We start from the raw sequence: 144179 nt of genomic DNA, 5'->3' as shown, positions 1-144179 counted from the left end.
GCCTTCTGGAAATCTATAAAGCAGGCAAAAAAGTTGCTTTTGTTTTGGTGAACATGTTTGTCAGTTAGGGTGTGTAGGGTGAAGACATGATCTGATGTTCTATAATTTGGTAAGAATCCAATTTGGCTCTCTCCCTCGATGTGACTCTCTCTCTCGATGTGACTCTCTCTCTCTCTCGATGTGACTCTCTCTCTCTCGATGAGACTCTCTCTTTCGATGTGACTCTCTCTCTTGATGTGACTCTCTCTCTCTCGATGTGATTCTCTCTCCCTCGATGTGACTCGCTCTCTCGATGTGACTCTCTCTCCCTCGATGTGACTCTCTCTCCCTCGATGTGACTCTCTCTCCCTCGATGTGACACTCTCTCCCTCGATGTGACTCTCTCTCCCTCGATGTGACTCTCTCTCCCTCGATGTGACTCTCTCTCCCTCGATGTGACTCTCTCTCCCTCAATGTGACTCTCTCTCCCTCGATGTGACACTCTCTCCCTCGATGTGACTCTCTCTCCCTCGATGTGACTCTCTCTCCCTCGATGTGACTCTCTCTCCCTCGATGTGACACTCTCTCCCTCGATGTGACTCTCGCTCTCAATGTGACTCTCTCTCTCTCTCTCGATGTGACTCTCTCTCTCTCTCGATGTGACTCTCTCTCTCCCTCGCTGTGACTGTCCATCGATGGGACTCTCTCTCTCTCTCTCGATGTGACTCTCAATCCCTCGTTGTGACTCTCTCCCTCGATGTGACTCTTTCTCCCTCGATGTGACTTGCTCTCCCTCGATGTGACTCTTTCTCCCTCGATGTGACTTGCTCTCCCTCGATGTGATTATCTCTTTCAATGTGACTCTCTCTCAATGTGACTCTCGCTCTCAATGTCACTCTATCTCTCGATGTCACTCTCTCCCTCGATGTGACTCTCTCTCTCGATGTGAGTCTCTCTCCCTCAATGTGACTGTCTCACCCTCGATGTAACTCTCTCTCCCTCAATGTGACTCTGTCGATGTGACTCGCTCTCTCTCGATGTGACTCTCTCCCTCGATGTGACTCTCTCTCGATGTGTCTCTCTCTCTCTCGATGTGACTCTCTCGAAGTGAGACTCTCTCCCTCGATGTGATTCTCTCTCCCTCAAAGTGACTCTCTCTTTCGATGTGACTCACTCTCCCTCGATGTGACTCTCTCTCTCTCAATGAGACTCTCTCTCTCTCTCGAAGTGACTCTCTCTCCCTCGATGTGACTCTCTCTCTCGATGTGATTCTCTCCCTCAATGTGACTCTCTTGCCATTGATGTGACTCTCGCTCTCAATGTGACTCTCTCTCTCTCTCGATGTGACTCTCTCCCTCGATGGGACTCTCTCTCTCTCTCTATGACTCGCTCTCTCTCAATGTGACTCTCTCCCTCGATGGGACTCTCTCGCCATTGATGTGACTCTCGCTCTCGATGTGACTCTCTCTCCCTCGATGTGATTCTCTCCCTCGATGTGACTCTCTCGCCATTGATGTGACTCTCGCTCTCAATGTGACTCTCTCTCTCTCTCTCGATGTGACTCTCTCTCTCGATGTGACTCTCTCTCTCCCTCGCTGTGACTGTCCATCGATGGGACTCTCTCTCTCTCTCTCGATGTGACTCTCAATCCCTCGTTGTGACTCTCTCCCTCGATGTGACTCTTTCTCCCTCGATGTGACTTGCTCTCCCTTGATGTGACTCTCTCTCCCTCGATGTGATTATCTCTTTCAATGTGACTCTCTCTCAATGTGACTCTCGCTCTCAATGTCACTCTATCTCTCGATGTCACTCTCTCCCTCGATGTGACTCTCTCTCTCTCGATGTGAGTCTCTCTCCCTCAATGTGACACTCTCACCCTCGATGTAACTTTCTCTCCCTCAATGTGACTCTGTCGATGTGACTCGCTCTCTCTCGATGTGACTCTCTCCCTCGATGTGACTCTCTCTCGATGTGTCTCTCTCTCTCTCGATGTGACTCTCTCGAAGTGAGACTCTCTCCCTTGGTGTGATTCTCTCTCCCTCAAAGTGACTCTCTCTTTCGATGTGACTCACTCTCCCTCGATGTGACTCTCTCTCTCTCGATGAGACTCTCTCTCTCTCTCGAAGTGACTCTCTCTCCCTCGATGTGACTCTCTCTCTCAATGTGATTCTCTCCCTCAATGTGACTCTCTTGCCATTGATGTGACTCTCGCTCTCAATGTGACTCTCTCTCTCTCTCGATGTGACTCTCTCCCTCGATGGGACTCTCTCTCTCTCTCTCGATATGACTCGCTCTCTCTCAATGTGACTCTCTCCCTCGATGGGACTCTCTCGCCATTGATGTGACTCTCGCTCTCGATGTGACTCTCTCTCCCTCGATGTGATTCTCTCCCTCGATGTGACTCTCTCGCCATTGATGTGACTCTCGCTCTCAATGTGACTCTCTCTCTCTCTCTCGATGTGACTCTCTCTCTCTCTCGATGTGACTCTCTCTCTCCCTCGCTGTGACTGTCCGTCGATGGGACTCTCTCTCTCTCTCTCGATGTGACTCTCAATCCCTCGTTGTGACTCTCTCCCTCGATGTGACTCTTTCTCCCTCAACGTGACTTGCTCTCCCTTGATGTGACTCTCTCTCCCTCGATGTGATTATCTCTTTCAATGTGACTCTCTCTCAATGTGACTCTCGCTCTCAATGTCACTCTATCTCTCGATGTCACTCTCTCCCTCGATGTGACTCTCTCTCTCGATGTGAGTCTCTCTCCCTCAATGTGACTGTCTCACCCTCGATGTAACTTTCTCTCCCTCAATGTGACTCTGTCGATGTGACTCGCTCTCTCTCGATGTGACTCTCTCCCTCGATGTGACTCTCTCTCGATGTGTCTCTCTCTCTCGATGTGACTCTCTCGAAGTGAGACTCTCTCCCTCGATGTGATTCTCTCTCCCTCAAAGTGACTCTCTCTTTCGATGTGACTCACTCTCCCTCGATGTGACTCTCTCTCTCTCGATGAGACTCTCTCTCTCTCGAAGTGACTCTCTCTCCCTCGATGTGACTCTCTCTCTCGATGTGATTCTCTCCCTCAATGTGACTCTCTTGCCATTGATGTGACTCTCGCTCTCAATGTGACTCTCTCTCGATGTGACTCTCTCCCTCGATGGGACTCTCTCTCTCTCTCGATATGACTCGCTCTCTCTCAATGTGACTCTCTCCCTCGATGGGACTCTCTCGCCATTGATGTGACTCTCGCTCTCGATGTGACTCTCTCTCCCTCGATGTGATTCTCTCTCTCCCTCGATGTGACTCTCTCTCTCTCGATGTGACTCTCTCCCTCGATGTGACTCTCTCTCCCTAGATGTGATTCTCTCCCTCGATGTGACTCTCTCTCCCTCGATGTGACTCAATTTTCAATTCAATTCAATTCAAATTGCTTAATTGGCATGATAAGGTACATCTTATGTTGCCAAAGCAGCGAAAAACATGTATGGTTGAACACATAAACGCAGATCTATCCATACAGTGTATAAACAGATATATCCCTGTGTGTATAAATATACACTCATTTAATATGCATATAATCTTTTCTTAAGTTTAATGGTTGTCCCTCTGCTTATGGCAAGCTGTAACATAGTTTGCCGCTAAAGTTACGCAATTTCGCTGTTCCCCTAATAGGTATGGGAGTTTTTGGTCTTCATTCAAATTTTTGAATTCGGGGCACATTTTTATGAATTTTGGGTAGAAATTCCCCCTTATAGAAACATAGAAGATAGGAGCAGGAGTAGGCCATTCGGCCCTTCGAGCCTGCTCCGCCATTCAACGAGATCATGGCAAATCATCCAAACCCTAGCACCCGGTCCCTACTCCGACAGCCATCCCACCCAAGCCCTATCTCCGCGTATTTAATCCCCACTAACACTAAGGGTCAATTTTTATCATGGCCAATCAACCTAACCCGCACATCTTTGGACTGTGGGAGGAAACCGGAGCACCCGGAGGAAACCCACGGAAACACGGGGAGAATGTGCAAACTCCACACAGTCACCCGAGGCCGGATTTGAACCCGGGTCCCTGGCGCTGTGAGGCAACAGTGCTAACCACTATGCCACCGTTATGTCCTGATAGTTTCCACAAGTTGTGAGGAAGTGCATCTCTGTCTCCACCACTCCCTGACTGCAGTGAGAGCATATCCTGTCCTCTCTTGGCAGCCAGGCTATGCTCACTAAGTCTGTACATATTCAAGGTTTTTCTCAATTTGCTATCTTTTACCGTGGTCAGGTATTCAGCCATGGTGTATCGTCTGTTTAGGGCCAAATAGCAATCGAGTTTCTTTTGGGTTTTTGTTGTTTCTGTCCAATAGGTCAGGTATTTTTCCTTTTGTTTAGTGACAATTGTGTTGGGTCGAATTCTCTGTGCTAGGATGTCACTGTCCTGAAGCTGGTTATTATTAGTAGTGTTAGTTGTTACTTCACTGAGTCCCAGGACTAGTTGACTGAGGGGACTCTTCTCTGTGATCCTCTCTTGGCATTTCAGGGCTTCGTAATGATAGCAGTGGGGGTTGCTCATTTTTAGGTGTTTCCAAAATTTGATGGCTCTTTTTTGGATATTAATTAGTCGTGGATATTGGCCTAGTTCTGCCCTGCATGCATTGTTTGCGGTTTTCCTCTGAGTCCAGTGGATACTTTTACAGAATTCTGCATGTAGGATCTCAATTGGGTGTTTGTCCCATTTTGCAAATTCTTGTTGTGTTAGCGGACCCCACACCTCACTGCCATAGAGTGCAATTGGTTCAATTACTGATTTAAAAATTTTGAGCCAAATGCCAATTGGGATTTCTATTTGGATTGACTTTTTAATGGCATAGAAAGCCCTTTTTGCTTTCTCTTTCAATTCATTCACAGCCAGATGAAAAATTCCCGTAGAACTGATTTTTAAGCCTAAGTATGTATAGTTTGCAGTTTGTTCAATTTTAGTTGCTCCTAGTGTGAAATTTATTCTGGGTCCCTGATGTCTGGATCTTTGCTGGAACACAAGAACTTTGGTTTATGGGGGGTTTATTGTCACTGCCCAGGTCTGACAGAACGACTCTAGCAGATCCAGGTTCTGCTTAGACCCTCCTCAGTTGGTGAGAGCAGAACCAGGTCATCTGCATAGAGGAGGAATTTAACCTTGGAGTCATATAGGGCGAGGCCAGGTGCTGTAGATTGTTCAAGTAGTTTTGCCAATTCATTTATGTAAATATTAAAGAGTGTTGGTGAGATGGGCGAGCACTGCATCACACCACGCCCCTGTGAGAAGTATTTTGTTTGTTTGTCTCCAATTTTTACTGCACATTTATTGTTTGTATACATTGATTTAATTACATCATATGTTTTTCCCCCTACACCACTTTCAATAAGTTTTAAGAATACACCGTCGTGCCAAACAGAATCGAAAGCCTTCTGGAAATCTATAAAGCAGGCAAAAATGTTGCTTTTGTTTTGGTGAACATGTTTGTCAGTTAGGGTGTGTAGGGTGAAGACATGATCTGATGTTCTATAATTTGGTAAGAATCCAATTTGGCTCTCTCCCTCGATGTGACTCTCTCTCTCGATGTGACTCTCTCTCTCTCTCGATGTGACTCTCTCTCTCTCGATGAGACTCTCTCTTTCGATGTGACTCTCTCTCTTGATGTGACTCTCTCTCTCTCGATGTGATTCTCTCTCCCTCGATGTGACTCGCTCTCTCGATGTGACTCTCTCTCCCTCGATGTGACTCTCTCTCCCTCGATGTGACTCTCTCTCCCTCGATGTGACACTCTCTCCCTCGATGTGACTCTCTCTCCCTCGATGTGACTCTCTCTCCCTCGATGTGACTCTCTCTCCCTCGATGTGACTCTCTCTCCCTCGATGTGACTCTCTCTCCCTCGATGTGACACTCTCTCCCTCGATGTGACTCTCTCTCCCTCGATGTGACTCTCTCTCCCTCGATGTGACTCTCTCTCCCTCGATGTGACACTCTCTCCCTCGATGTGACTCTCTCTCCCTCGATGTGACTCTCTCTCCCTCGATGTGACTCTCTCTCCCTCGATGTGACTCTCTCTCCCTCGATGTGACTCTCTCTCTCGATGTGACTCTCTATGTGACTCTCTATCGATGTGACTCTCTCTCTCGATGTGACTCTCTCTCTCTCTCAATGTGACTCTCCCTCTCTCTCGATATGACTCTCTCTCCCTCGATGTGTCTCACTCTCTCTCGATCTGACTCTCTCCCCCTCGATGTGACTCACTCTCTCTCGATCTGACTCTCTCTCCCTCAATGTGACTCTCTCTCTCCCTCGATGTGACTCTCTCTCTCGATGTGACTCTCTCTCTCGATGTGACTCTCTCCCTCGATGTGACTCTCCCTCGATGTGACTCTCTCTCCCTCGATTTGACTCTCCCTCGATGTGACTCTCTCATAAGAACACACGAACATAAGAAATAGGAGCATGAGTAGGCCATTTGTCCCCTCAAGCCTGCTCCGACTTTCAATAAGATCATGGCTGCTCTTCTATCCCATCTCCTCTTTCCTGCACTTTCCCCATATCCTTTAATTCCCTTAATATTTAAAAATCTATTGATTTGTTTCTTGAATATACTCAACATCTGAGCCTCCACAACCCTCTGGGTTGGAGAATTTCAAAGAGTCACCACCCTCTGAGTGAGGAAATTTCTCCTCATCTCAGTCCTAAATGGCCGACCCCTTATTCTGAGACCCTGACCCCTACTTCTAGGGTTCCCAGCCAGGGTAACCTTCCTCCCTACCCTGTCAAGCCCTGTAAGAATTTTATATATTTCAATTAGATCACCTCTCATTCTTCTAAACTCTAGAGAATATAGGCCTAGTCTACTCAATCTCTCCTCATAGGACAATTCCCCCATCCCAGGAACCAGTCTGGTGTGCCTTTGTTGCACTCCCTCTACGGCAAATATAGTATATCCTTCCTTAGGTAAGGAGACCAAAACTGTACACAATACTCCAGGTGTGGTCTCACCAGGGCCCTATATAATTGCAGTAAGATGTCTTTACTCTTATACTCAAATCCTCTTGTAATAAAGGCCAACATACCATTTGCTTTCCTAATTGCTTGCTGTACCTGCATGTTAACTTGCAGTGATTCGTGTACAAGGGCACCCTGGTCCCTCTGAACACCAACATTTCCGAATCTCTCACCAGTTAAAAAAGACACTGCTTTTCTATTTTTCCTACCAAAGTAGATAACTTCACATTTCTCCACATTATATTCCATTTGCCATGTTCTTGCCCACTCACTTAGCCTGTCTATATCCCCTTGAAGCCTCCTTGCATCCACCTCACAATTTACATTCCCACCCAGCTTTATATCATCAGCAAACTTGGATATATTACATTTGGTCGCCTCATCCAAATCATTGATGTAGATTGTGAATAGCTGAGGCCCAAGCATTGATCCTTGCGGTACCCCATTAGTTACAGCCTGCCAACCCGAAAATGACCCATTTATTCCAACTCTCTGTTTTTTGTCCGTTAACCAATCCTCAATCCATGCTAGTATATTACCCCCAATCCCATGAGCTCACTTTTGATAAATAACCTCTTGTGTGGCACCTTATCGAATGCCTTCTGAAAATCCAAATACACCACATTCACTGATTCCCCCTTATGTATTCTGCTAGTTACAACCTCAAAAAACTTTTAACAGATTTGTCAAACACAATTTCCCTTTCATAAATCCGTGTTGATTCTGTCCAATCCTATTATTATTTTCTAAGTGCCCTCTTACCACGTCCTTAATAATAGATTCTAGCATTTCCCCTCCTATTGATGTGAGGCTAACTGGTCTGTAGTTCTCCCTTTTCTCTCCCCCTCCTTTCTTAAATAGTGGGGTTACATTTGCTACCTTCCAATCTGCAGGAACCATTCCAGAATCTATGGAATTTTGGAAAATGACAGCCAATGCATCCATTATCTCTATAATCACCTCTTTCAAAATCCTAGGATGCAGGCCATCAGGTCCAGGGGATTTATCAGCTTTCAGTCCAATTTGTTTCTCCAGTACTATTTTTTTACGAATACTAATTTCTTTCAGTTCCTCATTCTCGCTAGACCTTTGGTTCTCCACTATTTCCGGGAAGTTTTTTGCGTCTTCTTCCGTGAAGACAGACACAAAGTATTTGTTTAATTTCTCTGTCATTTCCTTATTCCCCATTTTAATTCCTCCTGTCTCAGCCTGTAAGGGACCCACATTTACTTTCACTAATCTGTTCCTTTTTACATACCTATAGAACGTTTTACAGTCTGTTTTTATGTCTCTCGCTAGTTTACTCTCATGTTCTATTTTCCCTTTCTTCATCAATTTCTTGGTCCTCCTTTGCTGAATTCTAAAATCCGCCCAATTCTCAGGCTTACTACTCTTTTTGGCAACATTATAAGCCTTTTCCTTTGATCTAATACTATCTTTAACTTCTCTTGTTAGCCACGATTGGGCCACTTTTCCTGTGGGGTTTTTGAGCCTTAAAGGAATGTACATTTGTTGTAAATTATGTATTAATTCTTTAAATGCTAGCCATTGCTTCTCTACCGTCATACCTTTTAATGTAGTTTCCCAATCTACCTTAGCCAACTCGGCCCTCATACCTACGTAGTTTGCTTTGTTTACATTTAAGACCTTAGTTTCGGATTTAACTAAATCACTTTCAAACTCAATATAAAATTCCATCATATTATGGTCACTCTTCCCTAAAGGCCCCTTTACTACAAGGTTATTAATTCACCCTTTCTCATTGCAGAATACTAGTTCTAAAATAGCCTGTTCCCTAGTTGGTTCCTCAACATACTGATCTAGAAAACTATCCCGCATACATTGCACACGTCCTCCACACTATTACTGCAAATTTGGTTTGCCCAGTCTATATGTAGATTAAAGTCCGCCATGATTACTGTATTACCCTTGTTACATGTGCCTCTAATTTCCTGAGTTACACTCTGCCCTACATTACAACTACTGTTTGGGGGCCTATAAGCAACTCCCACCAATGTTTTCTGCCCCTTGCTGTTTCTTAGCTCCACCCAAACTGATTCTACTTCTTGATTTTCAGAGCTAAGATTGTTTCTCTCTACTGTCTTTATCCCATCCTTTATTATCAGGGCTACCCCTTGTTAGATCCGTTATTTTCATGTTGTGTGTCTTTCAATAACTAGACACGAGACTGCAGGGAACAATCAACAGGTGTTTACTGGATGAGGGTTACTCTAAAACTAAACTTACAGATCACTACACAGGGTTTATATACAGGTGTGGTCACTGCTGGTACTACAGTATACAGGAGCTGTAAAAAGTAGTTCTCTCCCTTAAGGTATATATACATTACATACATTACAATTCCTCCCCTTTTAGATTAACAGTACCATAATACTCATTTAACAATTAACATTTTTAATATACAATGTTTATGAAAATAGTCCATTCATATATTCAGTCTCTGGGGAGGCTTCCTGATTCTTTCTGGATAACGCCTTTCCCGAGTGTCTCGCTCTTGGTGCGGAGGCGATTCTAGCACCCTGTCGTCAGTTGATTCATCAGCTTCCAATGCTATTGTTTCTGAGGTAGATGCGACCTATACGGCGGGTTCCTCACCAGGTACGTATGGCCGAGACATGGGGTTGACTCGTTCCTGTGACTCTAGGATCTGGTCAGCATGGCGTCTCACAATGTTCTCCCCAACATCCACTGTGTACATTAGTGGCCCCTGCCGTGTGCATATCGTTCCTGGTTGCCATTTCTCTGTTCGGTAGTCGCGGGCCAAGACTGGTTGCCCTACATTGAAGCTCCTTGTCGGCTTCTCATTGATGTGCTGGAATTGCTTATTCTCAACATCTCTTCGTACATTTGGTCTGAGCAAATCCAGACGAGATCTCAACCTTCGGTTAAAGAACATCATGGCCGGGGTCTGGTTGGTGACTGCATGTGTCGCATTTCTGTAGGCTAACAGGAAATTGTCCACCTTATGCTGCAGTGGAATGTCATCATCGCACATGGCCCTTACTGCTTTCTTAAAGGTTTGTACGAACCTCTCAGCCAATCCATTTGTGGCTGGATGATACGGGGCGGATGTGTAATGCCTTACCCCATTCCTTTTCATGAATCTTCGAAACTCTTCAGACACAAGCTGTGGTCCGTCATCAGAGCAAATCTGCTCTGGCAAGCCGTTCCTGGCAAATATGGTCCGTAGGACTGCAATAGTTTTCTCCGTGGTGGTGGAGGACATTTTGATCACCTCAGGCCATTTCGAGTGCGCATCCACGGCTATTAGAAACATTGGCCTAGAAATTGGGTTTTGGCGCAGCGACGGCTTTAGCGCCGGAAGTTAGTGCCGGAGCTAAGTCGCGCTGGGCGGGCCAAAAATTCAATAGTTCTGCGCCCAAACGGCTGCCGGCGCTGCTGAGAGCTGTTTGCGCCTGAAAACTGGCGCTATGCGCTGAATATCGGCGCTATTCCGGCGCTGCGGCGCCCGCTGCGGTGCGGCAGGTTCGGGAAGTGCAGGCCTCCTCCTTCCCTTAAGGAGGAGCTGCCTGCACCCGGCCGCGGCCCGCGATAATCTTTTTAAAAATGAGCCCGGCACCTCGGACAAGTGCCGGGCTTGCTTCTGTTCCGGGGGGGGGGGGGGGAAGTCCGGGGAGGGAGCTGCGGCCAGGCGGCCGGCGGGAAAGCGGCCGGCCGCCGCGGGGCCTTTAATGCGCCGGCGCAAAGTCATGTAAGACTCTGTTGCCAGAGTCTTAGTTGCGGCTGCCACGGGCGAGGCGGCCGCAACTGAATTTCGGCGCTGGGGCCCGTCGGCATGGCAACCGGGACGCTGCGCACACCGATGACGTCATCGGTGCCGGCGCAGCGCTACCGGTCTACCGCGGCGGAAGGGCCCCAGGCAATTTCGGCGCCGGCGCCAATTGCAGCGCTAGGCCCTCTAGCGCCGCAAAATCGGCGCTAAGGGCACTGAATTTCTAGGCCATTGAGTCCATGAATAGACCAGCAAAATCAATATGCACCCGTTGCCATGGAGATGAGGGCCACTCCCATGGGTGTAGAGGGGCATGTGGTGGTGCATTTTGGACCTTCTGGCATCCTGAACAGCTCTTTGTCAGGTCCTCAATTTGCTGATCGATCCCCGGCCACCACACATAAGCCCTAGCAAGGCTTTTCATTTTCACCCCTCCCAGATGGCCTTCGTGAAGCTCATTTAGCACTCTCTCCCTTAACTTGGGTGGAATTACCACTCGGGATCCACACATCAAGGTCCCCTGACATACTGACAGCTGTTCTCTTCTGGATGAGAATGCTGGCAACAGTGAGTCGCCATGTGTTGGCCATCCCTTCACCGTCAAGTCATATACCCGAGACAGTGTCGGGTCATTTCGGGTCTCCTTCTCTATATCAGCGTTAGTTACTGGCAAGCATTCAATTATAGTCGAATGAAATATTTCGACAGGGTCCACTGCTGGTGCTTCCTCCGCAGTAGGCAGTGGCAGGCGTGATAACCCATCAGCGTTTCCATGCTGTTTCGTGCCCTTATACTCGATTTCATATTGGTTCGCCCCTAGAAAAAGCGACCATCTTTGTAGCCGTTGCACAGTCATCACCGGAACGCCCTTCTTTGGATTAAAGATGGAGACAAGTGGTTGGTGGTCAGTCAGCAAGGTGAACTTCTGCCCGTGCAGATAGTGGTTGAACTTTTTCATTCCCCACACTAGGCTGAGGGCCTCCCTGTCAATCTGGGCATAGTTACGCTCAGCTGAGGTTAGTGACCGAGACGCAAAGGCTACCGGCCTCTCCGAGCCGTCCAGGAACTTGTGCGACAGCACCGCTCCAATGCCATTGGGTGGTGCATCACACGCCAACCGAATTGGTAGTGCTGGGTTGAAATGAGCCAACACCTCTTTTGATGTGATCAATTCTTTGCACTTCTGGAAAGCTCGTTTACATTCGTCATTCCACTTCCATGGTACCCCCGTTTGCAGTAGGGTGTTCAGTGGGTGTAGTACTGTAGACAAATTCGGCAAGAACTTATGGTAGTAGTTCACCAGCCCGAGGAACGACCTCAGTTGTGACACATTTTCCGGTGCTGGAGCCTTGACTACTGCCTCAAGCTTTTCAGGGGACTTATGTAACCCCTCTTCATCAATAACGCGGCCACAATACGAGATCTGCTTCTGGAAAAACTCGCATTTGTGGTGATTTGCTCGGAGCCCATATTCCTTCAATCTAGTGAGCACCTGCTCCAGGTTGGCAAGGTGATCACTGTCATTTTCGCCCGTGACCAGAATGTCGCCCAAATAACACTGGGTCCCTGGAATCCCTTGCAGGACTTGATCCATTGCCCTTTGCCAAATAGCCGGAGCTGATGCTACCCCGAACACCAGCCGGTTGTATTGGTAGAGACCTTTATGAGTGTTGATCGTGAGGTACTGTTTCAAGGCTTCTTCTACCTCCATTTGCAGGTACACCTGGGCCAGATCAATCTTAGTGAAGCGTTTCCCTCCAGATAGCGAGGCGAAAATATCTTCAATCCGTGGAAGCGGATATTGTACCGTGTGAAGGACTGGGTTCACTGTCACATTAAAGTCCCCACAGATGCAAACCTTCTTTGGTTCCCCAGGCATATTACTCAATGACCTCTTCATTACAGGAACGATGGGTGTAGCCCACTCTCTCCAGTCCACTTTGGACAGTACTCCTGAACGTTCCAAACCTTCCAGCTCTGCTTTGACGGCTGGGCGGATCGCATAAGGTACCGGTCTGGCCTTAAAAAACTTTAGGCTTGCATTTTCCTCTATTTTGATCGTCGCTGTTGTTCCTTTTAGTGTTCCAAGTCCCTCCTGGAACACTTCTTGTGTGTCAGTTTGCATTTTTGACAGTCGTCCAGGTGTGGCGTCGTCATCCTTTTTGGCATCTACAGTCAGTGCTTGTATGGAATGCCAATCTAACTGTATCTTCCGGATCCATTCACGTCTTAGTAGTGGTGGTCCTCCATCTGGCAATACATATAGGTCCATTTTTGGTGTTTCCTTGCCGTTATATATAACGTTCACCCTTATTTTTCCTTTGGGGTAGACGTTTTGCCCCGTGTACGTCTTCAAGACAATCTCTGTATCTCTCAAGGGTATATGTGAGAATAGCCGCTTGTAGTCCCTTCGGTTTATGACTGTTAGGGCTGATCCTGTGTCCAATTCCATTTTCACTTGGACTCCAGCTATCTTGAGCGTGACCCAGATAGTTTGGTGATCCTCCATTTTGATCACCTTGTGTAGTTTCAGACAACCCAGCTGCTTGCTTCTGGAGTCTGTATCACTTTTCTGTTCGTCTGAACTACTCTCCGTCACCTTATGTACCTCCTTGTACTTCTCCTGTGGAGATTTCTTGCTACTGGTTTTCTTTCCTGACCTGCAGACTCTTGCTATGTGTCCTACTTTTCCACACTGTCTGCACACTTTGTCCTTGAACCAGCAATCATTATGGTCGTGTGTTGTTCTGCCGCAGCGATAGCACTTCACTGTTCCGTATGACATTTCATTTGTGTCATATTCTTGCGGTCTCCATTGTATCTCTGCAGCGCCCCATGCGGCTGCTTCGTGTGATACTGCCATGCTGAAAGCCTTGTCCAGCGTAAGATCCTTTCCTGATAGAAGCCGTTTCTGGGTTCCTTCACTTTGAAGCCCACACACAAACTTGTCCCTTAAAGTATCTGCTAGTCCAGTTCCAAACTGGCAGTGTTTCGATAGCTTGCACAGTTCCGTTAAATACTCAGCATTACTTTCATCTTTATGCTGGTTCCTTTTGTGAAACTTAAATCTTTCTGCTATCAGCAGCAGTGTGGGGTTTAAGTCGTCCTGTAGGATCGACACTATGTTTCCAAAATCCTTTTCCACTGGCTTCTCTGGGGTTACTAGGTTTCGCAGTAAGCCATACGTTTTTGCACCCATTGAATTCAACAATACCCGCGCTTTCCTCTCATCTGGCACTTCATTCACCTTGCAGTACACTTCTATGCGTTCGACATATGTCGTCCAATCTTCAACTTCATTGTCGAACGCTGTGATACTGCCACTCTTCGGCATCCCTGGGTGTGGTTAGGCTGGCTCAAAATGGCGTTTTCCCACGCTCTCCCTTCTTCTTGCAGCTCAAAATGGCGTTTTCCTGCGCTCTCCCTTCTTCTCTGCTGCGGCTCAAAATGGCATTTTCCCACGCTCTCCCTTCTTCTCCGCTGCAGCTGCTCGTCCCTTGAACACCGGCTGCACTCTGCGCGTTTTCCTTCGCGCCTCTCTCTCTTCTCCCGTCGACGCCGCTCAGTCTTGAACACCGGCTGCGCCCTGTGCGCTCTACCCTCTCTCTTCTCCCATCGACGCCGTTCGGTCCTGAACACCGGCTGCGCCCTGTGCGCTCTACCCTCTCTCTTCTCCCGTCGACGCCGCTCGGTCCTGAACACCGGCTGCGCCCTGTGCGCTCTGCCCTGTGCGCTCTACCCTCTCTCTTCTCCCATCGACGCCGCTCGGTCTTGAACACCGGCTGCGCCCTGTGCGCTCTACCCTCTCTCTTCTCCCATCGACGCCGCTCGGTCTTGAACACCGGCTGCGCCCTGTGCGCTCTACCCTCTCTCTTCTCCCGTTGACGCCGCTCGGTCTTGAACACCGGCTGCGCCCTGTGCGCTCTACCCTCTCTCTCTTCTCCCATCGACGCCGCTCGGTCCTGAACACCGGCTGCGCCCTGTGCGCTCTACCCACTCTCTTCTCCCGTCGACGCCGCTCGGTCCTGAACACCGGCTGCGCCCTGTGCGCTCTACCCTCTCTCTTCTCCCGTCGACGCCGCTCGGTCCTGAACACCGGCTGCGCCCTGTGCGCTCTACCCTCTCTCTCTTCTCCCGTCAACGCCGTTCGGTCCTGAACACCGGCTGCGCCCTGTGCGCTCTGCCCTGTGCGCTCTACCCTCTCTCTTCTCCCATCGACGCCGCTCGGTCTTGAACACCGGCTGCGCCCTGTGCGCTCTACCCTCTCTCTCTTCTCCCGTCAATGCCGTTCGGTCCTGAACACCGGCTGCGCCCTGTGCGCTCTGCCCTGTGCGCTCTACCCTCTCTCTTCTCCCATCGACGCCGTTCGGTCCTGAACACCGGCTGCGCCCTGTGCGCTCTGCCCTGTGCGCTCTACCCTCTCTCTTCTCCCATCGACGCCGCTCGGTCTTGAACACCGGCTGCGCCCTGTGCGCTCTACCCACTCTCTTCTCCCGTCGACGCCGCTCGGTCCTGAACACCGGCTGCGCCCTGTGCGCTCTACCCACTCTCTTCTCCCGTCGACGCCGCTCGGTCCTGAACACCGGCTGCGCCCTGTGCGCTCTACCCTCTCTCTTCTCCCGTCGACGCCGCTCGGTCCTGAACACCGGCTGCGCCCTGTGCGCTCTGCCCTGTGCGCTCTACCCTCTCTCTTCTCCCATCGACGCCGCTCGGTCTTGAACACCGGCTGCGCCCTGTGCGCTCTACCCTCTCTCTCTTCTCCCATCGACGCCGCTCGGTCCTGAACACCAGCTGCGCCCTGTGCGCTCTACCCACTCTCTTCTCCCGTCGACGCCGCTCGGTCCTGAACACCGGCTGCGCCCTGTGCGCTCTGCCCTGTGCGCTCTACCCTCTCTCTTCTCCCATCGACGCCGCTCGGTCCTGAACACCGGCTGCGCCCTGTGCGCTCTACCCAGTCTCTTCTCCCGTCGATGCCGCTCGGTCCTGAACACCGGCTGCGCCCTGTGCGCTCTACCCTCTCTCTCTTCTCCCATTGACGCCGTTCGGTCCTGAACACTGGCTGCGCCCTGTGCGCTCTACCCTCTCTCTTCTCCCGTTGACACCGCTCGGTCTTGAACACCGGCTGCGCCCTGTGCGCTCTACCCTCTCTCTTCTCCCGTCGACGCTGCTCAGCCTTTTCTGTGCCGTCGGTCGGCTCTAGCCGCCGCTGTCCGGGAAGGGTCTGCGCTGTACCTGTTGCCAGCCCATTTCGCTGGACCACCGTGACTGGAGAACCAAGCCCAGCTCTCAACAGCCTCCCCTGCGATGCTCAAATCTCCGCTGGATGACTGGGCGGTTGCTCGTGGTCGACGCCCGTGCTTCTGGCCTCAACCTTCTTCCACTGTTCTCCAGGAGCGAATCCCTGGGAGATAATGCAGAGTTACAGGTAGGTTCGAATCTGCCTCGTCGCCAATGTTAGATCCGTTATTTTGATGTTGTGTGTCCTTCAATAACTAGACACGAGACTGCAGGGAACAATCAACAGGTGTTTACTGGATGAGTGTTACTCTAAAACTAAACGTACAGATCCCTACTCAGGGTTTATATACAGGTGTGGTCACTGCCGGTACTACTGTATACAGGAGCTGTAAAAAGTAGTTCTCTCCCTTAAGGTATATATACATTACATACATTACACCCCTCCTCCTTTTCCATTTTGTCTATCTCTTCTAAAAGTTAAGTGTCCTGGAATATTTAGTTCCCAACCTTGGCCACTTTGCAACCATTATATCTATTAGCTCACACCAGTTAATTTCTATCTGTGCTATTAATTCATCTATTTTGTTGAGAATGCTTTGCACATTCAGATATAGTGCCTTTAGCTTTGACTTATATTTCTATATTTCCTTGATGTCACCTTAGTCACTGATGACTTATTACCTCTGTTACTCTCTCTGTCGCTTCCTGACCCACCCTGGTTATTTTTACCCCAAACTCTACTCTGACCCAGAGCCTTGACATTTCTCTTGCTGCTTTTAAATTTACTCTTTCCTGAATCCTCCTCCCCGCGATGCCCCCACCCCCCCCCCAACTCTCCCTCCCTGTTCATTAGTTTAAAGCCCTGTCTCCTGCCCTAGTTATTCGGTTCGCCAGGACACTGGCCCCAGCCTGGTTTAAGTGAAGCCCGTCCCAACGGAACAGCTCCCTCTTTCCCCAGTACTGGTGCCAGTGCCCCATGTACTGAAACTCCTTCCTCCCACACCACTCTTTGAGCCACACATTTAAACTGCTAATCTCTTTGTCCCTATGCTAATTTGTGCATGGTTCACGTAACAATCCAGAGATTATTACCTTTGAGGTTCTGCTTTTTAATTTGGATCTCTCTCTCTCTCTCTCACTCGATGTGACTCTCTCCCCTTGATGTGACTCTCTGCCTTATCCTCCTTTTATTTCAGTGTTGTTGAGGTGTACAGCAAGCTGTGTTGTAAAGGATTTTGCATCGACATTCTGAAGAAACTCGCCAAAAATATCAAATTTTCCTATGACCTTTACCTCGTGACCAATGGGAAGCACGGAAAGAAAGTTCGGGGCATCTGGAATGGAATGATTGGAGAGGTACAGAGTCCATGTCATGTAGGTTGTTTATTTTTGATTGGTTAACGAAACCAGGAAATAGAAACAGCAACTAATGGGGCCTATTGTTTGACACACTGTGGGTGTGAGGACACTGAGTGTGAGGACACTGTGAGTGTGAGGACACTGAGTGTGAGGACACTGAGTGTGAGGACACTGAGTGTGAGGACATTGTGAGTGTGAGGACACTGAGTGTGAGGACACTGAGTGTGAGGACATTGTGAGTGTGAGGACACTGAGTGTGAGGACACTGAGTGTGAGGACATTGTGAGTGTGAGGACATTGTGAGTGTGAGGACACTGAGTGTGAGGACACTGAGTGTGACACACTGTGAGTGTGACACACTGAGTGACACACTGTGAGTGTGAGGATACTGAGTGTGAGGACATTGTGAGTGTGAGGACATTGTGGGTGTGAGGACACTGGGTGTGAGGACACTGTGAGTGTGAGGACACTGTGAGTGTGACACACTGTCTTCTTCTTCTTAGGCAGTCCCTCGGAATCGAGGATGACTTGCTTCCAGATTAAAAATGAGTTCTCAGGTGACTGATGAGTCCAATGCGGGACCTACAGTCTCTGTCACAGGTGGGGCAGATGGTGGTTGAAGGGGTGGGTGGGTGGGGTGCTTGGGTTGACGTGCGCCCCTTGCGCTGCCTGCGCTTGGCTTCCGCTTGCTCCCGGCGAAGAGACTCGAGGTGTTCGGCGCCTTCCCGGATGCTTCTCCTCCACTTTGTGCAGTCTTGGGCCAGGGATTCCCAGGTGTCGGTGGGGATGTTACACTTTTTCAAGGAGGCTTTGAGGGTGTCCTTGAAGCGTTTCCTCTGCCCACCTGGGGCTCTCTTGCCGTGCCGGAGCTCCGAGTAGAGCACTTGTTTTGGGAGTCTCGTATCGGGCATGCGGACAACATGACCCGTCCATCGGAGCTGATTGAGCGTGGTCAAAGCTTCGATGCTGGGGATGTTGGCCTGAGCAAGAACACTGACGTTGGTGCGCCTATCCTGCCAATGGATTTGCAGGATCTTGCAGAGGCAGCGTTGGTGGTACCTCTCCAGTGCTTTGAGGTGCCTGCTGTACATGGGTCTGTGGTGGAACTGTTGGTCAGGATCATGGCTTGCATGTCGTCGTGAAGCAGGTGGAGGATGGTGACAAACTTTTGAGGGCAGCCGAATTTGAGGAGGACACTCCATAATCCCTCACGGTTGACAGTGTCGAAGGCCTTTGTGAGATCGAAGAAGGCCATGTACAGTGGTTGGTGCTGTTCCCTGCATTTCTCTTGTAATTGACGTGCGGTGAAGATCATGCCCATTGTGCCCCTTAGTGGGCGGAATCCGCATTGCAACTCTGGGAGGAGCTCTTCGGCCACTGGGAGAAGGCGATTGAGGAGGATTCTTGCGATGACTTTCCCTGTGGCAGGTAGCAGGGAAACTCCTCTGTAATTACCGCAATCGGACTTGTCACCTTTCTTGAAGATGGTCACAATTACGGCATCTCTGAGATCCCCTGGCATGCTCTCCTCCTTCCAGATAAGAGAAATTAGTTCATGAATTCGCACCAGTAGTGCTTCTCCGCCATGCTTTAGTGCCTCGGCGGGGATTCCATCTGCTCCTGAGGCCTTGTTGTTCTTCAGTTGTCGGATGACCTTTTCAACCTTATGCCGGGCTGGGGTTGTGTTGAGATGGTGGGGGGTAGCATGCTGTGGGATGGAGTTGAGGACACTCGTGTCGAAGACAGAGTCGTGGTTAAGGAGATCTTCGAAGTGCTCCTTCCAGCGGGCACTGACTGCTTCCCTGTCCTTGATGAGTACCTCTCCATTCTTGGCCCGCAGTGGGGAAGTGTCTTGGGTGCTTGGGCCGTAGATGGTCTTGACTGCGCTAAAGAATCCACGCACGTCATGGTTGTCGGCTAGCTGCTGGATCTCCTGCGCTTTCTCCACCCACCATCTGTTCTTTAGGTCGCGAGTTTTTTGTTGGACCTTGGCCTTCAGGCTTCTGTAGAGCTGCTTTCTTGCTCTCGAGTTCTGTTGCTGTCTCCAGATCAGAAATGCCTTGCGCTTGCAGCTTATTAGCTCTTGGATCTCCTGGTCATTCTCGTTGAACCAGTCTTGGTGTTTCCTGGTCGAGTGACCGAGCGTCTCTTCACAGGTGCTGATTATGGAGGCCTTGAGTGCAGACCAGACGCTGTGGGCACTCTGTGGCCTAGAAATTCACTATAGCCCTGTTTGGGGCGCCAGCCTCGCCAGGGCGCTAAATGTAGCGCCCTGAAAGCAGTCGCGGCCGCCCGCCGGAAATTCAGTTGGAGCGCCCCAGAGGGAAGCGCGGCGCTACTGGAGGCGCCTCGCGTCCCTCTTGGGGCGCTCCAACTGAATATCGTAGCACAACGTGCCGCAGCGCCACACGCTGCGGCACATCGTGCTGTGGTACTGCAGGCCTTCCTCCCCTTCTTAAAGGGGAGGGGCCTTGTGCAGCACGATGTGGGGCCCAGCTGGGCCCCCGAGGATCGCAAGTGCCGGCAAAAGAGCCCGAGGGGGGCGGGGGCTCAGGAGGCCGGGGACGGCAGCGCGGAGAGGTGTTGGCAGGTGGCCAGCAACAAAAATGGCCGCCCCGCACCTCCTTTAATTAGTGTCTCTACCGCCGCAGGTAGGCCCCCTGAACCAGTCGCACATAGCGTCCGGCGTTAAAGCAGGGGGCGCATCTAAATATCGCAATCGGGGCATCAGCGGGGCGCTGCGCACACCGATGACATCATCGGTAGCGGCGCAGCGCTAATGGCTAGCGCCGCCATTAGCGTCCCGCTGAATTTAGCGGGAGGCGTGGCCAGTGGCTTCCGACCCACTTAGCGCCCTCTTAAGGCGCTAACGGGTGGCGCAGCCCACTGAATTTCTAGGCCTGTGTCTCTGCATCACTGGAAGTCGTCAGGTTGGTTGTGAGGCGCAGGCTGAATAGGGCTTTCTTAGCGGGGTCTTTGAGCGCTCCAGCGTTAATTTTCCTGCGGCATTGTTTCTGTTGCCGCCGCTGTTTTGGGGCTACATTGATGGAGATGACAGAGCGGATTAGGCGGTGGTCTGTCCAGCAGTCGTCAGCTCCTGTCATTGCGTGGGTGATACGTGTGGTGTATGTGCCTTTAAGAGCCCCCTGTGTGCTGTAATGCCGGTAATGGCCACTCGGGCTATATAAGCCTGTATAGTGTCTTGTATCTGTTAGTTCACCTCCAGACTTTGTTCAGTAAACACCTGTGAAACCAACTCCTGCATTCCGTGTCTCCATTAACACACGGATACAACAGTGGCGATGAATTGGAAACGGACTTACCTGCAATTCGGCAGCACCTCAAGGAGATCGATTCCGCAGACGAAAGTCGAAGAAAAAAACAAGAAAGAAAAAAAAAACTGTGGTTTCACCAGCTAGCCGAGCTGGTGGCAGGTACTGCAATAATCCTTCCTGGGCGGCGGGCTGGGGCTCCATCGGCTAGCTCTGCAGCGGTGCCGAGCAGCGAAGGCGGAGGCAAACACAGACAGAGGGTGGAGCACTCGGGAGACGGCCGGCGCTGCAAAGCAGGTCAGCGTTCGGACCAAGCAGAGGGAGGAAAAAGTCCCAGAGAGTCCGGCGGGAACGAGTCTCCACCTATTAAAAATACCTGTGTAAATAAAAACCACGGAGAACAGCGTTGTCAGCAGCGGCAGCAGCGGGAAAGCGCGGGAGGCGCCATTTTTTTTCTGCGGGGAAGAAAGGAAAGCGCGGGAGGCGCCATTTTTTTCAGGATGCCTAGGACTGGCAATATTACTCCTTTTGATAGCGATATAGAGGATTGGACCACATATGTGGAAAGAGTCGAGGTATAGAGGTATATTGCACAGCAAATGAAATAGAGGATGGTAAAAAGGCATCAGTACTTCTAAATCTAATGGGCGCAAGGACATACGGGCTGTTACGAAACTTAATCACTTCAGCCAAACCGAGGGACAAGAATTTTAAGGAGATTGTTGATACCCTACAGGAGCACTTAAACCCAACACCACTGTTAATAGCGGAACGATTCAAATTCTTCAGGAGGAATCAGCACAAGAATGAAAGTAACGCTGATTACCTCACCGAATTAAGGAAGCTGTCAAAGCACTGCCAATTCAGGGCAGGACTGGCAGATTCTCTACGAGACAAATTCGTCTGCGGTCTCCTAAGTGAAGGAACACAGAAAAGGCTACTTTCTGAGAAAGATTTGACACTGGACAAGGCTTTCAGTGTGGCTGTATCATACGAAGCAGCCGCAAGAGGAGCTGCAGAGATACAGCAAAGGCCACAGGACCTCGGCACCCATGAAATGACACAGGGTTTTGAGAGATGTTATCGCTGCGGCAGATCCACCCATGACCAGAGGGACTGCTGGTTCAAGGACAAAGCATGCAGGCAATGCGGAAAGATTGGACACATTGCACGTGTATGCCGATCTGGAAAAAAAAATCCATGGACAGGAAAAAAATCAATAAGGAAAAGTACAGAAAGGTACAAATGATGACGGACCGTAGCTCCGAAGACCAGAAGAGTGATAGCGACTCCGGAAACAAGAGACTAAGCTGTCTCAAATTACATAATGTAATTGCCAAAGAAGATTACCAGACCATTTGGGTTACCCTCACGATAGCGGGGTCCCCAGTTAAAATGGAGCTAGATACAGGATCAGCTCTGACCGTCATAAGTCGACGGGATTACGAGCGGCTATTTCCGCATATACCTTTGAAAGACACATCCATTATCTTGAAAACATATACGGGGCAGAAAGTATACCCAAAAGGGAAAATAAGGGTGCCTGTTGTATACAACGGCAAGGAAATACAGAAGTTGTATTTATACGTTCTGCAAGATGGTGGTCCACCGCTGTTGGGACGTGAATGGATCAGGAAGATACGTTTAGACTGGCACTCCATTCAGGCACTGACGGTGACCAGTAAGAAAAGAAATGATGATGACGTCATACCTGAACGATTAAAAGACATCTTGGCCAACGCCAACGAAGTGTTTCAATAGGAACTAGGAACCTTGAAAGGCGTCACCGCCTCAATAAAAGTGGAAGATGCGGCAATTCCCAAGTTTTTTAAGGCAAGGCCAGTGCCATACGCAATTCGTCCAGCAGTCGAGGCAGAGCTGGAGAATTTGGAAAAGGCAGGCGTATTGTCCAAGATAGATTGGAGCGAGTGGGCAACACCCATCGTCCCGGTCATGAAGAAAACGTTGAATAATGATAAATCTGAAGAACAGAGAAAAATTCGCATCTGTGGGGACTTCAAGGTGACTGTAAACCCGGTCCTTCACACGGTACAGTATCCTCTTCCGAGGATAGAAGATATTTTCGCCTCACTATCCGGAGGGAAACGTTTCACCAAAATTGACTTGGCACAAGCATATCTACAGATGGAGGTTGAAGAGGCCTCTAAAAAGTATCACGATAAATACACACAAAGGCCTGTACCAGTACAATCGACTGGTTTTCGGAGTAGCATCAGCTCCAGCTATCTGGCAAAGAGCTATGGAGCAAGTCCTCCAAGGGATTCCGGGGACTCAATGCTACCTAGACGACATCCTTTTAACAGGAGAAAACGACAACGAGCACCTTGCCAATTTGGAGCAGGTGCTCACTAGGCTGAAAGAACGGGGCCTACGAGCAAATCGCCCCAAGTGCGAATTTTTCCAGAAACAAATATCATATTGTGACCACATAATTAACGAGGAAGGGTTGCATAAATCACCTGAAAAAATTGAAGCGGTCATAAAAGCCCCAGCACCTGAAAATGTCTCACAATTAAGGTTGTTCCTGGGATTGATAAATTACTATCATAAATTTTTACCGAACTTGTCAACTGTTCTGCACCCTCTTAACGAACTGCTACAAACGGGAGTAATTTGGAAATGGAGCGAAGACTGTAAACGTGCCTTCCATAAATGCAAAGGCTTGACCACGTCCAAGGAAGTTTTGGCTCATTACAACCCATCACTGCCAATCAGACTGGCGTGCGATGCATCCCCTTACGGCGTAGGAGCGGTATTATCGCATAGATTCCCTGATGGCTTGGAGCGGCCGATAGCTTTTGCATCACGCTCATTGAACTCAGCTGAGCGTAACTATGCCCAGATCGACAGGGAAGCACTCAGCCTGGTATGGGGAGTGAAGAAATTCAACCATTACCTACACGGACAAAAATTTACCTTGCTGACTGACCATCAACCCCTTGTCTCCATATTCAACCCTAAAAAGGGTGTTCCCATTATGACAGCGCAAAGGCTACAGAGGTGGTCCCTTTTCCTAGGGGCACACCAATATGACATAGAATACAAAGGATCAAAACAGCATGGGAATGCTGACGGTTTATCGCGCCTACCGTTGCCAACGGTAGAAGAAGCACCTACAGTGGACCCAGTGGAGATGTTCCACTCAACCATAGTGGAATGTCTACCAGTAACAAATTCTGCCATTGAAAAGGAAACGAGAAATGACCCAACTCTCTCACGAGTCTACAATTTAACGGTGAAGGGATGGCCAGCACATGGCGAACCACTGTTGCCAGCATTCTCGCAAAGAAGAGAACAGCTGTCAGTGTGCCGAGGAACCTTGATGTGTGGATCCAGAGTGGTGATTCCACCCAAACTCCAGGATAAAGTGCTAAAAGAGCTTCTCGAGGGGCATCTGGGTGGAGTGAAAATGAAGAACCTAGCCAGAGCATTTGTGTGGTGGCCAGGTATCGATGGAGACATCGAAGAAATGACCAAGAGCTGCCTAGGATGCCAGAAGGTCCAAAATGCCCCACCACAAGCCCCTCTACATCCATGGGAGTGGCCCTCATCTCCATGGCAAAGGGTACACATTGACTTTGCTGGTCCATTTATGGACTCAATGTTCTTAATCGCGGTTGATGCACACTCCAAGTGGCCGGAGGTAATAAAGGTGTCCTCCACCACCACGGAAAAAATCATCACAGTGTTAAGGACCATATTTGCCAGGAATGGGCTGCCTGAACAGATCTGTTCTGATAATGGACTGCAATTTGTGTCCGAAGAATTCAGGAAGTTCTTAAAAAACAATGGGGTTAAGCACTACACGTCCGCCCCATACCATCCCGCCACCAATGGATTAGCTGAAAGGTTTGTCCAGACCTTCAAGAAGGCCATAAAGGCCATGGGTAATGAAGACATAAATCTACAGCATAAGGTAGATAACTTCTTGTTTGCATACAGGAATGCAACACATGTGGTTACAAACCAAACTCCCGCCATGATGTTCTTCAATAGAAGCCTAAGATGCCGGCTGGATTTGATCAAGCCAAACATCAGAAGGGACGTGGAGAACCGGCAATTTCAAGGCATGAATGAAAGGCCAACTAGAACCTTCCAGATAGGTCAACAAGTTTGGCCCGGGACTACCATACCGAGAAATGGCAGCCTGGAACTATTTGCACACGACTAGGACCGCTGATGTATACCGTGGACATTGGAGAAAGCATAATAAGGCGCCATGCTGACCAGATCATAGAGTCATCCGAAAAGGGGCAACCTACACCACAACTCTATACGCCTAATGATGAAGCAGAGATAGCCATAGTATCTACCTCCGATCCGGTGATACTGGAACCAGATGAACCCGACACTGGCATTCAAGCCGAATCGACCTTGCCAAAAGAACCTACTACACCACCAGAAACTACTACACCACCGAGGCGTTATCCGGACCGAGTCAGGAAGCCTCCAGAGAGACTGACTTATAATTGATTAACTGCAACAAATGTGTAAATTATTGTTCTTGTAACATGTTAATTAATGATTACTTAAAATGTTATGTACTGGTTGTCTAAAAGGGGAGGAATTGTGGTGTATGTGCCTTTAAGAGCCCCCTGTGTGCTGTAATGCCGGTAATGGCCACTCGGGCTATATAAGCCTGTATAGTGTCTTGTATCTGTTAGTTCACCTCCAGACTTTGTTCAGTAAACACCTGTGAAACCAACTCTTTGTCTCCATTAACACACGGATACAACAATACGGACGTCCTTGTGGTCCCTCGCTCAGACGATGACATAGTCCAGCAGATGCCAGTGCTTGGAACGAGGGTGTTGCCAGGAAGCCTTGTACTTGTCTCTCTGACGGAACAAGGTGTTGGTTATGACGAGGCCATGTTCTAAGCATTTTGTCAGGAGGAGGGTACCGTTGGAGTTGGCTTTCCCTACCCCCTCTCTGCTGATCACACCTCTCCAGAGGTCTGTGTCCTTTCCAACTCTGGCGTTAAAGTCACCAAGGAGGATCAGCTTGTCGCCCGTTGGAACTCGGGACAGGGATTGTTCAAGGCTGGAGTAGAATTCTTCTTTGGTTTCGTCTGTGGCTTGCACTGTTGGGGCGTACGCACTGATGACCATAGCGCACTGGTTCCCGGCTAGAGTGAGTCGAAGATTCATGAGGCGTTCGTTTATACCACTAGGGGAGTCTCTGAGACGCCCGACCAGTGCATTTTTTATGGCGAAGCCTACCCCATGGAGGCGGCGTTCTTCTTCAGGTTTGCCTTTCCAGATGAAGGTGTAGCCATCGGGTCTCACTTAGGGCGGCGATGTCAATGTCGAAACATCTGAGCTCCCAGGCAACGATGGCAGTACGGCATTCCGGTCTGTCACTGTTGGGGTTGTCCATGATGTTCCAGGTCCCGAACTTCATTTTAAAGGGTGGAAGATGCCTGTGCGTGAATTCTTTTAACATGGGGTGGCCGTTGCACACCAGCTACCACATGGGCTTCACAGAGCAAGGTCTTGGTCCAATAGCAAGGGGATCCAAGACGATTGGAGACCAGGCTCTGCTACAACAGCCTAGCACACACACACACAAACATACTGCTACTGTCCTCCTCCCTCCTTCCCACAGGTCCTATCTGCCTGGGTTTCATAGGATGCATTGTGGTCCTCCCGACCTCACTGTTGGCCCATGCCGCACCTTCCCTGGGCCCCAACCCTGCTGCTGGTCCACGCTGCGCCACTCCTGGGCCTTGACCTTGCTGCTGGGCTCGTCCTCGCTCCTGGGTCCCGGCCTCGAACATGAATGATGTTGTCTCTCACAGGGTCAAATTAGCACTGATATTCTCGTGATCCCTGGTCCCGAGCTCCACTCGTGATCCACTAGTCACTAGATCATTGTCTAGTGGAGAAGCATAGTCTTGACGGCGGAGAGGTCAGGGAATTTGGGAGCTAAGCTAAGCACACTGTGGGTGTGAGGACACTGAGTGTGAGGACACTGTGAGTGTGAGGACACTGGGTGTGAGGACACTGGGTGTGAGGGCACTGTGAGTGTGAGGACACTGAGTGTGAGGAAACTGGGTGTGAGGACACTGGGTGTGAGGACACTGTGAGTGTGAGGACACTGGGTGTGAGGACACTGAGTGTGAGGACACTGTGTGTGAGGAAACTGAGTGTGAGAACACTGAGTGTGAGGACACTGGGTGTGAGGACACTGAGTGTGAGGACACTGTGGGTGTGAGGACACTGAGTGTGAGGACACTGGGTGTGAGGACACTGAGTGTGAGGACACTGAGTGTGAGGACACTGGGTGTGAGGACACTGAGTGTGAGGACACTGAGTGTGATGACACTGGGTGTGAGGACACTGGGTGTGAGGACACTGAGTGTGACACACTGTGGGTGTGAGGACACTGTGAGTGTGAGGACACTGAGTGTGACACACTAAATATGTGGAATTCTTTGAGGATGTAACTGGTAAAATAGATAAGGGAGAACCAGTGGATGTGGTGTATTTGGACTTTCAGAAGGCTTTCGATAAGGTCCCGCATAAGAGATTAGCGTGTAAAATTAAGGCACATGGGATTGGGGGTAAGGTATTGACTTGGATAGAGAACTGGTTGGCAGACAGAAAGCAAAGAGTTGGAATAAACGGGTCTTTTTCTGAGTGGCAGGCAGTGACTAGTGGGGTACCGCAGGGATCGGTGCTAGGACCCCAGCTATTCACAATATATATCAATGATCTAGACAAGGGAACTAGATGTAATATCTCCAAGTTTGCAGACGACACAAAGCTGGGTGGGCATGTGTGCTGTGAGGAAGATGCCGAGAAACTCCAGTACGATTTGGACAGGTTGGGTGATTGGGCAGAAGCATGGCAGATGCAATATAATGTGGATAAATGCGAGGTTATCCACTTTGGTGTCAAAAACAGGAAGGCAGATTATTATCTGAACGGCAATAGATTGGGATAAGGGGAAGTGCAACGAGACCTGGGTGTCCTTGTACACCAGTTGCTGAAGGTAAGCATGCAGGTGCAGCAGGCGGTTAAGAAGGCAAATGGTATGTTGGCCTTCGTAGCAAGAGGGTTCGAGTACAGGAACAAGGATGTCCTGCTGCAGTTGTACAGGGCCTTGGTGAGACAACACCTTGAGTACTGTGTGCAGTTTTGGTCGCCTTATCTGAGGAAGGATGTTCTTGCCATGGAGGGAGTACAGCGAAGATTCACCAGACTGATACCTGGGATGGCAGGAATGACTTATGAGGAGAGATTGGGTCGATTGGGCTTATACTCATTGGAGTTTAGAAGAATGAGAGGGGATCTCATTGAAACTTATAAAATTCTAATAGGACTAGACAGACGAGATGCAGGAAGGATGTTCCCGATGGTCGGGGAGTCCAGAACCAGGGGTCACAGTCTAAGGATAAGGGGTAAGCCATTTAGGACAGAGATGAGGAGGAATTTCTTCACCCAGAGAGTGGTGAACCTGTGGAATTCTCTACCGCAGAAGGCAATGGAGGCCAATTCATTAAATATATTCAAGAAGGAGTTAGATATGTTTCTTAAGGCTAAAGGGATCAAGGGATATGGGGAGAAAGCAGGGACCGGGTACTGAATTTGGATGGTCTATGTCTATGACCCTGTGAGTGTGAGGACACTGTGAGTGTGAGGACACTGAGCATGAGGACACTGTGAGTGTGAGGACACTGTGTGTGAGGACACTGAGCATGAGGACACTGTGAGTGTGAGGACACTGAGTGTGACACACTGTGAGTGTGAGAGGACACTGAGCGTGAGGACTCTGAGCGTGAGGACACTGTGGGTGTGAGGACACTGAGCGTGAGGACACTGAGCGTGAGGACACTGTGGGTGTGAGGACACTGAGTGTGACACACTGTGAGTGTGACACACTGTGGATGTGAGAGCACTGCGGGCGTAAGGTGACAAGGTTGCGATGAGGAGTGTGGGGTCAAGGGTCCAGGTGGTGATGGGGATTGTAGGGTCGAGGGTTGGGGTGATGGGGAGTTAAGGGTCGACGGTCGGGGTGGCGATGGGGTGTATGGGATCAAGGGTCACTGTGGCGATGGGGAGTGTGGGGTCAAGGGTTGAGGTGGCGATGGGGACTGTGGGGTCAAGGTTCAGGGGTGTTGGGGAGTGTGGGGTTGAGGACCAGTGGTGAAGGGGACTGTGGGGTTCAGGGTCGAGCTGGCGATAGGGAGTATAGGGTCGAGGGTCGACGTGGTGATGGGGAGTGTGGGGTCGAGGGTCAGGGCTGATGGGGAGTGTGTGGTTGATGGTCGGGGTGATCGGGGGTGTGGGCATACCTAAAAATGAAGGGCCAACATGAGGAAGCTGCAACACAGGACTACATGTATGCTAAAAAGGGGAAACAGCATGCTATAGACAGGGCTAAGTGATCCCACAATCAACGGATCAGATCAAAGCTCTGCAGTCCTGCCACAGCCAAGGCTTTTGATAAATTTTCACATGGCAGACTGATCACAAAGGTAAATGTCCATGGGATCCAGGGCAAAGTGTCAAGTTGGATTCAAAACTGGCTCGGAGACAGGAAGCAGAGGGTAATGGTTGATGGGTGTTTTTGTGATTGGAAGGCTGTTTCCAGTGGGGTTCCGCAGGGCTCAGTACTGGGTCCCTTGCTTTTTGTGGTATATATCAATGATCTAGACTTGAATATAGGGGGTATGATTAAGAAATTTGCAGATGATACTAAAATCGGCTGTGTGGTCGATACTGAAGAAGGAAGCTGTAGACTGCAGGAAGATATCAATAAATTGGTCAGGTGGGCAGAACAGTGGCAAATGGAATTCAATCCGGAGAAGTGTGAGGTACAGGAAACTTTGGTTTATCCGGAGGTTATATGTCTGGAATACTCGATCTAACGGCAAAAATCAGGAGCCGTCTATATGTTTTTTCAGTTCTCGTTGCTTTTTTTTTCCCAGTCAAGCACTGCAAGGTCTGTAGCTATAGCAACAGCTTCAGCTACAGATGCTTGCAGCTGCAGCCGACTGTTTTGAAGCTGTTGCTAAGCAACAGGGTTTGTTGATTCACACGGAGCTTCTCAGTTTCGTACGTTTAAACATTAACTCTGGTATGTCCGGCACTTTTGATGTTACGGCACCAGCTCGGTCCCGTCAGTGCCAGATATCAGAAAGTTTCCTGTAATGCATTTGGGGAGGGCTAACAGGGAAAGGGAATACACATTAAATGGTAGGACACTGAGTAGTGTAGAGGAACAAAGGGACCTTGGAGTGCATGTCCACAGATCCCTGAAGGTAGCAGGCCAAGTAGATAAGGTGGTTAAGAAGGCATACGGAATGCTTGCCTTTATTAGCCGTGGCATAGAATACAAGAGCAGGGGGGTTATGCTTCAACTGTATAAAACACTAGTTAGGCCTCAGCTAGAGTACTGCGTGCAGTTCTGGTCACCACATTACAGGAAAGATGTGATTGCACTAGAGAGGGTACAGAGGAGATTTACAAGGATGTTGCTGGGAGTAGAGAATCTTAGCTATGAGGAAAGACTGGATAGGCTGGGTCTGTTTTCCTTGGAACAGAGGAGGCTGAGGGGAGACCTTATTGAGGTGTATAAAATTATGAGGGGCCTAGATAAACTGGATAGAAAGGACCTATTTCCCTTAGCAGAGGGGTCAAAAACCAGGGGGCACAGATTTAAAGTAATTGGGGGGAGGTTTAGAGGGGATTTGAGGGGAAATCTCTTCACCCAGAAGGTTGTGGGGGTCTGGAACTCACTGCCTGAAAGGGTGGTAGAGGCAGGAACCCTAACCACATTTAAAAAGTACTTGGATGTGCCCTTGGGATGCTGTAACCTGCAGGGCTACAGACCAAGAGCTGGGAAGTGGGATTAGGCTGGATCGCTCTTTGTTGGCCGGCGCGGACACAATGGGCCGAATGGCCTCCTTCCGTGCTGTAACTTTCTATGACTTTCTACATCCAGTTGTGAATGGTGGTGGCCCATTAAACAACTATTCTGCGGCGAGTGTCTCACCTCCTGACTCCCCAAAGCCTTTCCACCATCTACTAGGCACAAGTCAGGAGTGTGATGGAAAACTCTCCACTTGCCTCTGTGGGAGCACCTTCACCACACGGACTGCAGCGGTTCAAGGCGGAGGCTCACCGCCACCTTCTCGAGGGCAATTAGGGACAGGCAATAAATGCCGGCCTTGCCAGCGACGCCCACGTCCCAGGAACACATTTTTAAAAATTCCTTAAAGGTGGCAGGGCAAGTTGATAAGGTGGTTAAAAAAGCGAATGGGTTATTTGGGTTTATAAATAGAGGAATAGAATATAAAAGCAAAGAGATCCTGCTCGAACTTTATAAATCACCGGTTAGGCCTCAGCTGGAGTATTGTGGACAATTCTGGGCCCCACACTTCAGGAAAGATGTAAAGGCCTTAGAAAGGGGACAGAGGAGGTTTACCAGGATGTGACCAGGGACGAGGGACTTCAGTTCTGAGGAGAGGTTGGAAAAGTTAGGACTGTTCTCCTTGGAACAGAGAAGGTTAAGAGGTGACCTAATCGAGGTTTTTCTTTCATTCGTTTTTATGGGATGTGGGCGTCGCTGGCAAGGCCGGCATTTATTGCCCATCCCTAATTGCCCTTCAGGAGGTGGTGGTGAGCCGCCTTCTTAAACCGCTGCAGTCCGTGTGGTGAAGGTACTCCCACAGTGCTGTTAGGGAGGGAGTTCCAGGATTTTGACCCAGCGATGGTGAAGGATCGACGATATAGATCTAAGTCAGGATGGTGTGTGACTTGGAGGGGAACTTGGAGGTGGTGGTGTTCCCACGCGCCTGCTGCCCTTGTCCTTCTAGGTGGAAGAGGTCGTGGGTTTGGGAGGTGCTGCCGAAGAAGCCTTGGCGAGTTGCTGCAGTGCATCTTGTAGATGGTACACACTGCAGCCACGGCACGCCGGTGGTGGAGGGAGTGAATGTTTAAGGTGGTAGAGGAGGTGCCAATCAAGCGGGCTGCTTTGTCCTGGATGGTGTCGAGCTCCTTGAGTGTTGTTGGAGCTGAACTCATCCAGGCAAGTGGAGAGTATTCCATCACACTCCTTACTCGTGCCTTACAAGATGATGAGATGTTTTGATAGAGTAAATAGGGAAAAACTATTCCCTCTGGCGAGTGGGTCAATAACTAGAGGTCATAGGTTCAAACTCATTGGAAAAAATTTAGAGGGGAGATGAGGAGAAATGTTTTCACTCGGCGAGTTGTAGGGATCTGGAACGCTCGACCTGAAACAGCTGATACCATAAATAATTTGAAAAGGGAGTTGGACAGGTGCTGGGGGATGAGGGCCATACCGGGTTACGGACAAAAAGCGGGGGGTGGGGGCGGGTGGGGGGGGTGGGGGGTGGGATGTGGGACTGAGCACGACTGCTCTTCCTAAGAGCCATCACAGGCACGACGGGCCGAATGGCCTCCTTCTGTGCCGTAAGTTTCTATGGTTCTATGATTCACAGTCAATGAATACAAACTACTGAAGCTTAATTAATACTCAGACTCAATAAATCCAGACCATCCTCATCCTCAAGATTTATAGGCTGCTCTGCGCTTCATTCCCATGTGTAGGTTTTCTACCAGAGAGCAGACATGGCCATTGGATCTCTCACCATAAACGAGGAGCGCTCTGAGATTGTGGGTTTCTCTGTCCCCTTCGTGGAGACTGGGATTAGCGTGATGGTCGCCAGGAGCAACGGGACTGTCTCCCCATCAGCGTTTCTCGGTGAGCAGTGCGGCTTTGTTGTGAAGGGTTTGTATTTGCCTCTGATCAAAATGTGAAACACTGCAGAATGTGGTCCAGCCCAGGTGAGCAACTGCGAAGAGGCGTTTCCGGGTGTAACCTGGTGCAGTGATCAAAAAAACAAAGCTTGACTATTTCCCGCAGTACCACTATAATCATCAACACCTTCAATTCATCTGCATTGGTCTCAGTGGGAGGCCTCTTCCTCCCTGACCTAGCGAGTGTGCTTTACACATGGAGTGGGACAATCCTCGAGCAAAAGCCCTGTGTTTATGTTACAACTCATCAACCAGGAATTTCCTGAGCGATTCTCCCGATTGGCTGCTGTAACTTCAGCCCAAACCCCGTATCCGGGGCTGATTGGTATCACCGTGAGACAGTTGGAGCCAGGGGTCAATGATGGGGTCTGAGGTGTTGATCACCTGTCTGAGGTACTGATCACCTGTCTGAGGTATTGATCACCTGTCTGAGGTATTGATCACCTGTCTGAGGTACTGATCACCTGTCTGAGGTACTGATCACCTGTCTGAGGTGTTGATCACCTATCTGAGATATTGATCACTTGTCTGAGGTGTTGGTCACCTGTCTGAGATATTGATCACCTGTCTGAGGTGTTGGTCACCTGTCTGAGATATTGATCACCTGTCTGAGATATTGATCACTTGTCTGAGGTGTTGGTGACCTGTCTGAGATATTGATCACCTGTCTGAGATACTGATCACCTGTCTGAAGTACTGAAATCCTGTCTGATGTGTTGATCAACTGTCTGAGGTGTTGTTCACCGGTCTGAGAAACTGATCACCTGTCTAAGATACTGATCCTCTGTCTGTGATACTGATCAGCTGTCTGAGGTGCTGACATCCTGTCTGAGTGTTGTTCACCTGTCATAAGAACATAATAACATAAGATGTAGGAGCAGGAGTAGGTCATTTGGCCCCTCAAGCCTGCTCCGCCATTCAATAAGATCATGGCTGATCTGATCTTGGCCTCAACTCCACTTTCCTGCCCACTCCCCATAACCCTTGACTCCCTTACCTTTCAAAAACCTGTCTATCTCCACCTTAAATATACTCAATGACCCAGCCTCCACAGCTCTCTGGGGAAAAGAATTCCAAAGATTCACGACCCTCTGAGAGAAGAAATTCCTCCTCATTTCCGATTTAAAAGCCCCCTTATTCTGAAATTATCCCCCCAGTTCTAGATTCCCCCACGAGGGGAAACATCCTCTCTGCATCTACCCTGTCAAGCCCCTTCAGAATATTGGCCCAGAAATTCAGGTCGGGGGCTTCCCGCGGGTGTAAGCCCCCGACCTTGCGCGCCGGCCGTTGAGCTGTGGGCCCCTGTGGAATTCCAACCCTGGGCCTCCTCCAACTGCCGGCGCGCGGTGCTTGCGTATCCCAGGGGCGCAGTTAGTTCGATGCGGCCCCTGGGATCACGTGGGCCATGGAGAGCCAATCGGAGCAGGGAATGCTTCATTCATAAGAAGACCTGTCAAAACTTATAAATACTACGGGCCCCAAAACATCACTAAATCTGCAAATAAATTTTTTAAAAACGTCACATTTTTTAAATAAACTATAAATTACACGAAATAACTATTTTAAACAATAATTTAAATTTTTGAAAAAAATAATTTTATTTTCTAACGGGGCTAAAAATAAGCTTACCTTGCTTTAAAGTATTTAAAAATAATAAACCTGTGGAAAAAATGTTTTCATTTTAATTAATTCACCACTCACGGGAAAACCTGTAAAAAAAAACTAAGTTCGATGCGCACGCGCAGCCTCCCCCGCGCACGCGTTTGAACTCTGAACCCCTTTGTTCAGGGGAACGGAAGTGCCGGTTTCCCGCGCATGCGCAGTGCATGCAGGAAACCGGCACTTCCATTGGGCTTACGGGTGAGTACCCCGTGCATACTCACCCGTCGAGACCCGAATTTCTGGGCCAATATACCTGTACCCGGAGTGGTTTGTTATGGTAACAGACAAATTAATTCAGAGCTTTTAAAGGCTATAGTCTTATGAAGAAAGGTTGAGCAGGTTGGTTCAATATCTATATTTTTATTCCCTTTTTCTCTGTTTTGCCTATGTGGCAGTTAGTAAGCAAGCTATCCTTATCTGAGAACAACCTTCACACTAAATTCTCACAGATGTCTTTTTGCTTTTTAATTTAGCCGGTTCTGCATTGTTGAGAAGATAGGGAATGGTGACTGTCTCCAGCCCCCGATCTTCTTTTGAAATGTTGCTGAATTTCTTGTTCCCCACTATCTCCCTGTTTACTGAACAGATCATTTTACAGAATTACATCAAGTTGGCATAATTTACCATCATGCTTTGCTTCTTAGCCATTTGCCATTTTAAACAGGCTTTAGGCTTCTAACACACAGTGTCATACATTATAGTTATTTAATAATGGTTTAAAATCTTAATAATGTTTACTAAATTCTACAGGTATGTTCTATCTTACAAGACAACCCCTTCATCTCTGGAATCAACCTCGTGAACCTTCTCTGAACTGTCTCCAATATAAATATATCCTTCCTTAAATAAGGAGACCAAAACTGTACGCAGTACTCCAGGTCTGGTCTCACCAACGCCCTGTGCAGTTGTAACAGGACTTCCCTACTTTTATACTCCATTCCATTTGCCTTCCTAATTACTTGCTGTACCTGCATGCTAACTTTTTGTGATTCATGTACGAGGACCCCCAGACCCCTCTGTACCTCAGCATTTTGTAATCTCTCCCCATTTAATTAATAATTTGCTCTTTTATTTTTCCTACCAAAGTGGATAACTTCATATTTTCCCACATTAAACTCCATCTGCCAGATTTTTGCCCACTCACTTAGCCTATCTATATCCCTTTAGAGATTCTTTGCATTCTCCACACAATTTGCTTTCCCACCTATCTTTGTAACATCAGCAATTTTGGTTACATTACATTTGGTCCCTTCATCCAAGTCATTAATATAGATTGTAAATAGTTGAGGCCCCAACACTGATCCCTGTGGCACCTCACTAGTTACAGCCTGCCAACCTGAAAATGACCCATTTATCCCGACTCTCTTTTTTCTGTTAGTTAGTCAATCCTCTATCCATGCTAATATATTACCCCCAACCCTGTGAGCTCTTATCTTGTGTAGTAACCTTTTGTGTGGCACCTTATTGAATGCCTTCTGGAAATCCAAATACACAACATCTACTGGTTCTCCTTTATCCACCTTGCACGTTACATCCTCAAAGAACTCCAGCAAATTTGTCAAATGTGATTTCCCTTTCATAAAACCATGCTGACTCTGCTTGACTATATTATGCTTTTCTAAATGTCTTGTCTGAGGTACTAATCACCCGCCTGAGGCACTGACCTCCTGTCTGAGGTGTCGATCATCTGTCTGAGTTGTTGATCACTTGTCTGAGGTGTTGATCACCTGTCTGAGAAGTTGATCACCTGTCTGAAGAGTTGATCACCTGTCTGGTGTTCTGATCACCTGTCTCAGGTACTGTTCATCAGTCTGAGATACTGATAAACTGGTTGAGGTGTAGATCACCTGTCTAACATGCTGCTCACCTGTCTGAAGTGTTGATCACCTGTCTTAGATACTGATCACCTGTCCGAGGTGTTGATCACCTGTCTGTGATACTGATCACCTGTCAGTGATACTGATCTGTCAGAGGTACTGATAGTTTGTCTGAGATACTGATCACCTGTCTGAGGTTTTGATCGCCTGTCTCAGGAGTTGATACTGAAGAAGGAAGCTGTAGACTGCAGGAAGATATCAATAAATTGGTCAGGTGGGCAGAGCAGTGGCAAATGGAATTCAATCCGGAGAAATGTGAGGTAATGCATTTGGAGATGGCTAACAAGGAAAGGGAATACACATTAAATGGTAGGACACTGAGTAGTGTAGAGGAACAAAGGGACCTTGGAGTGCAGGTCCACAGATCCCTGAAGGTAGCAGGCCAGGTAGATAAGGTGGTTAAGAAGTCATACGGAATGCTTGCCTTTATTAGCCGTGGCATAGAATACAAGAGCAGGGAGGTTATGCTTCAACTGTATAAAACACTAGTTAGGCCTCAGCTAGAGTACTGCGTGCAGTTCTGGTCACCACATTACAGGAAAGATGTGATTGCACTCGAGAGGGTACAGAGGAGATTTACAAGGATGTTGCCAGGTGTAGAGAATCTTGGCTATGAGGAAAGACTGGATAGGCTGGGTCTGTTTTCCTTGGAACAGAGGAGGCTGAGGGGAGACCTTATTGAGGTGTATAAAATTATGAGGGACCTAGATAAAGTGGATAGAAAGGACCTATTTCCCTTAGCAGAAGGGTCAAAAACCAGGGGGCACTGATTTAAAGTAATTGGTGGAAGGTTTAGAGGGGATTTGAGGGGAAATTTCTTCACCCAGAGGGTTGTGGGGGTCTGAAACTCACTGCCTGAAAGGGTGGTAGAGGCAGGAACCCTAACCACATTTAAAAAGTACTTGGATGTGCACTTGGGATGCTCCAACCTGCAGGGCTACGGACCAAGAGCTGGGAAGTGGGATTAGGCTGGATAGCTCTTTGTTGGCCGGCGCGGACACGATGGGCCGAAATGGCCTCCTTCCGTGCTGTAACTTTCTATGATTCTATGATTTGACCACCTGTCTGAGGTGTTGTTCTCCTGTCTGAGATACTGATCAACGGTCTGAGGACTTGCTCACTTCTCTGAGGTGTTCATCACCTGTCTGAAGTTTTGATCACCTGTCTCAGAAGTTGATCACCTGTCTGAGGAGTTGTTCCCTTCTCTGAGATGTTGATCACCTGTCTGATGTACTAATAACATGTTTTAGGTACTGATCACCTTTCTGAGGTGTTCATCACCTGTCTGAAGTGCAGATCACCTGTCCGAGGTCCTGATCAGCTCCCTGAGCTACTGATCACCTGTCTGAAGTGTTGATCATCTGTCTGAGGTGTTGATCTCCTGTCTGAGGAACTGATAATTTTTCTGAGATTCTGATCACCTGTCTCGGGAGTTGATCACCTGTCTGTGGTGTTGATCACTTCTGAGGATTTGATCACCTGTCTGAAGCACTGATCACCTGTCTGTGCTACTGATAACTTGTCTGAGGTGTTCTTCTCCTGTCTGAGATTCTGATCACCTGTCTCAGGTACTTATTATCTGTCTGAGATACTGATCACCTGTCTGAGGTGTTGATCACATGTCTGAGATAGTGATCCCCTGTCTGAGGAGTTGATCACCTGTCTGAGGTACTGATCACCTGTCTGAGGTACTGATCACCTGTCTGAGGTATTGATCACCTGTCTCAGGATTTGATCACCTGTCTGAGGTGTAGATTAGCTGTCTGAGGTGTTGATAACCTGTCTCAGGAGTTGATCATCTGTCTGAGGCACTAATCACCTGTTTAAGATACTGATCACTTCTTTGAGGTGTTGTTCACCTGTCTGAGATACTGATCACCTGTTTGAGGTACTGATGTAACTAGTGGAGTAGACAAAGGGGAACCGGTAGATGTGGTGTATTTGGATTTTCAGGCCTTCGATAAGGTCCCACACAAGAGGTTGGTGAACAAAATTAGGGCACATGGAATTGGGAGTAATATACTAGCATGGATTGAGAATTGGTTAACAGACAGAAAACAAAGAGTAGGGATAAACGGGTCTTTTTCAGGATGGCAGGCTGTGACTAGTGAGGTACCGCAAGGATAGGAGCTTGGGCCCCAGCTATTCACAATCTATATCAATGATTTGGATGAGGGGACTAAATGTAACATTTCCAAATTTGCTGATGACACAAAGCTAGGTGGCAGTGTTAGTTGCAAAGAGGATGTGAAGAGGCTTCAAGGGGATCTCAACAGGCTCAGTGAGTGGGCAAGAACATGGCAGATGGATTATAATGTGGATAAATGTAAAGCTATCCACTTTGGTAGAAAAAACAGAAAGGCAGAGTATTTCCTAAATGGTGAAAGATTGGGGAATGCAGATACTCAAAGGGACCTGGGTGTCCTTGTACATGAGTCACTGAAAATGAATGTGCAGCAAGCCATTGGGAAGGCAAATGGTATGCTGGCCTTCATTGCAAGAGGATTTGAGTACAAGAGTAAAGAAGTCTTACTCTAATTATATAGGAAATAACAACAGAAAATGCTGGAAAAACGCAGCAGGCCAGGCAACATCCGTGGAGAGAAAATAGAGTCAACATTTCAGGTGAAAACCCTTTGTCAAGACTAATTATATAGGGCCCTGGTGAGACCACACCTGGAGTACTGTGTACAATTTTGGTCTCCTTACCTAAGGAAGGATATACTTGGATATACATGGCAGATGGATTATAATGTGGATAAATGTGAAGTTATCCACTTTGGTAGAAAAAACAGAAAGGCAGAGTATTTCCTAAATGGTGAAAGATTGGGGAATACAGATGCTCAAAGGGACCTGGGTGTCCTTGTACATGAGTCACTGAAAGTGAAGTGCAGGTGCAGCAAGCCATTGGGAAGGCAAATGGTATGCTGGCCTTCATTACAAGAGGATTTGAGTACAGGAGTAAAGAAGTCTTACTCCAATTATATAGGGCCTTGGTGAGACCACCCCTGGAGTACTGTGTACAATTTTGGTCTCCCTACCTAAGGAAGGATATACTTGCCATAGAGGGAGTGCAATGAAGGTTCACGAGATTGATTCCTGGGATGGCGGGACTGTCGTATGAGAAGAGATTGAGTAAACTAGGCCTGTATTCTCTTGAGTTCAGAAGAATGAGAGGGGATCTCATTGAAGCATACAAAATTATTACAGGGCTTGATAGGGTGGATGCTGGGAGAATGTTTCCCTTGGCTGGGGAGTCTAGAACCAGGGGCCACACCCTCAGGATAAAGGGTAGGCCATTCAGGACTGAGATGAGAAGAAATTTCTTCACACAGAGGGTGGTGAATCTTTGGAATTCTCTACCCCAGAGGGCTGTGCAGGCTCAGTCATTGGATATATTCAAAACAGAAGTCGATAGATTTCTGACTAGTAAGGGCATCAAGGGATATGGCAATAAGGCCGGTGAATGGAACTGAGGCAGAAGATCAGCCATGATCTTATTGAATGGCGGAGCAGGCTCGAAGGGCCAAATGGCCTACTCCTGCTCCTATTTCCTATGTTCTTATGATCACCTGTCTGAGGTATTGATTACCTGTCTGGGGTATTGATCACCTGTCGGAGGTATTGATCACCTGCCTGAGGTTCTGATCCCCTGTCTGAGGCATTGATCCCAATTCTGAGGTATTGATCACCTGTCTGAGGTGTTGATCACCTGTCTGAGGAGTTGATCAATTGTCTGAGGTGTTGATCACCTGTCTGAGCTATTGATCACCTGCCATGGGTATTGATCCCCTGTCTGAGGTTCTGATCCCCTGTCTGAGGTTCTGATCACCTGTCTGAGATTCTGATCACCTGTCTGTTGTGTAGATCACCTGTCTGAGGTGTTAATGACCTGTCTCAGATGTTGATCACCTGTCTGAGGTACTGATCACCTGTCTGAGTTACTGATGACCTGTCTGAGGTGTTGATCACCTGTCTGAGGTATTGATCACCTGTCTGAGGTACTGATCACCTGTCTGAGGTACTGATCACCTGTCAGAGGTATTGATCACCTGTCAGAGGTATTGATCACCTGTCTGAGGTACTGATCACCTGTCTGATGTACTGATCCCCTGTCTGAGGTACTGATCCCCTGTCAGAGTTATTGATCACCTGTCTGAGGTGTTGATCACCTGTCTGAGGTATTGATCACCTGTCTGAGGTATTGATCACCTGTCAGAGGTATTGATCACATGTCTGAGGTGTTGATCACCTGTCTGAGGTACTGATCACCTGTCTGAGGTACTGATCACCTGTCTGAGGTGTTGATCACCTGTCTGACGTACTGATCACCTGTCAGAGGTATTGATCACATGTCTGAGGTGTTGATCACCTGTCTGAGGTACTGATCACCTGTCTGAGGTACTGATCACCAGTCTGAGGTGTTGATCACCTGTCTGAGGTACTGATCACCAGTCTGAGGTGTTGATCACCTGTCTGAGGTACTGATCACCTGTCAGAGGTACTGATCACCTGTCTGATGTACTGATCCCCTGTCTGAGGTACTGATCACCTGTCAGAGTTATTGATCACCTGTCTGAGGTGTTGATCACCTGTCTGAGGTATTGATCACCTGTCTGAGGTATTGATCACCTGTCAGAGGTATTGATCACATGTCTGAGGTGTTGATCACCTGTCTGAGGTACTGATCACCTGTTTGAGGTACTGATCACCTGTCTGAGGTGTTGATCACCTGTCTGAGGTACTGATCACCTGTCTGAGGTACTGATCACCTGTCTGAGGTGTTGATCACCTGTCTGACGTACTGATCACCTGTCAGAGGTATTGATCACATGTCTGAGGTGTTGATCACCTGTCTGAGGTGCCGATCACCTGTCTGAGGTGTTGATCACCTGTCTGAGGAGTTGATCAATTGCCTGAGGTGTTGTTCAATTGTCTGAGGTTCTGGTCACCTGTCTGAGGTAGTGATCACCTGTCTGCGGTGTTGATCACCTCTCTGAGGTATTGATCACCTGTCTAAGGTGTTGATCACCTGTCTGAGGTGTTGATCATCTGTCTGAGGTGTTGATCATCTTTCTGAGATCCTGATCACCTGTCTGAGGTCCTGATCACCTGTCTGAGGAGTTGATCAATTGTCTGATGTTCTGATCCCCAGTCTGAGGTCCAGATCACCTGTCTGAGGTCCTGATCACCTGTCTGAGGTGTTGATCACTTTTGTGAGGTTGACAGTCTTATTGGATGGATGTGTTTTGATAGGGATTTGAGTTCACACAGGGAGTATTTCCTGATGCTGAATCAATGCTTGAAGGCATTTAGTTTGCATATTGTGTGTGCTGCAAGAGGTGAATGCCTGCTCTTTTGATTAATTGGGGGGTTCCATGATTGCGCTGTGTTGAAGGTACTCAGCTGCCATTCCTGTCTCCGCAGAGCCCTACAGTCCCGCCGTGTGGGTGATGATGTTTGTGATGTGTCTGACGGTGGTTGCTCTCACCGTCTGTGTATTCGAATACTACAGTCCTGTTGGATACAACCGAAACCTCAAGAACGGCAAAAGTAAGTTGCCAGTGAGTTGTAGTGGCTGGAACTAAGCCATTTGTCAGGATTTATATAGGAGCATAGGTACAGCAGGAGGCCATTCAGCCCCTTGAGTTTGTTCCACCATTCAATTCGATCATTGCTGATCTGTGTCTTGACTCCATCTGCCCGCCTTTCATCAACACCCATTGATACCCTTACCCAGCAAAAATCTATTGACCTTAGTCTTGAAAGCTTCAATTGCCCCCAGCATCCACAGCCTTTTCAAAGAACCATAGAACGATACAGCACAGAACAGGCCATTCGGCCCCTGGTGCCTGTGCGGCTCTTTGAAAGAGCTGTCCCATTGATCCCACCACTCCCACTCCCCCGCTCTTTCCCCAAAGCCCTGCAAATTTTTCTCCTTCAAGTAGTTATCCAATTCCCTTTTGAAAGTTATTATTGAATCTGCTTCCACCGCCCTTTCAGGCAGCGCATTACAGATCATAACAACTTGCGGCGTAAAAAAATTCTCATCTCCTCCACTGGTTCTTTTGACAATTATCTTAAATCTGTGCCCTCTGATCACTGACCCTCCTGGAACATAGGAACAGGAGGAGGTCATTGAGCCCCTCGAGCCTGTTCCACCATTCAGTGAGATCAAGGCTGATCTGTGACCTAACTCCATATACCCGCCTTTGGCCCGTATCCCTTAATACCTTTGGTTAACAAAAATCTATCAATCTCCGATTTAAAATTAACAATTGATCTAGCATCAGTTGCTATTTGCGGAAGAGAGTTCCAAACTTCTACCACCCTTTGTGTGTAGAAGTGTTTCCTAATTTCACTCCTGAAAGGTCTGGCTCTATATTTAGACTCCGCCCCCTAGCTCTAGAATCCCCAACCAGCGGAAATAGTTTCTCTCTATCTAACCTATCTGTTCCCCTAAATACCCTTCAAAAACTTCGATCAAATCACCCCTTAACCTTCTAAATTCTAGGGAATACAACCCTAATTTGTGTAATCTCTCCTCATAATTTAACCCCTGGAGTCCGGGTATCATTCTGGTAAACCTGCGCTGCACTCGCTCCAAGGCCAGTATCTCCTTCCTAAGGTGTGGTGCCCAGAACTGCTCCCAGTGCTCCAGGTGTGGTCTAACCCGGGCTTTGTGTAGCTGCAGCATAACTTCTACCCCCTTGTATTCTAGTCCTCTAGATATAAAGGCCAGCATTCCATTAGCCTTTTTCATTATTTTATGTACCAGTTCATGACATTTTAATGATCTATGTACCTGGACCCCCCCCCCCCCCGAGTCTCTTTGGACCTCCGCTGTTTTTAGCTTTTCACCATTTAGAAAGTCCCCTGTTCTATCCTTTTTAGGTCCAAAGTGGATGACCTCACATTTGCTAACATTGAAATCCATTTGGCACAGTTTTGCCCATTCACTTAATCTGTCGATATCCCCTTGTAATTTTATGCTTTCATCTACACTGCCTACAATGCCGCCTATCTTTGTCATCGGCAAATTTGGATATGTGACTTTCTATGCCATCATCTAAGTTGTTAATAAATATTGTGAATAGTTGAGGCCCCAACACCGATCCCTGCGGGACACCACCAGTCACATCCTGCCAATTTGAGTACCTATCCATTATCCCTACTGCCTGTCTCCTGTCGCTCAGCCAATTTCCTGACCAGGTCAATAATTTACCCTCAATTCCATGGACTTCTACCTTAGATAATAGTCTCTTATGGGGGACTTTATCAAATGCCTTCTGAAAGTCCATATAAATAACATCCATAGACATTCCCCTGTCCACTACTTTAATCACCTCTACAAAAAATCATTCAGGTTTGTCAGGCATGACCTGCCTTTCACTAATCCATGCTGGCTCTCTGACCAACTGAAAATTTTTGAGATGTTCAGTCACCCTATCCTTAATTATGGACCCTAGCAATTTCCCAACAACAGATGTTAGGCTAACTGGTCTATAATTCCCTGGTTTCCCTCTTTCACCATTCTTAAATAGCGGAGTGAAATGAACAATTTTCCAATCTAAAGGAACAGTTCCTGAATCGAGAGAACTTTGGAAGATTATAGTTAGGGAATCTGTAATGTGCTCACCAACTTCCATTAAAACCCTGGGATGGAAACCATCTGGCCCTGGGGATTTGTCACGCTTTACTGCCATTATTTTCTTCATTACTTTTATTTTACTTACGTTACTTTTATTGAGTCCCTGTCCCCGATTCAATATTAGTTTCTTTGGGATTTCTGGCACACTATCCTCTTCCTCTACTGTAAATACTGACGCAAAGTAATTATTCAACATGTCCGCCATTTCCACATTGTCATTGACAATATCACCACTTCCAGTTTTTAAGGGACCAACCTTACTCCTGACCACCCTCTTTCTCCTAATGTAACTATAAAAATTCTTCGTATTGATTCTGATATCCCTTGTAAGTTTCTTTTCATACTCCCTTTTTGTAGCTCTTACTATCTGTTGTGACCCTTTGTTGTTCTTTGTATTTTTCCCATTCGCCAGGATCTGTGCTATTTTTTGTATTTTTGTATGCTTTTTCCTTTAGTTTTATGCTGGCCCTCACCTCTTCAGTCACCCATGGCTGGGTTTTATTGGCAAGTAGAACTCTTGCCCCTCAGGGGTATAAACTGGTTCTGTATCACCTTAAATTATTTTTAAACATCTCCCACTGATGGTTTTACCCTTTAACAGATTTGCCCAGTTTACTGTGGGCAGTCTCTGCCTCATCCCGTTGGCCTTACCTAACTCTAGAATCTTAGTCGCTGTTTCGCGTTTCTCCCTTTCAAACGCTACTTTGAACTCGATCATGTTACGATCGCTATTGGATAAATGTTCACGCACAGTTAGGCTGTGAGCTAAACCTGGCTCATTACTCATCACTAAATCTAATATGGCATGCCCCCTTGTTGCCTCTAGGACATATTGTTGTAGAAAACTATCCCGGACACACTAGAAATTCACTACCTTTCTGACAGGTGCTAGTCTGCTTTTCCCAATCTACGTGAAAGTTAAAATCTCGTATTAAAACCACTTTGCCTTTACTACACACTTGTCTAATATCTGCATTTATACAATCTACCACTTCAGAATTACTACCAGGGGGCCTATACACAACTCCCACTACAGTCTTAAATCCTTTCCTATTTCTTAATTCAACCCATAAAGTCTCCACTGCCTGCTTACCTCTCTTTATATCCTCTCTTATCATTGACGTGATTTCATCCCTAATCCCTCTCCCTCTGCCATTTTCCCTATCTTTCCTGTAGACCTTATAACCTGGTATATTTAGTTCCCAGTCCTGACTGTCTTGCAGCCATGTCTCAGTAATGGCCACCATGTCACACCCTCCAATTTGAATTTGTGCCTGCAGTTCATTCAATTTATTCCTTATACTCCGTGTGTTTGTATAAAGAACGCTGATTTGGGCCACACACCCTCACCTGTCCTTTGGCTCTAATGTTTTACTCACATGATTCTTATTTCTCTCTCCTGGTTTAATCGCTTTATATCTTTTAGTTTTCCCTTTACCTGTAGTGCCTAAAGCACAATTCCTGACTGTTACTCTACTCTCTGCCCCACCCCCCCACCCCCCGCCCCCATTTACTAGTTTAAAGTCCTTGTGACCGCCCTATTTATCCTTTCCGCTAGGACCCTGGTCCTAGATCGGTTCAGGTGGAACCCGTCCCAACGGTACAGTTCCTTCCTGTCCCAATATTGGTGCCACTGCCCCATGAAATGGAACCCCTCTTTCCCACACCACTCCTTTAGCCACGTGTTCACTTCCCTAGTCAGCTTATCCCTATGTCAATTTGCACGTGGCTCAGGGAATAATCCAGAGATTATAACCCTTGAGGTCCTGTTCTTTAATTTAGCTCCTAGTTCCTGGTACTTCCCAAACAGGGCCTCTTGCCGACTCTTCCCTATGTTATTGGTCCCAACATGGACCACAATGACTGGATCCTCCCCCTCCCTCTCCAATATCCTTTCAAGCCGGCTCGAGATGTCCCTCACCCTGGCACCATGTAGGCAACATACCATGTGGGACTCTCGATCCTGCTTACAAAGGATGCTCTCTGTCTCCCTAATTATAGAATCCCGTACAACTACCACATTACGCTTCCCCTCCTCGTCCTCCTCCCCCCTTAGGACAGCCTTCTGCTCCAAAGTGCTATGGTCCACATTCTGGCTGTCCTTCCGGCAGTCTTTATCCTTGTGCTCACAGGTAGCAAGTACCTGTTGGATAGGACCAGTTTCTGTGGATCCTTGTTCTCTTTCTTACCTGGGTTCCCCTTACTCTGCACACTATCAGTCACACCAACCCCGTTCTGATCCTGCACCTCTCTACGAGGTGTGACCGAGGACTGGAGCAAACTGTCTGGATGCTCTTCCCCTTCCTTATGTGTTGGAGTGTCTCCAACTCGCACGCCAGCTCAATGACTCTGAGCCGGAGAGATTCGAGATGAAGACATCTCCTGCAGACGTGTTCGCTCGGGACAGTCTCGCTGCCCACAAACTCCCACATACACAATCTGCTCTGCCATATCTTAGTCTAGCCTTATTTTATTCATTTAATTAGTTAAAATCTTTATTCGATGACTATTTATTGTAATATTAATTAGTTTAACTATTTTAAGTTATAAATTTAATAAAGTACGTTATAGTTTCTCGTTCCTAGTTTAAGCCACTGTCCTAGCTTAGAGAGAAAAAACACTAATACTCACCTACCAATCACCTACCTGCTGTTCTGTGAAGTCACTCCTTGTTTTTTGTTGCTGTTGACATTGTCAGAGGTACCGCCCCCTCACTGCTGCCGCTGAGCTCCACGCTGTCCCCTCCTCTGCTCTATTATATCTTGCCGCCTTCTCACTGCCGCCGCTGAGCTCCGCGCTGTCCTCTCCTCTGCTCTTTTATATCTTGCCGCCTTCTCACTGCTGCCGCTGAGCTCCGCGCTGTCCTCTCCTCTGCTCTTTTATATCTTGCCGCCTTCTCACTGCTGCCGCTGAGCTCCGCGCTGTCCTCTCCTCTGCTGTTTCATATCTTGCCGCCTTCTCACTGCTGCCGCTGAGCTCCGCGCTGTCCCCTCCTCTGCTGTTTCATATCTTGCCACCTTCTCACTGCTGCCGCTGAGCTCCGCGCTGTCCTCTCCTCTGCTGTTTCATATCTTGCCGCCTTCTCACTGCTGCCGCTGAGCTCCGCGCTGTCCCCTCCTCTGCTGTTTCATATCTTGCCGCCTTCTCACTGCTGCCGCTCAGCTCCGCGCTGTCCCCTCCTCTGCTCTATTATATCTTGCCGCCTTCTCACTGCTGCCGCCGCTCAGGTCCCAGTGGAAACAGTTTCTCCTTATTTACTCTATCAAAACAGTTCACAATTTTGAACAGCTCTGTTAAATCTCCCCATAACATTCTCTGCTCTAAGGAGAACAATCCCAGCATCTCTAGTCTTTCCACGTAACTCATCCCTGGAACCATTCCGGTAAATCTCCTCTGCTCCCTATCCAACGCCTGGACATTCTTCCTAAAATGTGGTGCCCAGAATTGAAGACATTACTCCAGCTGAGGCCTAACCAATGATTTATGAAAGATTGGCATAAGTTCCTTGCTGTTGTACTCTATTCCACTATTAATAAAGCCAAGGATCCCATACGCTTTTTAACTGTCTTGCTCTGCCAGCTTCAAAGATTAGTGTACATAAACCCCCAGGTCTCTCTGTTCCTGCACCCCCTTTAAAATTGTACCATTTAGTTCATATTGCCTCTGCACCCTGGGCCCACGATGCAGGCCCCTGTGTACTGACTCCCAGACCCTGGGCCCACGATGCAGGCCCCTGTGTACTGACTCCCAGACCCTGGGCCCACGATGCAGGCCCCTGTGTACTGCCTCTGCACCCTGGGTCCACAATACAGGCCCCTGTGTACTGCCTCTGCACCCTGGGCCCACAATACAGGCTCCTGTGTACTGACTCCCAGACCCTGGGCCCACGATACAGGCCCCTGTGTACTGACTCCCAGACCCTAGGCCCACGATACAGGCCCCTGTGTACTGACTCCCAGACCCTGGGCCCACGATACAGGCCCCTGTGTACTGCCTCTGCACCCTGGGTCCACAATACAGGCCCCTGTGTACTGACTCCCAGACCCTGGGCCCACGATAAAGGCCCTGTGTACTGACTCCCAGACCCTGGGCCCACGATACAGGCCCCTGTGTACTGCCTCTGCACCCTGGGCCCACGATAAAGGCCCTGTGTACTGACTCCCAGACCCTGGGCCCACGATGCAGGCCCCTGTGTACTGACTCCCAGACCCTGGGCCCACGATACAGGCTCCTGTGTACTGCCTCTGCACCCTGGGTCCACAATACAGGCCCCTGTGTACTGACTCCCAGATCCTGGGCCCACGATACAGGCTCCTGTGTACTGACTCCCAGACCCTGGGCCCACGATACAGGCCCCTGTGTACTGACTCCCAGACCCTGGGACCACGATACAGGCTCCTGTGTACTGACTCCCAGACCCTGGGCCCACGATACAGGCCCCTGTGTACTGACTCCCCGACCCTGGGCCCACGATACAGGCCCCTGTGTACTGACTCCCAGACCCTGGGCCCATGATACAGGCCCCTGTGTACTGACTCCCCGACCCTGGGCCCACGATACAGGCTCCAGTGTACTGATTCCCAGACCCTGGGCCCATGATACAGGCCCCTGTGTACTGACTCCCAGACCCTGGGACCACGATACAGGCTCCAGTGTACTGACTCCCAGACCCTGGGACCACGATACAGGCCCCTGTGTACTGACTCCCAGACCCTGGGCCCACGATACAGGCCCCTGTGTACTGACTCCCAGACCCTGGGCCCATGATACAGGCCCCTGTGTACTGACTCCCAGACCCTGGGCCCACGATACAGGCCCCTGTGTACTGACTCCCAGACCCTGGGCCCACGATACAGGCCCCTGTGTACTGACTCCCAGACCCTGGGACCACGATACAGGCCCTGTGTACTGACTCCCAGACCCTGGGCCCACGATACAGGCCCCTGTGTACTGACTCCCAGACCCTGGGCCCACGATACAGGCCCCTGTGTACTGACTCCCAGACCCTGGGACCATGATACAGGCTCCAGTGTACTGATTCCCAGACCCTGTGTCCATGATACAGGCCCCTGTGTACTGACTCCCAGACCCTGACCCACGATACAGGCCCCTGTGTACTGACTCCCAGACCCTGGCCCACGATACAGGCCCCTGTGTACTGACTCCCAGACCCTGGGACCACGATACAGGCCCCTGTGTACTGACTCCCAGACCCTGGGCCCATGATACAGGCCCCTGTGTACTGACTCCCAGACCCTGGGCCCACAATACAGGCCCTGTGTACTGACTCCCAGACCCTGGCCCACGATACAGGCCCCTGTGTACTGACTCCCAGACCCTGGGCCCACAATACAGGCCCCTGTGTACTGACTCCCCGACCCTGGGCCCACGATACAGGCCCCTGTGTACTGACTCCCAGACCCTGGCCCACGATACAGGCCCCTGTGTACTGACTCCCAGACCCTGGGCCCACAATACAGGCTCCTGTGTACTGACTCCCAGATCCTGGGCCCACGATACAGGCTCCTGTGTACTGACTCTACATAGGTTTCTAGCCCCCTAGTATGGCAGGGGGCTAGAAACCTATGTAGTGAAATAGAGGAAAGTGAAAGGCAGACAGAAATAAATGATAAAAGGGTGAGGAACAAAAAACAAAGGGCCAAACTAATTCATAAAAAATGTGAGCATAAAAAAAGCCTGAGGGTTTTATACCTTAATGCGAGAAGCATCAGGAACAAGGTAGATGAATTAGCTGTGGAAATAGAGGTTAATAATTATGATCTAATTGGGATTACGGAAACATGGTTGCAGGGTGAGCAGGGCTGGGAGCTTAACATACAGGGGTATTCAGTATTTAGGAAGGATCGACAAAAAAGAAAGGGAGGAGGGGTAGCATTGCTAGTAAAAGAGGGGATAAATGCAATTGAAAGGAAGGATATTAACTCAGTTAATACAGAATCTATATGGGTGGAGCTAAGAAATAGCGAGGGGCGAAAAACATTAATAGGAGTGGTATATAGGCCTCCAAATAGTAAAATAGAGGTTAGGGAGGGCATCACGAGGGAAATTAGAGAAGCGTGCAATAAGAGCACAGCTGTCATCATAGGTGACTTTAACTTACATATAGATTGGACTAGCCTAATCAGTAAAAATAATGAGGAGGAGGAATTCCTTGAGTGTTTGAGGGATGGTTATCTGGATCAATATGTCGAGGAACCAACTCGGGAACAGGCTATATTGGACTGGGTACTGTGCAATGAGAAGGGACTAATCAGTAATCTTGTTGTACGGGGACCCTTGGGTCAGAGCGATCATAACATGATCGATTTCTCACTCGAAATGGAGAGCGAAGAAATTGACTCAGAGACTAAGGTCCTGAATTTAAACAAGGGGAATTATGATGCCATGAGACGGGAACTGAGTAGGTCTGAGTGGACAACGTTCCTGGGAGGACTGGAGGTAGATAAACAATGGCAAACATTTAAAGATAGAATGACAAAATTGCAAAAATTGTTTATACCAATCTGGCATAAAAGGAAATCTAAAAAGGTGACTCAACCGTGGATAACAGGGGAAATTAGAGACAGCATAAAATCCAAAGATAGGGCGTATAAAATAGCCAAAAAAAGCGCCAGAGCGGAAGATTGGGAACAGTTTAAGATAGAGCAAAGGAGGGCAAAGGGCATAATCAAGAGGGGCAAAATAGCTTACGAAAACAAGCTGGCGGAAAATATAAAAACTAACTCCAAAAGCTTTTATAAGTATATCAAAAGGAAAAGACTGGTGAAAACCAAAGTTGGTCCATTGCAGTCAGATACGGGGGAATATATAATGGGAAATAAGGAAATGGCAGATCAACTAAATGCATACTTTGGGTCAGTCTTTACGAAGGAAGACACAAAAAACCTCCCTGGGATATCGGGAAAAATAGGGACATTGGCAAAGGAGGAACTGACGCAAATCAACATCTCTAAGGATATGGTGTTAAGGAAGCTAAAGGGATTGAAGGTGGACAAATCCCCAGGGCCTGATAACATGCATCCTAGGGTACTGAAGGAGGTGGCCCTAGAGATAGCGGATGCACTAAGGATGATTTTTCAGAATTCATTAGACTCGGGAACAGTACCGATGGATTGGAGGGTAGCTAACGTTACCCCACTATTCAAAAAGGGGGGTAGGGAAAAAGCAGGTAATTACAGACCTGTAAGCCTTACATCAGTTGTGGGCAAAATGCTGGAGTCCATCATTAAGGATGAAATAGCGGAGCACTTAGCAAATGGGGACAGGATAGGACAGAGTCAACATGGATTTACAAAGGGTAAATCGTGCTTGACTAATCTATTGGAATTTTTTGAGGGAGTAACTGGTAGAATAGATGGGGGAGAGCCAGTAGATGTGGTGTACCTGGACTTCCAAAAGGCCTTCGATAAGGTCCCACATAAAAGATTAGCATGGAAAATTGAGGCTCATGGGATAAAGGGGAAAGTTTTGGCGTGGATAGGGAACTGGCTGTCAGATAGAAAACAGAGAGTTGGAATAAACGGCTCATTTTCTGAATGGCAGGCAGTAACAAGTGGGGTACCACAGGGATCTGTCCTGGGCCCCCAGCTGTTCACAATTTACATTAATGACCTGGATCAGGGAGTCGGATGCAGCATTTCCAAATTTGCAGACGACACTAAACTAGGAGGGGGGGTGGGCTCAGAGGAAGAGACCAGGAAGCTCCAGAGCGATTTGGACAGACTGGGCGATTGGGCGGATAAATGGCAGATGCACTATAATGTGGACAAGTGCGAAGTTATCCACCTTGGGTGCAGGAACGGGAGGGCAAATTATTATTTAAATGGCAATAGATTGGGAGAGGGGGAAGTACAGAGAGACCTGGGTGTTCTTGTACACCAGTCACTGAAGGCGAGCATGCAGGTGCAACAGGCGGTCAAGAAGGCAAACGGTATGCTGGCCTTCATAGCAAAAGGGTTAGAATACAGGAACAGGGATACCTTGCTGCAGCTGTACAGGGCACTGGTGAGACCACACCTCGAGTACTGTGTACAGTTTTGGTCGCCTCATCTGAGGAAGGATGTTCTTGCCATGGAGGGGGTGCAGCGGCGATTCACCAGGCTGATACCAGGAATGGCGGGAATGACCTATGAGGAGAGACTATGTAGTTTAGGGATGTACACACTGGAGTTTAGAAGATTGAGAGGGGACCTCATAGAAGTGTATAAAATTCTGACAGGTCTAGACAGACTGGATGCAGAAGGAATGTTTCCCTTGGCGGGTGAGAACAGAACTAGAGGACATAATTTAAGGATAAGGGCTAAACCATTTAGGACAGAGATGAGGGGGAATTTCTTCACTCAGAGAGTGGTGAACCTGTGGAACTCATTGCCACAGAGGGCAGTGTACGCCAGCTCATTAAATATATTTAAGAGGGAATTAGATATATTTCTACGGGCAAAAGGGGTTAAGGGTTACGGAGAGAAGGCGGGGACGGGATACTGAATTAAAGGATCAGCCATGATCTCATCGAATGGCGGAGCAGGCACGAAGGGCCGAATGGCCTACTCCTGCTCCTATCTTCTATGTATCTATGACTCCCAGACCCTGGGCCCACGATACAGGCCCCTGTGTACTGACTCCCAGACCCTGGGACCACGATACAGGCCCCTGTGTACTGACTCCCAGATCCTGGGCCCACGATACAGGCTCCTGTGTACTGACTCCCAGACCCTGGGACCACGATACAGGCTCCAGTGTACTGATTCCCAGACCCTGGGCCCATGATACAGGCCCCTGTGTACTGACTCCCAGACCCTGGCCCATGATACAGGCCCCTGTGTACTGACTCCCAGACCCTGGCCCACGATACAGGCCCCTGTGTACTGACTCCCAGACCCTGGCCCACGATACAGGCCCCTGTGTACTGACTCCCAGATCCTGGGCCCACGATACAGGCTCCTGTGTACTGACTCCCAGACCCTGGGCCCACGATACAGGCCCTGTGTACTGACTCCCAGATCCTGGCCCACGATACAGGCCCCTGTGTACTGACTCCCAGATCCTGGGCCCACGATACAGGCTCCTGTGTACTGACTCCCAGACACTGGGCCCACGATACAGGCCCTGTGTACTGACTCCCAGACCCTGGGCCCACGATACAGGCTCCTGTGTACTGACTCCCAGACCCTGGGCCCACAATACAGGCTCCTGTGTACTGACTCCCAGACCCTGGGCCCACGATACAGGCCCCTGTGTACTGACTCCCAGACCCTGGGACCACGATACAGGCTCCAGTGTACTGACTCCCAGACCCTGGGACCACGATACAGGCTCCAGTGTACTGACTCCCAGACCCTGGGCCCACGATACAGGCCCCTGTGTACTGACTCCCAGACCCTGGGACCACGATACAGGCCCCTGTGTACTGATTCCCAGACCCTGGGCCCATGATACAGGCCCCTGTGTACTGACTCCCAGACCCTGGGACCACGATACAGGCTCCAGTGTACTGACTCCCAGACCCTGGGCCCACGATACAGGCCCCTGTGTACTGACTCCCAGACCCTGGGACCACGATACAGGCCCCTGTGTACTGACTCCCAGACCCTGGCCCACGATACAGGCCCCTGTGTACTGACTCCCAGACCCTGGGCCCACGATACAGGCCCCTGTGTACTGACTCCCAGACCCTGGGCCCACGATTCAGGCCCCTGTGTACTGACTCCCAGACCCTGGGACCACGATACAGGCTCCTGTGTACTGATTCCCAGACCCTGGGCCCACAATACAGGCCCTGTGTACTGACTCCCAGACCCTGGGCCCATGATACAGGCTCCTGTGTACTGACTCCCAGACCCTGGGCCCACAATACAGGCTCCTGTGTACTGACTCCCAGACCCTGGGCCCACGATACAGGCCCCTGTGTACTGACTCCCAGACCCTGGGACCACGATACAGGCCCCTGTGTACTGACTCCCAGACCCTGGCCCACGATACAGGCCCCTGTGTACTGACTCCCAGACCCTGGGCCCACGATACAGGCCCCTGTGTACTGACTCCCAGACCCTGGGACCACGATACAGGCTCCAGTGTACTGATTCCCAGACCCTGGGCCCATGATACAGGCCCCTGTGTACTGACTCCCAGACCCTGGCCCACGATACAGGCCCCTGTGTACTGACTCCCAGACCCTGGCCCACGATACAGGCCCCTGTGTACTGACTCCCAGACCCTGGGCCCACGATACAGGCCCCTGTGTACTGACTCCCAGACCCTGGGACCACGATACAGGCCCCTGTGTACTGACTCCCAGACCCTGGGCCCATGATACAGGCCCCTGTGTACTGACTCCCAGACCCTGGGCCCATGATACAGGCCCCTGTGTACTAACTCCCAGACCCTGGGCCCACGATACAGGCCCCTGTGTACTGACTCCCAGACCCTGGGCCCACGATACAGGCCCCTGTGTACTGACTCCCAGACCCTGGGACCACGATACAGGCCCCTGTGTACTGACTCCCAGACCCTGGCCCACGATACAGGCCCCTGTGTACTGACTCCCAGACCCTGGGCCCACAATACAGGCCCTGTGTACTGACTCCCAGACCCTGGGCCCACAATACAGGCCCTGTGTACTGACTCCCAGACCCTGGGGCCACAATACAGGCCCCTGTGTACTGACTCCCAGACCCTGGCCCACGATACAGGCCCCTGTGTACTGACTCCTCACCCTATAAACTGCAGCCTGACATGTCCTGCTAGAATATGGACATGCTCGGTATTCAGTATAAGATCTGTAAGGTTCTCTAATGACTATATAGGCCAGCCGAATATGTTCTCAGGCAGCACTTGCTGGAATGTATACTTCCTATATGTGAGGTGGGCCATGTTTGGTCCCAGGCCCTGCGATACTGTATTCAGTAGTGACACTCGCTGCCACCATCTACCGGGCGGGTTGCACTAGTGCCCTGTGGTGATGGTGCCCAGAAATGCCAAACAAAGCACTTTGTCAGCTGTGGCTCAGCTGGTGGAACTCTCGCCTCCGAGTCAGAGGGTTGTGGGTTCGTGTCCCACTCCAGAAACTTGAGCACAAAATCCAGGCTGACACTCCGGCCCAGTACTGAGTGGGCGCTGCACTGTCGGTGGTGCCGTCTTTCGGATGAGACGTTAAACTGATGCTCTGTCTGCCCTCTCAAGTGGGTGTAAAAGATCCCATGGCACTACTCGATGAAGAGCAGGGGAGTTCACGCCAGTGTCCTGGCCAATATTTATCCCTCAACCAACTCCTAAAACAGATTAACTGGTCATTTATCTCATTATTTTTTGTGGGAGCTTGCTGTGTGCAAATTGACTGTCGTGGTTCCTACATTACAACAGTGACTGCACCTCAAAAATACTTAATTGGCTGTAAAGCACTTTGGGACTGAGATCGGGAAAGGTGCTGTGTAAATACAAGTCCTTCGACCACTTCCTGCAGCAGCAGCTCAACTTTAGCAGGTCCCGCGAGGCTCCATCATTCACTCACACACGGTTTCCCGCTTCCACTTATTGCGATGCCAGATACTTTTCCACATTCCACCACTTCCTTATAAACGGGGGGCTGTAGCAGCACAAGAAACTTCTTCCCGTCCACTGGAGATGGAGGAGGTTGAGGAGGAGTCCGAGGTGAATTACACACCACTGTAAAACGAACAAGGCAGAAATTAGCCATCGAGAGTGAGGGCAGCAGCCAGCCTGCTGACCCTGGACAACCACTCCATGTCAGGCAGTGAGATTGGCTTCTGTAACTGACATTGGTCATTGGGGTGATGTAACCTGGGAACTGGGCAACACCCAGCTGTATCGGCCCTTTCGTTGGCAAAATAGAAAGCGTGGGGGCCAAACGTCTCCGTGAGTCATAGGATGTGAGGAGGTTGTTCTAACACTAACCATCTTTCCATGATGGAAAAACTCTCCTTCCCTATGCTTGGGCTAGATTTTTCATTAGGTCCTAGTGTGTATCAGTATCCTAACCCATTGTACCACCTACCTATCAGATTCTGGGCACCAGCAACTGAAATCATGAGGAAAGCTTAAGGGTTCAATTTCTTGAGATTCACCAAATAGTTTCTCGTGATTTCTGGTAAATGATTGTCTGTAGTGAAGGGGTCAATTACAGGTGAAAGGGCAGCACTAAGTACACCTTGTTTGCTGGTATTTGTAAGATAGAAAGTGGATGGAAGAACATGCTGGCAGCTGTTTTCACTGTTTGTATCTGATTGTCTCTCCACAGTTACAGGAGGTCCAACATTTACTATAGGGAAATCGGTGTGGCTTCTCTGGGCACTGGTCTTCAACAACTCTGTCCCCATTGAAAATCCCAAAGGAACAACTAGCAAAATCATGGTCTTAATCTGGGCCTTTTTCGCTGTCATCTTCCTGGCAAGTTACACAGCAAACCTGGCAGCATTTATGATTCAGGAGCAGTTCATTGACACTGTCTCAGGTCTCAGTGACAAAAAGGTAAGGCACAACCCAGCACTACTGAATATACAACCTGCATCATTGGTGCTGAATCTAGAACGGATCCGAATCGAGAGCCCACCTTATCAGCGTTGCATCAAGAACTGATCCCATCAGCTGTAAATTCAGAACCCTCGCCCGTCGACACTGAAACAACTCCTCCATCATCATCACCTTCATCAATCATCAATCAACAATATCATCATCATCATCTCCTTCCCCACCACCTCCTCCTCCATCTCCTCATCCTGCATCTCCTCATCCTCATCCTCAGTCTCCATCTCCTCCTCCTCTAGCATCTCCTCCTCCATCTCCTCAACCTTCTCCTCCTTCTCTTCCTCTGTCTCCTCATTATCCTTCTCCTCCTCCTCCTCCTCCTCCTCCTCCTCCCCCTCCATCTCCTCCATCTCTGTCTCCTCCTCCTTCTTCCTGAACAGTTGGCGAAGATGAAACGTCCCCAGGCGGTAATAGAGAAACATCGGACAGGTGAGTCCACCTGCCTGAGATCAACTTCTTCCACGCACTGTTCCTGCCAGGAAGGGGAATTAAAATCGACCTCTAGGAGGCAGTTGTCCTCCCCCGGACCTCGCAAGGAAGGTTTGGGCTCCCCCCATTTCCCAGCCATGAAAAGGCCCCCATTACCCCACGCCATGGCTGAAGCAGGCAAGCTGCCTCCCTCCACCTGATTCAAGCAGACCACTAGCCACGGAGACTCCCAGGCAGGAAGGTCGTCAGTTCCCTCCCACTTCCTGTCAGCTATTCCAGCTCAGCAAACACGTCAAAGGCCTAAGAAGTAAAAAGCAAAGCTGAAATCTTAAAATGAGATAAACAGCATGACACAGTAGCTTTTGATAAAAATCACAACTGTTCCCCACTGAATTTTTTAAAAGGTAGAGAAACAATTCTGTAAAACAGCTCCCACCTTTGTGTGTTCAGAGTAAGGCTCGGCCCAACCATTGGCTCTACTAATGACCCAACCATTGGCTCAACCATTGGCCCATCCAATGACCCAACCAATGACCCATCCAATGGCCCATCCAATGACCCATCCAATGGCCCATCCACAATGGCCCATCCAATGGCCCATCCACAATGGCCCATCCAATGGCCCATCCAATGGCACAACCAATGGCCCAACCAGTGGCTGAATCATTGACACAACCAATGGCTCAATTGATGGGACAGTGTAGAGGGAGCTTTACTCTGTATTTAACCCATGCTGTACTTGCCCTGGGAGTGTTTGCTGGGACAGTGTAGAGGGAGCTTTACTCTGTATCTAACCCGTGCTGTACCTGTCCTGGGAGTGTTTGAAGGGACAGTGTAGAGGGAGCTTTACTCTGTATTTAACCCATGCTGTACTTGCCCTGGGAGTGTTTGCTGGGACAGTGTAGAGGGAGCTTTACTCTGTATCTAACCCATGCTGTACCTGCCCTGGGAGTGTTTGAAGGGACAGTGTAGAGGGAGCTTTACTCTGTATTTAACCCTGTGCTGTACTTGCCCTAGGAGTGTTTGCTGGGACAGTGTAGAGGGAGCTTTACTCTGTATTTAACCCATGCTGTACCTGCCCTGGGAGTGTTTGAAGGGACAGTGTAGAGGGAGCTATACTCTGTATCTAACCCGTGCTGTACCTGCCCTGGGAGTGTTTGAAGGGACAGTGTAGAGGGAGCTTTACTCTGTATCCAACCCCGTGCTGTACCTGCCCTGGGAGTGTTTGATGGGACAGTGTAGAGGGAGCTTTACTCTGTATCTAACCCGTGCTGTACCTGCCCTGGGAGTGTTTGATGGGACAGTGTAGAGGAAGCTTTACTCTGTATCTAACCCGTGCTGTACCTGCCCTGGGAGTGTTTGATGGGACAGTGTAGAGGAAGCTTTACTCTGTATCTAACCTGTGCTGTACCTGCCCTGGGAGTGTTTGATGGGACAGTGTAGAGGGAGCTTTACTCTGTATCTAACCCGTGCTGTACCTGCCCTGGGAGTGTTTGATGGGACAGTGTAGAGGGAGCTTTACTCTGTATCTAACCCGTGCTGTACCTGCCCTGGGAGTGTTTGATGGGACAGTGTAGAGGGAGCTTTACTGTGTATCTAACCCGTGCTGTACCTGCCCTGGGAGTGTTTGATGGGACAGTGTAGAGGGAGCTTTACTCTGTATCTAACCCGTGCTGTACCTGCCCTGGGAGTGTTTGATGGGACAGTGTAGAGGGAGCTTTACTCTGTATCTAACCTGTGCTGTACCTGCCCTGGGAGTGTTTGATGGGACAGTGTTGAGGGAGCTTTACTCTGTATCTAACCCGTGCTGTACCTGCCCTGGGAGTGTTTGATGGGACAGTGTAGAGGGAGCTTTACTCTGCATCTAACCCGTGCTGTACCTGCCCTGGGAGTGTTTGATGGGACAGTGTAGAGGGAGCTTTACTCTGTATCTAACCCCGTGCTGTACCTGCCCTGGGAGTGTTTGATGGGACAGTGTAGAGGGAGCTTTACTCTGTATCTAACCCTGTGCTGTACATGCCCTGGGAGTGTTTGATGGGACAGTGTAGAGGGAGCTTTACTCTGTATCTAACCCGTGCTGTACCTGCCCTGGGAGTGTTTGATGGGACAGTGTAGAGGGAGCTTTACTCTGTATCTAACCCGTGCTGTACCTGCCCTGGGAGTGTTTGATGGGACAGTGTAGAGGGAGCTTTACTCTGTATCTAACCCGTGCTGTACCTGCCCTGGGAGTGTTTGATGGGACAGTGTAGAGGAAGCTTTACTCTGTATCTAACCCGTGCTGTACCTGCCCTGGGAGTGTTTGATGGGACAGTGTAGAGGAAGCTTTACTCTGTATCTAACCTGTGCTGTACCTGCCCTGGGAGTGTTTGATGGGACAGTGTAGAGGGAGCTTTACTCTGTATCTAACCCGTGCTGTACCTGCCCTGGGAGTGTTTGATGGGACAGTGTAGAGGGAGCTTTACTCTGTATCTAACCCGTGCTGTACCTGCCCTGGGAGTGTTTGATGGGACAGTGTAGAGGGAGCTTTACTGTGTATCTAACCCGTGCTGTACCTGCCCTGGGAGTGTTTGATGGGACAGTGTAGAGGGAGCTTTACTCTGTATCTAACCCGTGCTGTACCTGCCCTGGGAGTGTTTGATGGGACAGTGTAGAGGGAGCTTTACTCTGTATCTAACCTGTGCTGTACCTGCCCTGGGAGTGTTTGATGGGACAGTGTTGAGGGAGCTTTACTCTGTATCTAACCCGTGCTGTACCTGCCCTGGGAGTGTTTGATGGGACAGTGTAGAGGGAGCTTTACTCTGCATCTAACCCGTGCTGTACCTGCCCTGGGAGTGTTTGATGGGACAGTGTAGAGGGAGCTTTACTCTGTATCTAACCCCGTGCTGTACCTGCCCTGGGAGTGTTTGATGGGACAGTGTAGAGGGAGCTTTACTCTGTATCTAACCCTGTGCTGTACATGCCCTGGGAGTGTTTGATGGGACAGTGTAGAGGGAGCTTTACTCTGTATCTAACCCGTGCTGTACCTGCCCTGGGAGTGTTTGATGGGACAGTGTAGAGGGAGCTTTACTCTGTATCTAACCCGTGCTGTACCTGCCCTGGGAGTGTTTGATGGGACAGTGTAGAGGGAGCTTTACTCTGTATCAACTCGCTACCACAGGGAGTAGTTGATGTGAATAGTATGAATGCATTTAAGGAGAAGCTAGATAACCCTATGAGTGAGAGGGGAATAGAGGTTTATGCTGATAGTTAGATGAGGAATGATGGGAGGCGGCTTGAGTGGAGCATGAATAGGCTGCTTGAGCCGAATGGCCTGTTTCTGTGCTGTATATCCTATGTAATCCTATGTAATGTGGGGTAGCTCCATGAGGTAAATTGGGCTTCACACCGTTAAACAGCAGACGTATCCCAACATTTCCAGCGTGTTTCACACAATGGCCAGGCTGCTGCTACACTGCGATCCTCCAGCCAATCCTCTTCGTGTCACTTTATGCTCTCCTCCACAAATAACAGAAGATCGGATCGTGTAATGGAGGGTCAGAGCTTGGGATCCAGGCACATGTTAATCATTGCAAAACAATGATCAACATGTTACTGGAGGTTTGGGCACACAACCATGAACATGCACAAACTGTTAATGGGCACACTGGAACCAAGCAGCCTGTTAATGAGACCAGTGTAATACACGCAGCCCATTAATGGGGACACTGAAATCCATATAGCTTGCTTATTGGGACATTGGATTCCACAAAGCAAGTCAACGATAATGCACTGGAATCCAGTGAGCCTGGTAACAGCCGTACTCTGGAATCCATGCAGCCCATTAATGGGGACCAAGGAATGCATAACATCCGTTAATGGAGACACTGTAATCCTTACATTTTGTTAATAGGGACACCTGATCCCAAACAACCTATTAACAGTGATGCTGGAACCACAATGTCTCCTAATGACAACACACTGAAATCTACAACCTGTTAATGGGGATACTAAACTCAATATAGCATGTTAATGGGGGTACCACTCTGATAGAATCATAGAATAATACAGCACAGAAGAAGGCCATTTGGCCCATCGTCCCTGTGCCGACTCTTTGATGGAGCTATCCAACTAGTCCCACTCCCTCCCACTTTCCCCACAGCCCTGCAAAAAAATTTCCTTTCAAGCATTTATCCCGTTCCCTTTTCAAAGTTACTATTGAATCTGCTTCCACCGCCCTTTCAGGCAGCGCGTTGCAGATAATAACAACTCGCTGCGTAAAAAAAGTTTCCTCATGTTGCTTCTGGTTCTTTGGCCAATCAACTTAAACCTGTGTCCTCTGGTTACTGATCCTTCTGCCAAATGAAAACAGTTTCTCTTTATCTACTCTATCAAAACTGTTTCATGATTTTGAACACCTCTATTAAATCTCCTCTTAACCTTCTCTGCTCTAAGGAGAACAACCCCAGCTTCTCCAGTCTCTCCACATCACTGAAGTCCCTCATCCCTGGTACCATTCCAATAAATCTCTTCTGCACCCTCTCCAAGGCCTTGACATCCTTCCTAAAGTATGGTGCCCAGAATTGAACACAATACTCCAGCTGAGGCCTAACCAGTGTTTTATAAAGGTTCAGCGTACTCTATGCCTCTATTACTCTAACAGCCTTTCCCACTTGTCCTGCTACCTACAAAGATGTGTGCACATATATGTTGTGTATGTAATATGTGTGCTACTTTGAACCTATGGACAGGACTGCACTACTTGTTGGGCGTAGTGATACGCAGTACCACTCCTGGCCATAGGGGTATAAATAGTACTGTGGGTACTGATCTCCCCTCAGTTCCCGCCTGTGGGCATGAAGTAAAGACCTACGTATAGTCCCTACCTCCAACCAGTAAAGACCTGTTTTATTGTTACTGATTAAGTCTGAGTATTAATTACTTGAACAACTCACAGATTTAACACTGGCGACGAGTCTGATTCGGACCCTGCGGCAGTCACTCCACGGCAGCTTCGTCCACAGCCAGGACGTTGCAGAGAGGTTTCCACCCTCTCCACCCCACTGGAAGACATCCTGACCTCGGAGCCTCCATTGGCGACCGTCAGCTTCTTCTCCAGCTTGGTGGTGGGTAAGCCGTTGTCCGAGCCGGGCAGCGACGCGACAGGCAGTCGACCGCGTTGGCCGCACGAACGGGGCTGGGGGAGCTGGAGGAATAGGGCGCGAGAGCCGCTTCGAGCGGGAGGCGTTTCAACGGAGCGATCGCATCTCCTGATAAGAGCCGAGAGCCGCTTCGCGATCCAGCGATCGCATCCGCTGATAAGGGCCGCACTCGGGCGATCGCGGCGAAGATAAGGGCCGCACTCGGGGGCTGAAGGGAGACGGCGTTGGGGGACGGGTGAAGACCGCCAAGCGCGGGAAAACCGCCATTTTGTGGGCGGAGGACGACGGCAAGAGCGGGAAGCCGCCATCTTGGACATCAGTAAAAAAAAAAAAATCTGAGAAATTGCAAATCTACAATGCCTAAACACAGGAATATTAGCACCTTTGATAGTGACCTCGAAGATTGGGCCATATATGTTGAAAGAGTAAAAAATTATTGTAAGGCCAATAAAATTCGTGACCAAGATAAAGCTCTAACATTATTAAATTTAATGGGTGCGAAGACATACGGGCAATTGAAACACCTGTTATCACCAGATGAACCGGCGGATAAGACGTTCGATGAGATTGTTACTGTCCTGAAAGATCATCTAAACCCCACGCCGCTGATGCTAGCGGAACGATTTAAATTTTACGACAGAAGGCAGCTACAGCATGAAAGCAATGCTGATTATTTGCTGGAATTGCGTAAATTAGCGAAATATTGCCAGTTTGGAACGGGACTGACAGAGGCACTTCAAGACAAATTTGTGTGTGGTTTATTTAAACAGGATACACAAAAGCGACTGCTCGAGGAGAATGAGCTGACGCTTGAGAAGGCGGTCACTATGGCAGCAGCACACGAAGCCGCAGCGAGAGGCACGGCAGTAATGCAGCTACGGTCACCGGAGCTCAGTGCACACAAATTGGGTGTGAGTTCTGGCAAATGTTATCGTTGTGGAAAGACAACGCATGATCAGAACCAGTGTTGGTTTAAAAACCAAGAATGTAGAACTTGTGGTAGGCTTGGACATATAGCTAGAGTATGCAGGTCAGCGAAGAAGACCAGCAACAAGAAGTCACCGCAAGGAAAATACGCAAAGGTACACAAGGTGACCGAACAGGAGTCCGATTCAGACGCTAGCAGTAATGAACTGGCTAGCTTAAGAGTACTCAACGCTGGTAAGGGTGCAGACCTCCAGACAATTTGGGTCACTCTTCAGATAGAAGGAGTCCAAGTAAAACTGGAATTGGACACTGGATCGGCATTGACGGTCATAAATAAGAAAGATTACGGAAAGTTATTCCAACATATTCCCCTACAGGATACGGGGATTATATTGGAAACATACACGGGGCAAAGAGTGTACCCCATCGGGAAAATAGAGGTTGCAGTGGTCCACAAGGGCGAAGACAGTCAAATAATGGACTTATATGTGATATCTGAAGGAGGTCCTCCACTACTAGGACGGGAGTGGATTAGGAAAATGAATATGGACTGGCATTTCCTACAAACAATAACGAGTGAGAACTCGGTGAAGATAGTCGGCCCAGACTCTGGAACGGATGATGGTAAGCCCAACTCAGGTGCAAAAGACAAAGTTTCAGCACAGAATTCCACTGAGCAACAACAACATAGTTTAACTGTGGATTCTGAGTCTGGCAAGTCTACTGATGTGCCCATTTCTGAGGGACACCGGGCTCGAACTCAACTCCATTTCAAACTACAACAGCAATTAGAACAAATGCTTCGCCGTTGTGAGCAAGAGTTGAATGCAACGAAAGAGTTCTTTGATATAGAGTTGGAGAATCTGGAAAGACAACAGAAGCAGCTGATGGAGAAAATGGAACAGGAGCACACAAAACGTCTGATGTCAGAGGAGTTAACGGTCAGCCAACTCCTGCATATGCTGAAGGACAGGACTCTGAAATGGGAAAAACTTGAACACGAACTTCAATATTCAAACGAAAGGGGTTCGGAGCTCTCAAAGGTTATTGGAAGAGCTGAGGTGGCAACACAGACTGAGATGACTGCAACAGAGCAGCCCTTGGATGCCAAAAGTACGCTGACTCACGTCAACGTAGAGCAACAGACCGCTGAAACAGCTGCTCCGGTAGAGGGATTGCATAGTCCGATCAATCAATCTCCAAAGGAAGTTGAAGTATTAAAATCACAAATGAGGTCACTAGTAAACGACTTGCTGAAAGCCCAGAAAAAGCTGGATGCAGAGGTACACATGAAGAAGTCTCTTCAGGAAAGATGTCTGGATTTGGAACAAGAGCTGGCTAACGTCCAGCTGGGTATGGAGGAAATAGACGACCCTCTCACTGGTCTAGCTCAGGACGACACCGAATATTACTATGACCTGGTGGACGACACCGAATATTACGATGTCCTGTCCTGCCCAGCTTGTAACTTCGACTCCCAAAGTGCAGAAATCATGGAGGAGCACCAAAAGTCTACGGAACATCGGGAGAAGCTGGCTCTACGACGGAAACAGGAGGAAGAGAAGGAGGAACTGCGCATGCAGCTGGCAGCTGTGGCAGCTGACAATGGAGCCCAGAGAGTCTCCAAGAAGCAGAAAAGGAAAAGTAAAAACAGAAGATGACCCATCTGAACCATTATCACCTCTACCAGATCACACACGTGGTCCCTCCGAACGGAGCCAATTCAGTTCGGAAGTTCAAACTGTTAAATCCATGGAAGGACTATTGAATGAGTCACTCCAGCAACGTGAACCGACTCCACCACAGAGATTGAATCTGTGAACTGTTTTCTGCAGAGACTGAATCTGTGATCTGTTTTGACATGAAGTTATCTATGTATCTATGTTATTCTGTTATGTAAACCTGAAGTTATATATGTATATATGTTATTACGTTATGTTAAATGGGGAGATGACTGTAAAGCTAGGAAGGGAGGAATGTTGTGTATGTAATATGTGTGCTACTTTGAACCTATGGACAGGACTGCACTACTTGTTGGGCGTAGTGATACGCAGTACCACTCCTGGCCATAGGGGTATAAATAGTACTGTGGGTACTGATCTCCCCTCAGTTCCCGCCTGTGGGCATGAAGTAAAGACCTACGTATAGTCCCTACCTCCAACCAGTAAAGACCTGTTTTATTGTTACTGATTAAGTCTGAGTATTAATTACTTGAACAACTCACAGATTTAACAATATACCCCAAGGTCTCTCTGTTTCTACACACCCTTTAAAATTGTTCTATTTAATTCATATTGCCTCTCCTCATTCTTCCTATGAAAATGTATCACTTCACACTTTTCTGCATTAAATTCCATCTGCCATGTGTCTGCCCATTCCACCAGCCTGTCGATGTCCTGTTTCCATCCTCCTCATTGTTTACTATGGACTAGAAATTGGATATTGCCCAAAAACGGGTGGTGTCCATGGGACCCACCTCCTGCTCCCTCGACCCTATTCCCACCAAACTGCTGACCACCCAACTTCCTTGTCTGGCACCCATGTTAGCTGACATTGTTAATGAATCTCTCTCCTCAGGTACTGTCCCCCTCTCCCTCAAATCTGCCGTCATCACCCCTCTCCTCAAAAAACCAACCTTTGACCCCTCCGTCCTTGCAAACTACCGCCCCATCTCCAACCTCCCTTCCCTCTCCAAAGTCCTTGAATGTGTCCGTGCCCATCTTTGAACTCAAACTCCATGTTTGAATCCCTCCAATCAGGTTTCCGCTCCTGCCACAGTACCGAAACGGCTCTCATCAAAGTCACAAATGACATCCTATGTGACTGTGACAAAGGTAAACCAACCCTCCTCGTCCTTCTCGACCTGTCTGCAGCCTTTGACACGGTTGACCACACCATCCTCCTCCAACGCCTCTCCACCGTCGTCCAGCTGGGTGTGACTGCACTCGCCTGGTTCCATTCTTATCTATCTAATCGTAGCCAGAGAATCACCTGCAATGGCTTCTCTTCCCACTCCCACTTCGTTACCTCTGGTGTCCCCCAAGGATCTATCCTTGACCTCGTCCTATTTCTCATCTACATGCTGTCCCTTGGTGACATCATCCGAAAACACAGTGTCAGTTTCCGCGTGTATGCTGACGACACCCAGCTCTACCTCACCACCACCTCTCTCGACCCCTCCACTGTCTCTAAATTGTCAGACTGCTTGTCCAGCATCCAGTTCTGGAGGAGCAGAAATTCTCTCCAATTAAATATTGGGAAGACTGAAGTCCTTGTTTTCCGTCCCCGCCACAAACTCCGTTCCCAAGCCACGAACTCCATCCTTCTCCCGAGCATCTGTCTGAGGCTAAACCACACTGTTCGCACCCTTGGTGTCATATTTGACTCTGAAATGAGCTTCCGACCACATATCCACGGCATAGCGGCTTTTGATAAGGTTCCACATGGCAGACTGGTCACGAAGTTAAAAGCCCATGGGATCCAGGGCAAAGTGTCAAGTTGGATTCAAAACTGGCTCGGAGACAGGAAGCAGAGGGTAATGGTTGACGGGTGTTTTTGTGACTGGAAGGCTGTTTCCAGTGGGGTTCCGCAGGGCTCAGTACTCGGTCCCTTGCTTTTTGTGGTATATATCAACGATCTAGACTTGAATATAGGGGGTATGATTAAGAAGTTTGCAGATGATACTAAAATCGGCTGTGTGGTCGATACTGAAGAAGGAAGCTGTAGACTGCAGGAAGATATCAATAAATTGGTCAGGTGGGCAGAACAGTGGCAAATGGAATTCAATCCAGAGAAGTAATGCATTTGAGGAGGGCTAACAAGGAAAATGAATACACATTAAATGGTAGGACACTGAGTAGTGTAGAGGAACAAAGGGACCTTTGGAGTGCATGTCCACAGATCCCTGAAGGTAGCAGGCCAGGTAGATAAGGTGGTTAAGAAGGCATATGGAATACTTGCCTTTATTAGCCGTGGCATAGAATATAAGAGCAGGGAGGTTATGCTTGAACTGTATAAATCACTAGTTAGGCCTCAGCTAGAGTACTGCGTGCAGTTCTGGTCACCACATTACAGGAAGGATGTGATTGCACTAGAGAGGGTACAGAGGGGATTTACAAGGATGTTGCTGGGAGTAGAGAATCTTAGCCATGAGGAAAGACTGGATAGGCCGGGTCTGTTTTCCTTGGAACAGAGGAGGCTGAGGGGAGACCTTATTGAGGTGTATAAAATTATGAGGGGCATAGATAAAGTAGATAGCAAGGACCTATTTCCCTTAGCAGAGGGGTCAAAAACCAGGGGGCACAGATTTAAAGTAATTGGTGGAAGGTTTAGAGGGGATTTGAGGGGAAATCTCTTCACCCAGAGGGTTGTGGGGGTCTGGAACTCACTGCCTGAAAGGGTGGTAGAGGCAGGAACCCTAACCACATTTAAAAAGTACTTGGATGTGCACTTGGGATGCTGTAACCTGCAGGGCTACGGACCAAGAGCTGGGAAGTGGGATTAGGCTGGATAGCTCTTTGTTGGCCGGCGCGGACACGATGGGCCGAAATGGCCTCCTTCCGTGCTGTAACTTTCTATGGTTCTATGATCAACCGCATTACCCTCATCCACCCTCTCTGTTACTTCATCAAAGACCGAGTGTAATGTTGCCAAGTTTGCGGATGATACAAAGATGGGTGGGAAAGCAAGTTGCGCAGAGGACTCAAAGAACCTGCAAAGGGATATAGACAGACTAGGTGAGTGGGCAAACATTTGGCAGATGGAGTATAATGTGGGAAAGTGCGAGGTTATACACTTTGGCAGGAAAAATAAAAAAGCAAATTATTATTTAAATGGAGAGAGATTACAAAATGTTACAGTTCAGAGGGACCTGGGGGTCCTTGTGCATGAAACACAAAATGTTAGCATGCAGATACAGCAAGTAATCAAAAAGGCAAATGGAATGTTGGCCTTTATTTCAAGGGGGTTGGAGTATAAAAGCAGGGAAGTCCTGTTACAACTGTACAGGGTAATGGTGAGACCACACCTTGAGTACTGCGTACAGTTTTGGTCTCCTTATTTAAGGAAGGATATACTTGCATTGGAGGCAGTTCAGAGACGATTCACTAGGTTAATTCCAGAGACGGGGGGGTTGACTTATGAGGAAAGGTTGAGCAGGTTGGGCCTATACTCATTGGAATTTAGAAGAATGAGAGGTGATCTTATTGAAACATATAAGATACTGAGAGGGCTCGACAAGGTAGATGCAGAGAGGATGTTTCCCCTCGTGGGGAAATCTAGAACTCGGGGGCAGAGTTTTAGAATAAAGGGTCGCCCTTTTAGAACTGAGATGAGGAGGAATTTCTTCTCTGAGGGTCGTAAATCTGTGGAATTCTCTGCCCCAGAGAGCTTTGGAGGCTGGGTCATTAAATACATTTAAGGTGGAGATAGACAAATTTTTGCAAGATAAGAGAGTGAAGGGTTATGGGGAGCGGGCAGGGAAGTGGCTTTGAGCCTAAGATCAGCCATGATCTTATTGAATGGCGGAGCAGGCTCGAGGGGCCAAGTGGCCTATTCCTGCTCCTATTTCTTATGTTCTTATGTAACACAATCAAGTTAGTCAAATACGATTTGCCTTTAACAAATCCATGCTGGCTTTCATTTATTAACCTATATTTTACCAAGTGCCAATTAATTTTGTCCCGGATTATTATCTCTCAAAGTTTCCCCACCGCTGTCATCAGGCTGCCTGGCCTATAATTGCAGGGTTTAACCCTCTCCCCTTTTTGGAACAGCGGTGTAACATTTGCAATCCTCCAGTCCTCTGACACCACTCCCATATCGAAGGAGGATTGGAAGATTGTGGCCAGAGACTCCACAATTTCCACCCTTACTCCTTCAGTAACGTCGGATGTATCCCATCCAGACCGGGTGACTTTTCTACTTTGAGCGCTGCTAATCTTTTAAATAGCTCCTCTTTATCTATTTTCATCCAATGTCTCCACCACCTCCTCCTTTACTGTGACATTGACAGCATCCTCCTCTTTAGTGAAGACAGATGCGAAGTGCTCAATTAGTACCTCAGCCATGCCCTCTATCTCCACAAGATCATCTCCTTTTTGGTCCCTAATCAGCCCCACCCTTCCTCAGAACATAAGAACATAAGAAATAGGAGCAGGAGTCGGCCATTCGGCCCCTCGAGCCTGCTCCACCATTCAATAAGATCATGGCTGATCTTCTACCTCCTCTCCACTTTCCCGCCCGATCCCCATATTCCTTGATTCCCTTAATATTCAAAAATCTATCGATCTCTGTCTTAAATATATTCAACAACTGAGCCTCCACAGCCCTCTGGGGTGGAGAATTCCAAAGATAACGGTTAACAAAGCCTGCTCTTCAAAAGGTTTGAGAACAGTTAGATCAGGAAGTCTTGTTTAAGGGAAGTAGCTTTGGTGCACCACTGCTTTGTGTGGCTGACGTAGAGCAACAGCGATAATTTTCCATTTATGTGGTGAAGCTGGATAATTGTGTCAGGAGTAGCGGAGTGTGTTGCTGTGTTACCTCCGTCGTATTTGTGAATGGGGCATTGAGTCGTTATCTGTTCCATGGCCTGTTATGGGTGATCACAGTCGCACACTGGAGAGTTTTTACTTCTCCATTTGTGCATCAAGTACCCGCTCTGCCACGGTTTGTGTGGATGCAGTTTAGGGTTGCTCATAAGCTTCGAGGAAGATTGAAGCCAGGGATCTTCTGCGTCGGGTATTTCACGAGGTGTTTATTTGTAACTTCTTGTGAACTCAATTCAGCTTTCCAAGTATCACCAGGGTTGAAGTCGCATTGTCGAAAGTTAAGCGCGTGGGTCCAAAAGGGCTTGCACGCCTTCAAGCGGTTGTGAGGGACGTTGTTGAGAGCCTGGTGGATTTGGAGACGTTCGTTTTCCACGATTTGCTGGACTTCCCGGAGAGTTGCAGCATTGCGATGTGGGGTGTGGCGCAGGCAGCCAGGGTGTTGTGGTCGACTTGAGGGTTCCACTGACGCACCGCAGTTGGACATCAGTAAGTCAAGTGTGGCAGCTTGTGGTCTGTGCCGGTGCACAGTACTCGGCACGGCGTACACAGAGGCCATCGCTGATGTCTTGTGGAATAAACAACAACAGTTTACATGAAGTCTTCAAAGGATTTGGGAGCAGATACCTCATGAGGTCTTACCTGTGACATGTACGTTTGATGTAAGCACAATATATGGTGTATAAAGGAGCAAGGTTTTCAATAGTTCTTCAGAGGGCTTGAAAGATACAGAAACCGAAAAGCTGCTCTCTCTGTATACAGTTTGGCCAAACACTGTGCTGTATATCAATAAAGTCTTTTCCACAAGGACACCGTGGAGTGTCTCGTGCTTACACGAAGCTTGTTGTTGTGAACCAGAGCAGGGAGGAGGTTGACTGCTAACAGGGTGTCCTTGTTGCTTGCTCAAAATCGGAATCTGTCAGCACCCAGCAGCTCCAGACCATATCTGGACACTGTGTTCAGTTCTGGGCCCCGCCCCTCAGGAAGGACACATTGGCCTCGGAGGGGGAGCAGCGCAGATTCACCAGAATGATACCGGGGCTAAAAGGGTTAAATTATGAGGACAGGTTGCAGAGGCTGGGCTTGTATTCCCTCGAGTTTAGAAGATTGAAGGGTGATCTACTTTGAAGATTTTAAAATCATAAAAGGATTTGATCGGGTGGATAGAGAGAAACTATTTCCTCTGGTGGGGTGAGTCCAGAACAAGGGGGCAGAACCTTAAAATTAGAGCCAGGCCGTTCAGGGGTGATGTCAGGAAGCACTTCTTCACACAAAGGGTGGTGGAAATCTGGAACTCTCTCCCCAAAAAAGCTGTTGAGGCCGGGGGGTCAATTGAAAATTTCAAAACTGAGATTGATAGATTTCTGTTAGGTATGGGTAATCAAGGCGATGGATCAAGGGCAGGTAAATAGGGTTGAGGTACAGATCAGCCGTGATCTAATTGAATAAGGCATTGAATGACCTACTCCTGTTCCTAATGTTCCAAGATTTTATAGTGCAATAAAAGATAGTTAAGTGTATGGAAGAGCTTAATCTCAAATACTACTTTCAATTAAACAGTGGGAAACGGACAAGGGGCATAGGTTCACATTAGTAAACAGTAGCTCTAGGACTGATACTTCAGGCTGAGAGTGAACAACACTTGGAATATACGTTGGGCAGAACGGTGGAAGGAAGCCCTGGAAGCATTTAAGAATCAATCAGATGTGGCAATGGGGAGACTCAGGAAGTCCCGGGGAGACTCGGGGAGACTCGGGGAGACTCGGGGAGTTCCGGGGAGACTCAGAGAGACTCAGGGAGACTCGGGAAGTCCTGGGGAGACTCGGGGAGTTCCAGGGAGACTCGGGGAGACCCGAAGAGACTCAGGGAAGTCCCAGGGAGACTCGGGGAGTCTCGGGGAGACCCGGAGAGACTCAGGGAGACTCGGGGAGATTCAGGGCGACTCGGGGAGATCCGGGGAGATTCAGGGAGACTCGGGGAGACTCGGGGAGATCCGGGGAGACCTGGCGAGTTCCGGGGAGACTCTGGGAGACCCGGAGGGACTCGGGGAGACTCGGGGAGATCCGGGGAGACTCGGAGAGACCCGGAGAGACTCAGGGAGACTCGGGGAGATCCGGGAAGTCCCGGGGAGACTCAGGGAGACTTGGGAAGTCTCGGGGAGACCCGGGGAGATCCGGGGAGACTCAGGGAGATCCGGGGAGACGGGGTGTTCGTGGTGGATGAACTTGATGGGCTGAATGGCCTTCCTCATATGTAAATATATTCTTACTGTCATCTGGTACGAACCACATGAGTTCACAAGATTAGAGCTGAAACCCTCCGTCAATCAGTGGCCAGTCTGCAGCGGGTTTTTGGAGACAGTCAGTGAAAATCCTGCTGCTGCTCCTCCCCCTCACTCGGGCGGGATTGTGAACAGGAAGGTCAGTAAAGGGTCAGATGAATGTGGATTTGTTCATTGGTAACCGGTGAGGTTCTGATGTGATCTTTTTGTTCTGAACAGTTTCAGAAGCCCCAGGACCACTATCCACCATTCCGATTCGGCACGGTTCCCAACGGCAGCACGGAGAGGAATATCAAAAACAACTATCCAGACATGCACGCCCACATGACCAAATACAACCAGCGCTCTGTCGGAGATGCTCTCACCAGCTTGAAGTCAGGGTAAGCTGTAGGGTCTCACCAACATCAACAACCATCAACTGGGCCCCTGTGGCAAGGCGCACTCAAACCAACTCCCTGTTCCCCACAACGCCACGTGGCATCAGAGTCATTGGCACATCACGAGAGGACGAGGAGAACGATTATTAGCATGGTGTCGGCCCTGGCTCAGCGGGCCGTACGCACACCTCTAAGTCAGGTCATGGGTTCAAGTCCCACTCGAGAGAATTGAGCACAAAATCTAGGCAGACACTCCAGTGCTGTACTAAGGGAGTGCTACACTGTCAGAGGTGCCGTCTTTCAGATGTAAAAGATCTCACAGCACTATTTCAAAGAAGAGCAGGGAGTTCTCCCCGGTGTCCTGTTAATGTTTATGCCTCAACCAACATCAGTAAAACAGATTATCTGGTCATTATCACATTGCTGTTTGTAGGGACCTTGCTGTACACAAATTGGCTGCTGCGTTTCCTACATTACAATACTTCAAAAATACATAATTGGCTGTAAAAAGCTTTGGGATGTTGTGAAAGATGCTGTAGAAATGCCAATCTTTCCTTTTTCTCTCCCTGTCTATATATCTCTGTTTCTATGTGTCTTTCTCTCCCTCCCTCTCTATATCTGTCTCTGTCTCTCTCTATCTGCCTCTCCCTGCAGCACTCCATCAATCCCATTGGCTCTTTGAGGGAAAAATTCATTCTCCACCTGGAAAGCAATCGGTATCCTTGCCATTTGCCGTTAACGGCCGCCCGAAATGGTCGCCGTGCTAAACGCCGCCCTGGTGGCGTTGCACGAGGGATCTGGGACCGATGTGTAGTCCTGGTCCGGCGTTGCTACTTCCTCGAGCGTCTGTGCGCGAGACTGCGGAGCTCACAATGCATTGTGGGCGGTGAGCAGCCCTGAAATTTAAAGGGCCATGCACATTGAAGCAAGGGAAAATATCTTATCTGAGGAAGGATGTTCTTGCCATGGAAGGAGTGCAGCGAAGAAGATTCACCAGACTGATACCTGGGATGGCAGGAATGACGTATGAGGAGAGATTGGGTCGATTGGGCTTATACTCGCTGGAGTTTAGAAGAATGAGAGGGGATCTCATTGAAACTTATAAAATTCTAACAGGACTAGGCAGATTGGATGCAGGAAGGATGTTCCCGATGGTCGGGGAGTCCAGAACCAGGGGTCACAGTCTAAGGATAAGGGGTAAGCTATTTAAGACTGAGGTGAAGAGAAATTTCTTCACCCAGAGAGTGGTGAGGTGAACCTGTGGAATTCTCTACCACAAAAGGCAGTTGAGGCCAATTCATTGAATATATTCAAGAAGGAGTTAGATATATTTCTTAAGGCTAAAGGGATCAAGGGATATGAGGAGAAAGCAGGGACAGGGTACTGAATTTGGATGATCAGCCAGGATCTCATTGAATGGCGGAGCAGGCTCGAGGGGCCGAATGGCCGACTCCGGCTCCTATCTTCTATGTTTCTAAAATGCAGTGATTCAATACATTTTTCAGCCCTTTCTGCCTTTTAAAAAATATTCAACGTTTAAAAGAAGATCCAAATGTGAATATTCAGCTGTTAAAGCTGAATTACCTTCCTAACCTCAACAAATGGGAAAACTGCCTCAGCACTAACACAAATAGCTCAGCACCGAGGGTCTCGCACGCAGCACTCCAGGGAGTCAACACTGCAAGACTGGCCCTCTACCCACAGGGGCCAAGAGGCGCCCCAGAAAGAACAATGTGTGAGTACGTTACCAAGGCCGTCACTGCCAGCAGTGTCGCCCCCACCACCTGGCCCCAGTGCCTAAAGACGCTTCATGACCTCAGGCCACTGGCCAAGGTTCAGTGATTGCAAATTTCTCTTTTTCAAGTATTTATCCAATTCCCTTTTGAAAGTTATTATTGAATCTGCTTCCACCGCCCTTTCAGGCAGCGCATTCCAGATCACAACACCTTGCTGTGTAAAAAAAAGTCTCCTCATCTCCCCTCTGGATTTTTTGCCAATTACTGTACCGTAAATCTGGTTATTGACCCTCCTGCCAGTGGAAACAGTTTCTCCTGACTTACTCTATCAAAGCCCCTCATCATTTTGAACACCTCTCCTCTCAGCCTTCTCTGCTCTAAGGAGAACAACCCCAGCTTCTCCAGTCCCTCCACACAACTAAAGTCCTTCGTCCCTGGTACCATTCTAGTAAATCTCCTCTGCACCCTCTGCAAGGCCTTGACATCCTTCCTAAAGTGCGGTGCCCAGAATTGGACACAATACTCCAGCTGAGGCCTCACCAATGATTTATAAATATTTACCAGAACCTCCTTGCTTTTGTACTCTATAATATGCCTCTATTTATGAAGCCCAGGATCCCGAATGCTTTTTTACCAGCCTTCTCAACTTGTTCCGCCACTTTCAAAGATTTGTGTGTGAAACCCCCAGGTCTCTCTGTTCTTGCACCCCATTTAAAATTGTACCATTTAATTTATAATGCTTCTCCTTATTTCCCCTTCCAAAATGCATCACATCACACTTCACTGTAATCTGCCGTGTGTCTGCTCATTTCACCAGTCTGTCCATGTCCTCCTGAAACCTGCTACTATCCTTCTCACTGTTTACATCTCTGTTGTGAGATATGTAACTTTGACACCGTTGACTACACCATCTTCCTCCAACGTCTCTCCTCCATCATCCAGCTGGGTGGGACTGCCCTCTCCTGGCTCCATTCCTATCTATCCAGTCGTAGCCAGAGACTCTCCTGCAATGGCTTCTCTTCCCACTCCCACACCGTTAACTCTGGGGTTCCCCAAGGATCTATCCTAATCCCCCTCCTAATTCTCGTCTGCATGCTGCCCCTCGGCGACATCATCAGAAAACACAGTGTCAGTTTCCACATGTACGCTGACGACACCCAGCACTACCTCACCACCACCTCTCTCGGCCCCTCACTGTCCCTGATTTGTCACACTGCTTGTCCGACATCCAATACTGGATGAACAGAAATTTCCTCCAATTAAATATTGGGAAGACTTTAAATTGTCTTCAGCCCCCCCCACAAACTCCGTTCCCGAGCCATCCCCGTCCCTGGCCCTCTCTGAGGCTGAACCTGACTATTCGCAACCTTGCCGTCCTATTTGACCCTGAACTGAACTTCCGACCCCATATCCTCTCCTCACTAGGACCGCCTACTTCCACCTCCGTAACATTGCCCGTCTCCGCCCCTGCCTCAGCTCATCTGCAGAAACCCTCATCCATGCCTTTGTTATCTCTAGACTGACTATTCCAACGCACTCCTGGCTAACCTCCCACCATGCACCCTCCGTATACTTGAGCTCATCCAAAGCCCTGCTGCCCGTGTCCTAACTCGCACCAAGTCCTGTTCACCCATCACCCCTGTGCTTGTTGACCTACATTGGTCTGGCAACGCCTCAATTTTAAACTTCTCATCCTTGTTTTCAAATCCCTCTGTGGTCTCGCCCCTCCCTATCTCTGTAACCTCCTCCAGCCCCACAACCCTCCGAGATAGCTGCACGCCTCTAATTGTTCAAAATTGCCTTCAGCTGCCTGTATTGACAGCATAATTGCATGTATTGATTGCTTGTGCCTGACCAGCAGAGGGCATGTGACCGAGACAAGCAAGGCAGTTTAGTTTAGTTTCAGTTTCGTTCTAGATGCATCACTAGCATGATGTCTCCTGTAAATGCTGTCAAGAGTTGAACAAGCTTTAGATTAAAAGACATTCTCTTTCATAAATGTCTCGTCATTGAACCCACAAAGAAATCAATACATGCAATTATGCTGGTAAGGCATGATAATCAAACAGGCAAATAACATCACTATTTGCTGACATCATTACACTGCCCAGGCCCTAAACTCTGGAATTCCCTCCCTAAACCTCTCTGCCGCGCCATCTCTTTCTCCTTCATTCATTCACTCCTTAAAACCTATCTCATCTGTCTTAATAGCTCCTTTGTGGCTCGGTGTCAAATTTTGTCTGATAACGCTACTGTGAAGCACCGTGGGAGATTTTTCTAAGTTAAAGGTGCTGTTTAAATACAAGTTGTTGTTGTTGTTGGATAGCAGATCCCCCTGCTGGTCACTGCTGGTCACAGCGCACTCTGCTGGTCACAGTGCTCCCTGCTGGCCACAGAGCTCTCTGCTGGTCACAGAGCACTCTGCTGGTCACAGAGCTCCCCGCTGGTCACAGTGCTCCCCGCTGGTCACAGTGCTCCCCGCTGGTCACAATGCTCCCTGCTGGTCACAGTGCACTCTGCTGGTCACAGTGCACTCTGCTGGTCACAGTGCTCCCTGTTGGTCACAGAGCACTCTGCTGGTCACAGAGCACTCTGCTGGTCACAGAGCACTCTGCTGGTCACAGTGCTCCCTGTTGGTCACAGTGCTCCCTGCTGGTCACAGATCACTCTGCTGGTCCCAGAGCTCCCTGCTGGTCACAGATCACTCTGCTGGTCACAGTGCACTCTGCTGGTCACAGTGCACTCTGCTGGTCACAGAGCTCACTGCTGGTCACAGTGCTCCCTGCTGGTCACAGAGGACTCTGCTGGTCACAGAGCACTCTGCTGGTCACAGAGCTCACTGCTGGTTACGGAGCACTCTGCTGGTCACAGTGCTCCCTGCTGGTCACAGCGCACGCTGCTGGTCACAGAGCATTCTGCTGGTCACAGTGATCCCTGCTGGTCACAGAGCACTCTGCTAGTCACAGTGATTCCTGCTGGTCACAGTGCACTCTGCTGGTCACAGTGCACTCTGCTGGTCACAGTGCTCCCTCTGGTCACAGTGCTCCCTCTGGTCACAGAGCACTCTGCTGGTCACAGAGCACTCTGCTGGTCACAGAGCACTCTGCTGGTCACAATGCTCCCTGCTGGTCACAGTGCTCCCTGCTGGTCACAGTGCACTCTGCTGGTCACAGTGCTCCCTGTTGGTCACAGTGCTCCCTGTTGGTCACAGAGCACTCTGCTGGTCAGAGAGCACTCTGCTGGTCACAGAGCACTCTGCTGGTCACAGTGCTCCCTGTTGGTCACAGTGCTCCCTGCTGGTCACAGAGCACTCTGCTGGTCCCAGTGCTCCCTGATGGTCACAGTGCACTCTGCTGGTCACAGTGCACTCTGCTGGTCACAATGCTCCCTGCTGGTCACAGATCACTCTGCTGGTCATAGAGCACTCTGCTGGTCACAGAGCTCCCTGCTGGTCACAGTGCACTCTGCTGGTCACATTGCTCCCTGCTGGTCACAGTGCACTCTGCTGGTCACAGTGCACTCTGCTGGTCACAGTGCACTCTGCTGGTCACAGTGCTCTCTGGTCACAGAGCTCTCTGCTGGTCACAGTGCACTCTGCTGGTCACAGTGCTCCCTCTGGTCACAGAGCACTCTGCTGGTCACAATGCTCCCTGCTGGTCACAGAGCACTCTGCTGGTCACAGAGCACTCTGCTGGTCACAGAGCACTCTGCTGGTCACAGTGCTCCCTGCTGGTCACAGATCACTCTGCTGGTCCCAGTGCTCCCTGCTGGTCACGGAGCACTCTGCTGGTCACGGAGCTCCCTGCTGGTCACAGATCACTCTGCTGGTCCCAGTGCTCCCTGCTGGTCACAGATCACTCTGCTGGTCCCAGTGCTCCCTGCTGGTCACAGAGCACTCTGCTGGTCACGAAGCTCCCTGCTGGTCACAGATCACTCTGCTGGTCCCAGTGCTCCCTGCTGGTTACAGATCACTCTGCTGGTCCCAGTGCTCCCTGCTGGTCACAGTGCTCCCTGCTGGTCACAGAGCACTCTGCTGGTCACAGTGCTCCCTGTTGGTCACAGAGCACTCTGCTGGTCACAGAGCACTCTGCTGGTCACAGAGCACTCTGCTGGTCACAGATCACTCTGCTGGTCCCTGTGCTCCCTGTTGGTCACAGAGCACTCTGCTGGTCACAGAGCTCACTGCTGGTCCCAGTGCTCTCTGCTGGTCCCAGTGCTCCCTGCTGGTCACAGATCACTCTGCTGGTCACAGATCACTCTGCTGGTCACAGAGCACCCTGCTGGTCACAGTGCTCCCTGCTGGTCACAGAGCACCCTGCTGGTCACAGTGCTCCCTGCTGGTCACAGAGCTCCCTGCGCCCATCACTATAATGTATAAAACATGCTTTGCAGAAACCTCTTGATTGAGGAATTGCACCCTTGGATTGGAAATTTCCAATGTCACTCCAAAATTTAAGAAGGGTAGGAGAGATAAACTAGGAAATGATAGGCCTATTATTCTAACGTCTGTTGTGGGAAGTTACTAGAATCTGTTATTAGGGACAGAGTGACTGAGTACATGGACAAATATGAGCTGATCAGAGAGAGCCAGCATGGATTTGTAAAGGGTAAATCGTGTCTGATTAATTTAGTTGAATATTTGAGGTCACTAACGTGGTAGATAAGGTGGATATGGATGTTGTTTATATCGACTTCCAGAAGGAATTTGATAAGGTTCCACACAAGAGACTGTTAACAAAAATGGAAGCATGTGGATTTGGAGGCAATGTTTTGACATGGGTAGGGAATAGATTAGGAGATAGGAGATGGAGTAGGAATAATGGGTGTGTACCCCTGTTGGCAGGATGTGAGGAGTGGTGTCCCCCAGGGATCGGTACTGGGGCCTCAGCTTTTCACTATTTATAAATGACTTGGATGAAGGAATAGAGAGCCGTATATCCACGTTTGTTGATGACACCAGGTTAGGAGACACAGTAAGGAGTGTCGATGGGAGCAGAAAGTTGCAAAGGGACATTGATCGAGTCAGTGAGTGGGCAAAACTGTGACAGATAGAGTTCAACGTGGGGAAGTGTGAGATCATCAACTTTGGACCTAAGAAAGAGATCAGAGTATTTTCTAAATGGTGAGAAGCTGGGACCTGTGGAGGAGCGGAGAGAGTTAGAGGTCCAAGTGCAGAAATCACCAAAAGCTGGTGGACAGGAACAAAAAGTAACTTAAAAGGTAATTTATCTCTCGGGGGCTGGAATACAAAGAGATGTGAGTTATGTTCCAGTTATATAACGCTCTGGTTAGACCCCATTTAAACCATTGCATTGGCTGGGAGAACTGCAGATAGTGAGAATCTACAACTCGGACCAGATTTCAGAACAGCAAACTTCACAAAAATGGCAGATGGTTTGGAACGGGTAAATGGGCTAACCCTGCTGGGTGGCGATGAGACGGGTGTAGAATGCAAAAAGAAAGTTTTTAACAACAAGATAAAAAATGTGGAAGACAAATATGTACCCAAAGTCAAAAGAAGGGAGTGCAGTAAGAAAAAGCCAAGATGGCTGACTGGTTATGTACAAAGACAAATAAAATGTAAACAGAAATGTTCTATAAATTAAAGACATCAATACTCAACTAAACAGAGTTGAGTAAAAGGAACAACTCAAGGAAACGAAGGCTGCTATTCGATCAGCTAAAAGGCAAATGGAAAAGAGGATCATAGACAGTTGTGGATGTAATGGGGAAAGATTTTTCAGTTACGTGAAGAGTCCGAGAACTATCAAAGACTGTATTAGGCCATTGAAGAATGTTCAAGGACAAGTTACAAAGGACTCGCTGGGTATGGCGGAAATATTAAATGATTACTTTGCATCGGTCTTCACCTTCGAAGATGATGCTCAACTATTACAATTTAATAATATTACTAACAGAATTAGCAATATTAGCATAGATGAACAGATTGTTTTAGAAAGAATTAAGAACTTGAAAATAGATAGAGCAGCCAGGCCAGATGATATCCACCCGAGGGTCCTCAGGGAGATGGGGCATGTGCTGTGCGAGCCCCTAGCCTGTATTTTTAATAGCTCACTGCACTCTGGAATGGTTCCTATAGACTGGAAGGAGGCTAATGTGGTCTCCATCTTTAAAACAGGTGACGAGACAGACCCGGGTAACTATCTGCTCGTTAGTTTGACATTAGTAATAGGAAAGAAGCTTGAGGGAATCATTAGGGGTGCAATATATGAATACTTGGACAGAGAGGGACATAGTAGGGACACCAAACATGGCTTCATAAAAAGATCATGTCTTACAAATCTGATTGTATTTTTTGAAGAAGTCACCAAGGTGGTGGATGAGGGAAGCCCAGTAGATATTCTCTACTTAGATTTCCAAAAAGCTTTTAATAAGGTTCCGCACAAAGAGGCTTCTCTACAAGATTGAAGCCTCTGGTATTAGTGGTAATATATTGAGCTAAATTGGGAACTGGCTGGAAGGACGTAGGCAAAAAGTAGTTACAGATGGATTTGAATCTGTTTGGAGATCTTTGACCAGTGGTGTCCTTGAGGGATCTGTGTTGGGACCGTTGCTCTTTACTATATTTATTAATGATCTGGATGTAGGTGTTGGGGCACGATCTGAGAGATTGCAGATGATACTAAGATCTATGCAAGTGTTCGGACTGTAGACGATGCTTGCCTGCTTCAGGCAGACCCTGATGTGTTGGGAGATTGGGCACATGACTGGCAAATGATGTTTAATTTGGAAAAGTGCAGTGTTATACATGTGGGCCAGGCAAATGCTCAACACTCATTCACAATTCAGGGAAAAGTGTTAAAGAAGTTGGAGGAAGAAAGAGATCTGGAAAATCTAGTGCATACATCTCTAAAGGTACATGAGCAATGCCGTGAAGCGATAGCTAGAGCGAATAGGGTGTTGGGGTGCATTCATAGGACAATTGATTATAAGACGAGGCACGCTGTTTTGTACATGTACAAGTCCTTGGTCAAGCCGCACTTGGAATACTGGCCCCAATATTGAGAGGGGCGGGTTTGGTAAGCGGTGGTGGGGGGTGGGGGGAGAGTTTCAGTCCCCACATGCAGGTAAGAAGCCTGCAGCTGCTAGTGGGAGCATGGTGGTGGTGGGGGGGGGTCCAATCCCCGACTCCGGGGGTGGGTTCGATCCCGGAGGGGTCTGATTCCCGATCCCGGGGTGGGGCAGATCCCTGATCAGGGGTTTGTTTGCATGGAGGGGGTCTAATGGGTGGGGATCTGATCCCAAGAAGCGTCTGATCCCCAATTGAGGCGGGGGTGGGGGTGTGTCTATGGATGGAGGGGGTCTGATGGGTGGGGGTCCGATCCCAGGGAAGCGTCTGATCCCCAATTGGGGCGGGGGGAGGGGGTGGAGGGGTGTCTATGCATGGAGGGGGTCTGATGGGTGGGGGTCCGATCCCAGGGAAGCATCTGATCCCCAATTGGGGCGGGGGGAGGGGGTGGAGGGGTGTCTATGCATGGAGGGGGTCTGATGGGTAGTGGTCCGATCCCAGGGAAGCAGAGGCAGCTTGGGGGACTGAGAGGAAAGCACTCCTGCTCCTCCTGACCCACAAGCAGCGCTGTACGGGCACTTACCTTCGCCCCGAAGCTGTCCTTACCTCCCTTGAGCTGCCAGGTTTCCCCGAGGTCCCAAAGTGCTTTACAGCCAATGAAATACTTTTTGAAGTGTAATCACTAATGTAGGAAACGCGGCAGCCAATTTGCGCACAGCAAGCTCCCACAAACAGCGACGTGATAATGACCAGATCATCTGTTTTAGTGATGTTGATTGAGTGATAAATATTGGCCAGGACACCGGGGGAGAACTCCCCTGCTCTTCTTCAAAATAGTGCAATGGGATCTTTTACATCCACCTGAGAGAACAGACAGGGCCTCGGTTTAACGTCTCATCCGAAAAGCTCCGACAGTGCGGCACTCCCTCAGCACTGCACTGGGAGTGTCAGCCTAGACTTTTGTGCTCAAGTTTCTGGAGTGGGACCTGAACCCACAAGTTTCTGACTCCGAGGCGAGGGTGCGACCCACTGAGTCACGGCTGACACAGAATAATTATTTAATTTATAAGATAATGAAGGGAATAGATCATGTTCCAGGTGACAGTTTGTTCAATTAAATAGGTTCGGCCGGACCAGGCGTCACAATTTTAAATCACCAGAATGATACTGTGGCTAAAAGGGTTAAATTATGAGGACAGGTTGCAGAGACTAGGCTGGTATTCCCCTGAGTATAGAAGATTGAAGGGTGATCTGATCGAGGTGTTAAGATGATTAAAGGATATGATCGAGTAGAGAGAAAATATTTCCTCTGGTGAGGGAGTCAGAACAAGGGGGCATAACTTTAAAATTAGAGCCGGGCCGTTCAGCTGTGATGTCAGGGAACATTTCTTCACAGAAAGGATAATGGAAATCTTGAACTCTCCATCCAAAAAGCTGTTGAGGCTGGGGGTCAACTGAAAATGTCAAAACTGAGATTGCTAGATTTTGGTTAGGTAAGGGTATAAAGGGTCAGAGAGCCAAGGTGGGCAGATGGAGTTAAGATACAGATCAGCCATGATCTAATTGAATGGCAGAACAGGGTCAAAGGGCGGAATGACCTCCTCCTATTCCTGTGTTCCCATGTTCCTAACACCAATCAGCACTCTTTCCAGTTGATGTATTTTCCCTCTTGCAGGAAGCTTGATGCCTTTATTTACGATGCAGCTGTTCTTAATTACATGGCTGGAAAGGATGAGGGCTGCAAGCTTGTTACCATCGGAAGTGGAAAGGTGTTTGCAACGACTGGCTATGGGATAGCTCTGCAGAAAAACTCCAAGTGGAAGAGAGCCATTGACTTGGCCCTGTTACAGTTCCTGGGTGATGGTAAGTTCAAAGATTTAATGTCCATTTCATCATGGAATGGGTGGCACCGGGAAAAGCAAGTGGAGATGAACATTGAATTCTTGCAGTCCTTGCCCCCGCTTAATCAGGAGCAAAGCACAGACTGTGGCCAAGCCAAAACCAAACCATTGTGCCACTAGATAACGTAAAAATATCCCAAAGCACTGTACAGAGCTGTAACCAGTCAAAAATGGATGCTAAGCCAAATAAGGAGATATTAGAACAAGTGACCAAAAGCTTGGTCAAAGAGGTAGGCTTTAAGGAGGGTCTTAAAGGAGGAAACATAGGAACATAGAAGATAGGAGCAGGAGTAGGCCATTCGGCCCCTCGAGCCTGTTCCGCCATTTAATGAGATCATGGCTGATCATCCAGATTCAGTACCCTGTCCCTGCTTTCTCCCCATATCCCTTGATCCCTTTAGCCTTAAGAAATATATCTAACTCCGATCTTTAAATGTTTGCCATTGCCTATCCACCGTCAACCCTTTAAGTAACGTTCCCTAATCCATCCTAGCCAACTCGCGCCTCATACCATCGTAGTTTCCTTTATTTATATTCAGGACCCTAGTCTCTGAGTCAAATACTTCACTCTCCATCTTAATGAAGAATTCTATCATATTATGATCGCTCCACCCCAAGGGGCCTCGCACAACAAGATTGCTAATTAATCCTTTCTCATTACATAATACCCAGTCTAAGATGGCCTGATCTCGAGTTGGTTCCTCGACATATTGGTCCAGGAAACCATCCCGTATACACTCCAGGAATTCCTCCTCCACAGTATTGTTACTAATTTGGTTAGCCCAATCTATATGTAGATTAAAGTCACCCATGATAACTGCTGTGCCTTTATTGCACGCGTCTCTAATTTCCCGTTTAATGCCATCCCCAACCTCAGCATTACTGTTTTGGGATCTGTATACAACTCCCACTAACGTTTTCTGCCCCTTGGTATTTCTCAGCTCTACCCATACAGATTCCACATCGTCAGAGCTAATATCCTTCCTTACTATTGTGTTAATCTCCTCTTTAACCAGCAATGCTACCCCACCTCCTTTTCCTTTTTGCCTGTCTTTCCTGAATGTTGAATTCCCAGCCTTGGTCACCCTGGAGCCATGTCTCCATAATCCGATGTAGACATAGAAGTCGGGCAAGGGGACTGTGACATACTTGAACATATTAGCATCGAGAGGGAGGAGGTACTAGCGGTTTTAGCAGGCCAAAAAGTGGATAAATCCCCAGGCCCGGACGAGATGTATCCCAGGCTGCTGTGGGAGGCAAAGGAGGAGATTGCAGGGGCTCTGACACAAATTTTCAGAACCTCTCTGGCCACAGGGGATGTACCAGAGGACTGGAGAACAGCTAACGTAGTACCATTATTCAAGAAGGGTAGCAGGGATAAACCAGGGAATTACAGGCCAGTGAGCCTAACATCTGTGGTAGGGAAATTATTGGAAAAAATTCTGAGGGACAAAATTAGTCTCCACTTGGAGAGGCAAGGATTAATCGGGGATAGTCAGCATGGCTTTGTCAAGGGTAAATCATGTCTGACAAATCTGATTGAATTTTTCGAGGGGGTGACTAGGGGGGTGGATGAGGGAAATGCTGTGGATGTGGTTTACATGGACTTCAGTAAAGCTTTTGACAAAGTCCCGCATAGGAGACTGGTCAAGAAGGTAAGAGCCCATGGGATCCAGGGTGCCTTGGCGCGTTGGATCCTAAACTGGCTGAGTGGCAGGAGGCAGAGGGTGATGGTCGAAGGTTGCTTTTGTGACTGGAAGCCTGTGTCCAGTGGGGTACCTCAGGGATCGGTGCTGGGTCCCTTGTTGTTTGTGATCTACATAAATGATTTGGATGAGAATGTAAAAGGTATGATCAGTAAGTTCGCAGATGACACGAAAATTGGTGGGGTGGTAAATTGTGAGGAGGAAAGCCTCAGGTTACAGGACGATATAAACGGGTTGGTCAGATGGGCGGAAAAGTGGCAAATGGAATTTAATCCTGAAAAGTGCGAGGTGATGCATTTTGGACGGACAAATAAGGCAAGGGAATACACAATGAGTGGTAGGACCCTAGGAAGTACAGAGGGTCAGAGGGACCTTGGTGTACATGTACATAGATCCCTGAAGGCAGCGGAACAGGTAGATAAGGTGGTTAAAAAGGCATATGGGATACTTGCCTTCATTAGCCGAGGCATAGAATATAAGAGCAGGGAGGTTATGATGGAGCTGTACAAAACGCTGGTGAGGCCACAGCTGGAGTACTGTGTGCAGTTCTGGTCGCCTCACTATAGGAAGGATGTGATTGCTTTGGAGAGGGTGCAGAGAAGATTCACCAGGATGTTACCTGGGATGGAGCGCCTCAGCTATGAAGAGAGGCTGGACAGGCTGGGGTTGTTTTCCTTGGAGCAAAGAAGGCTGAGGGGGGACCTGATTGAGGTGTACAAAATGATGAGGGGCATAGATAGGGTAGACAAAGAGGAACTTTTCCCCTTAGTAGGGGGGTCAATAACAAGGGGGCATAGATTCAGGGTAAGGGGCAGGAGATTTAGAGGGGATTTGAGGAGGAACTTTTTCACCCAGAGGGTGGTTGGAATGTGGAACTCAATGCCTGAAAGGGTGGTAGAGGCAGGAACCCTCACAACATTCAAGAAGCATTTGGATGAGCACTTGAAATGCCATTGCATACAAGGCTATGGACCAAATGCTGGAAAATGGGATTAGACTGGACAGGGATGGATGGGCGGCGCAGACACGATGGGCCGAAGGGCCTCTTTCTGTGCTGTAAAACTCTATGACTCTTTGACTCTAACTGCTGGCGGTATACCCTGGGTGGGTAAGGCCTCCTGTGCCGACGCCTGTTGGCCAATCTCCGTCTGGCCATGACTGGCACTCTCTCACGGCGTCTCTGGTCCCTTTGAATGCAATGCAGAAAGCCAACGTTTCCACCCATTGCAGCCCCCATTATATGTGGCGACTCAAGGCTATGGCACTGAAAGTGAAATCCAAGTGCAAAGCTCTGGCCTGAAGCCACAAGTACCTGTGCAAGCGCTGAGTCAAAGCAGAAAGCTCTCTGCCTTTGTCTCTCTCCAAATATCCATCTCTCACACAGAGGGATTGGCACAAAATGGCTGCCACTTATACTGCAGGAGGAGTCCCCTTTAAATAGCGCCCCCTGCGCCCCGCAGCGACTGGGAACCGTTCCCCTCTACCAGTCGCTGGGGGCGCCAGGCGCAAAGAAGGGCGGCGCCACTGAATTTCCGGTTCGGGGCGCACAAAGGGCGTTGCACGATGAAATGACGTCAGGATCTGCGCGCGCAGCTGAGCGCACGCAAAGGCTTTGCGCCGCCGCTAAATCTTTACTGAAGTTGGGGAGAGGCGCAGATCAAGCTGCGCCCGGCCGCTAGCCGCCTAGCGCCCCACATCTCCTCCTAAGGCGCTAGCGGCTGGCGCAAACAACTGAATTTCTAGGCCAAAGCCTTCAGGTTTGTTTTTTTAACACTATTAGACCTTTTAGAATTATTATTTACTGTGGCCATGTTTGATTTACACCCTTGATTTCTCCAACTGCCACTTTTGCTTTTCTCCTTCCTGTCTTTTGCTTCTATCCTTGCTTCCCTTTCCTCTGTCTCCCTGCACAGGTTCCCAAACCCCTGCCATTTTAGTTTAAACCCTCCCCAACAGCACTAGCAAACACTCCCCCTAGGACATCGGTCCCAGTCCTGCCCAGGTGCAAACCGTCCAGTTTGTACTGGTCCCACCTCCCCCAGAACCGGTTCCAATGTCCCAGGAATTTGAATCCCTCCCCCTTGCACCTTTCCTCTAGCTATGTATTCATCTGAAATATCCTTCTATTTCTACTCTGACTAGCACATGGCACTGGTAGCAATCCTGAGATTACTACCTTTGAGGTCCTATTTTTTAATTTACCTCCTAACTCCCTATATTCAGCTTTTAGGACCTCATCCCGGTTTTTACCTATATCGTTGGTACCTATATGCATAACGACAACTGGCTGCTCACCCTCCCCCTCCAGAGAAGGGAGAGACGGAGAGGATGAGTGTGGGGCCTGGCTGGCTGAAGGCACAGCTGCCAGTGTTGGGGCAGAGGGGGGACAAACAAGTGGCCAGAATTGGAGGAGCGCAGAGTTCTCAGAGGGCTATAGGGCTGGAGGAGGTTACAGAAAAACGGCAGGGTGAGGCCGTGGAGGGATTTAAACACAAGGATGGGAATTTTAAATTGAAGGCACTTGGCGACCAGGAGCCAATGTAGGTCAGCAAGCAGAGGGGTGATGGGTGAACGGGACTTGATGCAGGTTAAGATAAGGGCAGCAGAGTTTGAGTTGAGGTGAAGTTTATAGAGGATGGCAGCTGGGGTACCGGCTAGGAGAGCATTGGAATAGTTGCGTATTCCACCCAGTCCAATCCCACTCTCTCCGAACTCACCATCACACCCAGTCCAATCCCACTCTCTCCGAACTCACCATCACACCCAGTCTAATCCCACTCTCTCCGAACTCACCATCCCACCCAGTCTAATCCCACTCTCTCTGAACTCACCATCACACCCAGTCTAATCCCACTCTCTCCGAACTCACCATCACACCCAGTCTAATCCGATACCTCTGCTCACTCCCCGTACCCTTTAATATCCCACCTAGTCTAATCCCACTCTCCTGCTCACTCCTCATACTCTTTCATACCCTTTAAGGCCACTTTCAAAAAGCCTTCGATAAGGTACCTCATAGTAGATTCCTGACTAAGGTCAGAACATGCTGGGCGTGATTTTCCCAATGGAGGCAGGTTTCAGTTTGGGTGGGTTCCAAACCTGCCTCCACTGAGCGGTAGGAAAAATTTGCGATTTTCCCCTAATTGGCTGATTGATTTCAGAGGTGTGGGTTCCCCTGGGCCAATTAGTGTTTTGGGACTGAAACTCACCTCTGCTGACGTAACTTATCCAGCTTCCTTGCTGCCTTGGCTCATTCCACAGGTTTTTGGTCGATGCTGCACCACCTCCAAGCTGCTATCTCCTTGAAGAATGGCCAGCTCCAAGGCAAGGGCCTCCCCGAGGTTCTCGGATGAGGCGGTGGGTTTGCTGGTTGATGGGGTGAGAGCTAGCAGGGAGGTGCTCTTCCCCTCATCTGGGAGGAAGAGGCCACCCAAAGAAACCAAGGCTGTGTGGGTCCAGCTAGCAAGGGATATAACCTCCAGGTCTGTGTGTAGATTGGGTGATTGTTTCTGTTTATTGATGAAATGCCATCCCTGTGGGAATGTATTAAAATTAGGTGATGGCAAACTGTTGGCGTGATGGCATCTGTTATTTCGGTTTAGGCAGCTCTACATTGCGGGCTCCGTGACACTTGCATGGTCAGGTTGGTGGTCAGAGTGAAAGGAGGCCAGAGACTCATGCCCATTGTCTATCATGTGTTAAGAAGGAGCCAAGCACATGTGCCACAATGGGCAACCTATGCAAATCTAACCAGGATGAGTGCATTCCTTGCACGACGTGCTTCCATGCGCTGGCGCCTTCTGCCCTGTGCAGCATCAGGTGGGTGAGCAGAAGGTTGGGGCTCCTGCTGCTTTTGCTGCTGAGCTGCCTGGTTCTGCTGCTGTCGTGGCTGCTCCTCATCCAAATCTGAGCTCCATGGTGAAAGGAAATAAATGGTTCCCATGTTGCTGGCAGATACCTCCGTTGGGGAAGCGCTCAGTCCAAGCGGGGAGAGGGTCTTCCAAGGAGGTCCCACAGTTGAGAGATAGAAGCTGCAGCACCTCCGGCTTCGGTAGGCCTGCTAAAAGGGCTGAAAGACCTTTGGAACCAAAGTTCTGCCACCTGCAACTGCTCCCTGATGAAAGCTCCGTTTTAATGGTGGGGCTGCAGCTGTGAGAAGGCCACCCACTTGTCAACCCACCAGGATTAGCTGGCGTGGTTTCGGAGGGTCGTGCAACACGCTGAAAATGTGGCAAAATAACAAAGGCCTGTCAAAATAGGATTTTAGAGGCCCTTAACTACTATTTAAGGGTCTTAACTACCTCTCCCGACTGATGGAGGCGGGACCGAATCGCACCCATCAAACCCGCCTCCGGCAAAATTGCGCGGAGGCGGGTTGGAGGTGGGTTCCGAACCCGCCCTCAGTTTTTGCCATTTTGCCAACTGTCCCACCTCCAAACCTGCCTCCTCGGGGCTGGGAAAATCGCCCCCGTGGAGTCAGGGGGCATGTGGCAGAGCGTATAGCAAGCTGGCTAAAAAACAGAGAGATGGGGTTAAAGGTAGTTACTCAGACTGGTGGAAGCTGGGAAGTGGTGTTCCACGGGGATCGGTGCCGGGTCTGCTGCTGTTCACTATTTACATAAACAATTTGGACTCAGGAATCGGAAGTACAATTTCAAAATTTGTGGATGACACCAAATTGGGGGTCTAGTTAATACAGAGGAGAACCACGACAAAATACAAGATGGCATTAATAAACTTACAGAATGGGTGTGTAATTGACAAATGAACTTCAATGTAGTTAAGTGTGAGGTGGTACGTTTTGGTAGGAAGAATAAGGAGGCCAAACACTCCTTGGAAAATAAGTGTCTCAATGGGGTAGAGGAGCAGAGGGATCTGGGGGTACAGATTCACAAATCACTAAAAGTAGTGACGCAGGTTAATACGGCCATTAAAAAAAGCAAACAAAGCATTGGGGTTCATTTCTGGAAGGATAGAATTGAAAAGCAGAGAAGTTCTGTTGAACTTGTATCGAACCTTGGTCAGACCACACTTGGAGTTCAGTGAACAGTTCTGGTCTCCAAATTCTAAAAAAGATATAGAGGCACTGGAGAAGGTGCAGAAAAGATTTGCAAGGATGATACCAGAAGTGGGAGGTGATAGTTATCGGGAAAGATTGAACAGGCGGGGGCTCTTTTCTTTAGAAAAGAGAAGACTGAGGGGTGACCTGACAGAGGTCTTTAAGATTATGAAAGGTTTTGATAAGGATAACATAAAGAAGATGCTTCCACTTGCGGGGGAGACGAGAACTCGGGGCCAATAAATATACGATAGTCACTAATAATTCCAATCGGGAATTCAGGAGAATCTTCTTTACCCAGAGAGTGGTGAGAATGTGGAACTCGCTGCCACAGGGAGTGGTTGAGGCGAACAGTATCGATGCATTTAAGGGAAAGATACATAAACACATGAGGGCGAAAGGAAGAGAAGGATATGTTGTTGGAGTTAGATGAAGAGGGGTGGGAGGAGGCTCGTGTGGGGCATAAACAACATGGACCAGTTGGGCCGAATGGCCTGTTTCTGTGCTGTAAATATTATGTGATACTATGTAAATCCACCCAGTGTAATCCCACTCTCCCCCTCACTCCCCATACCCGGTAATATCCCACCCAGTCTAATCCCACTCTCCCCCTCACTCCCCATACCCGGTAATATCCCACCCAGTCTAATCTCACTCTCCCTCTCACTCCCCATACCCGGTAATATCCCACCCAGTCTAATCTCACTCTCCCCCTCACTCCCCATACCCGGTAATATCCCACCCAGTCTAATCCCACTCTCCCCCTCACTCCCCATACCCGGTAATATCCCACCCAGTCTAATCTCACTCTCCCCCTCACTCCCCATACCCGGTAATATCCCACCCAGACTAATCTCACTCTCCCCCTCACTCCCCATACCCAGTAATATCCCACCCAGTCTAATCCCACTCTCCCCCTCACTCCCCATACCCGGTAATATCCCACCCAGACTAATCTCACTCTCCCCCTCACTCCCCATACCCGGTAATATCCCACCCAGTCTAATCCCACTCTCCCCCTCACTCCCCATACCCGGTAATATCCCACCCAGTCTAATCTCACTCTCCCCCTCACTCCCCATACCCGGTAATATCCCACCCAGTCTAATCTCACTCTCCCCCTCACTCCCCATACCCGGTAATATCCCACCCAGTCTAACCTCACTCTCCCCCTCACTCCCCATACCCGGTAATATCCCACCCAGTCTAACCTCACTCTCCCCCTCACTCCCCGCACCCGGTAATATCCCACCCAGTCTAATCCCACTCTCCCTCTCACTCCCCATACCCGGTAATATCCCACCCAGTCTAATCTCACTCTCCCCCTCACTCCCCATACCCGGTAATATCCCACCCAGTCTAATCTCACTCTCCCCCTCACTCCCCATACCCGGTAATATCCCACCCAGTCTAATCTCACTCTCCCCCTCACTCCCCGTACCCGGTAATATCCCACCCAGTCTAATCTCACTCTCCCCCTCACTCCCCGTACCCGGTAATATCCCACCCAGTCTAATCTCACTCTCCCCCTCACTCCCCGTACCCGGTAATATCCCACCCAGTCTAATCTCACTCTCCCCCTCACTCCCCGTACCCGGTAATATCCCACCCAGTCTAATCTCACTCTCCCCCTCACTCCCCATACCCGGTAATATCCCACCCAGTCTAATCTCACTCTCCCTCTCACTCCCCATACCCGGTAATATCCCACCCAGTCTAATCTCACTCTCCCCCTCACTCCCCATACCCGGTAATATCCCACCCAGTCTAACCTCACTCTCCCCCTCACTCCCCATACCCGGTAATATCCCACCCAGTCTAACCTCACTCTCCCCCTCACTCCCCATACCCGGTAATATCCCACCCAGTCTAATCTCACTCCCCCCCTCACTCCCCATACCCGGTAATATCCCACCCAGTGTAACCTCACTCTCCCCCTCACTCCCCATACCCGGTAATATCCCACCCAGTCTAATCTCACTCTCCCTCTCACTCCCCATACCCGGTAATATCCCACCCAGTCTAATCCCACTCTCCCCCTCACTCCCCATACCCGGTAATATCCCACCCAGTCTAATCCCACTCTCCCCCTCACTCCCCATACCCGGTAATATCCCACCCAGTCTAATCTCACTCTCCCCCTCACTCCCCATACCCGGTAATATCCCACCCAGTCTAACCTCACTCTCCCCCTCACTCCCCATACCCGGTAATATCCCACCCAGTCTAACCTCACTCTCCCCCTCACTCCCCATACCCGGTAATATCCCACCCAGTCTAATCCCACTCTCCCCCTCACTCCCCATACCCGGTAATATCCCACCCAGTCTAACCTCACTCTCCCCCTCACTCCCCATACCCGGTAATATCCCACCCAGTCTAATCCCACTCTCCCCCTCACTCCCCATACCCGGTAATATCCCACCCAGTCTAATCTCACTCCCCCCCTCACTCCCCATACCCGGTAATATCCCACCCAGTCTAATCCCACTCTCCCCCTCACTACCCCATACCCGGTAATATCCCACCCAGTCTAATCTCACTCTCCCCCTCACTCCCCATACCCGGTAATATCCCACCCAGTCTAATCCCACTCTCCCCCTCACTCCCCATACCCGGTAATATCCCACCCAGTCTAATCTCACTCTCCCCCTCACTCCCCATACCCGGTAATATCCCACCCAGTCTAATCTCACTCTCCCCCTCACTCCCCATACCCGGTAATATCCCACCCAGTCTAATCCCACTCTCCCCCTCACTCCCCATACCCGGTAATATCCCACCCAGTCTAATCTCACTCTCCCCCTCACTCCCCATACCCGGTAATATCCCACCCCGTCTAATCTCACTCTCCCCCTCACTCCCCATACCCGGTAATATCCCACCCAGTCTAATCTCACTCTCCCCCTCACTCCCCATACCCGGTAATATCCCACCCAGTCTAATCTCACTCTCCCCCTCACTCCCCATACCCGGTAATATCCCACCCAGTCTAATCTCACTCTCCCTCTCACTCCCCATACCCGGTAATATCCCACCCAGTCTAATCTCACTCTCCCCCTCACTCCCCATACCCGGTAATATCCCACCCAGTCTAATCTCACTCTCCCCCTCACTCCCCATACCCGGTAATATCCCACCCAGTCTAATCTCACTCTCCCCCTCACTCCCCATACCCGGTAATATCCCACCCAGTCTAATCTCACTCTCCCCCTCACTCCCCATACCCGGTAATATCCCACCCAGTCTAATCCCACTCTCCCCCTCACTCCCCATACCCGGTAATATCCCACCCAGTCTAATCCCACTCTCCCCCTCACTCCCCATACCCGGTAATATCCCACCCAGTCTAATCTCACTCCCCCCCTCACTCCCCATACCCGGTAATATCCCACCCAGTCTAATCTCACTCTCCCCCTCACTCCCCATACCCGGTAATATCCCACCCAGTCTAATCTCACTCCCCCCCTCACTCCCCATACCCGGTAATATCCCACCCCGTCTAATCTCACTCTCCCTCTCACTCCCCATACCCGGTAATATCCCACCCAGTCTAATCTCACTCTCCCCCTCACTCCCCATACCCGGTAATATCCCACCCAGTCTAATCCCACTCTCCCTCTCACTCCCCATACCCGGTAATATCCCACCCAGTCTAATCTCACTCTCCCCCTCACTCCCCATACCCGGTAATATCCCACCCAGTCTAATCTCACTCTCCCCCTCACTCCCCATACCCGGTAATATCCCACCCAGTCTAATCTCACTCTCCCCCTCACTCCCCATACCCGGTAATATCCCACCCAGTCTAATCCCACTCTCCCTCTCACTCCCCATACCCGGTAATATCCCACCCAGTCTAATCCCACTCTCCCCCTCACTCCCCATACCCGGTAATATCCCACCCAGTCTAATCTCACTCTCCCCCTCACTCCCCATACCCGGTAATATCCCACCCAGTCTAATCCCACTCTCCCCCTCACTCCCCATACACGGTAATATCCCACCCAGTCTAATCCCACTCTCCCCCTGACTCCCCATACCCGGTAATATCCCACCCCGTCTAATCTCACTCTCCCCCTCACTCCCCATACCCGGTAATATCCCACCCAGTCTAATCTCACTCTCCCCCTCACTCCCCATACCCGGTAATATCCCACCCAGTCTAATCCCACTCTCCCCCTCACTCCCCATACCCGGTAATATCCCACCCAGTCTAATCCCACTCTCCCCCTCACTCCCCATACCCGGTAATATCCCACCCAGTCTAATCTCACTCCCCCCCTCACTCCCCATACCCGGTAATATCCCACCCAGTCTAATCTCACTCTCCCCCTCACTCCCCATACCCGGTAATATCCCACCCAGTCTAATCCCACTCTCCCCCTCACTCCCCATACCCGGTAATATCCCACCCAGTCTAACCTCACTCTCCCCCTCACTCCCCATACCCGGTAATATCCCACCCAGTCTAATCCCACTCTCCCCCTCACTCCCCATACACAGTAATATCCCACCCAGTCTAATCTCACTCTCCCCCTCACTCCCCATACCCGGTAATATCCCACCCCGTCTAATCTCACTCTCCCCCTCACTCCCCATACCCGGTAATATCCCACCCAGTCTAATCTCACTCTCCCCCTCACTCCCCATACCCGGTAATATCCCACCCAGTCTAATCTCACTCTCCCCCTCACTCCCCATACCCGGTAATATCCCACCCAGTCTAATCCCACTCTCCCCCTCACTCCCCATACCTGGTAATATCCCACCCAGTCTAACCTCACTATCCCCCTCACTCCCCATACCTGGTAATATCCCACCCAGTCTAATCTCACTCTCCCCCTCACTCCCCATACCTGGTAATATCCCACCCAGTCTAATCCCACTCTCCCCCTCACTCCCCATACCCGGTAATATCCCACCCAGTCTAATCCCACTCTCCCCCTCACTCCCCATACCCGGTAATATCCCACCCAGTCTAATCCCACTCTCCCCCTCACTCCCCATACCCGGTAATATCCCACCCAGTCTAATCTCACTCTCCCTCTCACTCCCCATACCCGGTAATATCCCACCCAGTCTAATCCCACTCTCCCCCTCACTCCCCATACCCGGTAATATCCCACCCAGTCTAATCCCACTCTCCCCCTCACTCCCCATACCTGGTAATATCCCACCCAGTCTAATCCCACTCTCCCCCTCACTCCCCATACCTGGTAATATCCCACCCAGTCTAATCCCACTCTCCCCCTCACTCCCCATACCTGGTAATATCCCACCCAGTCTAATCTCACTCTCCCCCTCACTCCCCATACCCGGTAATATCCCACCCAGTCTAATCTCACTCTCCCCCTCACTCCCCGCACCCTTTAATATCCCACCCAGTCTAATCCCACTCTCCCCCTCACTCCCCATACCCGGTAATATCCCACCCAGTCTAATCTCACTCTCCCCCTCACTCCCCATACCCGGTAATATCCCACCCAGTCTAATCTCACTCTCCCCCTCACTCCCCATACCCGGTAATATCCCACCCAGTCTAATCTCACTCTCCCTCTCACTCCCCATACCCGGTAATATCCCACCCAGTCTAATCTCACTCTCCCCCTCACTCCCCATACCCGGTAATATCCCACCCAGTCTAATCTCACTCTCCCCCTCACTCCCCATACCCGGTAATATCCCACCCAGTCTAATCTCACTCTCCCTCTCACTCCCCATACCCGGTAATATCCCACCCAGTCTAATCTCACTCTCCCCCTCACTCCCCGTACCCGGTAATATCCCACCCAGTCTAATCCCACTCTCCCCCTCACTCCCCATACCCGGTAATATCCCACCCAGTCTAATCCCACTCTCCCCCTCACTCCCCATACCCGGTAATATCCCACCCAGTCTAATCCCGCTCTCCCCCTCACTCCCCATACCCGGTAATATCCCACCCAGTCTAATCTCACTCTCCCCCTCACTCCCCATACCTGGTAATATCCCACCCAGTCTAATCCCACTCTCCCTCTCACTCCCCATACCCGGTAATATCCCACCCAGTCTAATCCCACTCTCTTGCTCACTCCCCATACGGTTTAATTTCCCACCCAGTCTAATCCCACTCTCCTGCACAATCCCCATACCCGGTAATTTCCCACCCAGTCTAATCCCACTCTCCTGCACAATCCCCATACCCGGTAATTTCCCACCCAGTCTAATCCCACTCTCCTGCACAATCCCCATACCCGGTAATATCCCACCCAGTCTAATCCCACTCTCCCCCTCACTCCCCATACACAGTAATATCCCACCCAGTCTAATCCCACTCTCCCTCTCACTCCCCATACCCGGTAATTTCCCACCCAGTCTAATCCCACTCTCTTGCTCACTCCCCATACGGTTTAATTTCCCACCCAGTCTAATCCCACTCTCCTGCACAATCCCCATACCCGGTAATTTCCCACCCAGTCTAATCCCACTCTCCTGCACAATCCCCATACCCGGTAATTTCCCACCCAGTCTGATCCCACACTCCTGCACAATCCCCATACCCGGTAATTTCCCACCCAGTCTAATCCCACACTCCTGCACAATCCCCATACCCGGTAATTTCCCACACAGTCAAATCTCAATCTTCTGCTCACTCCCCATTCCTTTAATATCCCACCCAATCTAATCCCACTCTCCTGCTCACTCCTCATACACTTGAAAATCCCACCCAGTCTAATCCCACACTCCTGGTCACTCCCCATAACCTTTAATATCCCACCCAGTCTAATCCCACACTCCTGCTGACTCCCCGTATCCTTTAATATCCCACCCAGTCTCATCCCACACTCCTGCTCACTCCCGTACCCTTTAATATCCCACCCGTCTATTCCCCCTCTCCTCAATCCCCAAACCTTTTAATATCTCTCCCTGTCTAATCATCCTCTCCTTCTCACTCCCCATAAACTTTAGTATCGCATCCAGTCAAATCCCAATCTTCCCCTCACTCCCCGTACCCTTTAATATCCCACCCAGTCAAATCCCAATCTTCCCCTCACTCCCCGTACCCTTTAATATCCCACCCAGTCTAATCCCAATCTCCCCCTCACTCCCCGTACCCTTTAATATCCCACCCAGTCTAATCCCAATCTTCCCCTCACTCCCCGTACCCGTTAATATTCCACTCAGTCTAATCCCACTCTCCCCCTCACTCCTCGTACCCTTTAATATTCCACCCAGTCTAATCCCACTCTCCCCCTCACTCCCCGTACCCTTTAATATTCCACCCAGTCTAATCCCAATCTCCCCCTCACTCCCCGTACCCTTTAATATTCCACCCAGTCTAATCCCACTCTCCCCCTCACTCCCCGTACCCTTTAATATTCCACCCAGTCTAATCCCACTCTCCCCCTCACTCCCCGTACCCTTTAATATCCCACCCAGTCTAATCCCAATCTCCCCCTCACTCCCCGTACCCTTTAATATCCCACCCAGTCTAATCAAGCATTTTTTTCCTCTTCCTTTTGCCGCAGGAGACACACACAAGCTACACACTGTCTGGCTGACAGGAATCTGTGAGAATGAGAAGAATGAGGCGACAAGCAGTAAACTGGATATTGATAACATGGCTGGTGTGTTCTACATGCTCCTGGTGGCCATGGGCCTCAGTCTGCTGGTCTTTGCCTGGGAGCACTTGCTGTACTGGAAGCTGAGACACCATGTAAACAAATCCAGCAAGATGGATTTTCTGCTGGCCATCAGCAGGGTAAGATGCACAGGGCTGGGTGGGTAATGTGCACAGGGCTGGGTGGGTAATCTGCACAGGGCTGGGTGGGTAAGGTGCACAGGGCTGGGTGGGTAATGTGCACAGGGCTGGGTGGGTAAGATGCACAGGGCTGGGTGGGTAATGTGCACAGGGCTGGGTGGGTAATGTGCACAGGGCTGGGCGGGATTAGATAAGACGTACAGATAATGCGAGGAGGGTTCACTACAGGGGGACTCACTCTAACCATCAATAGCAGTTTCCCAGTGTGTCACACTCACTTGCTTGAACCATTCACGAACGGAATGACTTAGATTGCTGATGTCCCCAGTGTGTGGTTGGAATTATGCTGAAGCTGACGAGGTCAGGGTCATCCTAGGGTCCTCTGGCAGTCCGGGCCTGTCAAGGAGTTTGCTCTGACCATGTAGACATGTCCCTTGTAACTCACAGTTTACCTGAAATATCCTTTTTGTACGGTGGTGGCCTGAACTGTACCCAGTATTCTAAGGCTGGTCGCACCAGCGATTTATAACGTGGCAGGACTACCTCACTATTTCAGTTCAATATTGACCTTTTATTACATCCCAACATCTGATTTGCTTCATTCACTTCGCCGAGCATTGTTGCAATAGCTTCAGTTTAGTTCATCAGAACTCCAACCTTTGCACAAATTCCACTAACCACTTTACTTTTGCATTCTTTGCCTCGAGATACAAGACCCAGGATTTCATTGACTTTTTAAGCCCTTTTCTATGTTATGCTTTTGGAGTTTTCTGCTGGACAGTCTCCTTGGATCTCACATTGCTGACCATTCCCATAAGCAGACCTTCAGTAGCTACACAACAGAGTCTGCCTTTATCTATCCAGATTCTGGGCAAATGTAATGGCACGCAGGGATCTAGCAGTGCCTCTCACCACCCACTGGGAAATATCACATGCCGTCTCCTCACTTTGGTGGGCAGTGGAATACACATTCCATCAGACTGAGGCTCAGGCTAGAAACCAAAAGACTCATTTATTAACATTATTGAACAAGTAAGTAAACAGTATTCAATACAGGCAGGATATTTACAGTAATTACAATCTTTACTAATCTCCTAAAAGTGTTACACAACAAAGACACTTTTCCTGCACTTACCCTGAATATAAAGTCGGTCCCTAAAACACAGACGCTCCCTTAGGTGGTGAAACACGACCACAGGGCCCGAGTGTCTCGCCTCTGCTCATAACTGAACCCACTCATCCCTGGTATAATCTCAGGCAATCTCTTCTGCACCTCTCTAAGTCCTTCACATAAGTAAAGTGCCCAAAAATGTCCTGAGATATGAAAATGAGCTAAAGTGTAGCGTGTACTGCCCGCAGCCTGCAGAATCAGAGAACAATGATGGACCGTAACCATGCTCGTGCTGTGTTCGGAAAGGAAGAATGCAATAAATATTCTAACATGGTCAGAAATGCTTCATTATCGTCACATTCTACATCTACTGGTACCTTTAATGACCTGGGCCTCTGCACACCAAGGTACCCCACCCCCGCTTTAGAGTCATAGATACAGTCATAGAGTCATAGAGTTATACAGCACAGAAAGAGGCCCTTCGGCCCATCGTGTCCGCGCCGGCCATCAAGCCCTGTCTATTCTAATCCCATTTTCCAGCACTTGGTCCGTAGCCTTGTATGCTATGGCGTTTCAAGTGCTCATCCAAATGCTTCTTGAATGTTGTGAGGGTTCCTGCCTCTACCACCCTTTCAGGCAGTGAGTTCCAGATTCCAACCACCCTCTGGGTGAAAAAGTTTTTCCTCAAATCCCCTCTAAACCTCCTGCCCCTTATCTTGAAACTATGCCCCCTGGTTATTGACCCCTCTACTAAGGGGAAAAGTTCCTTTCTATCTACCCTATCTATGCCCCTCATAATTTTATCCCCCCTCAGCCATCTCTGCTCTAAATAAAACAACCCCAGCCTGTCCAGTCTCTCTTCATAGCTGAAGCGCTGCAGCCCAGGTAACATCCTGGTGAATCTCCTCTGCACCCTCTCCAATGCAATCACATCCCTCCTATAGTGTGCCGACCAGAACTGCACACAGTATTCCAGCTGTGGCCTAACTAGCGTTTTGTACAGCTCCATCATAACCTCCCTGCTCTTATATTCTATGCCTCGGCTAATGAAGGCAAGTATCCCATATGCCTTTTTAACCACCTTATCTACCTGTCCTGCTGCCTTCGGGGATCTATGTACATGCACACCAAGGTCCCTCTGATCCTCTGCCCTTCCTAGGGTCCTACCATTCATTGTGTACTCCCTTGCCTTGTTAGTCCTCCCAAAATGCATCACCTCACACTTTTCAGGGTTAAATTCTATTTGCCACTGTTCTGCCCATCTAACCAACCCGTCTATATCGTCCTGTAGCATGAGGCTTCCCTCCTCGCTATTTACCACTCCACCAATTTTCGTGTCATCTGCAAACTTACTGATCATACCTCCTACATTCATATCTAAATCATTAATGTACACTACAAACAGCAAAGGACCCAGCACTGATCCCTGCTGTACACCACTGGACACAGGCTTCCAGTCACAAAAACAACCTTCGACCATCACCCTCTGCCTCCTGCCACTAAGCCAATTTTGGACCCAATGTGCCAAGTTGCCCTGGGTCCCATGGGCTCTTACCTTCTTGACCAGTCTCCCATGTGGGACTTTGTCAAAAGCCATGTAGACTACATCAACTGCACTATCCTCATCCACACCTCGTCCTCATCCTCATCCTAGTCACCCCCTTGAAAAATTCAATAAAATTGGTCAGACATGATCTCCCCCTGACAAAGCCAAGCTGACTATCCTTGATTAATCCCTGCCTCTCCAAGTGGAGACTAATTCTGTCCCTCAGAATTTTTTCCAATAATTTCCCTACCACTGATGTTAGGCTCACTGGCCTGTAATTCCCTGGTTTACCCCTACTATCCTTCTTGAACAATGGTACTACGTGAGCTGTTCTCCAGTCCTCTGGCACCTCCCCTGTGGCCAGAGAGGTTCTGAAAATTTGTGTCAGAGCCCCTGCAATCTCCTCCCTTGCCTTACGCAGCAGCCTGGGATACATCCTATCAGGGCCTGGGGATTTATCCACTTGTAAGCCCGCTCAAACCGTTAGTACCTCCTCCCTCTCAATACTAATTTGTTCAAGTATATCACAATCCCCCTGCCTGATTTCTATGCCTACATCACCCTTCTCCATAGTGAACACAGATGCAAAATATTCATTTAAAACCTCACCTACATCTTCTGGCTCTACACACAGATTGCCACTTTGGTCCCTAATGGGCCCTACTCTTTCCCTGGTTATCCTGTTTCCCTTAAAACACCTTGGGATTTTCCTTTATTTTGCCCGCCAGTGTTTTTTCATGCCCCCTCTTCACTCTCCTAATTTCTTTTTTAAGTACCCCCCTACACTTTCTATACTCCTCTAGGGCTTCCACTGTTTTTAGTTCTTTGTATCTGCCAAAAGCCTCCCTTTTTTTCCAAATCCATTCTTGTATATCCCTTGGCATCCAGGGTTCCCTGGGCTAGTTGGTCCCACCCTTGGCCTTTGCGGGAACATGTTGGCGCTGTACTCTCTCTATTTCCTTTCTGAAAGACTCCCACTGCTCTGATGTAGATTTTCCTACAAGTAGCTGATCCCAGTCCACTTTGGCCAGATCCTGCCTTATCATATTAAAATCGGCCTTCCCCCAATTTAGAACCTTTATTTCCAGTCCATCTTTGCCCTTTTCCATGACTACCTTAAATCTCACTGAATTATGGTCACCGTCACCAAAATGCTCTCCTACTGACACTTCTACCACTTGTCCGGCTACATTCCCTAGAATTAGGTCCAGTACCGCCCCCTCTCTTGTAGGACTTTCTACATGCTGGCTCAAAAAGCTCTCTTGGATGCACTTTAAGAATTCCACACCCTCTAAGCCTTTCACACTCTGACTATCCCAGTTAATATTGGGGAAGTTGAAATCCTCTACTATTATTACCCTATTATTTCTACACTTCTCTGAGATTTGCCTACATATCTATCTCCCCCTGACTGTTTGGGAGCCTATAGTACACTCCCAGCAAAGTGCTTGCCCCCTTTTTGTTTTTAAGTTCTACCCATATGGCCTCATTAGAGGTACCTGCTAAGATATCATCCCTCCTTACAGCAGTAATTGACTCCTTGATTACTATTATGACACCCCTCCTCTTTTACACCCCCCTCTGTCTCACCTGAAGATTCTATATTGAGCTGCCAGTCCTGCCCCTCCCTCAACCATGTCTCTGTGATAGCAACAATATCATACTCCCATGTGTTCATCAACATCTTCAATTCATCTGCCTTACTCGCAAGACTCCTTGCATTAAAATAAATGCCATCCAGCCTTGCTATACTCCCTTGTGCCATTACATATTTGGTCTGCCTTCCAGGCTGACTTGCTTTTTCCTCTATATTTGGCTGTGCATCACCCCCTACTATAGCTCCACGCCGTATCCCATCCCCCTGCCAAGTTAGTTTAAACCGCCCCCCCCTCCCCCCTCAACAGTACTAGCAAACCTCCCCGCAAGGATGTTGGTCCCGTTCCGGTTCAGGTGCAACCCGTCCGGCTTGTACAGGTCCCACCTTCCCCAGAAGCAGACCCAGTGATCCACGAAACTAAAGCCCTCCCTCCTGCACCAACTCTTTAGCCATGCATTCATCTGCTCTATCCTCCTATTCCTATACTCACTAGCACGTGGCACCGAGTGTAATCCAGAGATTACAACCTTTGAGGTCCTGCTTTTTAATCTGCTACCTAGCTCCCTAAATTTTTGTTGCAGGACCTCATAAGAACATAAGAAATAGGAGCAGGAGTAGGCCAATCGGCCCCTCGAGCCTGCTCCGCCATTCAATAAGATCATGGCTGATCTGATCCTAACCGCCAATCTACTATCACAGAACTAGCCCCTGAATCTAACAGAATTAGACACATGAAATAGGAGCAGGATCAGGCTACACGGCCCCTGGGCCTGCTCCGCTACCCACAGGGCCATGACCGATCCGAACCTAGACTCATGTCCAAATTCCTGCCCGCTCCCCGTAACCCTTAATTCCCTTTACTTCTAGGAAACTGTCTATTTCTGTTTTAAATTTATGTAATGATGTAGCTTCTACAGCTTTTTGGGGCAGCATATTCCATGGACCTACCACCCTCTGAGTGGAGTAGTTCCTCCTCATCTCAGTTTTGATGTCATTGGTACCAATGTGAACCACAGCCTCTGACTGTTCGTCCTCCCCCTTCAGAATGTCCTGCAGCCGTTCAGTGACATCCTTGACCCTGGCACCAGGGAGGCAACATACCATCCTGGACTCACGTCTGCGGCCACAGAAACGTCTATCTGTTCCCCTTACGATAGAATCCCCTATCACTATTGCTCTCCCACTCTTTCTCCTCCCCTCCTGTGCAGCTGAGCCACTCGTAGTGCCACAGACTTGGCTCTTGCTGCATTCCCCCGAGAAACCATCTCCCCCAGCAGTATCCAAAACAGAAAATCTGTTGGAGAGGGAGATGAACCCAGGGGACTCCTGCACTATCTTCCTAGTTCTTTTACTCTGTCTGGCGGTCACCCATTTCCTGTCTGCCTGTGCACTCTTTACCTGCGGTGTGACACCTCGTTAACCATGCTATCCACGAAGATCTCAGCTTCGCAGATGCTCCACAGTGACTCCAGCCACAGCTCCAGTTGCGAAACACAGATTTTGAGTAGCTGCAGCTGGAGACACTTCCTGCACATGTGTTCGCCCTGGACACCATTTCTCCATTTCAAATCCAACCCTTTAAGGTGCACTGTCCTTCCCAACCCTTACTTCCAACCAATGTTCCCTCTAATTCCTTTTGGTGCTGTGCAGCCCCTTTAGGCACGGTTTTTGCATTGAAAAGCCACCAAGCCAGCTGCACGGGATCCCTGGAGCACTGTGCAGCCGCGCAGCTTAAGGGAACGTTGCTTCCAACATGCACTACTTCACATTTTTCGACTGTAAACTGCATATCACTTTGCAATGTAATAGACCTTTGCAATGGAATAGCGCTTTGAACATAAGAAATAGGAGCAGGAGTCGGCCATTTGGCCCCGCGAGCCTGCTCCTCCATTCAGTAAGATCATGGCTGATCTTCTACCTCATTTCCACTTTCCTGCACTATCCCCATATCCCTTGATTCCCTTAATATCCCAAAATCTATCGATCTCTGTCTTGAATATACTCAATGACTGAGCCTCCACAGCCCTCTGGGGCAGAGAATTCCAAAGATTCACCACCCTCTGAGTGAAGAAATTTCTCTTCATCTCAGTCCTAAATGGCCGATCCCTTATTCTGAGACTGTGGCCCCTGGTTCTAGACTTCCCAGCCAGGGGAAACATCCTCCCTGCATCTACCCTGTCAATCCCTGTAAGGATTCTGTATGGTTTGCGGTGGAGTGTGCCTTTAAATCAACCACCTGCTGACCCTTCAATCCGGTCTTCACCCTTCTCTGTCTTTCACAACCCATCGGAACGTGCCAGAAAACTTCGATGTTGTTCACTCAGTGCCCCCAGCCACATCATTAATATATATAAATGCTCTCCTGGCCTCCCATCCTCCATCCTCCATAAACTTCAGCTCATCCAAAGCTCTGCTGCTCGTATCCAATTCTGCATCAATTTCTCTTCACATTTCCCCTCTATTGCTGCTCCTCCAATTGCATAAATTTAAAATTCCCATCCTCATGTTTAAATCCCTTCATGGCCTCACCCCTCCCTATCTCTGTAACCTTCTCCAGACCTATAAAGCCACTCCCAATCCCAAACCTCCATTCCTCTGATTCGGGCCTCTTGTGCATCCCTGTCCCTTCCTTCACCTTACCACTGGAGGCCGTGCTTTCAGCTGTCTAGGCCCCATGCTCTGGAATTCCCTCCCTCACCGTCTCCGCTTCTCCTCCACCTCCACCTCTTTGACCAAGCTTCACTCACCGCTCCTTATATCTCCCCCTTTAACTCCGCAGTCTTAGTTTTTTCCTGTGGGCCTTTCCCGGAACTAAAAATGTGCTGCCTAAACACAAGTTGCCGTTGGTGCGATAAATTATAGCAGCCCCGACACAGGACCCCTGACACAGGACACTCCGGACACAGGACCCCCGACACAGGACACTCCGGACATAGGACCCCCCAATAGAAGGAACCCCAATACAGGAGCCCCTGACACAGGACCCCTCAATACAGAAACCCCCTACACAGGATGGGACAGTGTAGAGGGAGCTTTACTCTGTATCTAACCCATGCTGAACCTGCCCTGGGAGTGTTTGATGGGACAGTGTGGAGGGAGCTTTACTCTGTATCTAACCCATGCGGTACCTGCCCTGGGAGTGTTTGATGGGACAGTGTGGAGGGAGCTTTACTCTGTATCTAACCTGTGCTGTACCTGCCCTGGGAGTGTTTGATGGGACAGTGTAGAGGGAGCTTTACTCTGTATCTAACCTGTGCTGTACCTGCCCTGGGAGTGTTTGATGGACAGTGTGGAGGGAGCTTTACTCTGTATCTAACCCCCTGTACCTGCCCTGGGAGTGTTTGATGGACAGTGTGGAGGGAGCTTTACTCTGTATATAACCCGTGCCATACCTGCTCTGGGAGTGTTTGATGGACAGTGTAGAGGGAGCTTTACTCTATATCTAATCCATGCCGTACCTGCTCTGGGAGTGTTTGATGGACAGTGTAGAGGGAGCTTTACTCTGTATCTAACCCGTGCTGTACCTGCCCTGGGAGTGTTTGATGGGACAGTGCAGAGGGAGCTTTACTCTGTATCTAACCCGTGCTGTACCTGCCCTGGGAGTGTTTGATGGGACAGTGTAGAGGGAGCTTTACTCTGTATCTAACCCCCTGTACCTGCCCTGGGAGTGTTTGATGGGACAGTGCAGAGGGAGCTTTACTCTGTATCCAACCCTTACTGTACCTGCCCTGGGAGAGCAGAGATTGGATAGAAGGATTCTCCAGAACTGACATGTCTCACCTTGACAAATTCAAATTTTTCGACCCTTCCCCTCAAAAGTAAACCAATTTGTGATTGGCGAGCTGATCTCTCAGCTGGTTGGTAGATTGAACATAAGAACATAAGAAATAGGAGCAGGAGTCGGCCCTTCGGCCCATCGAGCCTGCTCCACCATTCAATAAGATCATAGCTGATCTTCTACCTCAACTCCACTTTCCTGCACAATCCCCATATCCCTTGATTCCGTTAATATTCAAAAATCTATCTACTTCTGTTTTGAATATACTCAACGACTGAGCCTCCACAGCCCTCTGGGGTAGAGAATTCCAAAGATTCACCACCCTCTGAGTGAAGAAATTTCTTCTCATCTCAGTCCTGAATGGCCTACCCTTTATCCTGAGGCTGTGGCCCCTGGTTCTAGACTCCCCAGCCAAGGGAAACATCGTCCCTGCATCTACCCTGTCAAGCCTTGTAAGAATTTTGTGTTTCAATGAGATCACCTCTCATTATTCTAAACTCTAGAGAATATAGGCCTAGTCTGCTCAATCACTCCTCATAGGACAATCCCATCATCCCAGGAACCAGTCTGGTGAACCTTCATTGCACTCCCTGTATGACAAGTATATCCTTCCTTAAGTAAGGAGACCAAAACTGTCCACAATACTCCAGGTGTGGTCTCACCAGGGCCCTATATAATTGCAGTAAGACGTCTTTACTCTTATACTCAAATCCTCTTGTAATAAAGGCCTAATTGCTTGCTGTACCTGCATGTTAACTTCCAGTGATTCGTGTACATGGACACCCAGGTCCCTCTGAACACCAACATTTCCCAATCTCTCACCATTTAAAAAATATTCGGCATTTCTATTTTTCCTGAAAGAGTTTTAGTTGCCCTGAGTCCTGCTCTTAGAAGGTGTACAGAATTTTAACAAAGCTGCCTGTTTCACTCCCCCCATTCCAGGGAATCTACAGCTGTTTCAGGGGTGTGCAGGAGATCCCCAGCCCACTTCACGTGGCATCTCCCGTTGTCTCCTCGAGCTTTTCACAAGCCAACATGTTGAAGATGCTGCAGGCGGCCAAAGACTTGGTCTCGTCCACAAACGTGGAAAGTTCCTTGGAGAACGCCACAAAGGCAATCGAACATTGGACACGCACGAGCGATAACGTCACAAGCAGCTTCCCTCAAGGACCAAAGCAGCACATTGAAGGACCACGTCCCACGGAGAGCAGACAACTTTCTGTGCCCGGTATTCCCAGCAAACACCAGGCTCGCTGCCTTCCCGCAGCAATATCTCCAGCGCTGGCTTCACCTCCGCACACTGCAACTGCACCAGCATTTCTACAACAGGAGGCAAGATGGTCGGATCGGCCAATAATTAAATACAAGAGCAGGTCAGTTGGCAAATATCTAGCTGCCAAACCGGCAACAGTGATCCACAACCCTCATCCCATTCCAGCAGCTGAACTCGCTATGCATTGCCAACACAGCAGGGGGATTGATGTGGGAAATGATCTGAAGTCTCCCGACATTCCATTTATCAACAATGACGACTTACACGATCAGGATATTTACAACAGAAAATATTTCACCAGGAGACCGCCCTCGCCTTGTGGGAAATTGGCGGGTTTCTCTGTGGGAAGTGCTGGCTCTCGGAGTGGCACAGAGAGAGTGACTGCAATGAAATCTTGTATTGGATTGAATGAGAAATGGCTTGTGGGAAATCTGCTCCCCCCAGTGTCATATCTCAACCAGACAAACTGTAGTTCCTGCATCAGGTTTCATTCTGGAACACAGCCAGAGAAATTACCCTTACTGACCAGGCGATCTTCGTACATCAGAGCAACAAGGGATCAGGAGGAAAACTCAAGGCTCCGAGACAGATCGGGAAACTTGGAAAAGCCAACACCACGAGGAGAAATTGCTTACTTATTCCCCAGTCTAAAGAGTGAGATCCTGGAACCGACAGGAAACACTGTCAAACACTCCTCAGATCCAAGGGAAGGGCAGTCTGGCTACGACCAGGTGCACTTGGACTCTCGGTCACCGAGCAGACTCAGGTATTCCCAGTCTGCCAGGCTTCCCTCTTACAGAGAGGCCTGTCTGCAAAACGCAGCTGCCCTGACACATCCCTCCACAGCGTTGCAACGACACTCATGGCTAAATTCCTGCCCTAGCCCCTCTGTGTACATCTGGCACCGTAGAGTGGGCTCCCAGCGCTTCAACTGGTTGGCCGGGCCTGGACACCGGCCCTGTGATAGAGGCATTATGATGAAGTACTTGGAGAAAAGGACTGCACACCAGGACAGTACGTTGAGAGAGCCCACACCTGGCAGGAGCAGGATGATCCATCATAGGATGAGAGGCAGGGGAAACCATCAGCTGGAGTCTGGAGGAGCAGGAGACAGTTCCTCTCATTTGAGAAAATCGTGTGTACGGGTTTCCAGCCAGGAATCCGAGGTATAGATTCAGTAAAATGTAAAGAATTAAACTCCCGGAGTGGAACTGTTTCTTTCATTCAGTGAACCCCTACTCGGTTCAATCAGGTTGAATGTTACAGCTGTTCATTGCTTCCCAGATCAGAGCACAACTCCATTGCTGATTTAACCATCTTGGTTGAAATGACATTTTTTCCTGATATAACTCTTCCTGTTTCCAACACCTGCGCAATTTAACCATAACCCTACGTGGGAAAAGATGCCATGGCAAAAAAGAGGACATCAGTGACTGATCAGAAGATACTGGGAGCAATGGAATAGCAATTAAATTGAGAATAGAGTGAAGGGATCCACTGCAATTGGGACTGTGGTTCATTCACTCACATTACACAGCGAGAGATCTCAGAGTGAATCGATTCCCACATTACACAGTTAGAGATCTGAGAGTGAATCGATTCTCACATTACACAGTTAGAGAGATCTCAGAGTGAATCGATTCTCACATTACACAGCGAGAGATCTCAGAGTGAATCGATTCCCACATTACACAGTTAGAGATCTGAGAGTGAATCGATTCTCACATTACACAGTTAGAGAGATCTCAGAGTGAATCGATTCTCACATTACACAGTTAGAGATCTCAGAGTGAATCGATTCCCACATTACACAGTTAGAGATCTCAGAGTGAATCGATTCTCACATTACACAGTTAGAGATCTCAGAGTGAATCGATTCCCACATTACACAGTTAGAGATCTCTGAGTGAATCGATTCTCACATTACACAGTTAGAGATCTCTGAGTGAATCGATTCTCACATTACACAGTTAGAGATCTCAGAGTGAATCGATTCTCACATTACACAGTTAGAGATCTCAGAGTGAATCGATTCTCACATTACACAGTTACAGAGATCTCAGAGTGAATCGATTCTCACATTACACAGTTAGAGATCTCTGAGTGAATCGATTCTCACATTACACAGTTAGAGATCTCAGAGTGAATCGATTCTCACATTACACAGTTAGACATCTCAGAGTGAATCGATTCTCACATTACACAGCGAGAGATCTCAGAGTGAATCGATTCTCACATTACACAGTTAGAGATCTCAGAGTGAATCGATTCTCACATTACACAGTTAGAGAGATCTCAGGGTGAATCGATTCTCACATTACACAGTTAGAGATCTCAGAGTGAATCGATTCTCACATTACACAGTTAGAGATCTCAGAGTGAATCGATTCTCACATTACACAGTTAGAGATCTCAGAGTGAATCGATTCTCACATTACACCGAGAGATCTCAGAGTGAATCGATTCTCACATTACACAGTTAGAGATCTCAGAGTGAATCGATTCTCACATTACACAGTTAGAGAGATCTCAGGGTGAATCGATTCTCACATTACACAGTTAGAGATCTCAGAGTGAATCGATTCTCACATTACACAGAGAGAGATCTCAGAGTGAATCGATTCTCACATTACACAGTTAGAGATCTCAGAGTGAATCGATTCTCACATTACACAGTTAGAGATCTCAGAGTGAATCGATTCCCACATTACACAGTTAGAGAGATCTCAGGGTGAATCGATTCTCACATTACACAGTTAGAGATCTGAGAGTGAATCGATTCTCACATTACACAGTTAGAGATCTGAGAGTGAATCGATTCTCACATTACACAGTTAGAGATCTCTGAGTGAATCGATTCTCACATTACACAGTTAGAGATCTCGGTGAATCGATTCTCACATTACACAGTTAGAGATCTCTGAGTGAATCGATTCTCACATTACACAGAGATCTCAGAGTGAATCGATTCTCACATTACACAGTTAGAGATCTCAGAGTGAATCGATTCTCACATTACACAGTTAGAGATCTCAGAGTGAATCGATTCTCACATTACACAGTTAGAGATCTCAGAGTGAATCGATTCTCACATTACACAGTTAGAGATCTCAGAGTGAATCGATTCTCACATTACACAGTTACAGAGATCTCAGAGTGATTCGATTCTCACATTACACAGTTAGAGATCTCAGAGTGAATCGATTCTCACATTACACAGTTAGAGATCTCAGAGTGAATCGATTCTCACATTACACAGTTAGAGATCTCAGAGTGAATCGATTCTCACATTACACAGTTAGAGATCTCAGGGTGAATCGATTCTCACATTACACAGTTAGAGAGATCTCAGAGTGAATCGATTCTCACATTACACAGAGAGAGATCTCAGAGTGAATCGATTCTCACATTACACAGTTAGAGATCTCTGAGTGAATCGATTCTCACATTACACAGTTAGAGATCTCAGAGTGAATCGATTCTCACATTACACAGTTAGAGATCTCAGAGTGAATCGATTCTCACATTACACAGTTAGAGATCTCAGAGTGAATCGATTCTCACATTACACAGTTAGAGATCTCAGAGTGAATCGATTCTCACATTACACAGAGAGAGATCTCAGAGTAAATCGATTCTCACATTACACAGTTAGAGATCTCAGAGTGAAGTCAGGCGAGACAGAGGGGGGTGTAAAAGGGGAGGGGGTGTTGCAATATTAATTAAGGAGTCAATTACTGCTGTAAGGAGGGATGATATATTAGCGGGTTCCTCTAATGAGGCCATATGGGTAGAACTTAAAAACAAAAAGGGGGCAAGCACTTTGCTGGGAGTGTACTATAGGCCCCCAAACAGTCAGGGGGAGATAGAGGAACAGATATGTAGGCAAATCTCAGAAAGGTGTGAAAATAATAGGGTAATAATAGTGGGGGACTTCAACTTCCCCAATATAAATTGGGATAGTCAGAGTGTGAAAGGCTTAGAGGGTGCAAAATTCTTAAAGTGCATCCAGGAGAGCTTTTTGAGCCAACATGTAGAAAGCCCTACAAGAGAGGGGGCGGTACTGGACCTAATTCTAGGGAATGTAGCCGGGCAGGTGGTGGAAGTGTCTGTAGGAGAGCATTTTGGCGATAGTGACCATAATTCAGTGAGATTTAAGGTGGTCATGGAAAAAGAAAAAGACGGCCCGGAAATAAGGGTTCTAAATTGGGGGAAGGCCGATTTTAATAAGATAAGGCAGGATCTGGCCAAAGTGGACTGGGAGCAGCTACTTATAGGAAAATCCACATCAAAACAGTGGGAGGCTTTCAGAAGGGAAATAGAGAGAGTACAACGCCAACATGTTCCTGTAAAGGTCAAGGGTGGGACCAACAAGCAAAGGGAACCTTGGATGACAAGGGATATACAAAAATGCATTAGGGAAAAAAGAGGGGCTTTTGGCAGTTACAAAAGACAAAAGACGGAGGAAGCCCTAGAGGAGTATAAAAGGTGCAGGGGCATACTTAAAAAGGAAATTAGGAGGGCGAGGAGGGGCCATGAAATAACACTGGCGAGCAAAATAAAGGAAAATCCTAAGATGTTTTATAAGTATATTAAGGGCAAGAGGATAACCAGGGAAAGGGTAGGGCCCATTAGGGACCAAAGTGGCAAGCTGTGTAGAGCCAGATGAAGTAGGTGGGGTTTTAAATGAATTTTTTTCCTCTGTGTTCACTATGGAGAAAGACGATGTAGACAGAGAAGTCGGGCAAGGGGACTGTGACATACTTGAACATATTAGCATCGAGAGGGAGGAGGTACTAGCGGTTTTAGCAGGCCAAAAAGTGGATAAATCCCCAGGCCTGGACGAGATGTATCCCAGGCTGTTGTGTGAGGCAAAGGAGGAGATTGCAGGGGCTCTGACACAAATTTTCAGAACCTCTCTGACCACAGGGGATGTACCAGAGGACTGGAGAACAGCTAACGTAGTACCATTATTCAAGAAGGGTAGCAGGGATAAATCAGGGAATTACAGGCCAGTGAGCCTAACATCTGTGGTAGGGAAATTATTGGAAAAAATTCTGAGGGACAAAATTAGTCTCCACTTGGAGAGGCAAGGATTAATCGGGGATAGTCAGCATGGCTTTGTCAAGGGTAAATCATGTCTGACCAATCTGATTGAATTTTTCGAGGGGGTGACTAGGTGTGTGGATGAGGGAAATGCTGTGGATGTGGTTTACATGGACTTCAGTAAAGCTTTTGACAAAGTCCCGCAAAGGAGACTGGTCAAGGAGGTAAGAGCCCATGGGATCCAGGGGGCCTTGGCGCGTTGGATCCTAAACTGGCTGAGTGGCAGGAGGCAGAGGGTGATGGTCGAAGGTTGCTTTTGTGACTGGAAGCCTGTGTCCAGTGGGGTACCTCAGGGATCGGTGCTGGGTCCCTTGCTGTTTGTGATCTACATTAATGATTTGGATGAGAATGTAAAAGGTATGATCAGTAAGTTCGCGGATGACACGAAAATTGGTGGGGTGGTAAATTGCGAGGAGGAAAGCCTCAGGCTACAGGACGATATTAACGGGTTGGTCAGATGGGCGGAAAAGTGGCAAATGGAATTTAACCCTGAAAAGTGCGAGGTGATGCATTTTGGATGGATAAATAAGGCAAGGGAATACACAATGAGTGGTAGGACCCTAGGAAGTACAGAGAGTCAGAGGGACCTTGGTGTACATGTACATAGGTCCCTGAAGGCAGCGGAACAGGTAGATAAGGTGGTTAAAAAGGCATATGGGATACTTGCCTTCATTAGCAGAGGCATATAATATAAGAGCAGGGAGGTTATGATGGAGCTGTACAAAACGCTGGGAGGCCACAGCTGGAGTACTGTGTGCAGTTCTGGTCGCCTCACTATAGGAAGGATGTGATTGCTTTGGAGAGGGTGCAGAGAAGATTCACCAGGATGTTACCTGGGATGGAGCACCTCAGCTATGAGGAAAGACTAAACAGGCTGGGGTTGTTTTCCTTGGAGCAAAGGAGGCTGAGGGGGGACCTGATTGAGGTGTACAAAATGATGAGGGGCATAGATAGGGTAGATAAAGAGGAACTTTTCCCCTTAGTAGGGGGGTCAATAACAAGGGGGCATAGATTCAGGGTAAGGGGCAGGAGATTTAGAGGGGATTTGAGGAGGAACTTTTTCACCCAGAGGGTGGTTGGAAGCTGGAACTCACTGCCTGAAAGGGTGGTAGAGGCAGGAACCCTCACAACATTCAAGAAGCATTTGGATGGGCACTTGAAATGCCATTGCATACAAGGCCATGGACCAAATGATGGAAAATGGGATTAGACTGGACAGGGATTGATGGACGGCGCAGACACGATGGGCTGAAGGGCCTCTTTCTGCGCTGTAAAACTCTATGACTCTATGACTATGAATCGATTCTCACATTACACAGAGAGAGATCTCAGAGTGAATCGATTCTCACATTACACAGAGAGAGATCTCAGAGTGAATCGATTCTCACATTATACAGAGAGAGATCTCAGAGTGAATCGATTCACACATTACAGTTAGAGATCTCAGAGTGAATCGATTCTCACATTACACAGTTAGAGATCTCTGAGTGAATCGATTCTCACATGACACAGTTAGAGAGATCTCAGAGTGAATCGATTCTCACATTACACAGTTACAGAGATCTCAGAGTGAATCGATTCTCACATTACACAGGGAGAGAGATCTCAGAGTGAATCGATTCTCACATTATACAGAGAGAGATCTCAGAGTGAATCGATTCTCACATTACACAGTTAGAGATCTCAGAGTGAATCGATTCTCACATTACACAGTTAGAGATCCCAGAGTGAATCGATTCTCACATTACACAATTAGAGAGATCTCCGAGTGAATCGATTCACACATTACACAGTTAGAGATCTCAGAGTGAATCGATTCTCACATTACACAGTTAGAGAGATCTCAGAGTGAATCGATTCACACATTACACAGTTAGAGATCTCCGAGTGAATCGATTCTCACATTACACAGGGAGAGAGATCTCAGAGTGAATCGATTCTCACATTACACAGTTAGAGATCTCAGAGTGAATCGATTCTCACATTACACAGCTAGAGATCTCAGAGTGAAACGATTCTCACATTACACAGTTAGAGATCTCAGAGTGAATCGATTCTCACATTACACAGCTAGAGATCTCAGAGTGAATCGATTCTCACATTACACAGTTACAGAGATCTCAGAGTGAATCGATTCTCACATTACACAGTTAGAGATCTCAGAGTGAATCAATTCTCACATTACACAGCTAGAGATCTCAGAGTGAATCGATTCTCACATTACACAGTTACAGAGATCTCAGAGTGAATCGATTCTCACATTACACAGTTAGAGATCTCAGAGTGAATCAATTCTCACATTACACAGCTAGAGATCTCAGAGTGAATCGATTCTCACATTACACAGTTACAGAGATCTCAGGGTGAATCGATTCTCACATTACACAGTTAGAGATCTCAGAGTGAATCAATTCTCACATTACACAGCTAGAGATCTCAGAGTGAATCGATTCTCACATTACACAGTTACAGAGATCTCAGGGTGAATCGATTCTCACATTACACAGTTAGAGATCTCAGAGTGAATCGATTCTCACATTACACAGAGAGAGATCTCAGAGTGAATCGATCCTCACATTACACAGAGATCTCAGAGTGAATCGAATCTCACATTACACAGTTAGAGATCTCAGAGTGATTCGATTCTCACATTACACAGTTAGAGATCTCAGAGTGAATCGATTCTCACATTACACAGTTAGAGATCTCAGAGTGAATCGATTCTCACATTACACAGATAGAGAGATCTCAGAGTGAATCGATTCTCACATTACACAGTTAGAGATCTCAGAGTGAATCGATTCTCACATTACACAGTTACAGAGATCTCAGAGTGAATCGATTCTCACATTACACAGTTAGAGATCTCAGAGTGAATCGATTCTCACATTACACAGAGAGAGATCTCAGAGTAAATCAATTCTCACATTACACAGTTAGAGATCTCAGAGTGAATAGATTCTCACATTACACAGTTAGAGATCTCAGAGTGAATAGATTCTCACATTGCACAGAGAGATCTCTGAGTGAAGTCAGGCGAGACAGAGGGGGGTGTAAAAGGGGAGGGGGTGTTGCAATATTAATTAAGGAGTCAATTACTGCTGTAAGGAGGGATGATATATTAGCGGGTTCCTCTAATGAGGCCATATGGGTAGAACTTAAAAACAAAAAGGGGGCAAGCACTTTGCTGGGAGTGTACTATAGGCCCCCAAACAGTCAGGGGGAGATAGAGGAACAGATGTGTAGGCAAATCTCAGAAAAGTGTGAAAGTAATAGGGTAATAATAGTGGGGGATTTCAACTTCCCCAATATAAATTGGGATAGTCAGAGTGTGAAAGGATTAGAGGGTGCAAAATTCTTAAAGTGCATCCAGGAGAGCTTTTTGAGCCAACATGTAGAAAGTCCTACAAGAGAGGGGGCGGTACTGGACCTAATTCTAGGGAATGTAGCCGGGCAGGTGGTGGAAGTGTCTGTAGGAGAGCATTTTGGCGATAGTGACCATAATTCAGTGAGATTTAAGGTGGTCATGGAAAAAGAAAAAGACGGCCCGGAAATAAGGGTTCTAAATTGGGGGAAGGCCGATTTTAATAAGATAAGGCAGGATCTGGCCAAAGTGGACTGGGAGCAGCTACTTATAGGAAAATCCACATCAAAACAGTGGGAGGCTTTCAGAAGGGAAATAGAGAGAGTACAACGCCAACATGTTCCTGTAAAGGTCAAGGGTGGGACCAACAAGCAAAGGGAACCTTGGATGACAAGGGATATACAAAAATGCATTAGGGAAAAAAGAGGGGCTTTTGGCAGTTACAAAAGACAAAAGACGGAGGAAGCCCTAGAGGAGTATAAAAGGTGCAGGGGCATACTTAAAAAGGAAATTAGGAGGGCGAGGAGGGGCCATGAAATAACACTGGCGAGCAAAATAAAGGAAAATCCTAAGATGTTTTATAAGTATATTAAGGGCAAGAGGATAACCAGGGAAAGGGTAGGGCCCATTAGGGACCAAAGTGGCAAGCTGTGTAGAGCCAGATGAAGTAGGTGGGGTTTTAAATGAATTTTTTTCCTCTGTGTTCACTATGGAGAAAGACGATGTAGACAGAGAAGTCGGGCAAGGGGACTGTGACATACTTGAACATATTAGCATCGAGAGGGAGGAGGTACTAGCGGTTTTAGCAGGCCAAAAAGTGGATAAATCCCCAGGCCTGGACGAGATGTATCCCAGGCTGTTGTGTGAGGCAAAGGAGGAGATTGCAGGGGCTCTGACACAAATTTTCAGAACCTCTCTGACCACAGGGGATGTACCAGAGGACTGGAGAACAGCTAACGTAGTACCATTATTCAAGAAGGGTAGCAGGGATAAATCAGGGAATTACAGGCCAGTGAGCCTAACATCTGTGGTAGGGAAATTATTGGAAAAAATTCTGAGGGACAAAATTAGTCTCCACTTGGAGAGGCAAGGATTAATCGGGGATAGTCAGCATGGCTTTGTCAAGGGTAAATCATGTCTGACCAATCTGATTGAATTTTTCGAGGGGGTGACTAGGTGTGTGGATGAGGGAAATGCTGTGGATGTGGTTTACATGGACTTCAGTAAAGCTTTTGACAAAGTCCCGCAAAGGAGACTGGTCAAGGAGGTAAGAGCCCATGGGATCCAGGGGGCCTTGGCGCGTTGGATCCTAAACTGGCTGAGTGGCAGGAGGCAGAGGGTGATGGTCGAAGGTTGCTTTTGTGACTGGAAGCCTGTGTCCAGTGGGGTACCTCAGGGATCGGTGCTGGGTCCCTTGCTGTTTGTGATCTACATTAATGATTTGGATGAGAATGTAAAAGGTATGATCAGTAAGTTCGCGGATGACACGAAAATTGGTGGGGTGGTAAATTGCGAGGAGGAAAGCCTCAGGCTACAGGACGATATTAACGGGTTGGTCAGATGGGCGGAAAAGTGGCAAATGGAATTTAACCCTGAAAAGTGCGAGGTGATGCATTTTGGATGGATAAATAAGGCAAGGGAATACACAATGAGTGGTAGGACCCTAGGAAGTACAGAGAGTCAGAGGGACCTTGGTGTACATGTACATAGGTCCCTGAAGGCAGCGGAACAGGTAGATAAGGTGGTTAAAAAGGCATATGGGATACTTGCCTTCATTAGCAGAGGCATATAATATAAGAGCAGGGAGGTTATGATGGAGCTGTACAAAACGCTGGGAGGCCACAGCTGGAGTACTGTGTGCAGTTCTGGTCGCCTCACTATAGGAAGGATGTGATTGCTTTGGAGAGGGTGCAGAGAAGATTCACCAGGATGTTACCTGGGATGGAGCACCTCAGCTATGAGGAAAGACTAAACAGGCTGGGGTTGTTTTCCTTGGAGCAAAGGAGGCTGAGGGGGGACCTGATTGAGGTGTACAAAATGATGAGGGGCATAGATAGGGTAGATAAAGAGGAACTTTTCCCCTTAGTAGGGGGGTCAATAACAAGGGGGCATAGATTCAGGGTAAGGGGCAGGAGATTTAGAGGGGATTTGAGGAGGAACTTTTTCACCCAGAGGGTGGTTGGAAGCTGGAACTCACTGCCTGAAAGGGTGGTAGAGGCAGGAACCCTCACAACATTCAAGAAGCATTTGGATGGGCACTTGAAATGCCATTGCATACAAGGCCATGGACCAAATGATGGAAAATGGGATTAGACTGGACAGGGATTGATGGACGGCGCAGACACGATGGGCTGAAGGGCCTCTTTCTGCGCTGTAAAACTCTATGACTCTATGATTATGAATCGATTCTCACATTACACAGAGAGAGATCTCAGAGTGAATCGATTCTCACATTACACAGAGAGAGATCTCAGAGTGAATCGATTCTCACATTATACAGAGAGAGATCTCAGAGTGAATCGATTCACACATTACAGTTAGAGATCTCAGAGTGAATCGATTCTCACATTACACAGTTAGAGATCTCTGAGTGAATCGATTCTCACATGACACAGTTAGAGAGATCTCAGAGTGAATCGATTCTCACATTACACAGTTACAGAGATCTCAGAGTGAATCGATTCTCACATTACACAGGGAGAGAGATCTCAGAGTGAATCGATTCTCACATTATACAGAGAGAGATCTCAGAGTGAATCGATTCTCACATTACACAGTTAGAGATCTCAGAGTGAATCGATTCTCACATTACACAGTTAGAGATCCCAGAGTGAATCGATTCTCACATTACACAATTAGAGAGATCTCCGAGTGAATCGATTCACACATTACACAGTTAGAGATCTCAGAGTGAATCGATTCTCACATTACACAGTTAGAGAGATCTCAGAGTGAATCGATTCACACATTACACAGTTAGAGATCTCCGAGTGAATCGATTCTCACATTACACAGGGAGAGAGATCTCAGAGTGAATCGATTCTCACATTACACAGTTAGAGATCTCAGAGTGAATCGATTCTCACATTACACAGCTAGAGATCTCAGAGTGAAACGATTCTCACATTACACAGTTAGAGATCTCAGAGTGAATCGATTCTCACATTACACAGCTAGAGATCTCAGAGTGAATCGATTCTCACATTACACAGTTACAGAGATCTCAGAGTGAATCGATTCTCACATTACACAGTTAGAGATCTCAGAGTGAATCAATTCTCACATTACACAGCTAGAGATCTCAGAGTGAATCGATTCTCACATTACACAGTTACAGAGATCTCAGAGTGAATCGATTCTCACATTACACAGTTACAGAGATCTCAGGGTGAATCGATTCTCACATTACACAGTTAGAGATCTCAGAGTGAATCGATTCTCACATTACACAGAGAGAGATCTCAGAGTGAATCGATCCTCACATTACACAGAGATCTCAGAGTGAATCGAATCTCACATTACACAGTTAGAGATCTCAGAGTGATTCGATTCTCACATTACACAGTTAGAGATCTCAGAGTGAATCGATTCTCACATTACACAGTTAGAGATCTCAGAGTGAATCGATTCTCACATTACACAGATAGAGAGATCTCAGAGTGAATCGATTCTCACATTACACAGTTAGAGATCTCAGAGTGAATCGATTCTCACATTACACAGTTACAGAGATCTCAGAGTGAATCGATTCTCACATTACACAGTTAGAGATCTCAGAGTGAATCGATTCTCACATTACACAGAGAGAGATCTCAGAGTAAATCAATTCTCACATTACACAGTTAGAGATCTCAGAGTGAATAGATTCTCACATTACACAGTTAGAGATCTCAGAGTGAATAGATTCTCACATTGCACAGAGAGATCTCTGAGTGAAGTCAGGCGAGACAGAGGGGGGTGTAAAAGGGGAGGGGGTGTTGCAATATTAATTAAGGAGTCAATTACTGCTGTAAGGAGGGATGATATATTAGCGGGTTCCTCTAATGAGGCCATATGGGTAGAACTTAAAAACAAAAAGGGGGCAAGCACTTTGCTGGGAGTGTACTATAGGCCCCCAAACAGTCAGGGGGAGATAGAGGAACAGATGTGTAGGCAAATCTCAGAAAAGTGTGAAAGTAATAGGGTAATAATAGTGGGGGATTTCAACTTCCCCAATATAAATTGGGATAGTCAGAGTGTGAAAGGATTAGAGGGTGCAAAATTCTTAAAGTGCATCCAGGAGAGCTTTTTGAGCCAACATGTAGAAAGTCCTACAAGAGAGGGGGCGGTACTGGACCTAATTCTAGGGAATGTAGCCGGGCAGGTGGTGGAAGTGTCTGTAGGAGAGCATTTTGGCGATAGTGACCATAATTCAGTGAGATTTAAGGTGGTCATGGAAAAAGAAAAAGACGGCCCGGAAATAAGGGTTCTAAATTGGGGGAAGGCCGATTTTAATAAGATAAGGCAGGATCTGGCCAAAGTGGACTGGGAGCAGCTACTTATAGGAAAATCCACATCAAAACAGTGGGAGGCTTTCAGAAGGGAAATAGAGAGAGTACAACGCCAACATGTTCCTGTAAAGGTCAAGGGTGGGACCAACAAGCAAAGGGAACCTTGGATGACAAGGGATATACAAAAATGCATTAGGGAAAAAAGAGGGGCTTTTGGCAGTTACAAAAGACAAAAGACGGAGGAAGCCCTAGAGGAGTATAAAAGGTGCAGGGGCATACTTAAAAAGGAAATTAGGAGGGCGAGGAGGGGCCATGAAATAACACTGGCGAGCAAAATAAAGGAAAATCCTAAGATGTTTTATAAGTATATTAAGGGCAAGAGGATAACCAGGGAAAGGGTAGGGCCCATTAGGGACCAAAGTGGCAAGCTGTGTAGAGCCAGATGAAGTAGGTGGGGTTTTAAATGAATTTTTTTCCTCTGTGTTCACTATGGAGAAAGACGATGTAGACAGAGAAGTCGGGCAAGGGGACTGTGACATACTTGAACATATTAGCATCGAGAGGGAGGAGGTACTAGCGGTTTTAGCAGGCCAAAAAGTGGATAAATCCCCAGGCCTGGACGAGATGTATCCCAGGCTGTTGTGTGAGGCAAAGGAGGAGATTGCAGGGGCTCTGACACAAATTTTCAGAACCTCTCTGACCACAGGGGATGTACCAGAGGACTGGAGAACAGCTAACGTAGTACCATTATTCAAGAAGGGTAGCAGGGATAAATCAGGGAATTACAGGCCAGTGAGCCTAACATCTGTGGTAGGGAAATTATTGGAAAAAATTCTGAGGGACAAAATTAGTCTCCACTTGGAGAGGCAAGGATTAATCGGGGATAGTCAGCATGGCTTTGTCAAGGGTAAATCATGTCTGACCAATCTGATTGAATTTTTCGAGGGGGTGACTAGGTGTGTGGATGAGGGAAATGCTGTGGATGTGGTTTACATGGACTTCAGTAAAGCTTTTGACAAAGTCCCGCAAAGGAGACTGGTCAAGGAGGTAAGAGCCCATGGGATCCAGGGGGCCTTGGCGTGTTGGATCCTAAACTGGCTGAGTGGCAGGAGGCAGAGGGTGATGGTCGAAGGTTGCTTTTGTGACTGGAAGCCTGTGTCCAGTGGGGTACCTCAGGGATCGATGCTGGGTCCCTTGCTGTTTGTGATCTACATTAATGATTTGGATGAGAATGTAAAAGGTATGATCAGTAAGTTCGCGGATGACACGAAAATTGGTGGGGTGGTAAATTGCGAGGAGGAAAGCCTCAGGCTACAGGACGATATTAACGGGTTGGTCAGATGGGCGGAAAAGTGGCAAATGGAATTTAACCCTGAAAAGTGCGAGGTGATGCATTTTGGACGGACAAATAAGGCAACGGAATACACAATGAGTGGTAGGACCCTAGGAAGTACAGAGGGTCAGAGGGACCTTGGTGTACATGTACATAGGTCCCTGAAGGCAGCGGAACAGGTAGATCAGGTGGTTAAAAAGGCATATGGGATACTTGCCTTCATTAGCAGAGGCATAGAATATAAGAGCAGGGAGGTTATGATGGAGCTGTACAAAACGCTGGGAGGCCACAGCTGGAGTACTGTGTGCAGTTCTGGTCGCCTCACTATAGGAAGGATGTGATTGCTTTGGAGAGGGTGCAGAGAAGATTCACCAGGATGTTACCTGGGATGGAGCGCCTCAGCTATGAGGAAAGACTAAACAGGCTGGGGTTGTTTTCCTTGGAGCAAAGGAGGCTGAGGGGGGACCTGATTGAGGTGTACAAAATGATGAGGGGCATAGATAGGGTAGATAAAGAGGAACTTTTCCCCTTAGTAGGGGGGTCAATAACAAGGGGGCATAGATTCAGGGTAAGGGGCAGGAGATTTAGAGGGGATTTGAGGAGGAACTTTTTCACCCAGAGGGTGGTTGGAAGCTGGAACTCACTGCCTGAAAGGGTGGTAGAGGCAGGAACCCTCACAACACTCAAGAAGCATTTGGATGGGCACTTGAAATGCCATTGCATACAAGGCTATGGACCAAATGCTGGAAAATGGGATTAGACTGGACAGGGATTGATGGACGGCGCAGACATGATGGGCCGAAGGGCCTCTTTCTGCGCTGTAAAACTCTATGACTCTATGACTATGAATCGATTCTCAAATTACACAGAGAGAGATCTCAGAGTGAATCGATTCTCACATTACACAGTTAGAGATCTCAGAGTGAATCGATTCACACATTACAGTTAGAGATCTCAGAGTGAATCGATTCTCACATGACACAGTTAGAGATCTCAGAGTGAATCGATTCTCACATGACACAGTTAGAGAAATCTCAGAGTGAATCGATTCTCACATTACACAGTTACAGAGATCTCAGAGTGAATCGATTCTCACATTACACAGGGAGAGAGATCTCAGAGTGAATCGATTCTCACATTACACAGTTAGAGATCTCAGAGTGAATCGATTCTCACATTACACAGAGAGATCTCAGAGTGAATTGATTCTCACATTACACAGAGAGATCTCAGAGCGAATCAATTCTCACATTACACAGAGAGAGATCTCAGAGTGAATCGATTCTCACATTACACAGTTAGAGATCTCAGAGTGAATCGATTCTCACATTACACAGAGAGAGATCTCAGAGTGAATCGATTCACTCACATTACACAGTTAGAGAGATCTCAGAGTGAATCGATTCTCACATTACACAGTTAGAGATCTCAGAGTGAAATGATTCTCACATTACACAGAGAGAGATCTCAGAGTGAATCGATTCTCACATTACACATTTAGAGATCTGAGTGAATCGATTCTCACATGACACAGTTAGAGAAATCTCAGAGTGAATCGATTCTCACATTATACAGAGAGAGATCTCAGAGTGAATCGATTCTCACATTATAAAGAGAGAGATCTCAGAGTGAATCGATTCTCACATTACACAGTTAGAGATCTCAGAGTGAATCGATTCTCACATTACACAATTAGAGAGATCTCCGAGTGAATCAATTCACACATTACACAGTTAGAGATCTCAGAGTGAATCGATTCTCACATTACACAGTCAGATATCTCAGAGTGAATCAATTCTCACATTACACAGTTAGGGATCTCAGAGTGAATCGATTCTCACATTACACAGTTAGAGATCTCAGAGTGAAACGTTTCTCACATTACACAGTTAGAGAGTTCTCAGAGTGAATTGATTCTGACATTACACAGTTAGAGATCTCAGAGTGAATCGATTCTCACATTACACAGAGAGATCTCAGAGTGAATCGATTCTCACATTACACATCGAGAGATCTCAGAGTGAATCGATTCTCACATTACACAGTCAGATATCTCAGAGTGAATCGATTCTCACATTACACAGTTAGAGATCTCAGAGTGAATCGATTCTCACATTACAGTTAGAGATCTCAGTGTGAATCGATTCTCACATTACACAGTTAGAGATCTCAGAGTGAATCGATTCTCACATTACACAGTTAGAGAGATCTCAGAGTGAATCGATTCTCACATTACACAGTTAGAGATCTCAGAGTGAATCGATTCTCGAATTACACACAGAGAGATCTCAGAGTGAATTGATTCTCACATTACACAGTTAGAGATCTCAGAGTGAATCGATACTCACATTACACAGAGAGATCTCAGAGTGAGTCGATTCTCACATTGCACAGTTAGAGATCTCAGAGTGAATCGATTCTCACATTACACAGTTAGAGAGATCTCAGAGTGAATCGATTCTCACATTACACAGTTAGAGATCTCAGAGTGAATCGATTCTCACATTACACAGAGAGATCTCAGAGTGAGTCGATTCTCACATTACACAGTTAGAGATCTCAGAGTGAATCGATTCTCACGTAACACAGTTAGAGAGACCTCAGAGTGAATCGATTCTCACATTACACAGTTAGAGAGATCTCAGAGTGATTCGATTCTCACATTTCACAGTTAGAGATCTCAGAGTGAAACGAATCTCACATTACACAGGGAGAGAGATCTCAGAGTGAATCGATTCTGAAATTACACTGTTCGAGATCTCACAGTGAATCGATTCTCACATTACACAGTTAGAGATCTCAGAGTGAATCGATTCTCACATTACACAGTTAGAGATCTCAGAGTGAATCGATTCTCACATTACCCAGTTAGAGATCTCAGAGTGAATCGATTCACACATTACACAGTTAGAGATCTCAGATTGAATCGATTCTCACCTTACACAGTTAGAGAGATCTCAGAGTGAATCGATTCACACATTACACAGAGGTCTCAGAGTGAATCGATTCTCACATTACAGTTTGAGAGATCTAAGATTGAATCGATTCTCACATTACACAGTTAGAGATCTCAGAGTGAATTGATTCTCACATTACACAGTTAGAGATCTCAGAGTGAATTGATTCTGACATTGCACAGTTAGAGATCTCAGAGTGAATTGATTCTCACATTACACAGTTAGAGAAATCTCAGAGTGAATCGATTCTCACATTACACAGTTAAGAGATCTCAGACTGAATCGGTTCTTACATTACACAGAGATTTCAGAGTGAATCGATTCTCACATTATACAGAGAGAGATCTCAGAATGAATCGATTCTCACATTACACAGTTAGAGATCTCAGAGTGAATCGATTCTCACATTACACAGGGAGAGTGATCTCAGAGTGACACGATTCTCACATTACACAGAGAGATCTCAGAGTGAATCGATTCTCATTACACAGCGAGAGATCTCAGAGTGAATCGATTCTCACATTACAAAGTCAGAGATCTCAGAGTGAATCGATTCTCACATTACACAGAGAGATCTCAGAGTGAATCGATTCTCACATTACACAGCGAGAGATCTCAGAGTGAATCGATTCTCACATTACGCAGTCAGATATCTCAGAGTGAATCAATTCTCACATTACACAGTTAGAGATCTCAGAGTGAATCGATTCTCACATTACAAAGTCAGAGATCTCAGTGTGAATCGATTCTCAAATTACACAGAGAGATCTGAGTGAATCGATTCTAACATTACACAGTTAGAGAGATCTCAGAGTGAATCGATTCTCACATTAAACAGAGAGAAATCTCCGAGTGAATCGATTCTCACATTACACAGTTAGAGAGATCTCAGAGTTATTCGATTCTCACATTACACAGTTAGAGATCTCAGAGTGAATCGATTCTCACATGACACGGAGAGAAATCTCAGAGTGAATCGATTCTCAAATTACACTGTTAGAGATCTCACAGTGAATCGATTTTCACATTACACAGTTAGAGAGATCTCAGAATGAATCGATTCTCACATTACACAGTTAGAGATCTCAGAGTGAATCGATTCTCACGTAACACAGTTAGAGAGACCTCAGAGTGAATCGATTCTCACATTACACAGTTAGAGAGATCTCAGAGTGATTCGATTCTCACATTTCACAGTTAGAGATCTCAGAGTGAAACGAATCTCACATTACACAGGGAGAGAGATCTCAGAGTGAATCGATTCTGAAATTACACTGTTCGAGATCTCACAGTGAATCGATTCTCACATTACACAGTTAGAGATCTCAGATTGAATCGATTCTCACATTACACAGTTAGAGAGATCTCAGAGTGAATCGATTCACACATTACACAGAGGTCTCAGAGTGAATCGATTCTCACATTACACAGTTTGAGCGATCTAAGATTGAATCGATTCTCACATTACACAGTTAGAGAACTCAGAGTGAAATGATTCTCACATTACACAGAGAGAGATCTCAGAGTGAATCAATTCTCACATTACACAGTTTGAGAGATCTAAGATTGAATCGATTCTCAAATTACACAGTTAGAGAACTCAGAGTTAATGATTCTCACATTACACAGAGAGAGATCTCAGAGTGAATCGATTTTCACATTACACAGTTAGAGATCTCAGAGTGAATTGATTCTGACATTGCACAGTTAGAGATCTCAGAGTGAATTGATTCTCACATTACACAGTTAGAGAAATCTCAGAGTGAATCGATTATCACATTACACAGTTAAGAGATCTCAGACTGAATCGGTTCTTACATTACACAGAGAGATTTCAGAGTGAATCGATTCTCACATTATACAGAGAGAGATCTCAGAATGAATCGATTCTCACATTACACAGTTAGAGATCTCAGAGTGAATCGATTCTCACATTACACAGGGAGAGTGATCTCAGAGTGACACGATTCTCACATTACACAGAGAGATCTCAGAGTGAATCGATTCTCATTACACAGTTAGAGAGATCTCAGAGTAAATCGAACCTCACATTACAAAGTCAGAGATCTCAGAGTGAATCGATTCTCACATTACACAGAGAGATCTCAGAGTGAATCGATTCTCACATTACACAGCGAGAGATCTCAGAGTGAATCGATTCTCACATTACGCAGTCAGATATCTCAGAGTGAATCGATTCTCACATTACAAAGTCAGAGATCTCAGTGTGAATCGATTCTCAAATTACACAGAGAGATCTGAGTGAATCGATTCTAACATTACACAGTTAGAGAGATCTCAGAGTGAATCGATTCTCACATTAAACAGAGAGAAATCTCCGAGTGAATCGATTCTCACATTACACAGTTAGAGAGATCTCAGATTTATTCGATTCTCACATTACACAGTTCGAGATCTCAGAGTGAATCGATTCTCACATGACACAGGGAGAGAAATCTCAGAGTGAATCGATTCTCAAATTACACTGTTAGAGATCTCACAGTGAATCGATTTTCACATTACACAGTTAGAGAGATCTCAGAATGAATCGATTCTCACATTACACAGTTAGAGATCTCAGAGTGAATCGATTCTCACATTACACAGTTAGAGATCTCAGCGTGAATCGATTCTCACATTACACAGTTAGAGATCTGAGATAATCGATTCTCACATTACACAGTTAGAGATCTCAGAGTGAATCGATTCACACATTGCAAAGTTAGAGATCTCAGATTGAATCGATTCTCACATTACACAGTTGGAGATCTCAGAGTGAATCGATTCTCACATTACACAGTCAGACGTCTCAGAGTGAATCGATTCTCACATTACACAGTTGGAGAGGTCTCAGATTGAATCGATTCTCACATTACACAGTTAGAGAACTCAGAGTGAAATGATTCTCACATTACACAGAGAGAGATCTCAGAATGAATCGATTCTCACATTACACAGTTAGAGATCTCAGAGTGAATCGATTCTCACATTACAGAGTTAGAGATCTCAGAGTGAATCGATTCTCACATTACACAGGGAGAGAGATCTCAGAGTGAATCGATTCTCACATTACACAGAGAGATCTCAGAGTGAATCGATTCTCAGTACACAGTTAGAGATCTCAGAGTGAATCGTTTCACACTTTACACAGTTAGAGATCTCAGAGTGAATCGATTCTCACATTACAAAGTCAGAGATCTCAGTGTGAATCGATTCTCAAATTACAAAGAGAGATCTGAGTGAATCGATTCTATCATAACACAGTTAGAGAGATCTCAGAGTGATTCGATTCTCACATTAAACAGAGAGAAATCTCCGAGTGAATCGATTCTCACATGACACTGTTAGAGATCTCACAGTGAATCGATTTTCACATTACACAGTTAGAGAGATCTCAGAATGAATCGATTCTCACATGACACAGTTAGAGATCTCAGAGTGAATCGATTCTCACATTACACAGTTAGAGATCTCAGTGTGAATCGATTCTCACATTACACAGTTAGAGATCTGAGATAATCGATTCTCACATTACACAGTTGGAGATCTCAGAGTGAATCGATTCTCACATTACACAGTCTGACGTCTCAGAGTGAATCGATTCTCACATTACACAGTTAGAGAGATCTCAGATTGAATCGATTCTCACATTGCACAGTTAGAGAACTCAGAGTGAAATGATTCTCACATTACACAGAGAGAGATCTCAGAATGAATCGATTCTCACATTACACAGTTAGAGATCTCAGAGTGAATCGATTCTCACATTACAGAGTTAGAGATCTCAGAGTGAATCGATTCTGACTTTACACAGTGAGAGAGATCTCAGACTGAATCGATTCTCACATTACACAGTTAGAGATCTCAGAGTGAAACGATTCCCACATTACACATTTAGAGATCTCAGAGTGAATCGATTCCCACATTACACAGTTAGAGATCTCAGAGTGAATCGATTCTCACATTACACAGCGAGAGATCTCAGAGTGAGTCGATTCTCACATTACGCAGTCAGATATCTCAGAATGAATCAATTCTCACATTACACAGTTAGAGATCTCAGAGTGAATCGTTTCACACTTTACACAGTTAGAGATCTCAGAGTGAATCGATTCTCACATTACAAAGTCAGAGATCTCAGTGTGAATCGATTCTAACATTACACAGTTAGAGAGATCTCAGAGTGAATCGATTCTCACATTAAACAGAGAGAAATCTCCGAGTGAATCGATTCTCACATTACACAGTTAGAGAGATCTCAGAGTGATTCGATTCTCACATTACACAGTTAGAGATCTCAGAGTGAATCGATTCTCACATTACACAGGGAGAGAAATCTCAGAGTGAATCGATTCTCAAATTACACTGTTAGAGATCTCACAGTGAATCGATTTTCACATTACACAGTTAGAGAGATCTCAGAATGAATCGATTCTCACATTACACAGTTAGAGATCTCAGAGTGAATCGATTCTCACATTACACAGTTAGAGATCTCAGCGTGAATCGATTCTCACATTACACAGTTAGAGATCTGAGATAATCGATTCTCACATTACACAGATAGAGATCTCAGAGTGAATCGATTCACACATTACACAGTTAGAGATCACAGATTGAATCGATTCTCACATTACACAGTTGGAGAGATCTCAGAGTGAATCGATTCTCACACTACACAGTCAGACATCTCAGAGTGAATCGATTCTCACATTGCACAGTTAGAGAGATCTCAGATTGAATCGATTCTCACATTACACAGTTAGAGAACTCAGAGTGAAATGATTCTCACATTACACAGAGAGAGATCTCAGAATGAATCGATTCTCACATTACACAGTTAGAGATCTCAGAGTGAATCGATTCTCACATTACAGAGTTAGAGATCTCAGAGTGAATCGATTCTCACTTTACACAGTTAGAGAGATCTCAGACTGAATCGATTCTCACATTACACAGTTAGAGATCTCAGAGTGAAACGATTCTCACATGACACATTTAGAGATCTCAGAGTGAATCGATTCTCACATTACACAGGGAGAGAGATCTCAGAGTGAATCGATTCTCACATTACACAGAGAGATCTCAGAGTGAATCGATTCTCAGTACACAGTTAGAGATCTCAGAGTGAATTGATTCTCACACTATACAGTCAGAGATCTCAGAGTGAATCGATTCTCACATTACACAGGGAGAGAGATCTCAGACTTAATCGATTCTCAAATTACACTGTTAGCGATCTCACAGTGAATCGATTCTCACATTACACAGTTAGGGAGATCTCAGAATGAATCGATTCTCACATTACACAGTTAGAGATCTCAGAGTGAATCGATTCTCACAATACACAGTTAGAGATCTCAGCGTGAATCGATTCTCACATTACACAGTTAGAGATCTCAGAGTGAAATGATTCTCACATTACACAGCTAGAGATCTCAGAGTAAATCGATTCTCACATTACACAGAGAGATCTCAGAGTTAATTGATTCTCACATTACACAGAGAGAGGGATCTCAGAGTGAATCGATTCTCACATTACACAGTTAGAGATCTCAGCGTGATTCGATTCTCACATTACACAGAGAGATCTCAGAGTGAATCGCTTCTCACATTACACAGTTAGAGATCTCAGCGTGATTCGATTCTCACATTACACAGAGAGAGATCTTGGAGTGAATCGATTCTCACATTACACAGTTAGAGAGATCTCAGAGAGAATCGATTCTCAAATTGCAGTTAGAGATCTCAGAGTGAATCGATTCTCACATTACGCAGTTAGAGATCTAACAGTGAATCGATTCTCACATTACACAGAGAGATCTCAGAGTGAATCGCTTCTCACATTACACAGTTAGAGAGATCTCAGAGTGAATCGATTCTCACATTACACAGCTAGAGATCTCGGAGTGAATTGATTCTCACATTACAGAGTTAGAGATCTCAGCGTGATTCGATTCTCACATTACACAGAGAGAGATCTCGGAGTGAATCGATTCTCACATTAGTCAGTTAGAGATCTCAGAGTGAATTGATTCTGACATTACACAATTAGAGATCTCAGAGTGAATCGATTCTCACATTACACAGTTAAGAGATCTCAGTGCGAATCGGTTCTCACATTACACAGTTAGAGAGATCTTAGAGTGAATCGATTCCCACATTACACAGTTAGAGATCTCAGAGTGAATCGATACTCACATTACACAGTTAGAGATTTCAGAGTGAATCCATTCTCACATTACACAGAGAGAGATCTCAGAGTGAATCGATCCTCACATTACACACAGAGAGGTCTCATAGTGAATCGATTCTCACATTAACCAGAGAGAGATCTCCGAGTGAATCGATTCTCACATTACACAGTTAGAGATCTCAGCGTGATTCGATTCTCACATTACACAGAGAGATCTCAGAGTGCATCCATTCTCACATTACACAGAGAGAGATCTCAGTGTAATTCGATTCTCACATTACACAGAGAGAGATCCCGGAGTGAATCGATTCTCACATTACACAGTTAGAGATCTCAGAGTGAATCGATTCTCACATTACACTGTTAGAGAGATCTCAGAGTGAATCGATTCTCACATTACACAGAGAAAGATCTCAGAGTGAATCGATTCTCACATTACACAGTTAGAGATCTCAGAGTGAATAGATTCTCACATTGCACAATTAGAGATCTCAGAGTGAATCGATTCTCACATTACACAGTTAGAGATCTCAGAGTGAATAGATTCTCACATTGCACAATTAGAGATCTCAGAGTGAATCGATTCTCACATTACACAGTGAGAGAGCTCAGAGTGAATCGATTCTCACATTACACAGTGAGAGAGCTCAGAGTGAATCGATTCTCACGTTACACAGTCAGAGATCTCAGCTTGAATCGATTCTTACATTACACTGTTAGAGAGATCGCAGAGTGAATCGGTTCTCACATTACACAGAGAGAGATCTCAGAGCGAATCGATTCTCACATTACACAGAGAGAGATCTCAGAGTGAACCGATTCTCACATTACACAGTTAGAGATCTCAGACTGAATCGATTCTCACTTTACACCGTTAGAGATCTCAGAGTGAATCGATTCTCACATTAAACAGAGATAAATCTCAGAGTGAATCGATTCTCACATTACACAGATAGAGAGATCTCAGAGTGAATCGATTCTCACATTACATAGTTAGAGTTCTGAGAGTGAATCGATTCTCACGTTAATCAGAGAGAGATCTCAGAGTGAATCGATTCGCACATTACACAGAGATATCTCAGAGTGAATCGATTCTCACATTACACAGTCAGATATCTCAGAGTGAATCGATTCGCACATTACACAGTAAGAGATCTCCGAGTGAATCGATTCTCACATTACACAGTTAGAGATCTCAGAGTGAAGCGATTCTCACATTACACAGCTAGAGATCTCAGAGTAAATCAATTCTCACATTACACAGAGAGATCTCAGAGTGAATCGATTCTCACATTACACAGTTAGAGATCTCGGAGTGAATCGATTCACAGATTACACAGTTACAGATCTCAGAGTGAATCAATTCTCACATTACACAGTTAGAGATCTCAGAGTGAATCGATTCTCACATTACACAGTTAGAAATTTCAGAGTGAATCGATTCTCACATTACAGAGCGAGATCTCAGAGTGAATCGATTCTCACTTTACACAGTTAGAGATCTCAGAGTGAATCGATTCTCACATTACATAGTTAGAGAGATCTCAGAGTGAATCGATTCTCACATTAAACAGAGATAGATCTCAGAGTGAATCGATTCTCACATTACACAGATAGAGAGATCTCAGAGTGAATCGATTCTCACATTACATAGTTAGAGTTCTGAGAGTGAATCGATTCTCACGTTAATCAGAGAGAGATCTCAGAGTGAATCGATTCTCACATTACATAGTTAGAGAGATCTCAGTGTGAATCAATTCTCACATTACACAGTTAGAGATCTCGGAGTGAATCCTTTCTCACATTACACAGGGAGAGAGATCCCAGAGTGAATCGCGTCTCACATTACACAGAGAGATCTCAGAGTGAATCAATTCTCATTACACAGTTAGAGAGATCTCAGATTGAATCAATTCTCACATTACACAGTCAGGGATCTCAGAGTGATTCGATTCTCACATTACACAGAGAGATCTCAGAGTGAATCGATTCTCACATTACACAGCGAGATATCTCAGAGTGAATCGATTCTCACATTACACAGTCAGATACCTCAGAGTGAATCGATTCTCACATTACACAGTTGGAGTTCTCAGAGGGAATCGATTCACACATTACACAGTTAGAGATCTCAGAGTGAATCGATTCTCACATTACACAGTTAGAGAGATCTCAGAGTGAATCAATTTTCTCATTTCACAGTTAGAGATCTCAGAGTGAATAGATTCTCACATTACACAGTTAGAGATCTCAGACTGAATCGATTCTCACATTACACACGGAGAGAGATCTCAGAGTGAATCGATTCTCACATTACACAGTTAGAGATCTCAGAGTGAATCGATTCTCACATTACACAGTTAGAGATCTCAGAGTGAATCGATTCTCACATTACACAGTTAGAGATCTCAGAGTGAATCGATTCTCACATTACACAGTTAGAGATCTCAGAGTGAATCGATTCGCACATTTCACAGTTAGAGATCTCAGATTGAATCGATTCTCACATTACAGTTAGAGATCTCAGAGTGATACGATTCTCACATTACACAGTTAGAGATCTCATAGTGAATCGATTCTCACATTACACAGTTAGAGATCTCAGAGTGAATCGATTCTCACATTACACAGTTAGAGAGATGTCAGACTGAATCGATTCTCACATTACACAGTTAGAGAGATCTCAGAGTGAATCGATTCTCTCATTACACAGTTAGAGATCTCAGAGTGAATCGATTCTCACATTACACAGTTAGAGATCACAGAGTGAATCGATTCTCACATTACACAGAAAGGTCTCAGAGTGAATCGATTCTCATTACACAGTTAGAGATCTCAGAGTGAATCGATTCTCACATTATACAGTCAGAGATCTCAGAGTGAATCGATTCTCACATTACACAGAAAGGTCTCAGAGTGAATCGATTCTCATTACACAGTTAGAGATCTCAGAGTGAATCGATTCTCACATTATACAGTCAGAGATCTCAGAGTGAATCGATTCTCACATTCACAGAGAGATCTCAGAGTGAATCAATTCCCATTACACAGTTAGAGATCTCAGAGTGAATCGATTCTCACATTACACAGTCAGATATCTCAGAGTGAATCGATTCTCACATTACACAGTTAGAGATCTCAGAGTGAATCGATTCTCACATTACACAGTTAGAGATCTCAGAGTGAATCGATTCTCACATTACACAGAGAGATCTCAGAGTGAATCGATTCTCACATTAAACAGCTACAGATCTCAGAGTGAATCGATTCTCACATTACACAGTTAGAGATCTCGGAGTGAATCGATTCTCATATGACACAGTTAGAGATCTCAGAGTGAATCGATTCTCTCATTACACAGTTAGAGATCTCAGAGTGAATTGATTCACACAGTACACAGTTAGAGATCTCAGAGTGAATCGATTCACACATTTCACAGTTAGAGATCTCAGAGTGAATCGATTCTCACATTACACAATTAGAGAGATCTCAGAGTGAATCGATTCACACATTACACAGTTAGAGATCTCAGAGTGAATCGATTCTCACATTACACAGAGAGATCTCAGAGTGAATCGATTCTCACATTACACAGAGAGAGATCTCAGAATGAATCAATTCTCACATTACACAGTTAGAGATCTCAGCGTGATTCAATTCTCACTTTACACAGTTACAGATCTCAGAGTGAATCGATTCTCAATTTACACAGTTAGAGATCTCAGAGTGAATCGATTCTCACTTTACACAGTTAGAGATCTCAGAGTGAATCGATTCTCACTTTACACAGTTAGAGATCTCGGAGTGAATCGATTCTCACATTACACAGTTAGAGGTCTCAAAGTGAATCGATTCTCACATTACACAGTTAGAGATCTCAGAATGAATCAATTCTCACATTACACAGTTAGAGATCTCAGAGTGAATCGATTCTCACATTCCACAGTTAGAGATCTCAGAGTGAATCGATTCTCACTTTACACAGTGAGAGATCGCAGAGTGAATCGATTCTCAAATTACACAGTTAGAGTTCTCAGAGTGAATCGATTCTCACATTACACAGTTAGAGAGTTCTCAGAATGAATCGATTCACACATTACACAGTTAGAGATCTCAGAGTGAATCGATTCTCACATTACACATTTAGAGAGATCTCAGAGTGAATCAATTCTCACATTACACAGCGAGAGATCTCAGAGTGAATCGATACTCACATTACACATTTAGAGAGATCTCAGAGTGAATCAATTCTCACATTACACAGTTAGAGATCTCAGAGTGAATCGATTCTCACATTGCACGGTTAGAGAGATCTCAGAGTGAATCGATTCGCACATTACACAGTTAGAGATCTCAGAGTGAATCGATTCTCACGTTACACAGTCAGAGATCTCAGCGTGAATTGATTCTGACATTACACATTTAGAGATCTCAGAGTGAATTGATTCTCACATTACACAGTTAGAGAGATCGCAGAGTGAATCGATTCTCACATTACACAGTTAGAGAGATCTCAGAGTGGATCGATTCTCTCATTACACATTTAGAGATCTCAGAGTGAATCGATTCTCACATTACACAGTTAGAGATCTCAGAGTGAATCGATTCTCACATTACACAGTTAGAGAGATCTCAGAGTGGATCGATTCTCTCATTACACATTTAGAGATCTCAGAGTGAATCGATTCTCACATTGCACAGTTAGAGATCTCAGAGTGAATCGATTCTCACATTACACATTTAGAGATCTCAGAGTGAATCGATTCTCACATTACACATAGAGAGATCACAGAGTGAATCGATTCTCACATTACACAGTTAGAGATCTCAGAGTGAATCGATTCTCACATTACACAGTTAGAGAGATCTCAGAGTGAATCGATTCACACATTACACAGTTAGAGATCTCAGAGTGAATCGATTCTCACATCACACAGTTAGAGATCTCAGAGTGAATCGATTCTCACATTACACAGTTAGAGATCTCAGAGTGAATTGATTCTCACATTACACAGTTAGAGATCTCAGAGTGAATCGATTCTCACATTACACAGAGAGATCTCAGAGTGAATCGATTCTCACATTACACAGTTAGAGATCTCAGAGTGAATCGATTCTCACATTAAACAGTTAGAGATCTCAGAGTTAATCAATTCTCACGTTAAACAGAGAGAGATCTCAGTGAATCGATTCTCACATTACACAGTTAGAGATCTCAGAGTGAATCGATGCTCACATTACACAGAGTTCTGTGAGTGAATCGATTCTCACGTTAATCAGAGAGAGATCTCAGAGTGAATCGATTCTCACATGTCACATTTCGAGAGTTCTCAGAGTGAATCGATTCTGACATTACACAGTCAGAGATCTCAGAGTGATTCGATTCTCCCATTACACAGAGAGATCTCAGAGTGAATCGATTCTCACATTACACAGCAAGAGATCTCAGAGTGAATCGATTCTCACATTACACAATTAGAGATCTCAGAGTGAATCGATTCTCACATTACACAGTTAGAGATCTCAGAGTGAATCGCATCTCACATTACACAGAGAGATCTCAGAGTGAATCGATTCTCACATTACACAGCTGGAGATCTCAGAGTAAATCGATTCTCACATTACACAGAGAGATCTCAGAGTGAATCGATTCTCACATTACACAGTTAGAGATCTCGGAGTGAATCGATTCCCACATTACACAGTTAGAGATCTCAGAGTGAATCGATTCTCACATTACACAGTTAGAGAGATCTCAGAGTGAATCGATTCTCACATTACACAGAGAGAAATCTCAGAATGAATCAATTTTCTCATTACACAGTTAGAGATCTCAGAGTGAATCGATTCTCACATTACACAGTGAGAGATCTCAGAGTGAATCGATTCTCACATTTCACAGATAGAGAGATCTCAGAGAGAATCGATTCTCACATTACGCAGTTAGAGATCTCACAGTGAATCGATTCTCACATGACACGGAGAGAGATCTCAGACTGAATCGATTCTCACATTGCACAGTTAGAGATCTCAGAGTGAATCGATTCTCACATTACATAGTTAGAGATCTCAGAGTGAATCGATTCTCACATTACACAGTTAGAGATCTCAGAGTGAAACGATTCTCACATTACACAGAGAGAGAGCTCAGAGTGAATCGATTCTCACATTACACAGTTAGAGAGATCTCAGAGTGAATCGATTCTCACATTACACACTTAGAGAGATCTCAGAGTGAATTGATTCTCGCATTACACAGTTAGAGATCTCAAAGTGAACCAATTTTCACATTAAACAGATAGAGATCTCAGAGTGTATCGATTCTCACATTACAGAGTTAGAGATCTCAGAGTGAATCAATTCTCACATTATGCAGTTAGAGAGATCTCAGAGTGATTTGATTCACATTACACATTTAGAGATCTCAGTGAATCGATTCACACATTACACAGTTAGAGATCTCAGTGTGATTTGATTCACACATTACACATTTAGAGATCTCAGTGAATACATTCTCACATTTCACAGTTAGGGAGATCTCAGCGTGAATCGATTCTCACATTACACAGTGAGATCTCAGAGTGAATCGATTCTCACATTACACTGAGAGAGATCTCAGAGTGAATCGATTCTCACATTACACAGAGAGAGATCTCAGAGTGAATAGATTCTCACATTACACAGTTAGAGATCTCAGAGTGAATCGATTCTCAAATTACAGTTAGAGATCTCAGAGTGAATCGATTCTCACTTTACACAGTTAGAGATCTCAGAGTGAATCGATTCTCACATTACGCAGTTAGAGATCTCATAGTGAATCGATTCTCACATTACACAGAGAGATCTCAGAGTGAATCGATTCTCACATTACACAGTCCGATATCTCAGAGTGAAACAATTCTCATATTACACAGTTAGAGATCTCAGAGTGAATCGATTCACACATTACACAATTAGAGATCTCAGACTGAATCGATTCTCACAATACACAGTTAGAGAGATCTCAGAGTGAATCGATTCTCACATTACACAGTTAGAGTGATCTCAGAGTGAATCGATTCACACATTACACAGTTAGAGATCTCAGAGTGAATCGATTCTCACTTTACACAGTTAGAGATCTCAGAGTGAATCGATTCTCACATTACACAGTTAGAGACATCTCAGAGTGAATCGATTCTCACATTACACAGAGAGAGACCTCAGAGTGAATCGATTCTCACATTACACAGTTAGAGATCTCAGAGTGAATCGATTCTCACATTACACAGTTAGAGAGTTCTCAGATTGAATCGATTCACATATTACACAGTTAGAGGTCTCAGAGTGAATCGACTCTCACATTACACATTTAGAGAGATCTCAGAGTGAATAGATTCTCACATTACACAGTCAGAGATCTCAGAGTGAATCGATTCTCACATTACACATTTAGAGAGATCTCAGAGTGAATCGATTCTCACATTAAACAGTTAGAAATCTCAGAGTGAATTGATTCTGACATTACACAGTTAGAGAGATCTCAGAGTGAATCGATTCTCACATTACACAGTTAGTGATCTCAGAGTGAATCGATTCTCACATTACACAGTCAGATATCTCTGAATGAATCGATTCTCACATTACACAGAGAGAGATCTCAGAGTGAATCGATTCTTACATTACACATTTGGAGATCGCAGAGTGAATCGATTCTCACATTACACAGGGAGATCTCAGATTGAATTGATTCTCACATTTCACAATTAGAGATCTCAGAGTGAATCGATTCTCACATTACACAGTTAGAGAGTTCTCAAAGTGAATCAATTCTCACTTTAAATAGAGAGAGATCTCCGAGTGAATCGATTCTCACATTACACAGTTAGAGAGATCTCAGAGTGAATCGATTCTCACATTACACTGTTAGAGTTCTCAGAATGAATTGATTCTCACATTACACAGGGAGAGAGATCGCAGAGTGAATCGATTCTCACATTAAACAGAGAGAGATCTCCGAGTGAATCGATTCTCACATTACACAGTTGGAGAGTGATGCGCTATCAATTACTCATAAAAGACGGAGAGTTAGGAGAGTAACTGAAGGCTTTTGTTAGCAAAGAACAGAGCATGCCTCTCGTGGTTGACTGGGTTCCAAGAAGGCAGGGGGCTGCAGGTCAATCACCTTTATACCTGGTGCCTGTGGGTGGAGCCAGCAGAGACATGCTGAGGCATGCATAGGCACAGCAGTGTGCAACAACAACAACAACGGTGAACAACAATAACAGTGGTTTACCACATTCACCCCTTGTTTAAAATTAAGTCCGGCGGGGTGAAGTGTACTAAAGGTTCGTGTAAGTAAGTCTATCAGGTGGCCTTGTATGCCGTCCTGATCGTCGTGGTGGCGGCGGTGATGGTGCAGCATCCAACGTTGAATCTGGCGTCTCATTGAGTGGTTGGGTGGTCAATGACGGGTCCTGGGGCTGCGGCATGCCGTCTAGTGGGGTTGGGCTGTGGGTAGTGGTGGATGGCAATGGTAGTGTTTCAGGGGCACCCAAAGGTGTGAGATCTCGTGTGGGGGCTGTGTCCTCCCGCCCGTCCGGGTACGCTACGTAAGTGTACTGGGGGTAGGCGTGGGTGGTGGGTGGCGAGGGAGGTGTTTCGGGAGCCCCCGAAGGTGCGAGGTCTCGTATGGAGACTGTGTCCTCCCGCCCGTCCGGGTACACCATGTAAGCATACTGAGGGTTGGCATGGAGGAGGCTCACCCTCTCGACCAGGGGGTCCGTCTTATGGGACCTCACGTGCTTCTGCAGTAGGACGGGTCCTGGAGAAGTCAGCCATGTCGGTAACGAGATCCCCGATGTGGACTTCCTGGGGAAGGAGAACATTCTCTCGTGAGGGGTAGCATTGGTGGCTGTACAGAGCAGTGACCGAATGGAATGGAGCGCCGCAGGGAGGACTTCCTGCCAGCGAGAGGTCGGAAGGCCCTTAGATTTCAAGTTTAAAAGGACTGCCTTCCAGACCGTCGCATTCTCCCTTTCCACCTGGCCATTCCCCCGGGGGTTGTAGCTGGTGGTCCTGCTTGTAGCGATACCTCTCGAGAGCAGGTACTGCCGGAGTTCGTCGCTCATAAAGGATGAGCCCCTGTCGCTATGAATATAGCTAGGGAAAAGGCGAAGAGGTCATTCAGACATTTAATGACCGTGGTACTGGTCATGTCTGAGCAAGGGATGGCAAACGGGAAACGGGAGTACTCATCAATTATGTTGAGGAAGTACACCTTGCGGTCGGAGGAGGGGAGGGGCCCTTTAAAATCGACGCTCAGCCGTTCAAAGGGGCGCGTGGCTTTGATCAGGCTTGCTCTGTCTGGCCTATAAAAATGCGGTTTGCACTCGGCACAGATTTGGCAGTTCCTGGTCATGGTCCTGACCTCATCGATGGAGTAGGGCAGGTTACGGGATTTGATGAAGTGAAAAAACCTGGTGACCCCCGGGTGGCAGAGGTCATTGTGGAGGGTCTTCAGTCTATCGACCTGCGCGTTGGCGCATGTACCACGTGATAGGGCATCTGGGGGCTCATTGAGTTTCCCGGGCCGGTACAAGATATCGTAATTGTAGGTGGAGAGTTCGATTCTCCACCTCAAGATCTCGTCGTTCTTGATTTTGCCCCTCTGCTTATTATTAAACATAAAAGCTACTGAACGCTGGTCAGTGAGCAGGGTAAATCGTTTTCCGGCCAGGTAATGCCTCCAATGTCGCACAGCTTCCACAATGGCCTGGGCCTCCTTTTCGACAGAGGAGTGTCGAATCTCTGGGCCCTGGAGGGTCCTTGAGAAAAAGGCCACGGGTCTCCCCGCCTGGTTAAGGGTTGCAGCTAGGGCAAAGTTGGATGCGTCGCTCTCCACTTGGAAAGGGATGGACTCATCCACTGCATGCATTGTGGCCTTCGCAATATCTCCTTTTATGAGAGTGAAGGCTGCACAGGCCTCTGCTGTCAGGGGGAAGGAGGTGGACTTGATGAGGGGTCTGGCTTTGTCCGCATTGTTGGGCACCCACTGAGCATAGTGCGAGAAAAACCCTAGGCATCTCTTCAGTGCTTTTTGGCAGTGGGGGAGGGGGAGCTCCATAAGGGGGCGCATCCTATCGGGGTCGGGGCTGATGACTCCGTTCTCCACTACACAGCCAAGAATGGCAAGGCGCTTGGTACGAAACATACATTTGTCCTTGTTGTATGTTAGATTCAGCCGCTGGGCCGTACGGAGGAATTTCTCTAGATTAACATCATGGTCCTGCTGGTCGCGGCCGCAGATGGTGACGTTGTCTAGATAGGGGAAAGTGGCCTGGAGCGCGTTCTGGTCAACCATCCGGTCCATCTCCCGTTGGAAGAATGAAACCCCGTTGGTGACGCCGAAGGGAACTCTGAGGAAGTTGTAGAGACGACCGTCAGCTTCAAAAGCTGTGTACTGGCGGTCCTCAGCCCTGATGGGGAGCTGGTGGTATGCCAACTTCAGATCAATCGTCGAGAACACCCGGTATTGTGCTATCTGATTGACCATGTCAGATATGTGGGGGAGTGGGTATGCATCTAGCTGGGTGTAGCGATTGATCGTCTGGCTGTAGTCAATAACTAGGCGCTGTTTTTCGCCAGTCTTCACTACCACCACTTGTGCTCGCCATGGGCTGGTGCTACTTTCAATAATCCCTTCCTTCAGGAGTCTTGCTACCTCGGATTTAATGAAGCTCCTATCCCCGGCACTGTAACGCCTGCTTTTGGTAGCGATGGGCTTACAGTCGCGGGTGAGGTTAGCGAACAAGTGGGGGGGGACTTTAAGGGTGGAGAGGCTGCAAATGGTGCGCGGCGGGCAATTTAAAAGCTGCTGGCTGCAGACTGTGAGTGGGGGGAGGGGTCCGCCGTACGCTAATGTGACACTCTTAAGGTGGCACTGAAAATCCAACCCCAGTAGAACGGCAGCGCAAAGATGGGGCAGGACCAGGAGTTTAAAATTTTTGTATTCTGTGCCCCTTACTGAAAGGGTCACTACACAGTAGCCACCGACGTCCGCTGACTGGGCTTTGGAAGCCAAAGAGATCCGATGTCGCGTCGGCAGGACCGGGAGAGAGTAACTGCGCACCGTGTCAGGGTGGATAAAGCTTTCCGTGCTCCCGCTGTCAAAAAGGCAGGTAGTGGCACAGCCGTTTACCGTAATGTCCATCATGGACCTGGACAGTTGATGAGGGAGAGATTGGTCCAGCGTCACGGAGGCCAGCGTATGGTCGAGCGAGTCGATGTGGTTGTCAGATGAGGCGGTGGTTGAGTCCGGGTCCCCCGTGGTTGAAGTTGGAGACGTCCGAGATGGCGGACAAGATGGCGGCGCCCATGGTCCCGATCCCCACGCGGCTGGGGGAGCCCAAGATGGTGGACAAGATGGCTGCCCCCACGGTTCGCACGCGGCGCTGCTGGCGTTAGCGGTTTTACCTTTGCAGGCGCTGACATAGTGTCCTTTCTTCCCGCAGCCGGAGCAGGTAGCGTTTCTTGCCGGGCAGCGTGCTCTCGGGTGTTTTGCCTGGCCACAAAAATAACATTTCTGTGCCTTGGACATCGCAGCAGCAGTTGAAGGTGGCGGTCCCATGACCCAAGGTTGTGGCGTCCACGTTGCGGAGCGGTTAGGGGAGAAGGCGTCCATATTCCTGTGGGCCGCGTCGAGCGAGAGCGCGAGGGACACTGCCTTTCTCAGGTCCATTTCTCCCTTTTCCAACAGTCTCTGCCGGGAGTAGTCGGACCTTAGACCCGCAACGAAAGCATCTCGGATCAGTCCCTCCGTGTGTGCTGCGGCTGATACTTCTTTGCAATCGCAGTCTCGGCCGAGTATCCGTAGTGCCCGTAGGAAGGCCTCCACCGATTCCCCGGGCTGCTGTCTGCGGGATCTTAAGAGGTGCCTGGCATAGACCGTATTTACCGGGCGTGCGTATTGCCCTTTTAGCAGGTCGATAGCCGCCGCGTAGGTCGTCGCGTCCTGGATTATTGTATAAACTTGGTGGCTCACCTTTGAGGCCAGGATTTCCAACTTGTTTTCGTCCTGGGTCACAGTTGAGGCTTGCAGGTAGGCCTCGAAGAAACACAGCCAATGCGCGAATTTGGTAGCCGAACCCGCTTCTTGGGGGTCTAGGTCCAGGCATGTTGGTCTGAGGGCTCGCAGCAGCTCCTGCTGCTCAGCGTTTGGTGCAGCAGCCTGCTGCTCAGCGTTTGTCGACATTTTGTTTTTGCTAATAAAATTGATGCGCTATCAATTACTCATAAAAGACGGAGAGTTAGGAGAGTAGCTAAAGGCTTTTATTAGCAAAGAACAGAGCATGCCTCTCGTGGTTGACTGGGTTCCAAGAAGGCAGGGGGCTGCAGGTCAATCACCTTTATACCTGGGCCTGTGGGTGGAGCCAGCCGAGACATGTTGAGGCATGCATAGGTACAGCAGTGTGCAACAACAACGGTGAACAACAATAACAGTGGTTTACCACAGAGAGATCTCAGAGTGAATCGATTCTCACATTGCACAGTTAGAGATCTCAGAATGAATCGATTCTCACATTACACAGTTAGAGATCTCAGAGTGAATCGATTCTCACATTACACAGTTAGAGATCTGAGAGTGAATCGATTCTCACATTACACAGTTAGAGATCTCAGAGTGAATCGATTCTCACATTACACAGTTAGAGATCTCAGAGTGAATCGATTCTCACATTACAGTTAGAGATCTCAGAGTGAATCGATTCTCACATTACAGTTAGAGAGATCTCAGAGTGAATCGATTCTCACATTACAGTTAGAGAGATCTCAGAGTGAATCGATTCTCACATTACAGTTAGAGAGATCTCAGAGTGAATCGATTCTCACATTACAGTTAGAGAGATCTCAGAGTGAATCGATTCTCACATTACAGTTACAGAGATCTCAGAGTGAATCGATTCTCACATTACAGTTAGAGAGATCTCAGAGTGAATTGATTCTCACATTACACAGTTAGAGATCTGAGAGTGAATCGATTCTCACGTTAATCAGAGTGAGATCTCAGAGTGAATCGATTCTCACATTACACAGTTAGAGAGATCTCAGAGTGAATCGATTCTCACATTACACAGTTAGAGATCTCAGAGTGAATCGATTCTCACATTACATAGTTAGAGATCTCAGAGTGAATCGATTCTCACATTACACAGTTAGAGAGATCTCAGAGTGAATCGATTCTCACATTACACAGTCAGAGATCTCAGAGTGAATCGATTCTCACATTACACAGTTAGAGATCTCAGAGTGAATCGATTCTCACATTACACAGTTAGAGATCTCAGAGTGAATCGATTCTCACATTACACAGAGAGAGATCTCAGAGTGAATCGATTCTCACATTACACAGTTAGAGATCTCAGAGTGAATCGATTCTCACATTACACAGAGAGATCTCAGAGTGAATCGATTCTCACATTACACAGTCAGAGATCTCAGAGTGAATTGATTCTCACATTACACTGTTAGAGAGATCTCAGAGTGAATCGATTCTCACATTACACAGTTAGAGATCTCAGAGTGAATCGATTCTCACATTACACTGTTAGAGATCTCAGAGTGAATCGATTCTCACATTACACAGAGAGATCTCAGAGTGAATCGATTCTCACATTACATAGTTAGAGATCTCAGAGTGAATCGATTCTCACATTACACAGTCAGAGATCTCAGAGTGAATTGATTCTCACATTACACTGTTAGAGAGATCTCAGAGTGAATCGATTCTCACATTACACAGTTAGAGATCTCAGAGTGAATCGATTCTCGCGTTACACAGTCAGAGATCTCAGCGTGAATTGATTCTGACATTACACAGTTAGAGATCTCAGAGTGAATCGATTCTCACATTACACAGTTAGAGATCTCAGAGTGAATCGATTCTCACATTACACAGTGATATACCTATCAATTTATCCAATGAAAAGCGACGAGTTAAGAAAGTAACTATAGGTTTTTATTGGCTAAATAACAGAGCCCACCCTCATGGGTGATCGGATCCAACAAGGAGGAATACCAGCCAGTCGACCACCTTTATACCTGGGCAGGTAGGTGGAGCCATGGGCGGAGTCAGCAGAGGTCAGCCCAGGTATAACAGCGTGACAAGAGGCGACCTCGTATAGTGATACAACAGTGTGAACAGTGATAACCATAGAGTAACGATATAACAGTGATAACTATAGTGTAACGATAGTGAACGATAAAAGTGGTTTACCACATTCACCCCTTGTTTAGATTTGAGTCCGGCGGGGTGAAGTGTACTACCAGTTCTGGTATGTCAGTCTGTCCGGAGGCCTCGTAAGCCTTTCTGATCGTCGCAGCGGCGGTGTTGCATTATC

The 144179-nt window shown here is 47.6% G+C and overlaps 1 protein-coding gene across 2 annotated transcripts; it reads left to right on the top strand.

The window, feature by feature from the left end:
- The first annotated feature begins 34269 nt into the window (after window positions 1-34269).
- Window positions 34270-107552, top strand: LOC147102578 (uncharacterized). 2 transcript variants are annotated; one of them, XM_085963228.1, is made up of 7 exons: window positions 34270-34427; window positions 41393-41518; window positions 55891-56120; window positions 71717-71877; window positions 82316-82503; window positions 96818-97050; window positions 106025-107552. In XM_085963228.1, the coding sequence occupies exons 2-7, from the start codon at window positions 41419-41421 to the stop codon at window positions 107525-107527; spliced, it is 2415 nt and encodes an 804-aa protein (XP_085819354.1). In that variant the 5' UTR covers window positions 34270-34427; window positions 41393-41418; the 3' UTR covers window positions 107528-107552. The 2 variants fall into 2 exon arrangements, with proteins under 2 accessions (XP_085819354.1, XP_085819355.1); XM_085963229.1 differs by lacking the exons at window positions 34270-34427; window positions 41393-41518 and having other exon boundaries at window positions 56029-56606.
- Window positions 107553-144179: the final 36627 nt, after the last annotated feature.

This window comes from Somniosus microcephalus, chromosome 21 (genome assembly GCF_052327205.1).
Source record: "Somniosus microcephalus isolate GS21.2 chromosome 21, FLI_Smic_1.0, whole genome shotgun sequence".
In the NCBI taxonomy this organism is placed as follows: domain Eukaryota; kingdom Metazoa; phylum Chordata; class Chondrichthyes; order Squaliformes; family Somniosidae; genus Somniosus; species Somniosus microcephalus.
The sequence above is the reverse complement of the archived record's forward strand: the minus strand, read 5'-3'. Positions and strand labels throughout refer to the sequence as shown.

What these genes read in the sequence shown, in the direction of transcription:
- LOC147102578 (XM_085963228.1), top strand. Translation starts at nt 41,419, where the DNA reads ATGATGTTTGTGATGTGTCTGACGGTGGTTGCTCTCACCGTCTGTGTA. An exon ending in CAGGTCTCAGTGACAAAAAG is followed by an intron (nt 56,121 to 71,716) that starts GTAAGGCACAAC and finishes TGTTCTGAACAG; the next exon opens with TTTCAGAAGCCCCAGGACCA. An exon ending in GTTACAGTTCCTGGGTGATG is followed by an intron (nt 82,504 to 96,817) that starts GTAAGTTCAAAG and finishes CTTTTGCCGCAG; the next exon opens with GAGACACACACAAGCTACAC.